This window comes from Clarias gariepinus, chromosome 21 (assembly GCF_024256425.1).
Source record: "Clarias gariepinus isolate MV-2021 ecotype Netherlands chromosome 21, CGAR_prim_01v2, whole genome shotgun sequence".
Taxonomy (NCBI): Eukaryota; Metazoa; Chordata; class Actinopteri; order Siluriformes; family Clariidae; genus Clarias; species Clarias gariepinus.
The window spans coordinates 6,632,036-6,776,214 of record NC_071120.1 but is presented as its reverse complement, the minus strand read 5'-3'; the positions used below and the strand labels follow the sequence as shown (position 1 = coordinate 6,776,214).

The 144,179-nt window shown below is 37.5% G+C and overlaps 2 protein-coding genes across 2 annotated transcripts; both read right to left on the bottom strand.

Annotated features, from left to right (window-relative positions):
• Positions 1–79,532: 79,532 nt before the first annotated feature.
• On the bottom strand, positions 79,533–86,228 carry LOC128509235 (H-2 class I histocompatibility antigen, K-D alpha chain-like). The gene is made up of 5 exons (XM_053480865.1): positions 85,990–86,228; positions 83,429–83,704; positions 82,473–82,709; positions 82,264–82,385; positions 79,533–80,224 (listed from the first exon to the last, which is right to left on the bottom strand). The coding sequence occupies exons 1-5, from the start codon at positions 86,099–86,101 to the stop codon at positions 80,111–80,113; spliced, it is 861 nt and encodes a 286-aa protein (XP_053336840.1). The 5' UTR covers positions 86,102–86,228; the 3' UTR covers positions 79,533–80,110.
• A 33,354-nt stretch (positions 86,229–119,582) lies between these two features.
• LOC128509759 (major histocompatibility complex class I-related gene protein-like) lies at positions 119,583–121,608 on the bottom strand. The gene is made up of 3 exons (XM_053481594.1): positions 121,434–121,608; positions 119,869–120,144; positions 119,583–119,656 (listed from the first exon to the last, which is right to left on the bottom strand). The coding sequence occupies exons 1-3, from the start codon at positions 121,606–121,608 to the stop codon at positions 119,583–119,585; spliced, it is 525 nt and encodes a 174-aa protein (XP_053337569.1).
• Positions 121,609–144,179: the final 22,571 nt, after the last annotated feature.

Here is a 144,179-nt window from a genome sequence, read left to right as displayed (position 1 = left end):
CGCTAGTTTAGCGGCTGCTGGTGTACGCTGTCCCTCAGGCCTGAGAACGTTGAAGCGGTAGTCCGGCTGTCCCTCAGGCCTGAGAACGTTGCAGCGGTAGTCCGGCGGTCCCTGGCCTCGGCGTCGTCGCGGAATCTCGGAAGCGGTGTCGAGGCCTAGCCGCGACGGGTAGCCCTGTCCCCGGCTAGGTTCACCTACCGAGCGCCACTGAGCTGCGGGCGGTCGCTCGGCTCTTTCGCCGTGATGTGCCGCCGATATGGGCTCAGCGTGCTCGACCTCGCGCAGCGCCTCCTTACGGTCACCCGCGCCGTCGCCTCGCCGCGAAACGTCGGAGAGCTGCTCGTTGCCTAGCTGCGAAACGTCGGAGAGCTGCTCGTTGCCTAGCCGCGGCGGGTAGCCCTGTCCCCGGCTAGGTTCACCTACCGAGCGCCACTGAGCTGCGGGCGGTCGCTCGGCTCTTTCGCCGCGATGTGCCGCCGATATGGGCTCAGCGCGCTCGGCCTCGCGCAGCGGCAGGTCGCTTTGCCGGCTAACGGCGCACGGAGCTGTATCTTGCTCCGGCGCTTGCGCAGCGCCAGCCTCCGCCCCGAGATCCAGCGCAGGGATTTTTTGCTTCCCGCTCCGCGTTGGTTGACGTGGTGTGCTCGCGCTAGCTCCGCCAGGAAAGCGCTTTTTCAGCGCGAGTAGTCGCTCCGCTACTCGGCGGCCCGCTTGGATTTTTAGAAGGTCCTCCTTTGTGCGCTCGAACCCGTTATTCTCCATCCCACTTCTGACACCACGCCACAATATATATATATATATATATATATATATATATATATATATATATATATATAGTTAAAAAATACACTGATATATTCAGTTGATAAGACAAACAGCTAAAATAATGTAATTTTGTATAATAAAATGATGTATGCATAAGTAAAACCACAGTAAATTACAAGTTAACTTTGTAGTGGACTATAAAAAAAACTGTATAAATGCAAAAAGCTAATAGTCACAAATGTACTATTATTTGCATTCGCTGAAAATCACAACAATCACTAAATGTAATATTCTACTGTTATTCACACCGTGTAAATTAAGCTGATCTAAAATAGCGCCATGTAACTAATCACTATTGCTCGTGAGGTGATTGCGCAATGTAATGCTCGCGAGTAGCGCGTGAACAGATCTAGCGTGACTGTCCTGAAGTTAGCAAACAGTTTAAACTAAAAGCACTTAAACTATACAACTTTTACACGATGAAGAGATACAGTTTTTACTGACCCTGCTGACGTTTCGCTATCCGTAACACCAACACGGTTTCTCTTTAAGTGTTAGTGCATGACATGCCGTGACAGCTCGGTCTTGCATAGCGTGCAGGTTACCGTCTTCTTAGAGGCGTTTAATGTAAATCACTCCCGGACCCTGGAGAACTCGGGGCGCGCGCTTTTTCCTGCCGGCGTTTCTGTAACCTCCATCGCGCGAGCGGCTGTGTGTATTTGTGCATCTTGGGGTCGCGCTTCTCAGTAACGTGCGCAGCCCAACTAATCGATAACGGCATTCGTTGACAACGAATTTCATTATCGATAATTATCGATTTTATCGATTAGTTGTTGCAACCCTAGTTCAAATTGAACAGAATGATAATATAATGGGGAAACAAACAACATACCACATGATAATGGATGACATAGTGAAAAAAACCTTTATGGCATATATATTGTAGCGTTTTTCTACCGAAAAGGATGTTGGAGAGACGAGTGAGCTTATTTGCTGCCCAATGCAATGGCTGGGAGTACTTTATTTCACTCACGCAGTCTAACAAACAGCATGAACAGCACATTCACACAGGAACCTACATCCAATTCAGCCTAAGCATGAACCGAAGCACATTCCACACGTCACACATACACACACACAAACAGGGCCGAAGCCACTAACCCAAACACCCTTTCCCAACACGGTGAACAGACCGACATCCCCACAAGGTATGCTGGTCGTCAGCTGCCGCGCCGCCCACGCCACAATATTATATACATATATTTAAATACCTTCAATTATTTACATTTCATAGACCTTAATGTTACAATAGAATTATCACGCTTCAGTTATTTTATATCATTACTGCCCACCACTTATTTCAACAGGTTATGCTGTAAATGGTGTATGGTTTTGTTTCAGGAGCTCCTCTTTAACTTTGAGCTTCTATAAAGGTCTCTGTAAAGCTGTGTGTTTGTTAATGAATTTCTCTGTCTCGTCCTCGTTTTAACTGTATAAACCAAATACTGCGTTTAAAATGTAAAATAGCAGATCTGTCACTGAGTATGGGATAAAAACTCGGGCTGCAGGCCAGGAAGTAAACACAGTAGCGAGCGTTAGCGTGTAGCGTACGCACAAACACGTTCACAGAGCAGGCAGTAAATCTTTGAACACACACTGATCCCGACGTTAGCGGTTTTGACTACCGTAATAAATGTACAGTTAAGATTTAACGTTAGCCAACTCACCTGAGGAAGTTCCACCTCCGAAACGCAGCAGGATTAAAAAATAAGTTAAAATGCGGTGTATCGTGCAGATCCTCATCTCTTTAACCGTAGTTTATACAAAGTTATATAAACCTCCCAGTTAATCAGGCTGCAGTTTACTGGAAGAAGCCGGAAATGAGAACCGCAAGGCGCTTCACTCTACCGGCCGGTGTGAGCGTGAGCGTGCGCACCTGCGCGAAGAGCCAGAAGAAGTTTCTGGAAGCGCAGCGCGGGGTCCGGCGTGCAGGTGCGCACGTGTGTGTGCGTGCGCGCGCACCACTTACAAAGAAGATGCTCGCGTTACGTCCGGGAGAAATTCATTTTAATTTATTGTGTTTAAGAACTTTTTTTATTATTATTATTTTAATATTATGAGATAAATCACATTCTAGGACTTTACACATTCTACGCTTAGTACGACTATATTTACGAAATCTGTTTATATGTTCTAAAACGCAGTTATACACGATGTACCAAAGTCTCCAAACAAACAGAGAAAATTATCACTTTTTGGCAAAATGTAAAATACGTGAAATCCATGCGGGTCTACAAAGAAAATTCAATCATATCGAGAATGCTGTGTAAATAAAAGTTACTTTGAGGTAAAGTTGAGTTAAATTTACCCATGCATGGAGACCTTAAATTGGGACACCCTGTATATGTCTGTTACATACTCTAATGACTGCCTCTAATAAATGTTTGTGCAGTGTATGGGGCAAGCATCTATATACCTCTGTATCATTACTTTATAGAGGGCACTATTTACTGATATTACGTACAATCTTAAACTTGTGCAATTCATGCCAGACACCTCAAAAATAGCCAGAGTTAATCAGTAATAAACAAGGCCAAGAAATGTTTCCTTAAACTAAAAACCCCAGCAACTAAAAATAGCTGTACTGTACTATGAGCCTAGAAAGGCATCACACAGGGGATTTTCAGTTAAGGGGGGCTTAGACCCCATAGATCTTTAACATATATTTGGCTTGTTCAGAATCAGTACTTAAATGAGTCTTCTTGATCACACACACTGTTTACTGTATAAACCTTTTTCTATGTACAGGTACAATCAGAAAAATGTAACCATAAAATGGCATAAAACCTTAAACTAACATTGATTAGGAATATAAACAACACACCTATCAGGCTGGACAAAGGAATAAACTGTGTGGGTGGCAATAATGTCAAACATTTATCTGTTAATTCCTTGACAATACTGCTGCTTTTTGTTGGAAACTGGCAAACATAAAAAAAAAAAATTGAAAAATAGTTTCTGATGCAATGACTTCAATCAATGTTGGGAACACCGTGTTAATGTGCCTGAGAGGCTGCGCTTTCAGAGAACTGAAATGTAGAACTGAACAAAGAACCGGAGATGGAAGGTTTTTCATGTCACATGGGAGAAGGTCTCTAAATGAGCAGCAGGTAAGAATGGAACATCTTGGAAAAAAACTTCCATCTACAGTTAAATATAAATATTAAAACTTCAATCATCATGCTATTTAGTTTAATTTAGTGTTTTAGCTACATAAATAAGACAGTAGGTTTTCTATTCAACCCCTTAAAATTTCATAGCTACTAGGGTATTTATTCAAATTCATTAATGTAGACAAACATTGTTTATGTAATTAAACAAAACATCTTTTAAATATCATCCTTTTTTTGTTTCTATTTATTTCAAAAAAGGAACTTTCTAAATCAAAGTGACAAAAACCCTACTCTAAGGCTAATAAATGATCTGGGACATTATTTAATACAATACAATATTTTTATTACAAAAAAACAGGATTTTTCTATCTCTGTAAATCACACTGCTATGCAGTTTAAACGAGTGCACTGAATGATGTCCATCACTATTTTTAAACATTTATGTGCCTAACTCTATGGTAGTTAATACCATATGCACTGTGCAGTGTTTTATATAGACAGTTAGATTTTCCAATTAAAAGAGCATGATTGTTTTATAAAGTAGACTATAGGTTTATAGAGGATGTATTAAGGGCTTCATTTTCACAAGAGGAAACAGCTGGTGTGATGAGGGTGAACACAGCAAAGATTTAACTGATTAATCTCTCATGACATTTTGTAAACTGTATTTATGAGAAAGGACTGCACTGATGCAGATATAACAATTTATCGAAAAAAACACACCTTGCCTTAACTCTCCCTCTGTGACGAATTGAAGACCTGAAAGACGTGGAGGAGCCGAAGTTTGCCGCCGCTTTCGTATGAAATTTAAATTGGGCGATCACCAATTTGTGTTTTTAGGGGGGCTGAGTACAAATGTTATGGGGGCTAAAGCCCCCCCCCTAAAAATGGCCTAGCAAAGCCCATGGCATCACAACAGAAGAATGCAATGTCCTCTGTGTTTACTTCAGGACAATCTGTATCTGTTAACACTACACTGTAAAAAAAAAAAACTGGCAGCTGGGGTTACCAGAACAATTCCGTAAAATATACAGCAAAAGAGTAATTGCTTTTACTGCATAACATGTACATTTTACAGCTTAAACCATCATATAACACACTAGACTTCTGTTATATTTATTTTATTACCTTTATTATATAAGCACAAAGGCTTCATCAAAAAATAAATAAATAAATAAATAATAATAATAAAAAATCTGCTCATTAACCATTTCCTCAACATCCAATGACAAATTAAACAAACTATAAAAGCAATATAGTTACTAAAGTTAATGCCAAATATGTAATAATAAAAAAAACCTCTAAGAACTCCAGCGTGGATGCGAGGGCTACTGGATAGTGGATATTGAAGACATAGAAGCTGCCAAACATCAGACACAGGGCCAGTATGAATGATGTGATACTGGGCTGTACAATCATTTGGTCCACACTCAGCATCCATCTCTTTGCCGAGAAGCACGATTGTCCTACAAAAACAAACACAATTAACAACAAAAAGGTGAGAGGACAATAGATGATGGTGTGTTTCTTAGACACAGTTTGGCATGTGTATGCCTGTGTGAGAGAGCACATGGTCAACTTACCACAGACAACAATGGTTGGCGTCAAGGGAACTTGGTCCATCTGCTCCTCCTCCGCCAGGCATGTGTCTTCCACGTATGTAAACATCACGTCTCGTCGAGGTAAGACAACAGGGGCAACACCATCTCAAACACATCGTCTGAGGCCCCAGTGTGCTCTCTCCTCATTAGCTGAATCTTTTTAAAAGCTTGGACTAGCCTCTTTGACTTGTTCACAGCAACTGTTTTCAAGTAATTTAAGAGTCGTTCCCCCTTTGGGTTTAAATTCCTAACAAATGTCTCTTTAAAACTAACTCCAGTGAGCTCTTTAAAGTGAACAGCCATTCCCATCTCATCAAACAAAAATGGCCAGTCTTCCAGTAAGTATTTGATTTCTTTCCTGTTGTTGACCTCTTTGCGTTGGGTGTAGAATATCGACCTGGTGAGCTGTTCAACCACATCCTGGTTTGGGGCATTTTGTTTAAACAGGCTTTTCAGTTTGTCTCGGCTCTGCTCTTGGCTCTCTGCAGTCTTCCCAAGGGGCATGAACTTCATTTCCCATTTGATGCAACCAAAGGCCTCCTAAATTGGAGCTCTCTTTTCAGCAGGCATTTCATCCGTGTCAGACTCTGCGTGCAGTTTTCTTTTTCTTGTTTTTGGTGTTGTGGAGCGTTTTGCATTTTCAATTCTATTTTGGAGCTGTTTTACGAGGGAATGGTACCCTGACCCAATTATGTCCCCTTCAATTACATCCTGCAGTGATTTGGGATATGTAGCCACAATTATTTTGGCCACAATAGTGGTGTGCCTTTTACTTATGTGTGATGACTTCTGCATCATTTCACGTACCACAATCCTCACCATCTACCTGCTCTTCTGTGGACTTGGACGCTTCCCTCTCTCTAAGGACTGGATCAATTCTTCTGGAAACTTCTTCCATGGAATGTCAAAAGTATCTGCCCAGTCAACATCTGGGCTGCGAGAGCCACTGGAAGAGGTTGATATTGGTGAGAGAGACCGAGTGGATGAAAAAGGTCTTGGTGAGACTGAGGGTAGAGATGAAGCACCTTCCTGGATGCTCGATGAACTGTTGCTATCCTGGGTAGTATCCTGGCCTTTAAAACACACAAATACACATACAGTACACATTTTAAATCAATCTTATTTCCTTTTATGGCTGACTGCATCATACTTACATTTTACCTTTCATGCAGCCACAGCAGGGTCTTAGCGCCGACAATAAATCTGCCTCTGTTATATACTGCAAGTCAGAGTATGTCTCTACCCCCTGTGCTAACAGTGTTTCCACTAACATGTCTTTTGCCACATCAGATAGGTCAGGCAGGACCTCACGGATGGAATCGCGTAGAAATGCCATTTCTGCATTATAGGGGAAACAAAACAACAACAACAACAAAAAAAACCCATACATTTAGCTCAGATTTCTAGCAAGCATATTAACTATGTACATGTTAACCTATAAACTATATGCATAAGTACCTGCCATTATGCCTGTAATAAGTCATGCCTTACTGGTTGATGCAGTGTGTCAGATAGCATGCTGTAGATAGACATTTTATCTACAGTACAGTGTGTGGAACTTCATTGTGACAATATACTGTGCTTTAATGGAATGACTCGGTGCCCATTGATGATGTATGACTCTAAGGGATAAAAATCTACCAAATTAGCGACGTTAAGACACAGCAACTGTGCAGTCAGTTTTGTTACAGAGTACATGTGATATTCATTGTGATACTCAGATGTGTGGATGTCCAACACAAAATAAACAGTTGCATTATGTTGGATTAAAATGACAACAAGCTCTCCAAACTCTATGGACTCATCATTTTTTGTAACAAGGAAATCTCCCTTCTTATATGATGTGCCCTTACACTGGATGTCTGTGGAGACATGTGTCATTTTCTGAAAAGCCAAAATTAGTAACAGCATGCCTAATTGCATCACTGTAAAGGCTGGGGACAAAAGTACGACTGTTTTTCACATGTAACAACTGAATGCATCCTAGTCCGGCCGATAGATAAAGTGAGACAGATGTTTTTCAAATGCCTTGCGCACCTTTTGACATAGACATGCTTGCTTTCAAACCGCATTGTCCATAGTCTCATAAGTGGGCCAAATTTTAGAATTAGTGCAGGATAATGCTGCAAGTAATGATGTTTTGGCTTTAGGTGATATTTAGGAAACATGCCCTTTCTTGAATCCAAATAGTCTTGGATTGTGATTTCAAGATAAGCTACCTGTGGCATGGAAATCTTCTGAGCACAAACCAAATCCACAACATATTTAAGCTGTAGCGTTAGCTGCCACACATCATCTGGATCTTGCACCTTATCACCAATCAGCACAGGCAACAACCTCAAAAAATTCCAATTTTGCACAGCCTGACCAGAGAGTTTGCATGCAACAGGGTTGACACTGCATGGCTTTGTGAGGGCATCAGATCCTTTATATTTGAATTGTTTGATTCGCCGATTCAAAATTGAGTATGTAAGCCATTTCTTTGTTTTTATGAAATACTTCAAGAAGAGTGCAACATCATAAGATACAATACCCTTAAATAAGTCATGGCCCAAGCAAGGTGGAGGACCCGGCTGACATACATGAAAGGATTCCAAGTTATTGAAAACAGAATTTACCTTAATTCCTTTGACGTCTCGGATGCCTTCAGCTTGTAGGGTTAGGGTTAGAGCTGCCTCGTAATTGTCTGCGTTGCGCTGTGGACCACAAACATGTGGGTCATCATGAAACTCACATCGTGTAATTTCACAATATCTGCAAAAGTACTGAGATTGACTGAAGTTTTCTGTAAACCCTCCAATACTGTGTGATCCCAATCACTGCAGAAATTCTGTTTATTTTTAGTTAAATAACTGCTCTTGGTAAGATGTTGGTGGGATGGTGAGCTGTTCCAGTTAAATGTATATAATGTGTGTGTGAATTTTGGAACAATGGAGACTCGAACACTGCTTTTGAATAAAGATATCTGTATAATTACTGATGTACCACTCAGCCCTTTTATCAAGCATCTTATTACAATGTTGTTTTGTTCAAACCACAGGTATAAGTTAAGATAACATAACTATTACTATATATAATTATATACTTATATATTTTTTGCCAAATAATGTAAATCTATGCAGTGGACCGACCTGTGACACGTGGCTTAGTCCGTTAGCTAACTTCAATTTAAAACATTAGCACTCTCGAAAACTACAGAAGCAGACCAAAGTTAAGTACTTATATATATATATATATATATTGTGGCGTGGGCGGGGCGGCGGCTGACGACCAGCATTGCCTTGCGGGGATGTCGGTGTGTTCACCATGATGGGGAAAGGTGTTTGGGTTAGTGACTTCGGCCCTGTTGTGTGTGTGTGTGTTGTGTGAAATTTGTTCCAGTTCAGGCTGATGCTGAATTGGATGCAGGCTCCTGAGTGAAGGTGCTGCTCATGCCATACCTGCTGTGTGCCTAATAAAGTACTCCCAGCCATTGCATTGGGCAGCAAATAAGCTCCCTCGTCTCTCCACCATCCTTTCCGGCGTAAAAATGCTACATTGGTGTCAGAAGTGGGATGGAGAATAACGGGTTCGACCTTCTGAAAATCCAAGCGGGCCGCCGAGTAGCGGAGCGACTACTCGCGCAGAAGAAGCGCTTTCCTGACGGAGCTAGCGCGAGCACACCACGTCAGCCAACGCGGAGCGGGAAGAAGATAATCCCGGCGCTGGATCTCGGGGCGAAGGCTGGCACTGCGCAAGAGCCGGAGCAAGATACAGCTCCGTGTGCCGTTAGCCGGCAAAGCGACCTGCCGCTGCGCAAGGCCGAGCGCGCTGAGCCCATATCGGCGGTACATCACGGCGGAAGAGCCGAGCGACCGCCCGCAGCTCAGTGGCGCTCGGTTCGTGAACCTAGCCGGGGACAGGGCTACCCGTCGTGGCTAGGCAACGAGCAGCGCTCCGACGTTTCGCGGCGAGGCCAAGGCACGGGACAGCGTACACCAGCAGCCGCTAAACTAGCGCCGGGAGGACGCTTGGGAAGCCGCGCTGGGCTTTACATTGACTGTGTGCTGGATGGCGTCTTACTGCGGGCGCTCGTGGACACCGGCTCCACTGTTTCGCTGCTGCGCTCTGGAGTACTGGGGCAAAGTAAGCGTGTCCGCCGACGGCCTGATTTTGCCTTCAGCATCTGCACTGTTGCTGGGGGCTGCGTCAAGGTACGGGCGTGTCGCACAGCGCGAGTCCAGGTGGGTGGCCGAACTTATTCACACGAGGTTTTAGTGGGGAATGTCGAGGAGGACTGCGTTTTGGGGTTGGACATTTTGGAGAGATGGGGTGCGGTGCTGAACTTGTCTGGCGGGACTCTGGGTGGTAACTTCGGGGTAGCCAGGTTGCTCGGACCCAAACCACAGCCGGACAGGTTAGCAGCACACACCCGGGGGGCGGAACTTCCGGTAGCAGGCCGAGCGGGAAACCCTCGGTGCTGCGAGCGAGTGGAGCGCCGTGACGACGCCGAACATTTTCCCCGTGCAGTCCTCCAGGCTCTCCAGCGGTGATCAGCCGTCCGAGCCAGCGTGCAGCCGAGTTACTGCGTCACCCGCAGTCGTTTCGCCGGTCTCACAGCTGCACTGTGAACCGCTCATCGCCAGGCAAAAGGGCCCCACCCAGTGCTCGCGGGCACCGCTGCAAGACTTTCGGGTGGGGGCACCTATGGAGCGAATGGGCGTGGACACTCACAGCCAGGGGCGAGATTTTGCTGCTGGCGAGCAGGTGTGGGTGTGTTCCTCCGGAAGGAGAAGGAGGGGGCTCTCGGCCGGGCGTGTGTCTCACTGGGTGGGCCCCTGTACGGTAATAGCTCGGCTCTCCGATGTCATCTACCGGGTGCGGTTGGCGGGGCGGGTACGAGTTTTGCTCCACCGGGACCGTCTTGCGCCTTACCAGCCGCACGCCGATGAAACATCGAACTCTGTGGAGGCCGGACCGCCTCACGACTACGTTCGCGTTCATCCCTCACCTGCCAAAGGACGCCGGCGTTCCCACCGCCAGCGCCGACCGCCTCCATGCCTCCAAAACAAAGTTCGTCATGGTGACCAGGGACGGTCACAGCTCGGGTGGGGGCAGTGTGGCGTGGGCCGGGCGGCAGCTGACGACCAGCATGCCTTGCGGGAATGTCGGTGTGTTCACCATGATGGGGAAAGGTGTTTGGGTTAGTGACTTCGGCCCTGTTGTGTGTGTTGAAGGGTGTGACGTGTGAAACGTGTTCCAGTTCAGGCTGACGCTGAATTGGATGTAGGCTCCTGAGTGAAGGTGCTGCTCATGCCATACCTGCTGTGTGTTAAATAAAGTACTCCCAGCCATTGCATTGGGCAGCAAATAAGCTCACTCGTCTCTCCACCATCCTTTCCGGCGTAAAAATGCTACAATATTATCACATATAAAAATATGTACTGGCGAAAAAAACTAATATCCAAGAAAAAATCTTACCTTTTTCTGGTGTTGATTTCCCTCTGTTAAAACGGATGGAACTGCAGGAGGTCACGCGCGCGAGCGAAGAGTCAATTAACTTTGCGCAGGTGTAGTTTGAATTGTCTTGCTCTTCTGTTTCATTAGCGGTGCATGACAGCTGGGGTCTCGCTACTGCCCCCTGCTGTACTGTATGAAATGTTGACTTAACATGAATGGTTTGTGATTAGACAACCTATTAGGAATTACAAATACCATTATTTTAAGTAAGTTTAGAGTTTAAAATTTTGTGTTTACTGTTCTTTAAAACACTACAATATAATATTTTATGATGACAACTAAGTTTACTTTTATAATTTGTACAGATTACAAAAAATTCAAGGCATAAATATGTTGAAACGCTTTTCTCCGGGACGTTTTTTAGAGAGCATTGACTAAAATCAACACAAGCAGGTTTAATTTTGAACAAAATAATAACATCATGTTTATCTCATGGGTTTTCACACAAAAATTTTTCAAAAACTCATTTTTGCATATGTAAAAACGTGAAATTCATGTCTTTTCTGTAAGGGATAATACAGTATATCGTAAATAAACCATATTTTCAAATGTTTTTACCTGTTAAATGTAATGTCTTAATCTGTAAAACTAATTACAGTTTTACACTGTAAATTTTATCGCATGTTTTGTGGAATACGGTTTTATTCTGTAGCATTTTTACGGTATTTTACCATTAAATTTACGGACATTTTTAGAGTGTAGCTGTATATTTTAGCTAATTTAATGTTTCACCATTAAAGTAACATGTCCTCATTTTTATTTATTTATTAATATTTATATATTTACACCTCATGATGTAAATATCAGTGAATAACAGCTAAAATTCTTATCTATCATCTCAGTCATGTTTTGATATCAAATGTGAATGTATTTAGTGTATAGCAAAAACAAACAAACAAACAAATTATCCTTGCTGTTCTAGTACTTTTGGAGGGGAATGCATGCAAGTAAAAAAAAAATTCAGACTGTGAATTTCTTCTTTGTGAGGTGAAAAACAGTAAGCAAACAACAATATTTCTATTTATACACTAGTAGATTAAACCATGGAAAGGTTTTAAAGGAGATGTAGTATAAAATCATGTTTCCTGCATCTATATTTATTGCATTTAGAATTATTGCAATGTATTATATCTATAGTTGTTATACATTCATTTTAGGATTAGGAATGAAATCTACAATGGAGATAACATTTCTGGTTTGTGATGAGATAAATAAAAATGGGCCAATAAGTTTGATCTTCCCTACAACAGTACAATCACATCACATGCTAAACCTAATATTTTTTGAGCTTGCTAAATTATCTTTGCAAATTTTACAATAATCTTTGCAATAATCTCCATGGAACAGTTGATTTCTGCTACCTATGCTCTGCAAAGCCTTCATAACGGCTCTAATCTGAGGTGCAGTTTGTTAATTGGAGATTTCTGAGGCTGGTAACTCTAAATGAACATCTCCTCTCCAGCAGAGATAAGTTTTGGTTTTGCTTTCCAGGGAAGATCTTCATGAGAGACAGTTTCAGAATGATGCTTGATGGGTTTTGCAAATGCACTTGACAGTACTGTTATTGCAAGGACTGTTTCAGAACAACTGACCTACATGTTTATAAATAACAACTGACTGTTGTTATTACTTAATTTTCTAATGCCATATGTTTTTTATTTTATAGTTATTAAATCAAATGGGATAAAAAAAAAAAGATATGCAGGTTAGGTTGATTTGTGCTCCCAAATTGCCCGCAGTGTGTGAATGAGTATGTGAGTGTGTGTGCCCTGTGATGGATTGGCAGCCAGGGTGTACCCTGCCTTGTGCCCTAAGCCACCTGGGATAGGCTCCAGGTCCCTGCGACCCTGAATACAGGATAAAGCGATATAGAAAATGAGTGAGTGAGTGAGTTTGTGGGGTTGAAAAATTATGAATATTGGATTTTTAACACTTAAAAATATTTTGAACAGCAATTTAGTAAGGTCAATATTTTTGCAAAATACTAAATTTTTTTGGCACTGCAATTTATTGTGGTTGTATATATTTTACATTTATTGTGGTTGTATATATTTTAAATTAAAATATAAGTCAATTGACTTTTATTTTAATTTAAAATATATACAACCACAATAAATTGCAGTGCCAATAAAAATTGAGTGTTTTAAATACTGTAAAGATTTTTTCAATTCAGATCAAATTGTGTAGCAAGTCACAATTGATGCAACATGCAGCAACATGCAGCAACATGGCGGGGTTGCCTAGCAACCACAGCTGTCCACTGCCTGCCTATAAATCTGCCTAGTCGTCTGCAGATTTGCCCTTCGCGTGGGTGGCCGTGTTACATTTGGTTTATCACACGTGTTCAATTTCTCTAGCTACACCCAGGCCTGATAACTGCCACATCTATTTGCAATTAAAATATCACTTAAATAGGACCTGCCTGAAAAAGTGAAGTAGACTAAAAGATCCTCAAAAGCTAGACATCATGCCAAGATCCAAAGAAATTCAAAAACAAATGAGAAAAAAATTATTGAGATTTATTAGTCTGGAAAACGTTATGAAGCCATTTCTTAAGATTTGGGACTGCAGTGAACCACAATCAGATCCATTATCTACAAATGGAAAAAACATGGAACAGTGGAGAACCTGTCGAGGAGGCCATCAGACAAAATTATGCCAAAAGCGCAGCGACAACTCAACCAAGAGGTCAAAAAAGACCTTACAACAACATCAAAAGAACTGCAGGCCTCACTTGCCTCAGTTAAGGTGAGTGTTCAGCACTCCACCATAAGAAAAGACTAGGCAAAAATGGTTTGCATGGCAGATTTCCAAGATGAAAACCACTGCTGAGCAAAACATACAGGGGCCAGGGGTAGCTCAGTGGTTAAGCCATTGGACTATGGTTCGGAAGATCCCAGGTTCAAACCCTGCAACCACCAAGTTGCCACCGTTAACCCTCAACTGCTCAGATGTGTAATGAAATAAAAATGTAAGTCGCTCTGGATAAGAGCATCTGTTAAATGTAAACATAAAGGCTCTTTTCAGTTTTGCCAGAAAACACCTTGATGATCCCCAAGACTTTCGGGAAAACATTCTATGGACTGGCGAGACAAAAGTTGACTTTTTTGGAAAGTGTGTCACATTATGTGTGGTGTGAAAGTAACACCACATTTCAGAAAAAGAACATTATACCAACAGTAAAATATGGTGGTGGCTATATTATGGTCTGGGGCTGCTTTGCTGCTTCAAGACCTGGAAGACATTTATGATAAATGGAATCATAAATTCTGCAGAAATATCCTGAAGGAAAATGTCCGGCCATTTGTTTGTGACCTCAAGCTAAAGCAAGCTTGGGTTCTGCAGCAGGACAATGATCCAAAGCACCCCAGAAAGTCCACTTCTGAATGGCTTGAAGATAAACAACGCATATCATATAAACACGCGTTGTCTTTAATTGATATTTAAATTGGATTGATGATCTAAAACAATAAAGTGTGACAAACATGCAAAAAAATAAGAAATTAGGAAGGGAAACAGGCAAAAAAAAAAGGCAAACACTTTTTCACACCATTGTATTAACTTACTTAGGAGTAAAACATATAAGCTTCTGTCATTCTGGAAGTTCCATCAGTCATATAGACTACAACACAGTAGTGATTAATTCTAAAAACAAATAATTTAAAATGTATATCCCTAGCGTGTGTGTACAGAGTACAGCCAATGTGTGTTAGTGCTGAAAGTTCTAAAATTACACCATTACTTTAGTTAGTCTCCAAAGCTTAAGACTTGTCTAACCTCTTGAACCTGCACATCCTGTGTCTCTTTCTGCCAAAAACATGAATCTTACGTTCTTAATCCACTCTGTACTCTTCATCTAGCAGACCAACAGCATTGTATCGACAGTGCATTTGTGCTCCAGAATGTGTGTTACATTATTATTATTATTATTATTATTATTATTATAAATAATAAAAGTAGCCAGTGCTAATGTGCATTACTGCCACCTACTGGGTTGTAGTGTTTAGTGGTGTTTGACTGCTAATGCCTGAATAGTGAAGATGCCTTCATTAGCATATCTGTAAAGAAATATGGTAATAGTAAAATAAATATATAGGTAAATAAATTAATTAAAGAATGAAGGCAAAAAGAAATTTTTATATATATATATATATATATATATATATATATATATATATATATATATATATATATATATATACACACAGTGAGGTCAATAAGTATTTGATCACCCTGTGATTTTGCCAGTTCTCTTACTTAGAAATCATGGAGGGGTCTAAACTTTTCAGCATAGGTGCATTTTTACAGTGAGATAAAAAAATCCGGAAATCATATTGTATGTTTTTTTTTTTTTAAATTTATTTGTGAATTACTGTGTCAAATAAGTATTTGATCACTTGAGTCAAAAAAATATATATATATTTGGTACAGAAGCCTTTGTTAACCATTACAGAGGTTAAACGGTTCCTGTAGTTCTTTACCAGGTTTGCACATACTGCAGGAGGGATCTTCTCTAGATCTGTCAGATTTCGGGGCTGTTGCTGAGCAACATAGAGTTTTAGCTTTCTTCAAAGATTTTCCGTTGGCTAGGCCACTCCACGGAGCCACTCCTTGGTTTTCCTAGCTGTGTGCTTTGGGTTATTGTCATGTTGCAAGACCCAGCCACAACCCTTCTTTAATGCTCTGACTGAGGGAAGGAGGTTTTTGCCCAATATGTCACAATACATGGCCCTGTTCATCCTCTCCCAGGATGCTTTCAGCTCCATGCTTCACTGTAGGTTTGGTATTATTGGAATGCTACTTATCACTCTTCTACCTCCAAACACGCCGAATGGAGTTAAGACCAAAAAGTTCTACTTTGGTCTCATCTGACCACAGGACTTTCTCCTATGACTTCTCTGGATCATCCAGATGGTCCCTGGCAAACTTCAGACTGGCCTGGACATGGGCTGCCTTAAGGAGGAGAACCTTCCATGCGATGCAAGATTTTAAAGAATGACGTCCTATTAAATTACTGATAGTAGCCTTGGAAACGATGGTCCCAGCTCTCTTCACGGCATTGACCAGCTCCTCCCATGTAGTTCTGGGCTGATTCTTCACCATCCTTAGCATCATTGATACCCGACAAGGAGAGATCTTCCGTGGGGCCCCAGTCCGAGGAACATTGACAGTCATCATTAGCCTCTAATCACCTCTAGCACATGTGTCTTAATGACAGCTAATGACCTCAAACAGGTCCTACTAATTAAGAATCATCAGCAGAGTGTAGCTGGACTATTTAAAAACAAAATAACAGGTCTTTGGGGGTCAGAAATCTGGCTGATAAGCAAGTGATCGAATACTTATTTGACACAGTAATTCACAAATAAATTGTTAAAAAAATCATACAGTGTGATTTCCGGATTTTTCTTTTTAGGTTCTGTCTCTCACTGTTGAAATGCACCTACAGTATGCTGAGAATTGTAGAGCCCTCCATGATTTCTAAATAAGAGAACTTGCAAAATCACAGGGTGATCAAATACTTATTGTATTCTATTGCAAACCTGGTAACCAACTACAAGAAATGGCTTACCTCTGTGCTTGCCAACAAGTACTAAGTCATGTTTGGCTTGGGGATCAAATACTTACGGAAATGCAAATCAATTTATAACCTTTGGATTTTGCTTTTTCTGGATTTTTTTTCATTCTGTTTCAATTACTTTAAAAATACACCTTTGAAAAAAAAAGTTAGACTCACAAGTGGGCAAATTTACAAAATCTGCAGGAAATCAAAGAATATTTTTTTCCACTGTATATTTATTCTTGCTGTGGTATTTTTTAAATTAGTTTGTTTCATATGTTGACCATAAAATGGCACTATGAGTCAAAACATGGGCCGGTAGAGCAAACTTATCTGCAGCAGTCCTTTGTGAGGGAGGGCATGTAAAATACCTGAACTGAGAGCACAGTATGCCAGAGCAACCAGAATCATTTCACATTCACATCCAGCCCAGCAGCATGCAAATGAAGATTCATTAAAGACTCATTGATTATTGTTTGTATACATATACATTTTTATTCCAAATTTGTATTCCATACAAATACAAGGAAACATACAGTACAAAGCTATCAAACTTAAAATTGGACACGTTCAAAGTAGTTACTAAAAATTGACAATACATATTATTGAAATGCTATTTTATAAATATATATATATATATATATATATATATATATATATATATACAGTGAAACCTCGGATTACGAGTAACGTGGTTTACGAGTGTTCCGGAAGACGAGCAAAGATTTTTTAATAAATTTTGACTTAAAAAACGAGCCTTGTCGTGGTTTACGAGCTCCGAGTATCATGTATAACGCATGCGCTTCTTGTTTTGACACCGAGCATCGCATCATCACAACTGAGCCAACGTTTTTTCTCTCTCTGGCGCTGCGGGTATTCATCTCCCCTGCTGGGACTTAGTGCTCGTCTCTTACTGGTATAATCAACATCTGTGCATGCGTGTACTGTTTACTATAACACTGTGACTTTGTGCGTGTGAAACATATTTTATTATGTGTTCGGAAGCGCGTGTGTACAGCGCGTGTACTGTTTCTTATAACACACGTGTTACGTGTGTTACGAAGCTTTAATAATTTAGACCAAAACAACAGTCTTTCCGTTAATGTGTGTGTGAGTGTGTTTAAACAAGAGAAGAAAGTTTTAATGTGTAAGATGAGGAAAGGGAGACAGGAGGGGCTGAAAGCAAGAGTCTCCACTTACTCTAGCCTCACACACACACACACACACACACACACACACGCTTATCTGCCGGGATTTAGTTTTTAACTTTTTTGAAAGGTAACATGCAGGTTAATTTGTTTTATTTTTACTTAATATTTTGTATTAATTATTTTTATGTATTTATTTTTTTGGGCTGTAAAACGAATAATTTAAGTTTCCATTATTTCTTATGGGAAAATTACATTTGGTTTACGAGTGTTTTGGAATACGAGCCCACTTCCGGAACGAATTATGCTTGTAATCTGAGGTTCCACTATATATATATGGGGGCCAGGAGTAGCTCAGTGGTTAAGGCATTGGACTACGGTTCGGAAGATCCCAGGTTCAAACCCCACAACCACCAAGTTGCCACTGTTGGGCCCTTGAGCAAGGCCCTTAACCCTCAAGTGCTCAGATGTGTAATGAGATAAAAATGTAAGTCGCTCTGGATAAGAGCGTCTGCCAAATGCCTAAATGTAAATGTAAATATATATATATATATATAAAGCCTGCATATGTCACCTGTTCCACGATTATTGGCACCCCTAACAATTCCAATAAAATAAATGTAGTTAGAGCATTTTTTATTTATTTACTGTAGTTTATGAAGTTGATCAGAGTATCTAGAAACTTTTGATTAATAATTCATGACTTCCTGTTTACCTATGGTATAAATATGGCATGACTCAGAGGCCTATTACTCTTATTCACTCTTCAACATGAGAAAGATAAGAGAACACCCCATTCGAGACAGATGTGTTGACCTTCATCAGTCAGACAATGACTACAAGAAAATAGCTTCAACCCAATTCAAAACATGCAAGGTGAGCTGAAGAGGAGATTGCATGAAAGAGGACCCAGGACTCTATTACTGGATGATCTAGAAAGATTGTGAAAAGAGCAATGGTCCACGATCCCTCTATCTGTTTTCTCCAATTTTGTGAAATATTATAGGAGGAGAGTAAGTGCTGTCTTGGAGTTGTACAAAGTATTAACATCACGGGTGCCAATAACTGTGGTTCTATATTGTTTAAACAAAAAAATATTTTATTAGAAACCTAAGAACACATCTAACCAGGGGTGCTAATGATGAGCAGGACTGTATGCATTTCATTTATATATTTATTTTAACAAAGCAGCTTATCCCAGTGATCACATCCCATCGAACAATTAGGCCTTGTTCACACGGGCGTTAAAATCGAGCGTTTTTTTTTTTCGTTCGTAGCGTCCGGTGAGCGCGGATCAAGCGCAGAGTGTTTTCTACACATAAGAGTCAATGAGAGTGTTCACACGGGCTTTGGTGACGTGCGTTTGTTTATACGGCATTAAAAAAACGTTGCATGCAGCTTTTTCTTGGCGTTCAAAACCCAACGAACGCAAGGAAACCGCTTCTAGTTTGCGCGTTCATTTTACGCTTTGGAGGACCGGATATATCCCATGATCCTAAATGCTATACATAGGGAAATGCGGAAAAGGGCAAAATAAAATAAAATAATAGTTAAAAAATTTACGCAGAAATTTTCGCATGTTTTTTAAACCACAAAAAAACCTTCCTTTAATCCGACGTTGTGCAGTCAGAGAGTGAACCCGGTAGCGGCGGGCTTTCATATCCAGATCCCGACACTGCCCCCACAGGTTAACACACAAACTACAGTTGGGGCTGCAGGCTGACGTTAGACAGAGACAAACGAACGCCGGTGTAGAAGTCAATTAAGCGCCACTAAAAAACGCAACGTAAACGTCTAGGACGTTCAGAGCACGTTCGTTTATCCAAAAACTTAACGCCCATGTAAACAAGGCCTTAAGGACCACTACACAGATGTGCACTAACAAATGAGATCTCTACAGCCAAATCTTACTGAAACAAGCTAGGTCTACCTCACACCCTAAAAAATGCTGGGTTAAAAACAACCCAATCTGGGTTGTTTTTAACCCAGCTGCTGGGTAAGTATTGGACTAACTACATGCTGGGTTAATTTAACCCAGCAAAATGGGTTATTTTTTTAACCCAGCAAAATGGGTTGAATATTCAACCCAAATGCTGGGTCATATTTAACTATAATGCTGGGTTAATTCTACCACATAAATTGGTCAAATGTTCTACCCAGATGTTGGTTCATTTTAACTGGAATGTTGGGTTAATTATACCACACAAATAGTTTATTATTATTTTCATGTTTTACAGTGAATCTGTAAAAAAAAACTACTTATGTCTATTAAACAGTTAAATTACTTTAATATACTCATTTATTACAAAAAAAAAACATACATATATGCAATAAACATCCTATTAAATGTTCATAAAAAACATTTATTTTTCAAAAGCACAAGAGCAGATAATCAACAGCGACATCATTACTATACTATTACTCACAAGGGCAGAATGGAGTAATAACACAAATAGGCTGAGGCTGCTTCTACAGAGCAGGATCTCTCTGTAACATTAGATATCTTTTCTGCAGAACAAAACTATCCAGCCCTGGTCCCATTTTAACATACAAAGACTGTCTATGACTTTTCAAGTAGGCCTCGCTATTTCATAGCAACATTACAAAAAGTCCTCTACAGGAGCACACTACTTTAAATAGTTAATGTCAAAAATATAAAATGCCTTGAAGCACACATCAACCGCCCCAAGTAGTGTGCATTGCTCCAGAGCCTGTCCCACCAGAATGACGAATGCCTGAGAGCAGCGCTGGTCATCATCTCCCAACGTCAGGATGTAGGGGTACGGCCTTGACCCTTCGGCCTGCTGGAGGTATTCCACCATGTCGGTGCCAACCTTAGAAAGAAATGAAAAAAAGTAAAAAAATTTGTTGAATAACAAAGATTAAACTGAATAAGACTATCAATTTAATGTGTAATAGGATTTATACTAAATAAAAAAATTACAAAGCTAGGGTATAGGTAACATATATATATTATTTTTTTTTAGTCAGACTAGTTAATCTTGTGGTCTGCATTGATTTTAAGGTAATTACCGAGGAGATGCATTGTCATAGCTGGGGTCCTACTGCCACATTACAATCACCCAAATATTAATGGATGGATGGGTGGGTCCATCTAGTAGTTATCTGTACAGCTGACTTAATTTAGTCACAAGCACCTTTGGTTAAAGAGGGCTACCTGGTTATCTTACATGCAGCAGTCATATTTGCATACTACTTGCCAAATCGTAAAGGTGTAAAATATTGTTATAACTCGGGAGAAACGCGGACGAATTTTGACCGTGGAGTAAATCAGTAGCTAGTAAAAAAACGGGAGGGTTAGCAGGTGTGTATATTTGTGAGAAGATCAGTGTTTTGTAACACCTCAGCATTTTATTGTCTCAAACAGTGAGATTAATAAAGTTCTAATGTTAATGTGGTTGCTAACGCTCGCAACCTAACTAAATGCCTGCGTCATGCTAATACTACAGTTACAGTTTCGTCACCCTGCAAACATTCTACAGAGAAAGCTAAAAAGCTCAGACATCTTATCCGTTTCCTTTATACACAGGTGGGGTTCTGTGACTAACTAGCAGCTATTGTCAGCTAAATTATCTTACCTCAGACCAGCCTGAAAGTTTAAGTGTAACATTAACACGGTAACAGTAATAAATCTTACATATAGTAATAATATTTTAGTCATATGTGACTTAGGTGAGTGAACATGTGTATTTGTATTTAACGTCATTTTCCCTTAAATGAACCGTCATCAGCGGTGTGGATGCTGAAGAGAGACACGAAGCTCTGACTGACAGCCGCTGAATCCACCGGTGACCTTTGGAGGAGGGGTCAATCAAACTTCAACCCAGCAGCTGGGTTACACAAAAACTACCCAACTCTCTGTAAATAACCCAGAAAAATGACCCAACAGAGGCAACCCAGCGTTTTTTAGTGTGCATGAACATTCTTTGGGTTGGTCTTGGCAAGGAGTCGCCACGGAACGTCCGATCTGCAAACAACTTCATTTGATGAGGACAAAATTGAGGACAAAACACTTCATTTTTTTTAACGAGACTTGGAATTGGCACTGCATGCAGTGGCTGGGTAGTGTGGGGTATGGCAAACCACCAACAGCAGGGATTAAACCCAGATCTTCAGACCACCAAATAAACAACATAGATTCTTAGCTGCCTAAGGCAAGGTCTACTCCCACAGGCAAGGTTTACCTCATAAACCAAACATGCACACTGCATGTCCAAATGAGGACCTAAGCCAACACATTTGGCTTTATAGAATTCACTCATATCCACGTGAAAAATTGGGGATCATCACACATGTACTGACAAATAGACTATGGCTACCCTTATTATTTTTATGTAAAAATAATAAAACTCATCTAATCATTGCAAGTCTCAATATTAGGCAAACACAATCTCAGATAAATAAAAACATCACTCTTTTCACCATGCCATTATTTATTTAACAAAAATGTAGCCAAAAGGAAAAAAAATAATGTAGGCAAAGTACCACATTTGCCTCTAGAATACTCTGGTATACAAATCAGTTCATCGTCGTCTTAATGACTGCAAGGTGCTCAAAATCCTGTACCTGCAAAACAAACCCAAATCCACACCGACAGTGCTTGACAGCTGGTATGAGGTGTTTCTGCTGAAATGGTTTTTGTTTTTTGCCAAAAATGGTGCTGGGCTTTAAGACCAAACAACTGCTGGTATGTCCACTTATAAACAATCTTTGCCTTTATTTTTGTTAACGAAATAATGGCACAGTGAAAGGTTATATTTTTTTGTTTGACTGCGGTTGTATTTGCCCAATACTGAGACCTGCTATGATCAGATAGTTTTTGTTATGTTTTTAAACAAAAAACATAGAATTAAGAGTTAGCACTAAAGAAACTTTTGAGTAGCTTTCACTGTATAGCTTACACTGTCCTGGTTCTACTGGCAGCAATATATGCTTATGCCATAACACTGCCTACATCATGTTTGACAGATGATATTGGATCATGAGCCATTCCTTTCTTTAACAAAAGTTAATGTTTGTTTTATTAGTCCAAAAAATCTGGCAAAGTTTTCAGCAAAGTCTAATCAGGCCTTTTTGTTCTTGAGCATTACCAGTGGTTGTAAAACATCTGTGTTTACTTCATAAAACTGTCTTTTGACTGTAGACTTTGGCATTGACATGACTACCTTTTTAAGAAATTGTAAGCCCTTTTTAAGCCCTGAGTTTTTGTGTTTTTTGTTAGGTTATACTACGTTTCCCTAAATGCACCTCGGTCAGGTGAAGGAAGCGCTCACCAGAATCGAGTTGGCTCATTAGTTCAGTTATAAATAGCTTGCCTAAGTTCTATGTTTTGTCTTGCATCTGTTCAGTTAATTTGTGGAAACAACAGATGCAAGACAAATTAAGCAATTTCCCTTGAATTTCAATTAAACTAATCTGCTGTAATGTTGGTTAGTTTTGAATCCTAGTTTCTTAGTTTGTGAGTTTTATTTTAAGTACAGTCTAGTTCAGCTCATAGTTTGGTTTGTTTGTATAGACTGCTGTTTTGTTCTCATGTTAAATATGCTTGTTTATGTTTTCTTTAATTCTAATTAAACACCTTTCAAGTCTCATTCAAGTTAAATGATCACCTCCTTTACTTACATAGACCCATCAGGTGGAGGATTTACTAAACATATATTAAATCCAAATGTAACACTCAGAACCACCTCCAGGCCTTTTAGCTCAATTAGTCAAGAAGTAACGATGGAACAGCCCACACCTGGCCATGCGACTGCGTGTCAGACATTTGTTCCATTATTTATGACCCCCCCCAAATGGTGGGAATGTAAATGGCTGTAATTCTTGACTTGTTAATGGCAGACATTTGTCAAAGTCTTGAGTTCACACACATTTTGAGTGTTTAATTTCAAATGTAATGTGGTGGTGGACAGAGGCTAAATGGTAAAAGAAGTTTGTGTTCCAAAATGTTTGGATATGACTTTATTTATTTAACTTTTGTCCCATTGTTTAGCCATTCTTTAACTGCTACGCATACTTAAATACATAAAAAAATATAATTTTACTTTTGCATGGTAATATACTGTTAATTCACACAGTATGTGTTAGTGATTAAACATCTGTGTGTTTCACCTTTAGTTTGATTAAAGCTCGGTTCCTTCTCTTGGAGCCAGTGCTGATCATTCCGCACACGTTCGTTCTCTCTCTTCCAATACTCTGGGTTATCAGCTTCGACATTCTTCATGCAGTGCATCAAGATCATCACAGTAATGTTTTCAAAGTACGCAATCTGCTTCCTATCCAGCAAAGCAACTGTAAAATGTTTTCCTGATGTGTTGGCATTGATGAGGTACCACAAAGAACGTGTGTCTGTAAAATATTAAATACAGTTTAAACTCTAACGCATGTAAGACATGTTTTCACTTAGACAGTATGGATTTCTGCTTCTGAAAAATATTAAGAATTCTGCTTATAAGAAACAAATTAATATAACGAAAAATATTTCCTACATGGTCAATGAAATCTATAACATTTTAGTGTTTCTCTTTGTACTTACATACTGTAGGTATAATTACTGTGTTTTGGTACCATAGGACCATAGGTAGGTACCATATATGTTTTTTTTTTTTTACATGTAGTGTTGGAGCCATTAATTGTAAAGTTACTTTGGCCACTGGGTGGCACTGTGACACTGTATAATGGGAGCACCGGTGTAAGAGCCAGGTGTGTGTGTGTTTGGTAATTGGGAAGCACACAGTTTTTGACCGCACAACAGAGTAACGTGTGGAGGCAACAAGTTTGTAATACTGTGTCATTGGATATGGATTGGAAACATTGATGAATATTTTAACAAGTGGACTTATGATGATTGTTAATGGAGCACCAATAAAGTAAGACATATTATTGCATCGACATCGTATTCATGGTCTCTGTTTGTACGCGTCCAAGAACTTCCTTTAATATTACCAACACAGCGGCTTATTGGAAAGCCGTTACACAAAGTCAAAAACTCTGCTTCACTGGAGAAAGGAAAACACTTGTGCGTCTTGTGGACGAAAACCACGTCGATGTTTGGTTACATGCTTTTGTTTCGGCACATGAGGACATCGTTTCTTCAAGACGCTTGTGGATTTATTTCTCGGATCCAGAACACCGGTATTTGGAGTCGTTTGGATTAAACTTTTCCTGGCTTGCTGTACTCTGTCGTTGGATCTACGCTGTGTTTCTCTGCAGGCCTAATCAACGGGAATATAGGTACGTTTTTACAATATTTACAATGGCCATATGAAATCACGTGTGCACACAAGGATTAAGCGTAAACCCAATGCATTGGTTGCAAAGATTGACTGACGTTGTTTTATGTATTAAGCTGTTTGTTCACAACTGTTTGCAAAATGGAAAATGAAGAGTGTATGAATTCTGAAGGGGTTACTGTGTCAAAACAAAGTTTGTCTAGTGTTGACAATGAATCTGAAAGAGAAAAAAGAGCAGTTAAATTAACAGCCAAAGCTCTGGTAGAAAAACTTGATACCTTGCAAAGGTCAAGAAAGGCAAAATTAAATAAGGCTCAGAAACTAATAGAGTCAATTAATAGGTTAATATATGATGATGGTAAAGAATACGAACCTGAGGTACGTTTAGCCTTTGAAGACTTTAAGAGGTTGTGTTCAGAAGCTAAAGACACTCATGAGTCACTGTTGGTTATTTTACCAGTTGAGGAGGTTGAAAAACATGAAATATGGTTTAAAGCAAAGATGATTCCAAACAATGAGTTCATTAAACGTGTAAATAAATGGTTATCAGACAAGCCAGAAAATCAGAAAGCCTCTGAAGCTGGCAATGCCGAGAGTGATGTAGGTCCTGGAGACAGCGTCTCAAATGTATCTCATCCTGCCTCCAAACATAGTAAACGCAGTTCACGCAGCAGCAGTAGTAGTATCTCGTCCATATCATCCGCATGTATTCAAGCAGAGGCAGAAAAGGCTGCTCTTATGGCACAGGCTGCTGCATTAAAGGCTAAACATGGAATTGAACTTCAGGAGGAGGAATTGAGACGGAAGAAGGAGCAGTTGGAATTGGATGCTCAAATAGCAGCTTCAACAGCAAAGATCACTGTGTTGCAAAGGTTTGAAAATCAAAGCAAATGTTCCCGCAATAGAAGTTCAAGATCAAAGAAGAGTGAAAAAAGTGTGGTCAATGAAATGGATGAACCTACTTCTGAGTCAAGATGTCTAAATCCACATGCAAGTGAATATGTGCCTGTGAATTCAGCTGGAGCAGCGGGTGTCTCCGTAACACATGATGTAACTCAGAATCAAAGGAATAAATGGAAGGATCAACAATTACCCCAATCATCTTATCAACCTAATCTCCATGGTTCTGTTCAAATGCAACATGATGCAAACTCGGAAATTCATCATCCAATACATGCTTTTCCACCTCAAGTTGATCCCCTTCTTGAAGTCTTAAAGAGGCAAGAGGAGTTAACAACTTATTTCATTCAACAGCAAGTAAATCCTCGTGTTTTACCAAAAAGAGAGATTCCAGTATTTGATGGTGACCCACTGCAATATATCCCATTCATCAAGGCGTTCGAACATGGCGTTGAACAGAAAACTACAAATAATAGGGATCACTTGTATTTCCTCGAGCAGTTTACAAAGGGTCAGCCTAAAGACCTTGTCCGCAGTTGCCAATACATGGCCCCAGATAGAGGCTATGCATTGGCCAAAAGTTTACTAAAGGAACATTTTGGTAATGAGTTTAAGGTATCTGCTGCCTATATGGAGAAAGCCTTGGGTTGGTCTACTTTAAAGGCTGAGGATGCGCATGGGTTACAGGCTTATGCTTTGTTTTTGCGTACATGTTGTAACACAATGGATGAATTCTCATATATGCAAGAGCTTAATATGCCTAGCAACATGAAAATGATTGTAATGAAACTACCATACAAGCTGAGAGAACAATGGCGAACTAGGGCTTGTGAGATCATGGAGGCTAATCATAGCAGGGCAAAATTCTCTGATGTTGTCGAGTTTATTGAAAAACAGGTTAAGATGACATCTGATCCTGTGTTTGGAGATATTCAAGATAAACATGGCACAGGTAAATCCAAAACTCAAACTCGTCAAACCTTCACAAGAAATAGTTTTGCCACTGACATTGCTGCTTCTGTTCCAGTTAAGAAGTCTGGCAATGCTTCATCACAGCAAAGATTTTGTCTTGTATCCAAGTCTAATGGAAACTGTTTGTTTTGTACTAATCAGCATCCGCTGGAAAGGTGTTTTGCGTTGAAGAAAAGAACTCAACAAGACAAGATTGACTTTCTGAAAGCTAAAGGAATTTGTTTTGGTTGTTTAAGGACTGGACATATGAGTAAGCAATGTCAGAATCGTCTGAATTGCGACATTTGTGGAGGAATACATCCCACAATCCTTCACATATATCACAAGGAGGTAACTGTAAAAGAGCCAGAGGAAAGGCGCAAGGTAGTGTCTGCTCAAACTTGTGGTCATACAGGGGCTGGTAATGAGAGGAGTTTGATGTCAATTATACCAGTTCAAATCAAAGCCATTAAAGGTAACAAGGTGATGCAGACCTATGCTTTCCTGGACCCGGGAAGTTCCGCAACGTTCTGTTCAGAACATTTGAGGAAAGAGCTTAAACTGAGTGGAAAAAAGGTCAACATTCTTCTTCGTACAATGAGTCAAGAAAAGTCTGTGTCCTGCAATGTTATTGACGGACTGGAAATCAGTGGTATAAACACCAACCAATTTTTTCCACTTCCTGCGGTCTACACACAGCAAAAGCTGCCTGTTGACTCGGAGAACATTATTACTCAAGAGGAGTTATCCAAGTGGTCATACTTGGAGAAGATAAAGATACCATACATTCAAGCAGGTGTAGATATACTGATTGGAACTAACGCATCTAATGTGATGGAACCCTACGAAATCATAAATAGTCGTGGTAATGGGCCTTTTGCCATTAAAACTCTTTTGGGATGGGTTGTCAATGGAACTGTGGTAGGAAACAGTGACCATAGTAATGAAAATGGTCATTCTGTTGCTGTTAATAGAATTTCTGTTGTTAAACTGAAAGAGCTGCTTCAAAATCAGTTTAATCATGATTTCAGTGAAAGGACTGCTGATGAGAAAGAAATGTCAAGGGAAGATCTTCGATTTATGAGCATAATGGATAGTACAGTAACACTCCAGGTTGGACATTACAGTCTAAAATTACCTTTCAAGAATGCCAATGTCATACTGCCTGACAACTTATGTGTTGCTAAGCAACGACTATATGGTTTAAAAAGGAAACTGGAAAGAAACCGAGAGTTTCATGAAAAATATACACACTTTCTTGCTGACGTTGTACACAAAGGTTATGCTGAGAAGGTACCAGATCATCAACTTTATCGTGCGGATGGCAAAGTTTGGTACATTCCTCACCACGGGGTGTTTCATCCCAGGAAGGGATCCTTAAGAGTTGTGTTCGACTGTGGAGCAACATATAAAGGAACATCACTTAACAGTCAGTTGTTGCAAGGTCCCAATCTTACTAATTCTTTAGTAGGTGTACTGTTGAAGTTCAGGCAAGAACCAGTAGCTTTCATGGCAGACATTGAAGCAATGTTCCACCAAGTTAAGGTGGCTGCAGAAGATGTAGACTTTCTTCGGTTCTTGTGGTGGCCGGGTGGAGTGTTGACTAAAGAGCCTATAACATTCAGGATGACAGTTCATCTCTTTGGAGCTGTGTCTTCCCCAAGCTGTGCATGCTATGCCTTGAGGCAAACAGCAAAAGATAACGAAGCTGACTTTCCATCAGAAGTGATTCACACAATCGATAATAACTTCTATGTGGATGATTGTTTGAGGAGCGTGTCCTCTGAGGAAGTGGCCATCTTTATGGTTAAACATCTTAGTACACTTTGTCAGAAAGGAGGCTTTCGCTTGACAAAGTGGATTAGTAATAGTCGTAAAGTGTTGCAGTCAGTCTCTGAAGAAAATCGAGCCAAGGATATACAGCAGCTGGATCTGGATCGAGACAAGTTGCCTGTTGAGAGAGCTTTAGGTCTTCAGTGGAGTGTGGAAGCTGATACATTTCAATTCAAGATTTCCTTGAAAAACCAACCTTGCACAAGGCGAGGCATTCTTTCAGTGGTAAGCTCTATCTATGATCCTTTGGGCTTTATTGCTCCACTTGTTCTTCCTGCCAAAGTACTTGTGCAGGAGTTGTGTAGACGGTCTTTGGGATGGGATGAGCCTGTTCCGTTGGTCCTCCGGGGGCAGTGGAGCCAGTGGATTTTCGAGTTGGATAAAATTGCAGAGTTCCAGGTGAACAGATGTTTTAAACCCATGGAGTTTGGACTGCCCATTCATGCTTGCCTACACCACTTTGCTGATGCCTGTGAAACTGGTTATGGCACAGTTTCGTACCTGAAGATGCTGAATAGCAGAAAACAGGTACATGTGGCTTTCTTACTGGGTAAGTCCAGAGTAACACCGTTGAAACCTGTGACCATACCTCGCTTAGAACTTACAGCGGCTGTCTTAGCTGTTAAGGTTGACATTATGTTGAAGAAGGAGTTGCAACTTTCATTGGAAGATTCTGTTTTTTGGACTGATAGCACGACTGTCCTTAATTACATTAAGAACGAGGACAAATGGTTTTATACATTCGTCGCTAATAGAGTTTCTTACATAAGAGACACAACACGGCCTCAACAGTGGAGATACGTACCCACTAAAGAAAATCCTGCAGATGATGCATCTCGTGGGCTAAAGGTGGAATATTTTCTTAGTAATAAGCGATGGATTGATGGTCCTAGTTTCCTCTGGAAGCCGAGTGACATACAATTCCCCGCCAATGATCTGACTTTGAATAACAATGACCCAGAAGTGAAAAGGGAAGTAAAGGTAAATGCTGTTATCTTGCAGAATGGACAGAATGCAACAAATCAACTTTTACATTACTTTTCCGAATGGAAACATCTAAAAGTTGCAGTTGCCTGGATTTTGAAGCTGCAGAAAGTTCTGCTGGAATTGAGTCGTAAACGGAAGGAGTTGTCTTTGGAGAAGATGGATAGTGTTGCTTTTAATGCAAAATTGGGAGAATTTAAAGACACTCTAGGCCGACAAGGTTTGACAGTGGAAGATCTGTATAAAGCAGAGATTAGCATCATACGTTTCTGCCAACAGGAACACTTCCAAGAGGAAATTGCTAAGCTTAAGGATGGAGGTAGTGATGTTAAGAGAAGCAGTTCTGTCTCTAATTTGTATCCTATGTGGCATGATGGACTGCTGTTGGTGGGAGGAAGACTTGGTAAGTCAGCTATGCCAAGTGAAAGAAAACATCCCATCTTGCTATCAAAGGAGCAACATGTGTCCCATCTCATACTTCGAGACATTCATGAACAGTTGGGTCACGGTGGCAGAAATCAGATGGTTTCCAAACTACGGTGCAAGTACTGGATAACAAATGCCAACTCTGTTGCAAGAAAGATCATCTCCAAATGCGTCATTTGTAGACGTCATAAAGGGAAGTTGGGCGAACAGAAGATGGCAGACCTTCCAGTAGAAAGGATTACCCCTGATCTACCACCTTTTACTAATGTAGGCGTGGATTTTTTTGGCCCCATTGAAGTTAAAAGAGGACGGAGTAAAGTGAAACGCTATGGAGTTATTTTTACTTGCATGGCAAGTAGAGCTGTTCACTTGGAAATGGCGCATTCCCTCGATACGGATTCATGTATCAATGCCTTGCGCAGGTTTGTCTGTCGTCGTGGACAGGTCTCTCACATGAGATCTGATAATGGGACAAACTTTATTGGCGCCGAGCGGGAGCTAAGAGAGGCATTAACAACATTAAATAATGAAAAGATTCAAAGGGCCTTACTGCAGAAGGGAGTAGATTGGAATTTTAATCCACCCTCAAGCTCTCACTATGGAGGAATATGGGAGCGTATAATTCGAATGGTGAGACAGATTCTTTGTATTGTTCTTCGACAACAAATATTGGATGACGAAGCTCTTCAAACTGTCTTGTGTGAAGCAGAAGCAATTTTTGAACGATCGACCTATCTCTAAACTATCCAATGATCCTAATGATTTGGAAGCTCTTACACCAAATCACCTTCTGCTTTTGAAAGGAAATCCTGCATTGCCGCCTGGTTTGTTTGAAAGGTCTGACTTGTATGCCAGAAGAAGATGGAGACAAGTGCAATATATTGCAAATCTTTTTTGGAAAAGATGGGTACGCGAATATCTACCCTTGTTACAAGAACGGCAAAAATGGAACAAACGACGTAGAAATCTTACCCCTGGAGATATTGTAATTATTGCCGATTCGACAGCACCACGTGGCTCATGGCTTCTTGGAAAGGTCGTGGAGACTTATACAGACAATAGAGGTTTAGTTCGTTCAGTAAAGGTTCAAACCAAATGTAACCTCTTGGTACGTCCAGTTAGTAAGCTTTGCCTCTTATTAGAAACAACAGACTAAATAGGACATACGATAGTCAAACATTTGTTTCTTTTATCTTTAATAAAAGTCATGAATTATTTACGGCTCCATTATATATGAATGTATAATTGTTATGTCATTATGCCATAGTCAATTAAGGGGCTGGTGTGTTGGAGCCATTAATTGTAAAGTTACTTTGGCCACTGGGTGGCACTGTGACACTGTATAATGGGAGCACCGGTGTAAGAGCCAGGTGTGTGTGTGTTTGGTAATTGGGAAGCACACAGTTTTTGACCGCACAACAGAGTAACGTGTGGAGGCAACAAGTTTGTAATACTGTGTCATTGGATATGGATTGGAAACATTGATGAATATTTTAACAAGTGGACTTATGATGATTGTTAATGGAGCACCAATAAAGTAAGACATATTATTGCATCGACATCGTATTCATGGTCTCTGTTTGTACGCGTCCAAGAACTTCCTTTAATATTACCAACACAGCGGCTTATTGGAAAGCCGTTACATGTAGTATTTAATGTTATTTTAGGATATTTGAATATATCATGGCCTCATAAAGTTAAAACTAACATGAACACTACAATACAAAGTGGTTTGTATTGATCACATCAGAGTGTATTTGGTGCTCAGTAAGAGTTAAGCATATGTTAACTGTATGTATTGTTCTGGTGGAAGGAATCGGTTTCGAGAAGAGAGAACATGGTTTTGAGTAAAGTTAATACTTATTCATACACAATATTTTGTTTACGGTTAGCAGGTCTATAATGAAATTTTATTAAATTAAAACAGTTAAACTTTCTAATTTGAGCAAATAAAGGCCTGGAGCATTGTACTGCTGAAACTACACAACACAAAATAAAATGAGGCAATTATTTATAATTTAATTTCACCCAAATGAGAACTCAGCCATTCCTCCAGGGGTGTTTCCATACCACCATCACCTCTGGCTTACTCATTACAGATTCATTCATAATGTTTATTATTAGAATTTGTAGATTTCTGTAAAGCTATTTTGTACCATTGACCATGGTTAAAAGCACTCTACAAACAGCATGTAAATAAACCATGAATGTGAAGCGGAACCTTCCTTTCTGTTAGATGGTACATGAATGGTACAGTAAAATATGATTCATTTTATTGCAAAACCATAAACCTTAATTAGGTAAAGATAAGGTTCATTGATTTACTTCTATTTTTAAAATGTTGGTAACTAACACATTGTGAGATAAACTCACCTGTTGAAGAACGAAGAGCAGAAAAGAGGCAGAAAAATAAAATCCTTAACAGCTCCATCGTCCACCAAATTTAAAATCAAACTAGACTAAACTGCTCTACAGCACTGATAGGAAGTGAGTGCCAAGCGAACTGAATGTATAGTCACTGTTTCCTGCTGTTTTTACTATTTAGCTTTTCAGGTTAAAACAGTGAAACCTGTACAGTTGGCAGCTGACTGATGTTCAGCAGTAAGTGTATGCAATGACTCACCCTTTTACTTTACTTACAAAGTCCACCCTTTTACTTTACTCTCACTAGGAGGTTTGGATCGAAGCTATAGGCTATCGACATTTTTTCCTGTCTTTCTCTCTCTTTCTCTTGTAGTTAAACCAGTTAGTTTTGCTTGACTCACAACTGACAAGGTAAAACCTTATGGCTGATGCTAGCCAAAACCAGGTCAAAATCAAAATGGCTGCCACATGCAGCGCTCCCACAAGACGCCTGGTGACCCAGAAGAGTGACTCATGATGCAAATATGACTTGTTTTTCCTGATGAATATTCATTCCCAGGCCAACTGTAAAGTCAAGGTGCTTTTTGCCTGAAGCAGTGCAGCTGGAGAAGAAAGCCACACAGAGAATGAAAAAACTGTGGCTGTTACTGGATGTATGCACTGAATAGCAGCCTCAGCATCTGTCCCATTAATTGTTATTTGGTGTTTGAGCCAATTTGTGTCAGCACAAGTCTGAGATGGTAAGAGACCTTGAAATAGAGAGAGTTTGTGCATATAAGCAGAGCTCAGCCAACAAAAGAGAGCAGAAGTTTGTGAGAGGCTAAAAGATAACAGTGTTGAGATGTTTGTATGCTTAAACTATTGTGAATACTAAGTGAATACTTTTGGCAATATAGTGTAGTTTGGATTGATGAGCCTTAAGTGGAGATGTTTGGCCATCATGCATGGGTTGGTAAAGGAAATCACAGCATATCACCACAAACATCTCACACCAGTAGTCAGGCACGGTGGTGCTTGATTAGATTGAGATCTGGGGACTCCAGATCAACAACCTTGAGCTCTTGAACTCTTTGCCTGCTAGACCACATTCACAAGAGGCTGTCATACACTTAGTGTTATGGTGCCTTTTTTATCGTTGCCAGCTTTGACCTTATTTTGGCAACTTGTGCTGCACTGGCTTCTGTGGAATCGGACTCGACAGGCTGGCCTTTGATCCCCACAGGCATAACTGAGCCTTGGTTGTCCATGATCCTTTCACCAGTTTACTGTAATATAATTGATAACCAATGTTCTTTACATTGTCTAGCTGATGTTGAGTATTGATTGTTCTTTTTCAATTAAAAATAAAATTAATAAAAATAATAAAATAAAATGCAACAGCCAACAGTGGTTAGCACTGTTGCCTTGCACCTCCAGGGTCCGGGTTAAATTCCTGGCCAGGCTCGATTTCTGTCTCTGTGTGCATGGAGTTTGCATGTTCTCCCCATGCTGGGTGGGTTTCTTTTTGGTACTCTGGTTTCCACCCACTGTCCAAAGATATGCAGGTTAGGCTAATTTGCATTCAAAAATTGCCCATAGTGTGTGAATGAGTGTGTGAGTATGTGTGTGTGCCCTGCAATGGATTGGCACCCTGTCCAGGATGTACCCTGCCTCGTGCCCTAAGCCTCCTGAGATAGGCTCCAGGTCCCCGCGACCCTAAATACAGGATAAAACCATATACTGTAGAAGATAAGTGAGTGAGTGATGAGTAAATAAAATAAAATTAGGATTAAAATTCTGCATTTTTTCAGATTCATCATACCTAATAGTTTAATTTACAAAAATTTTATACAAATTCATATTGTCACCTAAGTAAACACAAAACGCAACACTAGTTTTTGCCATCATCACAATTACTTAATTAACCAGTAAAGTAAATTAAATTAATGAAGTTAAACTTGACAGAGTCAGACTTATTTACTGTCAGTACTGTTCAATCTTAACATTCAAAAAGAGTGTTGTTGTTAATAATCTGAAGTAGACTAAATGCTCTTAAAAAAGCACAATATACTGTTATCGACAAGTATGTGACAACATGAATATGACATAAAATAATTTACAAAAATATGTAATTCTGAAAAAGGTGGCAAAGCCATTGTTAAGGCTCTGGAACTCTTTTATCTTTTATTTTTTATTACCAGATTTCTTTTACACACTAATAAAACGGAAATAAGTACAGTCACTTTTAAAATTAGATTTACCATTTACTGTATTAACATAAGGTTTTTCCTTATGTTAATACTGTAAATGGTAAATCTAATTTTAAAAGTGATTTAATGCCATTTAAACTTAGGCATCCCACATGTCTATGTTCTCTGAGCATTATATATTATAGTTCTCTATTAAAGACTACATCAGTACAGGGTGCTCAATTAAAATCTATTATTTTACAGATAGCAGAGCTGTAGTATGTCCATCTCCATGGCCCTTTTATCTACAGGGCCAGACTGCAGTGAGTGGCCCCCTCAGCTGAGATAATCAGCAGTTGTGCACACACTCAAAATGGCAAATTAGAGAAAAGTGAAATTTGCTGCTGACCCCAAACCACACAATTTACCTCCACTGTAGAGTGATACAGTATGCTACATTCCACCTTCAAAACTAATAGCATAGAACTTAATTCCAGAGGTTATCCAGTACTTAACTGTTCCAGCACATAAGAGCTAATCCCACTATACATGTTGCACATACTGCATGTTATATTTCATTACACTGTCTATTGTCTCATGTCTTACAGTATCTTGTCTGTAATTATTGCTACATGTTTTATGTGTGGTGTGGTCTGCATGTTCCTAGTGAGGCCAGTGTTTATGTAATCAATGATAAAACACCATAAAGTTTGAGTTACAACACAGATACAGCAAGGGGTTGTTTGGACGTTATTCATGGAGGGGGACCCCAAAAGACAAAGATAAAACCAAAGGAAAAGACAAGTTAACAGAAGAATCCTACAGTACATCTAAGAAAGCAGCACGCACTGCATAGGTGTGCTCTCAGCTGAAGAGAAAAGACAAAGGTGGCAATAAAGAAGAATATGAGATATATGAAAAGTAAAAAAACAACTAAATTAGTCAAAAGACCCTTATTAACAGTGCGAACATAAAGAAGGAAACAAAACCCATTAATAGGATAACCTAATCTCTAGGAGATGGGAGAAAGTTAATTTCAGTTTCTGAAGCTCCACCCTGTCTCAGGAAGCTTTGTGTTTTAGGTTTTTTGTTTTCAGTTTTATTTTAGTTCACTTTTAAGTCCCCAATTAATAAACCCACATTCTCTCCTAATTCCCGCACACAACTGGACCTTATTCTGCTTTCTGTTTTTTAACTGAGACTGCTGGTTTTTACTGTAGATCTCGGATCTTATGCCTAACGGACTTTCAGTACAGATACTGTATATTGATGAACTGTTGGTCTACATCTACAGTAATATACACTGTTTAATAAGCATAAAACAGAATTTTTTTTTTTACTTAAGATTATTGCTATGAAAGAGATTTAACACACTTTTTCAAAATATTCCTAAAAGAACCTACTCTTGCGATCTTGCTTCCACTAAATGTGAGACATGAACTTGAATAACTGTTTTCCTCCCAGACATTCTTCCTTTCCTTTCTTTCACACAGATAGCATACTCTACATATTACAACACACTTTCACATACAGTATACAATCAGAAAGTTGTCCCAATTGCTTGAGTAACACAGGTTAATTATTCTTTAACCTTTTGCTTGTCCTTTCATCCACTATTGCATTTCCCCTGACTGTCTGAGTAGTTGAAAGTCTAAGCAGGAAATTTAACTTGTACTGGTTGTTTGCTGCTGTCCTAACTCACCAGGGTTTGACCTAGGTGGAGTTTTTATGACTACTACAAAACACTTCTCTAAGCCACTCTGGACAAAGTAATCTAGTAAATGAAAATGCCCTTAACTTTTTTTTTTTTTTTTTTTTTTTTAGTTCCCTCTAACTCTTTGTTTTCCAAATCACTACACCTTTATAATGAAACAAAAGAAAACTCAGGTAATGACCATTCTGATGGCAGGTTTCTTGAGAAATTGCTGTATTTCAGGTATGAGAAGACTGTCCTGCATATTGACATTCACATGAATTTACAACTGATCAAATATAATGAGGCAACTTATTGTTCACAAGCCCAAAGAGGTGCATTTTATTATAATGCCTTGAGTGAGGTCTTTAATAATTTTGCAAGATCTTTAAATACGCAGTGAGATATAGAAATGATCCGATGTCTGGTCATATGAATTTCTGGAAATTGTTTCTCTCCCTCTCTCTGAGTGCATGCTGGGAGTGAGTGGGAGGAGCAAAATCTTAATCTGTAGTAAATTTGACCTAGTGAAACATGTGATGTGTTTCTGAAGATTCACATAACCTTTAAAATCGATGGGATTGACAATGTTATATATGTTTCCACTGAAACAATAAAATGTTTTGCCTGTGGAAAGACGGAGCACCTGGTGCGTTCTTGTTCATGTGAGACAGCGAGGGAGAACAAGGAAGATGGGGAAACAAACCGAGCAGGCCATGAAAAGAAGAAACTTCAACAAACAAGCAGTGAGAACAATACAACCGAGAAAGTCCCTGAGGACGCCAGCACACAATCCACTGAGAATGCCTCCAACACAGAGAGCGGTAGTCTTGTTAGACATTACACTCACTTTATTGAACTTGTTGTTTTGAAATGCTACCAGAGAAATTTCCTTACATTATATTTCAAAAACGATATAAGGAAGAGTGCTAAAAGATAAAGCACAAATCAAAAAGTGTACTTACTTTTGTCTTCATATGTGTAAATGCACCAATTTATAGAGGGACTGATTTTTTTAGACAAGCTGTGCAAAACATTAGATATCTGTAGTTCTGAAGATCTTTTATTTGTAGGTGGAGATTTTAACTGGACTGCTGCAAATAGTAAAGAACCTTATACAGTATGCTCCGCTAAAGACGACTCTTAGAAGTATTAGAAAAACATCAGCTGTTTGATACTTGGAGGTTTCTCTATAATTCAATTAAACAATAGCCTCATGTAAGTAATAAAACAATTTCTCTTGCACAGCCAGACAGGTTTTTTTTTTTTTTTTAAATCAACTGAGTATTATTAAGTGTTGTTACATTAACCCTGTTGGATTGACTGATCACATTTTGATTTTATGTAAAGCGAAATTCAACAATATTAACCCAAAGAGTGGATGCTGGATTTTTAATACAACATTATTAGATAATCAATCTTTTATCAACAATTTTACATTAATAAAAATTTTAATGTAGAGAAGTCAGATTTTGAATCACTGCACTAACTACAACCTACACTGTAGAGTTTTTTATTTTTTTTTTATTATTACAGACTTTCCTTACAGTTCATTACAGTTTTTTATCTTGGGGGGGGGGAAACAAAAGAAAAATGTCAATTGTTAAATAACATTGTGGGCCAAGAAAAATGGGCACAAAAGCAGGAGAAATAAAATTTAACAAAAAGGAAAATTTTGTAGTAGCAGTCACAATCGCATTAACAAAAACAAGTCTTTTAATCCATCTTTATTTCTTTAAGTTATAAGAAAGCAAAAAATCTAAAATCCTTTGAGAGAAATAGTGTACTGTATGTGTATGTTTAACAGTATGTTAAAGAGACATTAATATGAGCCAAAGAAAGATATAGTTTGAGCAAACAAATATCTCAATACTGTTCTTTATCTGTTCTCATTTGGCTGCTCACAAACGTCTGCTCTTTGTGCTGACTGAGCCCTGCTTGTACTCTTTCTTTCTCTCTCTCTCTCTCTCTCTCTCTCTCTCTCTCTCTCTCTCACACACACACACACACACACACACACACAGATTCTCTCAACACCTCTCCTAACACACACACACCCACACACACACACATACGCTCACACTCCCAGATACATGACGCAAAGAGAAGGATGATGTACCATTTAATGTTAGACAACAAACCAACACAACGGAAACAGGAAAGGCCTGATAAAAGAATGAAGGGAAAGAAAAGCATTCAATGAATTCAATGAAAGTTCATTGACATTTACAAGGTGTAAAACTTTAAGGAAAAAAAATCAGGTGAGGCTAACTAACTCAACCCACCTGTAATATCTGCAATATCGATCACATTCCAGAACCCCTCTCCCAGTCTGCATGTCGCCATCCCGATAACCTTTTCTGATCCGCAAACATAAAGAAGCATCTATAAAATGAAGCCGCTGGAAACGTAACCAGGCATGGGAAAGTAGGTTTGCTGTGCCTAGAGCCATGCTAAGACCAGGTGCCTCAAGGTAAACCCATTCTTCCTCACTTATAGCGACTGAAAGTTCCCTTTCCCAAGCAGATCTAGTATTCAAAACCACTTGTTTCTCAAATGTACCACTAAGTACCTTATATAACAAACTCACAGACTTCTTTCCGGGTATTTGAAAAATAAACTTTTCTGTAGGAGACACTCATTGTCTCTGGTCATGTAATCAGTTACAAATATACTGGGCCAAGATTGGAGTTGGACAAGGAGTTGGCTATGGATCCTCTATGTTTGATCTTTGGTCTAATGGATCAATCTTTGATTTTATCCAATGAAAAGAGACTTTACAATCTTCTTACGTTTGCAGCCAGGAAAAATATATTATTGAGATGGATAAGCGATGAGACTCCGACTATTTCGGGATGGCACAAGATTTTAATGGAACTAATCCCGCTGGAATATTTAACATGTTTAGTTAATGGCCGACCAGATCAGTTCTATAATGTTTGGAAGCCTTGTATTAGCAATTTAGAGACTGATTTGTCAACTATTATTTGGAAAGGTTTTCCTCCCCAAGTACCTCAAGTAAGTGCATAGGATTTTCAATTGGTATTGTGCCACCATTATGCTTTACCTATTTAATTTTTATTATTTTATTTTTTGTTTATCTATTCATTCTTTTTACTAATTTATGTATTCTGAATATCTTAAAAAATGGTTTACTTTTTTTGTGGCCTGTTAGGTGTATTTTTGTTTTGTGTTTTGTTAAAGTTGAAAAATGTTCAATAAAGATATTTAAAAAAAAAAAAAAAAAAAACTCCAACGAATAGGCCCCACGTGACAGCCACCGAAACATCAGGCTACGGTATGCACAACAGGGGGAACCACGTTGTTTCATAACTAAACCGTAAGATTAAACCCAAGACTCTGCTCTTGTGACTTTATCTGGTCTAGTTAACAGTACTAGAAGAATTTTCTTAACTTTCACCCTCCAAACTGTGTGTATGTGGGTGTGTGTGTGCATTCAAGTAACATAGTTTCATGTGTCATAGATTAATCCAATAAATTCTTGTTTGTTTATAAAGTACTGTTGTCTTAATCATGCATTTTAAAGTTTAAACATTTGCCTAGATCTTACATTACTTTGTTCGTAATTGATAAATACTTTGTATTATATTTGTTGGTCATGGGATAAACAGAATTGGTAAGATACACTCAATTGTACTATACTGTATGAAGGACAGATAGTATATATAGTGTATGCTATAAATTGTAAATCAGTTAATCAAAATTAATCCGAATTGTTTAAGATTTGATTCACCTCTGACCCAGAGCTAAAACACTACATATTAATGGTGGAGATTGCGACAGTCATTATTATGAAACCCTAAATCAGCAAAAAAAAAAAAAACAAGCAACGTGCACAGGAACAATGCCTCACCTACACAGACAGGGTTATACCTACCACACAAAGAAGCCTACCGTTATGTAAATTTCTTGGCATGAAAATGAGGGTGGAGAAAGATTGCAATCTTTGAAAGACTGCAGTCAGGTAGTAGAGTGAAAGAATGAAACGATATTAAGGACATTAAAGGGATATTAAGGACAGTCATGCAGTGAACCTCTTGAGGTCTGTTTTTACTTCTTTTTTTTTTTCAGTTTGTTAAGTTGACTTTAAAAGATTTAGAGTATCTTTAAGTGAACTGATTTGACATGCCATAAAGGTTAGATGTAGATAACCAAAGTTAATGTTATTGCCTTTGTTATCCATTTAACAGATCATTATTTGTAGGCTATCACAGATAATGATTGGTGTGTTTAAATACAGTATATGGGTTAGATTAAAAAAAATGCAATTCATAAAACAGGCTCTTGCTGTTATTTGTATTGAACAGTGAATTTGGCATCCAGCTGCTACAGATGCATAGGAGTAGAATTGAAAAATCTGTCTGGGGTTGTGAACATTAAATCAACCGCTCAATTCTGATCAGTTAAACAGTTGTAACTGTCAAAATGCAGGACACAATGCAGACATTTTTCAGGACACCCCCATGAAAAGTCTCTTCTTCTTCTTCTTCTTCTTCAGAATGGCTGTTACATGAGTTAGTTTTTCTGTCATCATAAGAGGCTAGTATTCAGGAAAGAATAACCAAATAAGGACCAAGAAAAATAAGTGGTACAGGTGAAGTGTTTTGTAATGTTCTCATGCGAATACAAACAATTCAGGAAATAAGAATCCAAACACGTTAAACCCAGACGGGTTTTTTGCATTTGTCAAGTTTTGTGTTTATTTATGCATGTGTATATACAGTTTATACAATAAGTTAATAATGTTTAATCAGAAAAGAGGGAAGTACTGAGAGGGAAAGTGCAAGTCTGAAACTGTAAGGAAAATGAGCGTTTTCACTACGGGACAGGGACTGTCAGTAGTTCCTGTTTAATAATATTTTATGACACTACTGTTCACACAACTCAAGTTCCAAGTGCAATATCTGATTATAATACACTTGTGCAATACTTCTTTTCATTTACACTACAGTTCTACTGCAATATGTAACTTAATTGTGTGCCATAGTTAATTCTATTCTATTTAACTTCATTTTTTGTTATTGTTCTTTAAATTTTTATTTCTTTAATTTTATTTTTTCCTGTCTAATAAATTTTTTCCTGATCTATTTTTCCTTTCTTCCCGGTAAATTAATCAGAGCAACTGTATAACCAAGACAAAAAAATTCCCTCTGGCATCAATAAAGTTCTTTAAATCTTGAATCTGAAGTCAGGTTTACTTCTTACATTTAGTGGAAGCTGCTCAGATAGCAATAAATCAGGTTTAATATCAGGTAAATCATTCATTAGCAGTAATAATCTGCATGAAACATTTCCTTAGTTGCTGTTCAAACAGTGTAAATAAATTGTATTGCCTGGTAAAAAGCTTCTGAAGATCTAATACTATGGTCCGCTATAAGCAGCATTCTCAGATGAAATAAACAAAGAACAGGATGGGGTCCAGTGCCATGCAGAAATTCTAACAACAATAAACTTGAACCCCTCAAACATTAGTCAAGAAATCAAACATTTTACAACTTCAAAACATCTGTGCAATCCCTTCTTACTTTGTGACTGATCATTGATGGCCATTTTGACAACATGGTGTGTTCATTTATTAAAATGAGTAGAAATACAGGGGGTATGATGTAACAGCTCAGAGTGCTTGGTTTGAATACAGAGGATTTTTTTTTGTTCCCTTCTCTTTCCAAAAAAATACCCACCATGCCAATGAGACCCCCATCCATGACTACATACTGTAATATGTTGTTTATAATCGTGACCAATGTACAATATACACTCATTTAAAAATAATTTGCATTCTGAAGTCTTTGCACTGATTTTTTGAGTGAAGTGATGAAGTGAATGAAGTGAATTGATTTTGCAACTAACAAACTGAACGGAGTTTGCAATGTCAAAAAAGATGTCAGTAGTTGCACTATTGTTGATGCTAACAAGTAACTGTCAGAAGAATGGCATATATTTTTCATGTTCAAAAATATTCTCTGCAGCAGTTTTGGTCTTGCTTTCCTGGGATGGTTCTAATGAGAGCACCATCATTGTTCTTGAACTTTTAGCAAAAGCACTTGACTGTTCTTGCAAAAACTGTTCCAGAACAGCATGTTTTCAGATACACCCACAAATGAAAACACACACAAATCAGCCACAACATTACAACGGCAAACATTTTGCATGGTATTGTATAGGTTCCCCTTGGGTGTTTCTGGCCACTTGGGGTATTACTCCGCAAAGCCTCTGGGGTGTCTGGGACCAGAATGTTGACAGTGTATCCTTTGAGTGCTGTGGGCTGAAGCCATAGATTAGACTGGTTTGTTCAGCAAATAGATGCTTGATTAGATTGGGGTCTGGAAAGTTCAGAGACCGTGTCGAGGGCCTGCTGGGCCCCGTGTAAAACAGGCTGTGGCACACTAGGTGCTCCGGTGCCTTTCTATTGTAGTCACATATTACTTTTTTGGGGTGATTTGGGCTGCACTGACTTTTCTGTGGGATCAGACTAGGCTGGCCTGAATAGCCCCACCTGCAGTAATACAAATACAGATATGTCCTTGAATTTGATTTTAAACACAGCCACACACACCTATCCTAATCAGACTACAGGGTTAGACAAAATAATGTAATTCAATCAAATTCAAAATTTTTATTTTATTTGTCACATACACAGTCATATACAGAACGGTATGCAGTAAAATGCCTAGACGACCGCCCATGACCTTAAAATAAAAGACTATTATTAGGAAATAAATATGAAAAAGAAAATAGAAGTAAATTTAACTAAGAAAGAATACAAACATTTGTATAATACAAAATATAAAATATATGAAAAATATAAGAAAAATAAGAAAAAGCTAGCTGTACAATATAGAAAATATAGAACTATGAAATTTTTGCATTGGAATAAGGTTGTATATAAATAGAAGTTGTATATAATAGAAATGCCCAGGGGGTGTGCAATATTGATATATACAGAAAAAGAATGAAATTTATACAGGAAAAGAAAAACTTGTATAAATATTTTAAGATGAAACTTATTACTACATATTACTACAGATGTCTCAATAAATCTAGTATTAAATTATTTATACAAGTTTTTTTTTAAGTGTTTTTCCTGAAGTGTACAGTACATACATTTTTTTGGCTAACCCTGAGTCACAAATACAACACAATAACCCCACCATAAGACAAAATGTTGCCAGGCTAAAAGTTTCTGTAATTTCACTAGATTTGAAGATTAGAAAGATTTTCTTTCTTACTTACTGTTACAGCTGCACAGTTATTATTGTAGAACTAAGTCTATAGGACTTATAGGAAATAGTGAGTATACATATATAATAGTGCAGGTAAAGGTGTTTTGCTTTATGCAAATATCTTACTTTAATTCACAAGTTTAATGGCTTTCATATAAACTTAAACCTAACAAGTATATGTAATATCACTTTCATAATAATAATAATAATAATATTTTAAATACAAATATTTTAAATGAAATAAATAATAACATTTGACTGTAATGTGACCTGATGGTCATACAGGCATTTACTCCTCTTGTTAAGCCGTTATGTGGTGCGGTATGGAGAGCCGCACCAGGAGATGTTTTAATGTTTGTAAAAGCCCTAATGCAAGGCTTCTGAGGGGGTGAATGAAACAGGAGTTTGGGAGAGTGCTTATGATAAGCATGAGGAAAACCTATTCCATTTTTATTCCATAAAAACCTTTTTCATTTTGAGATAGCGTGGGATTTTTAATTTAAAACTTAAGGGGAAATAAATAAAAAAAGCAACATAAACAGAGCTCCGCCAGCTACGTGAAAATGGATAGGGCTATGAAAAATTTAAATAAAACTGAAGATTCTCTCAGGGCCTATACCCTTACTAAGAATTTATAAGAGAGAGAGAGAGAGAATTTGTGAGAGTCTGTTCTGGCACACACCCAGGGAGACCAATGGGAATGGCAAAAGGGAGCGGGCTAACTGGAATACCCAGTGCCGCAACTAGAAAAAAAATTCCAGTGACTCCCGAATCAATAAGGCATCTGTTTGGGCTCTCCGGATCCAGGTCTTGAGTTTTGTGTCGAACCTGAGACCCCACCCCCGGGTGACAAGGCTCGTGAAGCCTATTTGTATAGGCTCTCCCATGTCTTCCAGCTCTTGGTCTAATTCAGGCTTAAAATCAGGGACTGGATGTTAAGCCTCAAGCTTTCTCTCCACGGGCAGAGGTGAGACTTTGTGCCTACAGCCGGGGAAGCAACTGGCTAAGCGTTTGGAGCAGCTTTTGTTGGGTGGAGGACATGTTCCCCTTCTGGAGCTGCCAGAATGTCCGGCCTGACGCTCATGAAGGCAGTTATCCACCTGGATGGCCAGCTTATAAAACTCCTCCAGATCCTGTGGAGGATCACAAATGGCTAGCTCATCCTTCAGATGCTCGGAGAGCCCTTGTGTGTACGCAGCCATAAGGACTGCGTCATTCCACCCTGAACTAGTGGTCCGGGTTTGACACTCGACTGTGTAGTCTGCTACATACACAAATTTTGTGTATAGTTCCAGTAATGAAAATATAACTATGCAGCTTAGCACATATTATAATAAACAGAATAAGTAACTCACCTCTCATATCTTCTGGTCCGAGTCATTTGTTCTTTTGAATCTTTTGCACTGTATAGAGTCTATGGGATTCATGTGACAAAAGAACAAACGACTAGGAGTAAAAAAATTGTTGAGAAGAATTCAACAGCTCAATTCTGTTTCCTGTGTACTGCATGGCATAGCGTCTATGCGAATCACGTGACAAAAGAACATACAACTCAGGGTAGAAGACTCATTATGGGGGAACCGTTCAATTTTGTTTCCTGTGTGTCGCACTGCATAGCGTCTATGGGAGTCACGTGACAAAAGAACGAACGATTCGAACTAAATACTGAAAGGTAAGTACTCATTTCTGTGTCCTGTACATAACCCACAGAGATTTTGCGATTTTACAGTAGAAAATTAACTAATCACTCTCCAAGACTACTTGTTCTTCTGAGTCACATTAAAGACTTGTTTAAAAAGAAAGAATTATTCATAAACGACCCATCACTAATTGTTTAAAACCCTTAAAACCCAAGCAGCACAGATAAGTGCTGGCAACTCAGCATAGGTAAAAGATGATTAAAAAAATATATAGGCCTATATATATACATGTATACAGTACAGTGTTATGTGCTTATACTGTATGGAAGCCTTGCTGGTGTGTGGTAATGGAGAGGTTTCAGAATTCAAACTATGTATTTGGGTTTTTCGGATATGTCAGGTAGAACAAAAGTTATCATTACTTTTATAAAATTTTACCTCAACCAGAATATCTGAATGGGTCGCAAAAATCTAGAACCCTTAAAATGAGAATATTATTATTTTTTGGTCATAGAAGCAACTGAAAACACATAATATTATATATATATATATATATATATATATATATATATATATATATATACTCGCATGCCACTCTTTGAATAAATCCATGGCGTGACACAGCGCTTTGCTTCAGGACTTCAGGCTAAATTCCCAACTTCACTATTATATTTCAGAGAAAGTCTGAGGACCATTAATGTTAACCATCGCCAGCCGGCCTGATCTCAGGGCCTACGTAGAGAGCCTTTGGAATGAGCGAGGAGCGATAACAGATTTAGGTGCACGCCAATCACAGGCGCACGCAGTGACAAATGTTTATAAAATGAAATAATTAAATTACTCAAAACATTATCGCTATATACTGTAAATATAAAGATACTTTCTTTATAGAAAGAGAGAGAGAGACTTCATAACAAAGCGTTTTTATTCTCAAATCTATTGATTTTTAAGAGGCCACAGCTTTGGGAAAGAAGATGTTTCTTCGCCTATATGTGGGAGATCTCACTGACCTGGAGCTTTTACCCGTGGGCAGCAGTTCAAACAGGGAGTGGCCAGAGTGTGTATGGTCTCACATAATGCAGCCTTCTTTAAATCATTTGCACTTTTCAAATAAGAATGAGAGTCTCATCCCCATACTGTGTGTGAAGTCTTCCGTTAATATCAATATGTCATCCCAAGTCTTGGTTTAAGCCAGTTTAACTGGGTCAGGTTTGACTGGGTTACTCCCAGTGATCTATAGCCTTTTCCATGTTCTTTAGCAAACATAAAAAACAAGCTTCAACTTCCCTTTTTAACAGCAATTGAGACTTGATGAGTGATTGCAGGTGGAGATTGTGCTAGTGGTTAACGTGTTCATGCATGTTCTAGCATGTGCTTTTAAAATACAATGTGAAAAATCCAACTAGATAATAGTTTAATGAATTAATTTTGTATTGTTGGCCCAACTTCTTATGGTGGTATTTATTGAGACAACAGGTAACATTGTGTTGAAAACTTTGTAGACACAGACTGAATAAACTAAAACAATAAATAAAATAATAATAATAATAATTACCTTTCCTGAGTTGCAATCATGTGATTTAAAAAAAAAAAACCCGCCCCTCCCCCCACCAGACTAACGCTAACAAACTGCACTTAAGATGGCTGTTAGCTGTAGTGTTGTTGTTGTATGGAGTATTGTTTGTGGGCTCAATTATTTATATTTCACAGAATTTACATTTCACAGAATATCTAGTACCTAAAAAAACAGAAATAACAACAAAAAAATAAATTTCTTGCGTTAGCGACTCTGAAGCCAAACTACCACAGACATTTTTATATTTTTATAACATTTCTGGGTTTCCTCGAAGTTTTGTTAGCTGAGTGTTCACACTGCTGTGTGTGCTAGGGTGGAGCAAGACGCTGTTGTTGAGAGAAAGTCAAGGGCAAAGTGAGGAAAAAGATAAATACTTTTGTTTATCTCCCTAACTCATGTACGGTAACATCAATTATATATATATATATATATATATATATATATATATATATATATATATATATATATATATATATAATTATTATTATAATATCCTGTAAAAGTAGGGAGTAGGGAGCACCCTGTGAAGTACACTTCAGAATGGAATGCAGCTTCAGTGTGTTTTCATGAGTCCAAGGATTCGGTGGATTCTGATACTGCAGCTGTTTCATTTTGTTTTTGTTACATGTTAGTGTGATGTAGATGTGTATTATGACAAACTGGGATAAAAAACAGCTCTGGCATTTGTGTATCCCATCCAACACAACATCACCAGAATTTTAATGCAATGCAGTGACTGTTTTATATGCATAAAAAATCAAGCTCAAATTCTTTTTTTTTTTTTTACTCCCAAACCAACTGTACCCAATTTTTAACCCATGAATTCTTTATTATTATTATTTTTTAATCAGATACTGTAACGATGCGGGTCGCGCGAGGGGCAGAGTCGCGCTTAAACTGTTCAGAACGAGCAGAGGCCATTTATACACGTGGTTGCCAAGCAACGCCGCCGTCAGGCAACCAGTTTGAACGAGCCGCACCTGGCAGCGTGTCTATATACAGTAAGGGTCCTGATACCTCCGCCCTGCGTGCGATCATTATGGAGCATCAGTGAAGGTATCAGGGCCAAGCAAGCAAGCAAAATAGATAGACAGACAGACAGACAGACATACAGCCAAAGGTAAAGCCTTTGGCGAGAAAGAGAGAGAGAGAGAGAGAGAGAGAGAGAGAGAAGGAAAGCGACACGCCCCAGTGCAGCGTCGTTATAGTGCACAAACTCTTCTAATTTTCTTTAGATTTAACATATTCATATTAGTCTACAGGCCAACTTTTGAGTGATTTACACTTTTTTACATTTTGTTTTTGTCCAAACTTTTTTTTTCTATGTGCATGTGTCATCAAAATAAACATTTACTAACTAAAAAAACTCAAAACACTATACGTGTTCTGGCTGATTCATTTAAACCGAGGGATTCAGCGAATCTATTACACTCGTAGTGCGGAATAAAACAGGCGGATCCTTGGCCTCAGTGTGTTCATGAGTTCAAGGAACCGGTGGATACTAGGGATTCTGTGAACGCCCTCTAGTGGAGGAACCATTGGAAAATGCAGTCAAAATCTTTACTGACTCAACTGAGTCAAAGGATTGATGAGACCCGAATCCGTTTAGTGTTTCAGAAGGAGTCAAATCCATTAATGGATTCGAGTTTCTCATCTCTACTCTTTAGTGCAAGTTAGCGTCGGTCCGAGGGACCAAGGGATGGGGGTTGTATAAAATCACGTGATTGCATCTCAGGGAATGTAAATTGCTGGCTCAACTTAAGTTTTTTTTTTTTAGTTTATTCAGTCTGTCTACAAAGCTTTCAAGAACACAATACTACCTGTTGTCTAAACAAATACCACTGTCAGGAGTTGGACCAACGAATCAATATTGATTCATTCAACATTTACAGTATCTAGTTGGATTTTTTTTACAGTGTAGTGGAGCTATACTGTATGTGCAGTTCCTTTAAAAATCTACAGTACCAGTCAAAAGTTTGGACACACCTTTTAATTCAATGTTTTTTGTTTAGAATAATCCTAGAACAATACTGGATATTTTAAAACTATGAAAACATACTGTATGGTATTATATAATTAAGTTAAATTGTTATTTATAGCCATTTAAGTCAGCCTTTATGGAATAGTTCTTGCACGATCTTGATTGTTTTAAGTGCATTTACAAAACCCATCAAGCACTATGATGAAACAATGATGAAGTCTATAATGAAGACCATCTCAGGAAAGCAAGACCAAAATTTAACTCTGCTACAGAGAAATTCATTTAGAGTTACCAGCCTCAAAAATGTGCCCTGTATGGGCCAGGGGTAGCTCAGTGGTTAAGGCATTGGACTACGGTTCGGAAGATCCCAGATTCAAACCGCACAACCACCAAGTTGCCACTGTTGGGCCCTTGAGCAAGGCCCTTAACCCTCAACTGCTCAGATGTGTAATGAGATAAAAACTGTGGTGAGTGTTAAATCAACATTAATCAGTACTTCAATATCTAAAACCTTTTGTCGATGTAAAGTTTATTGCTACTGACTTCTACACTGTTGTCCATCTTACAGCTCTTCAGTGCTGACTGGTGAAAATGTCTAAATAACATTAGAAGTTATAAGCTTCATGTCCTGTAACAGTTATAAGATGCATCTCCTGTATGCTAAAAGAGAAGCAAATACATAAACTCCACAGTTTTAAAATGAGAACTTTTACTATAAAGTATACACAACTTTATTGATAACATTAAAACAAAACGACAGATTCAAGGAGCACGCACCAAACAACCTGAATAACTGTTCTTCCAATGACCTCTAGTATATATATATATATATATATATATATATATATACTAGAGGTCATATATATATATATATATATATATATATATATATATATATATATATACTAGAGGTCATTGGAAGAACAGTATATATATATATATATATGTGCAAACAAACACATACTGGTGGTAAGGAGAGGTCATGTCACCCACTGACCTCAGATATTTGCTATTATGCAGTCTAGCATCCAGAGTTATAACCAGGAATCTTAGCTCCATCTCTGTTAGTAACGTTCATCTCATCACATCATGATATCACGCTGAGACAGCAAATACAGGTTTTCTCTGTTACAGATCTGCTCGACTTCAGCACTGCTGCAACTGTCACCGTCTTTCAGCTTTTTGCTCCATGTTCAAGCACTTAATGGAGAATCTTATTCTATAAAAATATACAACAATAGCAATTACAAAACCATTAAAACTAGATAATTCAGTATTTTGCAGTAAGTATTAGAGATTCACTCACAGGGCCTGACTGGAACAAGCCTGACGTCTGAAAAACAGATTATGGTCTGACAGTTATTAAAAATTTTATGTTCTGCAAATGACCTACTACTGTAAATATAAATTGAAAATTATGTTAGCTAAAAGCAAATCTGATCCATTACTAAACATTCAGTATAGGCTTATGCAATTCAACCTTCATATATTAAAACATATAAAATGTGCAATTTTAAGAAATCTTGGTAGAGAGCCCTTTCATTTCTTCGGCAGAACAACCTCACAACACCGTAGATTTAAAAAACTCACAAGACAGCTATGACACTACCGATAATTACTCCACCTGTGCAATTAGCACATACTATTTATTATCTGTTGCATTAATCAATCAATATACTCACTATATAGTGACCCCTGGAATTGTGAGTATAATGCGGTCTGCGAGTGTTCCGCAAGACAAGCATTTTTTTTTTTATAAATTTGACCTGAAAAACGAACAAGTCTTCGTTTACGAGAACCGAGTATCATGTATCACGCATGCGCTTCTTGTTTTGATGCAGTGTCATGTGATTACAGTTGAGCTAATAGTTTTTCTCTCATGTGCGCTGCAGAATTGTGGGTAATCGTCTCCCCTGGTGGGTCTTAGTGCGCGTCTCTCACTGGTATAATCAACATCTGTGCACGTGTGTACTATTTACTATAACACTGTGACCACGTGTGTGCATGTAAAGTCTCTTTTATTGTGTGTTTGTATGTGTGTGCGTGAAAGTCACAAGATGCGCACGTATTGAATATATATATATATATATAGCCTATATAAATATGAATATATATTGAATATGAATATTGGGGTGTTGGATTAAGAATAGTATAACAATAAAGTTAATTAAAAATATTAAAAATAATTAGTCTAATTGTGTGCATAGCTGGGAAAACATGAATATTGAGGTGTTGGATTAAGAATAATATGAAAATTATGTTAATTAAATTTTTTTTTTAAAATAATTATCTTATTGTGTGCATAGCTGGGGTAAATAGTGTAGGTCAGGACACTAAAATCTGTCCTTGCAAGCCTTGTCTTTAACACACTTTGTTATTCCCGACTCCATATCCACTGATTTTCTGACTTTGTGCTCAATAGAGAGAATAGCATGTGCAGTGACGTGCTGTGAGCTGAAGTTCCTAAACTTTTGAAAAGGGTTTTCTTTTAGAACAGAAGTTTGGTGAAAAAAAAATCAAAAAAATATTAAAAAAGAGAAAAGTATATTTAAGTAAATGCCAATGAAGACGGTGACAAATAAAGCCAATGTTAGATTCATAAACAAGATGCCAGGTAGTGCAGTGCAGCATCAGATAAATCTGAAGTTGGTTAAACCAAAAAAAAAAAAAAAGTCCATTGAATCAGTTGCAATACAGTGGCTGCAATAAATATCCTAAATACCAGGTTTGACAAACAAAAGAAGCATCTGGAAGACATTGGCCTCCAATGACGGAGAGCAGTACATTGATTGTCAGCTTAGTGAAAGCCATGAAATTTAATTATGAGGAATGTTCTAGAGGAGAAAGTGGCAGTCCTAATGAAAGAGGAGTTGAAATAATGGACGAAGGAGCAGAAAAGATACAGTAGAATATGGAACCTGGAAATAATGGGTCAAAAAAAGAAACAATAAATGAAGACAATACAAATGGAGTGATTTTGTCTACTCAACCAAGTAGCGTCACCGCTGGCACTGGGCTTAGAGGAGATTATGAACACTGTTCACAGATGGAGACTGACAAAGTTATGCTGATACAAACATGTAGGTGTTCACTTTTTATAGGAATTAGTTAGGGCTGATGAGGAGGTTAGAGAAGCTCTGAGGCCCCACATTAAGGAGGTAAAAACTGCATATTTCTATGATCCTTTTGGCTTCTTTAATGGACAAAAATCATATAGAAAGATGGTTTTGATGCGTTACAGGCTAGCAACTTATAAAAGTGAAGAGGTTATATAGGAGCATTTAAGCACTAGTTAAATGTTACTAGTGTCAAAGTTGTGTTTTTTCTTTTTTCTTGGATTAATTATTAAAGTTTTTTCACACAAGTGCACACAAGCACTCAACCCTTTTCTTTCCAACACTCGAGAGAAATAACGCTTTGGAAACGCTGCACTGCCAGACTACCCAAATATTACTATCCACCCAGTGGAGGGTTGCAGACACTAATTCACAAACTGGGCAATTTGCAAAATCCAATTAGTCTAATCTGAGTGTCTTTGGATTGTGGAGGGAAACCAGAATACCTGGAGGATGCAAGGCAACAGTGATAACCACTACGCCAACATGCTTTCCATGTTATTTTACATTTTTGCCAAAACATTAAGGCTTTAGTTTATTGTATACATCATTTGGTAAAACCAGTTGTCATAATCTGTCAAGCATTTTAGATTTTTTTTTCCTGCAGAGGCTGGGCGAGACATTCCCAAAGATTCTTTCACTGATGTGTCATGATGTGGTTGAGAATCTGTGGCCTGACAGACAGGAAAGTCAGGATATGTAGAAAGCCTGCACTGTTATTTCACATTAGTGTGTTGCAAGTACAAGGTGAGACAGAATAACAGGAATTTTTAAAAGGCATATTGGTAGCCCTTAGCAGGTGGTAGCACTGCGGGTTAGTGACATTTAGCAAGTTAACACTCTTAACACTCACCATTTAGCATGGTAAACACAAGTTTACCATTTTAGTAATCATGGATCAGTGAAACAGGCAATAAAATTTATTTCTTCTATCACTTCTAGTTTGATTGGATTGTAAAAAAGTTCCAGATTTTTTGTGTCACCCTGTACAATTCTGCTTTCCCATGTTTACATATGGTAAAAAAAAAATTCTTATCTTTTTTTTTTTATCACAATAGCAATGTCTGTCAAAATGCAGCTACAATATGTCACACTGCAGGAGTGAATCTGTAGTACAAGTCACCAAATTTTTTTCTGAAAGATGTCCATTAACTTTCTAATGTTTGGTTCCAAAATTTAATACAACTGGGAAAAGAAATCGTATCTGCTGCATTATACAACACAAACAAATATGATATTTTTTTTATATATTATGTAAAATTATTATTATTTTTAAAATTAGAATTAATTATATGGTTTCTTAGAGAGACAGCATGTGCTATTCAGACAGGGTTTCTGTACACACGTAGAGCACTACAATTTACACAAGTACACTGCTGATTGATTTATATGATGTACAAATTTACCAACAGAGCAAAAACAGAGCAGACCCTTCACTGCCTTTAAATATTTATTAACAATTATTTCATGTTCATCAGATCACAGTAAAATATAACAGTTACAGTACTGTAAAAAAGTGCCTTCTTATTATTAGAAAATACTTTATTAATAATATCCTGCAAAAGCTTGTCCAGTAAACTGGAACATCTGTCAAGTATTTGTCCTTCCATGCATAGATCAAAGAAATTTGAGTTCTGATGATTCCAAAACACTCGGTCCTCTCTGAATGGGAGGGACATATTCTCTCTACCCGTCAATCAAACTGGCACTAGTCAATCAGGCCTATTTGTTTACTAGTTTATGATCTGTGGAAGGTGATGCAGTCACAGCATTCTGTGTTAAAGTGCCCTTTGACATATAAATACAAAGACTTTGCACTCAACATAAAGTCATAATAAATACATAAAATGTTCTTGGATTATTTACAAGCCAGTAAACTACAATTCAAGTCAATGTTCTTTTCACATTTCAAATAGTCACAATAAAAACAGAATAAGTTACAAAAAACATTAAACACTTTGTATAAATTAAAAAAGTGCCATACACATGATACAAATACAAGACAAGAAGAATCAAGTCAGATGAATACATTCTAATCTCCATTTACTGCATCTGTAGTGTGTTTATTAGACTCACCCACACACACACACGCACGCACACGCACACACACACCATGGTGTCACTTTGTCACTGTAGACATTTACTGTTGCTCTGAATGATGTATTTTGCCCAATAAGAAAACACCAGATGTTTTTGGTGTCGAGTTTAATTCTCAGTACATCGGTCACACAGACATGGCAGTGTGTAAGTGTGTGTGTGTACCAGAGTTTTCTACTAGTTCTGAAGTAAAAAACTCTGCTTCTTTTAACTGCTGAAACAAAGTCTCTTGTTCTAGTCTCTTTAACCCTGTTGTGCCTCAGGCTGTTTTACACTATTTGTCCTGATCTGTTTTAATTCATATGAAACTGTTGCATGTTTTGTTCCTTAAGAGTTTTAAGGGTTAACAAATTCTATATGCATTTATGTTTGAATAAAATGTTTGAAGCTCATTCAACAATAACATGCTACACTTTCAGATGAATAAAAACAGTCTGCCAATCTGACACACTGTCTGCTTAGATTTGTGTATAACCAATTTGTTTGTATTAAATTAAAAACTATACTGCATGGTCTCATAAAATATTCTGTGTAATAAAAATAAAATAAAATAAAAAAACACGCTAAATTCCAATGCCAATTGATGATTTTGAAATAAACACATACGTGTTTAAAGGGTGTTCTCATGTAATTTTATCAATAATGTGCATGTAATAATAAACATTTCAAATGGCTTACAAATACAAACTAGTGCTAGTATTATAATCTATTCTATTATAATCTATTATAATCTATTCTAATAATTCTTGGGACAGGGGTAGCTCAGTGGTTAAGGCATTGGACTATGGTTCGGAAGATCCCAGGTTCAAACCCCACAACCACAAAGTTGCCACTGATGGGCCCTTGAGCAAGGCCCTTAACCCTCAACTGCTCAGATGTGTAATAAGATTTAAAAAAATGTAAGTCGCTCTGGATAAGAGCGTCTGCCAAATGCCTAAATGTAAATGTATTCTTCACACGTCAAAATCTGCTTTAAATGTGAAATCAAATTTTCCTTATTTTACTAGCCTTAGAGATGATAACAATACTTTTACCTGTGAAAAGCCTTCCTGCCTGAGGGAGACTCACCTAATTACCCAAAACACAGTTTACACACTGCCTCTGTTTGTACTCAATTTACTCACTCATCATCTATACTGCTTTATCCTGTACTCAGGGTTGCGGGGCGCTGAAGCCTATTCCAGGAGGCTTGGGGCATGAGGGCACATACACAGACTCATTTACACACTATGAGCAATTTGAGAACACCAATTAGCCTAAACTGCAGGTCTTTGGACTGTGGGAGGAAAGCGGAGTACCCGGAGGAAACCCACCAAGCACAGGCCTGCTGTCTTCTAAAACTAAGTGTAGGAAGCTTCTGAAAGAAATTTTATGTCCCACCTTGAGCTTGGAATATTTTCAGTCCTAAATTAACCTTAAGCCCAATTTCTGGGAGTGATTCTGAGATGCTTAGTTAATATAGGGCTAGACATTAACCCCATTGAGAATCTTTGGGATGTGCTAGAGAAGGTTTTAGCTAGCGGTCCGAGTCTTCCATCAGATTTTGGAGGGAAATTAATGTGACTCTGTTGTGACAATACATAAGTTTATCGAAATGATGCCATGGTGTAAGCAAAGCCATAGGTGATCCAACTAAATATTAAAGTGTGTGAAGTTCTTTTGCTCGGGCAGTGTATAATAATATATTCTATTTGATTAACAATTTAAGTTTTAATTCTTAATATGCACAAACAAATACTAGTAAATGCTAAAGCAGGTTGTAAACAGCAAAGTATGCCTGCTATGTAACATTTACTGATTATTTACTTTATAACTTATATTTCCTAATTTTACATTTACTCATTGGCTTATATTTCCTGATAAATATTTAATGTTATATTCAATATGGTGAAGATAAATACTTTTATAAAATACTTATATGAAAATTGTTGGAGTATACATTCGGATCACACTCTCTCTCTCTCTCTCTCTCTCTCTCTCTCTCACACACACACACACACACACTCACACACACACACACCACTGCTACTGTAAACATTAATGATGTTCAAGATGTAATGTAACTTTCACTACTGATGCAGTCAACAGATTTTTTTTTTTACATAATAATAAGGCACCTAAACTGTATGCTTTCAGATGAACACTGAAATAATACTAATTTAACAGTCATTAGCCGAATGATGTCTTACACGGGACATCTCTTACACGCTGTCTATCATTGGAGAAACTACAGTGGCTGTGAATAAAAATAAATAAATTAAATTAATAAATATTAGAAATTCTAAATATAAAGTAGCAAAAAAAGCATTAAAAGGGAGTAACACAGTATTTTACAGAGTATAAGAGGTTCACTTACAGCCATTCACAGCATCAGGTGTTCTATCTGAAAGACAGATTTTAAATGAGAGTTATTATAAATTAATCAAATCCATCATCACTAACCTTTCTACATAACAGTTCATACAGTTACACTATTAACTTATAATAATATAACGATTTAAATATACAAGTTTAAGGCACCTCTCATGGTTATGTCTTCGACATTTCTGTTGGCCCTCATGCTTAACGTTTTCTTATGAAAATAGTAGAAGATTCCAGCTCCAACAAGGACGAACAATATTGGCAATATAATGGCAACAATGGCAATGATTGCAACACAGGTGTTGTTACACTTGGATCCTCCACCGGATCCTCCACCAGATCCTCCACCAGATCCTCCACCTACACGTGTTAAAAGAGACTTTATTATCTGCTGTGGCAATGAATCATCTTTTACTTTGTAAATCTGAAAGCGTTTCTCTGATCTCTCAGGATTAGCCTTCTAGTAAGAAATAAAAACAAAATACTTTGTGGTACAAACAAGGGCTTCACCCAATGATTATTTTAATATTCGATTAATCTGCCGATTTTTTTCGATTAATCAATGACTAGGATTAAAAAAAAATAGAAAAGCATTCATTTCCAACCCTTTATTCAAAAGTCTTTAGAAAGTGCACAAACATTTTGCTCCTTAAGCTGTTATAATGATAATAAATAAAATAAAAATGGACTAACACAAAAAACATAGACATGTATGCTTTACATCTGCCAAATAGATACAGTGGAACCTTGGATTACGAGCATAATTAGTTCCGAAAGTGGCTCATATTCCCAAACACTCATAAACCAAAAAAAAAAATTTTAAAACACAATAATGAAATCACTTCTGTGAAGTAAAAATTAAACAAATTAACCTGCACTTAACGTTTGAAAAGAATCGTGACAGAGCAGTGTTTCTGTGTAGAGCAGAGAAAAAGAGTGTGTGTGTGAAGGTGAAAGTAGGAGGGGTCTGTGTGTGTGTGGCAAGGTGTCCAATGATGCGCGCGCACACACACACACATACACACACACACACACACACACACACACACAGCAACCAAAGAGCAGGCTAAGCCTTGAGCAGAGAGAGAACATCTCTAATGAGACTTGCTTTTGCTTGACACACGCGCTGTACACACACACATACAGACACAAAATAAAATATGTTTTTCACACACACACACACACACGTGGTCAAAGTGTCATAGTAAACAGTACACGTGTGCACGGATGTTGATTATACCAGTAAGAGACGAGCATTAAGACCCAGCAGGGGAGACATTTACCCGATTACGGATTTCTCTGTCCCCACCATGTATCTTTCCTCTCCCTCCGCTCGTTTTTTATTTTGCTTTTGCTACGCCCTGTCTATGAGATGCCAAACTCTGCTAGCATTAGTGTGCAAGGCCGAGTGTGTTCACTCCGCCCCGCGCTTAACTAAAGTTTTTTTTTTTTTTTATAAAAAAATGTCTCCTCATCGTGTGACACAACAAATTGACCAGGAAATTTGTTGCCAACTCTTTTAGTAATCAATTTTTATTAATTTAATCGAGTCATTGTTGCAGCCCAACACATTTTTTCTAAAATAAAATAAATTAAAATAAGAAAAATAAGAAAAGCTTGATGATGTGGATGATTTTTTTTATTTTAATTTTTTTATATATATTATGACCAGGAGCTGTAAATCTGATATGGGGTTTGAGGTATTGTTGCTGTTGTGTCAATATAATGTATTAATGATACAATGATGCAAGCCCTCCCAAAATGTATTAACATAAATATATTAATACAAATATTCATAAAAATATTTGCTCTGCTACGACAGTCAACAATGTGCCACTATCTAAATTAATCATTAGCAACTGTAATCATAATTATAACTAAAGAGAGAGAGCAGGAGGAGGGAGAGGGAGGGAGGGAGGGAGGGAGGGAAAGGGAGACTCGACTTTTAACATTCCTTTATTTTACAAAAAGAATTTTTTTTTTGAAAGGCAAAAATAGTTCATATATTATAAAAAAAGGCAAGAGGTTTAGTAAAAAATAAGAAGAATAAATAAATAAATAAACTATTAACATAGGGAAAAAAAGGGTGCCAAAACATTCTTTAAGCAAAAAGTGGAAAAAAAACAAACAAAAAAACTTAGCAATGGGACTCAAGGTAAGTTAATTTTACTAAGGTAAAATCTAAAGTAAAACAGATCAGTAAAAAATTTATGGTCTAAAAATGGTCGAGTATGTACAGTGCTGAGCTGGTGTATTAAAGCAATGTTTAAAAGGTACGGAAAGGTACAGGAAATACACATGGTATATAAAACCAGCACATAAAATACAGGGAAAAAACGAGATAAAATGGATTTCACACTTATTTTAAAAGTTGAAAGTTAAACCCCGCTGTCTATGGAGCATAAAACATCCCCTTGTGCCCATATCTGGTTAAACTCTGGTAGTCTGTGGGTCGTCTTCAGGAAGGCGAACTCAACTTTTAGTCTTGCGCTAACCAATGCTGTCAGCATTCTCTCAGCATCGTATCTGCTCCCACCCCCCCGGCATTTCATTTTTTTCTTGTGAGCCAGATTGAGAGTTTTGCCTGGTCTATAAGGTAGTTTAAAAGAGTGACAGATTTGTCTTTTGGCTTGTACTTTGGTCCGTTTATGTAAAGATTGTCATTCCATGTTACTCCTAACTCACTTGTCCAGTTTTTAAGCAGAGAGAACAGCGTTTCCAATCTTTTGCATTTTAAGAACAGGTGGTCTACTGTTTCCTCCCTCCCACAGAAGAGACACTCTATGCGCCTAATGGGGTCCATGTAAGGCTCTAAGGCTCACATGGACCTAGGCTTGTTAAGAAGGGAGTGCTAACATCACCTCGCCTCGCTGATTTTAATCCCGTTTTTGTACACAGGTCATCTGCAGTCTTCCATGCCATTTCCTTCCTCAGGTCCTTGATTTTGGTAAATTCCTGCTTTCTGGAAGCGGTGTTGAATGACAGTTGATGATAGTATCCTGGTGTTTATGAGCAGGTTGTGGAAAAGTGGCTCCTCATCTGTGCTGTGGAATGGTTGTGCATCAGCTCTGCTCGTCATTATCTTTGATGTCCACCTCCCACCAAGAAACCAAACTGCTAAAATCCCCATTTCTATCTTTCCATTCATTCCATAAAATTTTCATAAAAGATCTCATCTTGTAAAAGCTTTATGTTAAAACACCAATATGAGCTCTGCCTTTTTGTGTTTGGTATTTTTTATCTTTATGCTAATCAGATGGTGATCAGAAAAAACAGTGGGGAAAATGGCTGATTTGTGAAGATTGTTTCTGTGGGATTTGGTGATATAGAACCTGTTCAGTCTTGCTGCGGTGATCTTAGTATTATTAACCTTGACCCATATGTATTTTCTTGTATTTGGGTATTTTTCTCTCCACACATTAACATTGTCAGTCTCGTTGACTTGGTCACTATGTGTCTCCTGTAGGAAGACAACATTGATGTTCTTTTGTGTTATAAAATCTGCAACTACTCCTCTTTTTCTTCTATCTCTGCCACCATTCATATTTAAGGACCCTATTTTTAAATTATCCATTAGAAGAAGTAAAAAAAGAAAGAAAAGACAGATGCAAAGTGTATGACAAAGAACAGAAAGCACCAAGTGTGATATGTTCATTTTTGTTTTGCATGAGAACGCCGCCATTTCGCTATATGATCTTTTAAGCGCCATCTCTCTTTTTTTTGCTCAGTAGATCATAGCCTGTAGTGCACTGTAATTTTGCTACTGATGCTATACATTTTATAAACTAAATCTGTTAAATGGTCTTCAATGTTAACTGAGTATTCAAATTCAAATTCAAATATTATTTGTCACATACACAGTCATACACAGTATGATATGCAGTGAAATGCTTAGGCAACTGCTCGTGACCTAAAATAAAAGACTAAAAATAAATATGTGAATTAAAATATAGGGTAAATAGAACTAGAAAGAACAAAATAAAATATAAAAACTAAAGTAAAAAAAAATAAATAACTGTATGACAAAAATACACAATATAGAAAATATTTGAAGAATGTATGAAGAAATATAAAACAATAAGAGCAGCTGAACGGGTAGGTATATTTATGTAATTTTTGTGTGGAATGGTGTTAGAATAAATAGTGATGAAAGAATGGTAATGTAATGGTAATGTAATGTCCACTGTTTGTGCAATCCACATATTTAAAGTGTCTATTGCCGTGCAAAAAATGCTTAAAAAGTGATTTATTTAAAGTGACTTGTGACCACCAGGTGTAGTTGTGCAGTGGCCACATAACGAATGTCCAGAATGTCCAGTGTGTGTGTGTAAAAACCATATGTGTGTCAGTACTGTGTGGTGTCGTGATTGAGAGACCGTATCGCCTGTGGGAAGAAGCTCCTCCTCAGTCTCTCTGTGTTGGCCTTCAGGGAGCGGAATCGCTTTCCTGACCTCAACAGAGAGAACAGTCCATTGTTGGGGTGCCTGAGGTCCTTCACAATCTTCCTGGCCTTGGTCCAGAACCGCCTGCTGTAGATTGAGTGCAGGTCAGGGAGCTCGGTGCGGATGATGCGCTCAGCTGATCGCACCACCCTCTGTAGAGCTCGTCTGTCCTGCATGGTGCTGTTCCCGAACCAGGTTGAGATGTTTTTCCCGTCAGGATGCTCTATGGTGCAGGAGTAAAAGTTCCTGAGCACCTTGGAGGGCAGTCGGAAGTCTCTCAAGAGTCTGAGGTGGTAGAGACGCTGCCGGGCCTTTTTCACCACGGTGTTGATGTGACAGGACCATGACAGGTCCTGCGTGATGTGAACACCGAGGTATTTGAAGCTGTCCACTCTTTCCACTGGGCTCTCGTTGATGACAGGGGTCTGGTAGTTCCTCTCCTGCTTAGTGCTGAAGTCCACTATCAGCTCCTTTGTCTTACTGACGTTTGGAAGGAGGTTGTTCCTCTGGCACCAGCTCTCCAGATTCCTAATCTCCTTCAGGTAGGCCGTCTCGTTGTTATCAGAGATCAGGCCCACCACGACGGTGTCGTCAGCAAACTTAATGATGGTGGTGGAGCTGGTAGTGGCCACACAGTCATATGTTTACAAAGAGTACAGCAGGGGGCTCAGAACACACCCCTGGGGGGCTCCAGTGCTGAGAGTGATGGAGGCTGAGACATGTCCGCCCATCCTTACTGCCTGTGGTCTGTCAGTTAGGAAGTTGGAGATCCACTGACACATAGATGAGCTGAGTCCCAGGTGCTCCAGCTTGGTGGTGAGTGTGGAGGGAATTATGGTATTGAATGCAGAGCTGTAGTCAATGAAAAGCATTTTAACATAATTCCCCCCCAGAGTGTCCAGGTGAGTGAGTGATGTGTGGAGTAGATGAGAGATGGCATCGTCTGTGGAACGATTTGGACGGTATGCAAACTGTAGTGGGTCCAGTGTGTCGGGTAGTGAAGAAATGGTGAAGTCTCTGACCAGGCGTTCAAAGCATTTCATCACTACTGAGGTGAGGGCTACAGGGCGATAATCATTGAGGGAAGCAGGATGAGGTTTCTTTGGGACAGGAACAATGAGGGACTCTTTGAAGCATGTGGGGATCACCGACTGAGATAAAGAGAAGTTAAATATCTCAGTGAACACAGATGCTAGCTGGTCTGCGCAGGCTCTGAGGATACGGCCTGAGATGCCGTCTGGTCCTGCTGCTTTCCAGGTGTTCACTCTCTTGAAGGCTCTCCTCACGTCATGCTCGGTGATGATGAACGCGTTTCCGATGCTGGCAGTGTCTTCCTGTCTGCAGCCATTAGCGCCGCTGGCATTAGCACCGCTAGCCTCGAAGCGAGCATAGAAAGTGTTCAGCTTGTCTGCCAGAGTCGGGTCCGCGTACGTCATACCGGTTGTAGGTGCTTTATAATCCGTTATTGTCCTTAGTCCCTGCCACAGGCTCCTAGAGTCACTCTGTTGGAGTTGTGACTCTAGTTTCCTCCCGTAGCGCTGCTTCGCCTCTTTCACCGGCTTCCGGTCGCTGTATGACACCGCCTTGTACGGTTCCATGTCCCCCGACGCGAGTCCCGTGTTGTAGGCAGCGGTGCGAAATCTCAGAGCGTCGCGGATGGTTTTATCCACCCACGGCCTCTGGTTGGGAAACGTTCTAATAGTCTTTTTCTCCACGGTATCGTCCGCTAGTTTCCCAAAGAATCCCACAACCGCTTCCGTAAACACGCTGACATCATCATCGGAGCTGTTTCGGATCATGTCCCAGTCTGCGTCATCGAGTGCGTCCTGTAATGCGGCCACCGATTGGTCCGTCCAGCGCGCGACCTCCCTCTGAACCGGAACTTCCTGTTTCAGCCTTTGTTTGTATTTTGGCATGAGGAAGATGGCGGCGTGGTCGGATTTACCAAACGGAGGACGAGATTGTGCCTTGTAGCCGTCCTTGACCGTGGTGTAGCAATGGTCCAGTGTCCTTTCACCCCTGGTGGGGCAGGTGATGTGCTGATAAAAGTTCGGCACTGCGTGTTTGAGGTTGGCACTGTTAAAGTCCCCCGCCACAATAAGCGCAGCGTACCGGTGTTGTGATTGTTGTTGTGTGAGTGCCTCATGCAGCTCGCATAAGGCAGTGTCCGTGTCCGCTTGTGGTGGAATATAAACGGATGTGAACTCCCGAGGTAGATAAAAAGAACGACACATGATGGACAGTAGTTCCAGGTTTGGTGTGCAGGAGCGTGTGAGAGGAACAACGCTCGCGCTGTTGCACCAGCTGCTGTTCACCATTAAACACAGGCTGCCTCCCCTTGACTTCCCCGAGTCCCGTGTCCTGTCCATGCGGTGAACCGAGAAGAACTCGGCCGGCTGGATGGCGTGGCCCGGCACTGCTGGGTTCAGCCATGTCTCGGTGAAGCAGAGGAGATTGCAGTCCCGAATGTCTCTCTGGAACTTTATCCTGGCCCTGAGGTCATCAAGTTTGTTTTCCAGTGACTGGATGTTGGCGAGCAGGATGCTAGGCTGAGGTGTGCGGTGTGCACGGGCTCTCAGCCTGTTCCTGACGCCGGCTCGTTTTACTCGGGGCCGCCGCTTCACGTCCTTTGTTGTCCCTCAGGATCTCACTCGGCCAGCTCGGATCCGGGGTTAAAAAACTTTGAATTGTGAGTACATTGTATACCAATAGAAACAAGAGTGTCTCTATCATAACTAATGTACTCCATGGTGGTAATTTTGCCGATTTACAAACGCTGAAAACCAACTTAAAAAACAAAAACAAAGAAAAGGTGGTCGGAGCAGTCGTGACGGCAGCCGACCTCACCGGCGCCATCTTGAACTGAAATGAAGTATTCATTTATATCATCGAGTGTATAGAGCTGTTGATTTCCCCAAAACGTGACACACTAATATCTGATACTGTATATCAGAAAACCTACCCTCTTTAAAATCTTCATCCATTGAGTCTTCATCTTGCTCTATGAGTGATGTTGATTCTTCCACACTATCTGCCCCTGCCCCTTAACATATATATAACTGTGTTATAAAATCTATATAATATATATAATCTTAACATATATATATAAATGTGTTATTATATATATATATATATATATATATATATATATATATATATAAATTATGGCAAGCCGTTTAGGAAAATATTCATGAGAGAATCTAGAGAGAATGAAAACTCTATATTAAATGAAAAGTCTGAATATATTGACTGGATTCTGAATATATTGAATGAAAATGTGAATTTTTTGTACGGCCCAAAGTCCATGTCCTCCTCTTTTCCACGTCCAAGTACTTACACTAGTGTTGTATAAAGTGATGTTTGGTAGCAAGAGTGAAGACGGTTACACTCATTGATTCATATTTAAACCAAAAACAAAGGCAATCAAGCCGAAGCAGTTAAGAGTCCAGTTGATGTGCAAACAACAGAATTAGGCATAAGGCGATCTCGTAGCCAAGAACATTCACAGAGGGTAAAATTAATTAGAGCAAGCCACAAAGAAACTGACCGTAACAGCCTACTTTACGACAAAACTCTGGGCTTAAATACAACGCAAATTAACTGGGAAAACCAAACGCAGCTGTGACACATTAGGGAGGAAAAAGTAATAACAACCCGGGTTTAAACGTATTCAAATGTGAAAATCTCGAATGTGGAAATCTGATATTGAGTGAGGCTTACTTTGGGCCGTACACGCCTTCACTAATGTGTTGACCATCTCTTCATTTCTTAGAATCGTAGCAACCAAGTTTCTCGCAGACTCACTCATTCTTTCTAAAGATGGCACTGTGTTTCGATGACGTCATGTTTTATTCAATATATTCAGAATCCATTCAATATATATCGAGGTTCATTCAATATATTCAGAATCCATTCAATATATATAGAGTTTCATGCAATATATTCAGAATCTATTCAATATATTCAGACTTTTCATTCAATATATATAGAGTTTTTATTCAATTCTCTCATTAATATTTTTCTAAACGGCTTGCCATAATATACTGTATATGTTATGTTTGTGCTTTAGGAAAAAAAGCTTTAAAATATTTCAAAAGATTTGAGAGCTAATGAGCGTCCCAGCATGCACCAGAGAGAGAGAGGGAGGAGAGAGAGAGAGAGAGAGAGAGAGAGAGCAAGCATGAGGAAGTTTACAGAGCAGTGAGAGCAGGTGAGAAAAAAAGCAACTACTGATGGGCAGGACTGATTCATGTATTAGAACAGACTGTCAGACATTATTGTAAAATACTGTGTATGAGTGACGGGTGGGGGGAGATAAATGGTGTGTGTGTGTGTGTGTGTGTGTGTGTGTAAGTGTAATTATACACTTTACCTTTTTTGTTGCTAGAGGACACAGATTTGTTTAACATCTCAATGCATTCATGCCCCAGGTACTTCATCCAGAATTCAGCATGATGTCCTGTAGATTCCCACTCTTTTGTGAGGTTCACAGCTTGAAGTTTTTCTGCAGTCCAGGTTCCATTTTCCAGAGTGATGATCTCCTCTCTATTACAACTGTAACGATCGTATATTCTAGTGGTGCCATTATCATCAAGCTCACAGCCATACTGCCTTTTTACTGTATGATTTCCTGCGCGCACACACACACACACACACACACACACACACACACACACACACACATATAAGTTTTGTTTCCTTTTATGCTCACCATTTAAGCTCAACAATACACCTTCCTTAACCTTTAACAATGGGTAATGTGGCTCTCATCAGGTTAACTGCACAGAGCTTCTACATGAAGAACAGCTTTATGGTTCACACACACTTGCAAAGCAATAGCAGGTGCAGTAGAGATAAGAATCACCAGTCACCTCCTGACATGATATCATGATAACCTGCAATTCTGTAAGTATCACAATTTTATAAATAACCCGATTTAATATTACATTTCATCTGATTTTATTACAATTTAAACCTTCAAAAAGGTTTAATGATTAATTTAATGTAGTTTAATTGGAAAATAGTTTTCTTACTTAAAAAACAAACACAGCAGTTAAACAGTACTAAATAGCACGTACTGTATATCGGTCATCTGCCATAATTATGATTCTATACAATTTAGGCAATAATTCACCACACAGGATTAAAATGTTTAAATAGTTTAGAGGACGCCGCCGGTAGAACTATAAATAAATGATGTTTTGATTAGAGGTCTTTAACACACGTGATTTTTGATAATGTAACGGCATAAAAGTGCGTCCCTGTCGCGCCACTTAGAAACTTCAGAGCTCGGTACAGAATTGTTCATATCTCTGATCACTGGTCACGGCCAATTAAACTGAAAACCAGTTAGATCTGGTCACTGGCCGATCGACCAATTCACTTCCATAATAAATGTAAATATATATATTTTTAAAAATCGATTCTGGAGTCAGTTTGGCGATACGTGAATAACGACAATAAAGCACTGCGACTAAACACAATATGCTTTAGGTGTGGGACAGTCCGAAACCTTCTGCTCTGGGACAACAACAGGTACTCGTATCGGTACCCGGTATTGGAAAGCACCCCAATGAAAGCGCTTTTACTTCTTCCGACAAAGTGTTTCCAGTGCATCCCTAACTCCCATTAATTTTCAATTGTCATTGCTGAAGTAAACACTTCTCCTGCTATTCCATGTCTCTTACATTCTCTTATGGTCTCATTTTTATTTTGATGTGATTTTGATCATTGGAATTGTTGTTTTATGATGACTAGGGCTGAGTACTGGACTTCAGTACCTTTATGGCACCTACCAAATTGCTCAGATACCATCAATCATATCACTTGTCATCTAATAACACACTGATTACAGTGCTCAGGGACATGAGGGCCAAACATGGGCTCACGTGTGTTGTATATTAAAAGGCTTGACTATGGCGTGTGTCAAATTGTACACCATCAGAAGTGAGGCTCAGTGATGATTTTATCAGTGTGCTATATATATATATATATATATATATATATATATATATAAGGGACAACACAACAACATTAATCAAACACCTGAATGTGTAGGGAATAAATTTAAGAGCAAAAAGTTGCTCAGTGTTTGACTGCATGAACAACAAATAAACATCATCTCATCAATCAAGTTTGCATAACTTTATAAAGCTTGATTCAGAATCTTTCCCACTGGATTCCCCTCCTCCAAAATTAATAAAGCCAGCATTAAGACTGGAGTTTAGCAGTTAACTTGTACATAGTTATTTACTAAATTTTACAATAATATATGAGGTCTAGGTTTAAGTGTAGCTTTACTTTACAGCCAGAGAGAAATGTCAAATCAGATGCTGAACTTTAGACTATTCATTTAGAGTTACAGTAGCTACAGTAGCAGTAGTAGTAGACCCTAATCAATTCTAGCTTTTATACATTATATTAATATTTACAGACTGTTGTACCTGAACACGCTAAAACAGCACTATTCATTGCGTCTGAATAAAAATAATATCTAAATAATAAAAATTGTTTACTAAATAATGACATCAAATGTTTTTAAACAATAAATACTAGAAAGTGCAGTAAACTGAAATAAACTATCTAGTATAAAATCTCTGGCACAGTTTCTGCTGTTCTTTTAGGAAATGCCCTGCAAAAACATTTACATGAGCAGAATCAGACAGTTCTTCATGAAGCTCTGACTTTCACACTTAACTTTTTTTCATATTTTTTTCATAAATAATAATAATAAATAATGTACTAAAATGTATGGCATATTAAACATTGACAGACCTTTGTTTTACAGTACATGTCCAATTTCAGAAAGTTTGATGTGTGTGCTTGTGTACAAAGTGCTATACACATACAGTATGTGTGCATGTGTGTGTGTTTTACCTTTAGTGTCGATACAGCTCTTTATTATTTTATATACATTCTCTATAAGCCAGGCCATTTCATCCCCTACAGGCCGTGTCTTTCCAAAGCAGTAATCTGAATCGTTAGCCGAGATCTTCATGTGACACACCGCAACCTGCTTTCCGTGCAGCCGAACAACAGCAGTGACTTCTGGTGTGATGGCAGTGTATTCGTACTGCAGAGAGAGTGTGCCTGTAAAAGCTGAAGTTGAAGAGAGGGAGGGAGAGAGAGAGAGAGAGAAAGAGAAAGAGAGAGAGAGAGAGAGCGAGAGAATGAACCTGTGTTCACTTAGAAGCAAGTCTGATTTTCGTTTTTAATTTAATGCATTTGCAATCATCATAATTCAGAAATATCTCACAAGATGAAGTGCTGTTGTGCTGAATATCAGCACAGCTGTAAACACAAGGGTGCTGCCTGAGTCAAAGATATCAAACCATGCTGATAACCAGCACAACAGCACAGACTTTAGTTTGAGCAATTCTCTTCTATTGTTATTCTTCAAAAATACCCCCCCCCCCCACACACACACACACACACACAGTGACCATAAAGGCCTGACTCACGCAGTCTCCTCTGAGCAGTGGATATTAAAATATGTCTATCGCTTGATCTCAGAGAAGCATTTATGTGGGATCTAATCTGAGGTGTTGTGAATCAGTAGTTTCTGAGGCTGGTCATTCTAAGGCATGGTCATTAACACTTGATCTTCCTTTCCCGGCGAGCATTTGTATTCAGCCCCCCCTGAGTCAGTACAGTGGAACCTTTGATTACTAGCATAATTCGTTTCAGTTTCCCCACAACATGATGCTGCCACCACCATGCACACTGTTAGTTTTTCACCACATGGTGTTTGACATTTAGGCTAAAAAGTTATATTTTTTACCACTTTTCCATAAAGGCCAGACTTGTGGAGTGCACGACTAATAGTTGTCCTGTGGATGGATTCTCCCACCAACTTTGAAAAACATTTATCATTTTCCTTCTACTTTACAATTATGTGGCACTTTGTGTTCACATCAAATCCCAATAAAATACATTTTTGTTTATGTTTGTAATGTGACAAAATGTGGAAAAGGTTAATGGGTATAATATAATTTTGGCTTTGTAGATAAATGATTAAACAAACAAACAAACAAATAAATAAATAAATAAATAAATAAATAAATAAAGAGTAAAATGTCAAAGCCATTAGTTACAAAAGAAACAAAACGAAAGAAAAGATAATGGAATGTAGCTGTTAGATCTTTATAGTACAGTATGTAGTAAAACAGGCGAGTACAACACTTATACTAACTCACCGTCCTTTGTTACTGGTTTACATAATATTGGATGTAATTTAATTTAATTATTTCACATGTTAAAGGTTAAGACAAAACTTAAAGCTGTGCTATCAGGAAAATGTGCGATTATTTTACTACAGAATTTACTGTAACTACTGAGTAGTAAATAATATAACCACTAAAACAACTTTAGATATAATTTTATTTATAATTTATAATTTTATTTAAAATAATATATTAATGCTGTACACGACTTTTACAAATATATTACACGTACAGAAAATAGTACACGAAGGGGGTTTATGGTGACATTCCTAGTGGATCAGGGCGTAAAATCTAGTGTAGCGCTGTGCTAAAAAAAAAAAAAAATAGCGTTCATCCGCGCGCGCGCGCATATCGCTCTCTCTCTCTCTCTCTCTCTCCAGGAAAAATAGCGTTCCTTCGCGCGCGCGCTCGCTCGCTCTCTCACTCGCTCTCTCTCTCACTCTCTCCAGAATACCTTCACTTGCTGATTACTAAAAATATTTTCATCGCAACTGTTTGGATTCTAAAACGTATAAGTAATTTAAGCAATCCTTAAGCCGAAGATAACTAATAACGCCAGGAGGCGAGGACGTCCATCTCAACTACGTGACTTGCGGGGAACATCCAGCAAAAATCATCCTAGGTTTCCGCTTTTAGGAGTATAAGACAGCTTAAGCAGTTAAACTTACCCGCAGAGATTTGCGAACAGATAATAATAAAAATCATCAAGAAGAATTTGTGGTCCATTTCTAAAGTTTTGCAGATGTGAAGAAATCTCATCACAACTCAGCAATGAACACGACGCATGCAGGTGAAACGCTACATTACGTGACGTTACTGGCGGCTTTCGTCCAGGTTGCCAGGTGTACGATAAATATCGTCTCTGTACAATGTCATAATCTAACAGCGTAAATAAAACCTCTTAAAGGATGTTTCCTATTTGGAACCTCTATTTATTTGAAATATACTCTGTCATCACATGTCACAAAAAACTGACTCTGGAAAGTAAATGTGCGCGAGCTTGTGCTGCACAGTTAATCGATATAAAAGTTCGTTTGGATAGTACGATCAACGTACGATGATTCGCGCTGAAATACTATTATTCTGGGATATCTGTACGATTCTTTGTTTTGAATGTCTGGCAATAACCCTGATCAGAAAGGCGGGATCATAGGTGAGGGATGTCCAGCGGAAAGCCAAGTGACAGGTTCCCATGCGTGTATTATAAGCACCTTTCCAAACTCCTTTTTGACCCCCTCAGAAGCCCCGTGTTAGGAATAATCTCTAAGTAATTTACATATATTCTTTAAGCAATATGTTAATATTACACAGGCTATTACTGCATAATATTAATCGTTTTGGGACTGACAGCATCCATCTTGTAAATGAATCAAATCCCATTCATCACTAGTTATATACATTTCAGTAGCACATACTCTGTAATGTCTCAGTTTTTGTCTTAGTATATAATCAATATTTTATTTCAGTATTGTGAAATTTTCACAGAATCAGCAACAGGTATCAGGCGTGCTCTCATTACCAGGGTAACACAGGGAGAAAGTGTTTTTCAGTATTGGTGGTTTTGCAGGGTGTTCCAAGTAAGGAAAATTAGAACAATTGTCTTTAAACGGTTCAGTAGGTTACACAATCATGGGGAAGACTGTTGATTTGACAGTTGTCCAGAAGACAATCATTGACACCCTGCACATACATGGTAAAACACAAAAGGTAATTGTTAAAGAAGCTGTGGAGTTCTGTATGCAAGCACGTTAATGAAAAGTTGATTGGAAAGAAAAAATGTGCTATAAAAAGGTGCACAACACAAATGATAACTGTAGCCTTGAGAGGATTGTGAAATGAAGCAGGTTTAAGAGTTTTGGGGAGATACACAAGTAATGGTCTGCTGTGAGTCAGAAGCAGAAGCACAGACTGATCGCCTCCATGCCACGCCGTATTATTGCAGTAATTCATGCACGGAGAGCCCCAACCAAGTATGCTGTACATTTTCATACTTTTCAGTAGTCCAACATTTCTGTGTTAAAAATCTTTTTTTATTTATTTTTTTATTGGGCTTAAGTAATATGATAATTTTCTGAGATACAGATTTTTTGGTTTTCATTAGCTGTAAGCCATAATAATCAACATTAAAAGAAATAAACACATGAAATATATCAATCTGTGTAAAATAAATCTAAATAATATATGAGTTTCACTTTTTGAATACTGAAATAAATCAACTTTTTGATGATATTCTAGTTTATTGAGATTTACCTGCATATACAGTACATACTGTACAGTAGGACTAGGGAAAGCAAGGTGACAAAGTGGTTAGCATTGTGGCCTTGTAACATCAGAGTTAAGGGTGTGATTTCTGCCTTGGCGTCGGTGAGCTTGATCGGTTTTATCCATTTACTTTGGGTTCCTCCCACAGTTCAAAAACACGCAGAACGTAAATTTCCAGTACTGTTTGTGCCTTGTATTACCTCTCTCTTTTCTTTCTAAACTTTGTGCGCGTCTATCCATTTCTCGCACCCATAATGATCCCAATCAATCTGGATACAAAGCGGCACATTCCGCAGAGACTACCCTTCTGTTGGTCACTAAGAAGTTCCATGCTTCTAGATCAGCTAAACTGTCGTCTCTCCTCATCTTCCTGGACCTCTCAGCTGCATTGGACATGTTGAACCACAAGATTTTCTTTTTAATTTTTACAAGCCTTGGAATCTGTGGCATGGCATGGCAATGGTTTGCTTCCTACCTAGAAGATGAGTTAATGAGGCGACATGGAGGGGATCCACATCTGCCCCATGCAGAATTTCTACTCATGTGCCACAGGGCTCAGTACCCTGCTGTTCTCTTTCTACACTTGGTTTCTTGGTGACGTCATATCATTGCACGGCATTTTATACCATTGTTCAATCACCTACAACTTAACATACCTTTTCCTTTTTCCCCTCACATGTGCAATATCTGTATGTACAATTATGTTTAGTGTGCAATTAGAGAGTTACAGTGTTTTTCTTTTTTAGTAATTTATTACTTGTTATTTCAAGACTGGATTATTGCAACTCCCTCCTGGCAGGTCTACCTCTGTCCACCATTCATCCTCCGCAGCCGATCCATAATGCAGCTCGCACTTCTCGTTTTCAACCTTCCTAAGTTCTCTCACACCACCCCACTTCTCCCCTCCCTGCAATGGCTTTCTGTAGCTGCTTGCGTTAAATTCAAAGCCCTGATGCTTACCTACAAAGCTAAAAATGGCCAAGCACCCACTTACCTCTTAGGTCTAATCACACCACGTTCCCTCCGATACTCCAACACTGCTCTGCTAGTCCCACCATCTCACAGGGATTAAGGAAGACGTGCATCTATACTGTTTTCTGTTCTGGCACCTAGGTGAGGAAATTAACTTTCTTTAGAATGGCAATCGTTAAATAAGGACCTCAGACATATCTGTTTCTTCAATATTTAGATTAATCTCTCCCTGAATATTCCCCACCTCCTGCCCCAAAACAGTGTTTGACTGATGGAATATAGTTAGTAACTTAATAACCCAGTGTAAGGATCTATCCAATGATGGAAACTTTAAAGCACTTGTAATAAGTTCTGAATAAGAGCATCTGCCAAATGTCTAAATGTAATGTAAATGTGATGGAATGGCACCACCTCATGCCCTTGTATTTACATTCATAAAAGTGTCACTTGACTGTCAACTTTGAGAATGATATACCTATCTCTTTCATAGTGCTCTTGACTTAGCTTGATGTTGTGAAGAGTATTTCTTCACCAAGGAGAGAATTCTGTAATCATCCACTTCTGTGGTCTTCCAGGTCATTTTGTTTTACTGAGCTCACCAGTGCACTGAGTTAGAAGGTCCAAAATGTTTTATTCAGCCCCCTAAAGTTTCTTCTGTTTCTTTTACTTGCATCGACACATCTTTGGAATACTAATCGGGAACAGCTACCTAAAGCAAATTTAACATGTCAGTGGTAGCTCAGTGGGTTGAGGCTTTGGGTTGATCAGAAGTTCAGTGGTTTAAGAACTAGCTCACCAAGTTTCCACTGTTGGGCCCTTTTAGCTAAATGAGGATGTTTTTTTTTTTTTTTTTTTTTTTTTTTACATTAGAAGAACAATGCAGCACATCACATTTTGGACCAAAAGGACATCTAGTTCATGAGAAAAAAGCTATGTTAACCTAACCTCACCCCTTTTAAGGACATCTCTGAGTAGTTTGACAACATAAGTTTGCTTTTGAACATTATGCTATTCATTCATTAATTTCTAGATTCATTCATTCATTTTCTACACTACTTATCCTGCATTGAGTCATGGAAAGCCTGGGTCTTTGGGATGAAACCAGAGTACCTGAAGGAAACCCACCAAGCACTGGGAGAACATGCAAACACCACGCACACAGCGTTTTAAAACAAGCACTATTACAAAACATTGTGCATTGTTACAAAGCAGCTTTACATTAATTAAATTTCTGGGTATTAATCGAAATTGGTTATTCCAGGCCAGCAAGTGGCAATGAAAAACTAGACCATAAATAAATCCCCTCTATAATTGTGCACTTTGTTGAGGTTTCCAACTGTTGAGTGATGTAGACATGGGTATGAAATGTTTTTTTTTTTTTTTTTGCAACTGTAGTCTAAACTATTTAAGCAATTGCAGTCATTAACAATCATAGTGAATCTGCCTAAGTAACCAAGCAGATCCAAGAGAATTGTAAGTTGTCAAATACATTTAAGAATAAGTAGACCATATGGGCATGCTCAGAAGCAGTTATTAGTCTCAATGAGATGCAAACTCTAACCAGAAATGGGCACCATCAGACCACGTGGGAGGGCAATTAGATTTTTCATCCCTGAAAAACAGTTATTCAAGTTAAGCTCTTGTACATTTCTGGCCCATCTATAGTATGATAAATTCTTATTCTTATAATGTATACCTTTCAAGGTTTGTGCAATTCATTAAAGAACAGAAAGAAAAAAAAACAAGCCAACAAAAAAGAAAACCCTAACAGTTACAATAGGGCTTTTGCACCTTTGGTACTCCATAATAAGAAGAAGATGTGTTATTCCAAAATAAGAAGAGGTATAAGGAATAATAATAAAATTTCAAAGCATATTACTAATGCATATATTCTCCTTATTGCAATAATGCAGGCCATTTTTAATGTTTTTAAGAATCAAGTGGTAAAACAAATAACAACACATCTGAGAATGATAGCAAAGATATGAACTGCCAAAAAAAGCAGCCCACAAAAGTAAGGTCAAGCGCCATAATATGTTTAGGTTTAAACCTGTGATACATTACAAAAAGAAGATTTTCATGTACTGTATACTACAAGAAAAACAAAAATGTAACAAATCCAGATGTCAAATAAGAAGATATTTGACATCTGGATTTGAAGATATAATGATATCAGATACCATTATGGGCCTTTTTGTCCCTGTTTTTGTATTTCTTTTTACTTTTTTGTTCTCTATGATTTTTATATTTTACATTTTATATTGCACTTTAATGAGTAACATTGTCCCAACTGTCTTTACCTGCACCTTGTTATGTCAGAACAGTGTGTTTATTTATAGCATGTTTTATTGTTTGGTCTCATATCTGAGGTCTGACATCATCCTGTTGTTCTGGTTGTGTTAGCATTAGCATTAGCCATAGTTTTTATGCTGCATGAAAATGTGAATTTCATCTAAACTCCCAACCTGACACCAAGAGGATATCACAGGAAAATAAAGAGAGTAAAGGAGGGCCATTTTACCTATGCTAGGTACTTATTATGTATTATGTTTGTTTTAACAAAAGGGAGGTTTTGAAAGTATTTTTTTTTCACAATAATCTCATTAGATTGTAAGGTTAGTTCACTGACAAGATGACTAGAAGAACTTTGTAAATAACTGTTTTACATGCAATATTATTAGTGTTTCATTAAAAGAGCAATTTTATTTTTAAACCATTTACAAAAGTCTATTTCATTAAAAACAAGTGCAAAATAAACATTTTATGATTTCTAATTACTCTTAAGTATTATATTACACTGAATAACATACTGATAAAGTTTGGAGTAAAACAAAGAAGAAAAAAGAAAAGTTCCTATAGAACTTTTTCCTAACAGACCTATAGTTCCATCAATTGTCCTACCAGGGTTGTTAAAATGTGAATAAATACAACAACCACCATTGACTAACACAGTCCCTAATTGGATTACAGGATTCCTGATGAATGGATGGAAAGCCATCAATTCAAAAACAAAAAACTCCCTTTATATCTCTATATAATGCCCTACTACACTGATGAACTAAAACCCAGTGTTTTAATAGTGCTTAGATACCATCAAGTAGAACGTTTTCTCAGTTTGATGGAGGCATTATCAGTCTGCCTGCATCCCACTGATGTCACTCATTTGTATCTTGTATTCAAATAAAATATGTTAAAACATTTTCTGCAGTACAGAGAGGAAAAAAAATTACCTCTGGAAAATCTTTTTTGATTCAGTATGGTCAAGGTCAGGACACCAAGAAGAGTCACAATCATCACAACAGTTATTACATTCAACCAGAAGAACACAGCAGAAGAATCTGAACCTTGGAGACAATCATTATAATCATTAAATCTGCATTGCATTTAAATAAAAAAAAAAAAAATGTAAAGAAGACTTTTTAGACTAGAAAAGGAACCAACCAACCTGTTGCTTTGTCCTCCCAAAATGTTGTATTTACACCTGGTAAAATAAAAGATTGAAAGAACTTTATTAATCCCAGAGGGATTAAGAAATGCTTTAATAAAAACATAAATTTTACAGCCTCAGTTATCTTGATTTACATTCACGGAACCTATATTGACTTACCTCTATTAAATGTATCTTTCACTTGTAAAGAGGTCGAGGTGCTAAAGGTCATTTTGACCAGTATCATGGTGCCGCAGTAATAGAGTCCTGTATCAGAGACATTTACTGCAGTGAAGGTGAGAGACGTGTTCTTGCCATGAACAGACATCACTATTCTCTCACTCCTAACATGTAAGTAACATGTTTCTGCTGGAGCTGATGCTCTAAACTTTTTGCACTCAAAAAAAAAGTGGAACTGAATCAGTTGAGTGTTTAAACCAGGAGATGTAGCCTGTATCAGTCAGGTGATGTTCACACCAAATAGTGACTTTATCTCCGGGTTCTGCTTCCAACGTTAAAGAGCACAGAGTCTTTAAAAGCCAACCTGCAACACAAAAACAAACAAACAGACAAAAACACGCACACACACAGACACACAGACACACACAGACACACACACACACACACACACACACACATGACAGACATTCAAACATGAATTTCTTATTTTAAAATGGATCTGATTGTTTGTGTTGTGAAATTTAAAAAAACAAATATAATAAGAATTTCGTAAAGCACATTTATTAAATTATTACCTTTAAGATCACAAACACTTACCCAGGACACAGAGAAACACATGCAGAGTCTCAAACTGAGCCATTATGTATCAGCAGAGAGATAAAGAGGAAACAGTCTGTTGGGCAACTCGAGTGCAGGTTTGTCTCGTGGGTTGAGGGCGTGGTTATATAATCACCCTTTAGTGCTTTAAAAGAAAAGACCTACAGTAAACTAAAGTTGTCATATCTGACTTAATTAAAGATTCAATTAAGCATATTTCCATGGTTTGTCATGCTGTCAAAGTAATGTTTTACAGGGGAAAAAAGACTTGTTTGGTGTTTATTGCAGCGCCGTAAACTGACCCCAAGCATAATTGATTTCGGAAGACACCCCCCCCCCCCCATCTTCCTCCTCTCTTATTTGAGTTTCTCTCACACTGACACACACACACACACACACACACACACACACACTTGCATAGAAGGAAAATGGGGACGTATGAAATATTTACTACTTTTGGGGACACTGCTTGTGGGATGTTTAAAATTAGTTTGTTTCATACGACCGTAAAGTGGCACTATGAGTCAAAACATGGGTCGGTAGAGCAAACATATTTGCAGCAATCCTTAATGAGGGAGGGCATTTCAAATACCCAAATTGAGAGCCCGGTATGCCAAAAGCAACCAGAATCATTTTACATTCACATCCAGCCCAGCAGCATGCAAATGAAGATTCATTAAAGACTCATTGATTATTGTTTGTATACATATACATTTTTATTCCAAATTTGTATTTCATACAAATATAAGGAAACATACCATCAAACCACTACAAACAAATTGTAAACATTCAACGTAGTTACTGTACTGAAAATTGACTAAGAATTTATTGAAATGCTATTGCAATTTTAAATTGAGTTTTTTTTATAGAATTACTATGAATGCATATGTAGAGATCTGAACACAAACATTTTATTTTATGGACCAGACTTTCTTAATTTTTTATTCAGATTCCTACCGACCCATGTTTTGACTCCACTTTACGGTCAACGTATGAGACAAACTAATTTTAAACATACAGGAAGAATACATTTGGGGATTAGGTCATAATTTGAATATGGGACAATAAATCACAATTTTAGCTTTTGTTTTCACTCATATTCTATTCAATTCAAATGAGTTTTATTTATATACAGTCCTGCTGACCATTATTGGCACCCCTGGTTAAGATGTGTCCTTAGGCTTTTAAAAAATTTTTTATGGCAGAAGCATAATCTTACACTAAAAATTGTAGAGTAATCTAATGAACTTAATGAATAAAAAAAATACAAAAAATATCCATGACTGAAAAAATATAGTTTTTTATATGTATAAAATCACCTGTTTCACGATTGTTGCCACCTCCAACAATTCCAATAAAATAAATGTAGTTAGAGCACAGTTAGATTTTACGTTTACTGTACTGTAGTTTATTAAGTTGATCAGAGTATCTAGAAACTTTTGATTAATAATTTATGACATCCTGTTTCCCTGGTATAAATATGGCATGACTCAGAAGCCTATTTCTCTTATTCACTCTTCAACACGGGAAAGATAAGAAAACATCCTATTCAAGTAAGGCATATGTGTTGACCTTCATCAGTCAGGCAATGGCTACAAGAAAATAGCTTTGTGGCAACAAACACTGTATGGGCGTGACGTAGAACAAAAGATGAGAATGTGGAAAAGCACCTCATGCCCACAATAAAGTATGGTGGAGGATCTGTAATGCTGTGGGCCTGTTTCTCTTCCAAAGGCCCTGGGAACCTTGTAAGGGTGCATGGCATCATGAACTTTCTAAAATACTAGCACATTTTAAATCAAAACCTGATGGCCTCTGTCAGAAAGCTGAAGATCGTCATTGGGTCTTTCAGCAGGGTTAAGCTCATAAGATGTGGTGAAATGTACATAAAAATGGTTCAGCAGACACAAAATCAAGCTCCTCTCATTGCCATCCACAAGCCAATTGAAAACCCAATTGAAAAGCTGTGGGCTGAGCTGAAGAGGATATTGCACGAAAGAGGACCCAGCATTCTATGACTGGATGATCTAGAAATATTGTGCAAAGAGGAATGGTCCAAGATCTCTCTATCTGTATTTTCCAATTTTGTGAAATGTTATAGGAGGAGATTAAGTGCTGTCTTGGAGTTCTACAAAGTATTAACATCACGGGTGCCAATAACTGTGGTTCTATATTGTTTAAACAAAAAAATATTTTATTAGAAGCCTAAGAACACATCTTAACCAGGGGTGCTAATGATGAGCAGGACTGTATGTATTGCATTTATATATTTATTTTTACAAAGCAGCTTATCCCAGTGATCACCACTACACAGATGTGCACTAACAAATGGGATCTCTACAGCCAAATTTTACTGAAACATGCTACAGTAGGTCTACACGTTTTGGCCTGATTTGCTGTAGAAACCCTTTCTCTTGCAGCTCGAAATGGCTTTATGATTCCACAGTTTATTTAAATACTTAGGAAGTGCTATGCTGCTTCAGAGACTTCTCTTTAGTGAACCAGTAGACCTACAGCTAGCCATTTTTTTGGACAGCTTTTTTTCTCCTAAAGAATCAAATCCCTTTTTTAAAAACTGAATTTTGTATTTACTTGGGTTACATTTCTGTTTGATGATCGGAATCAACTCAAAATATCAAAAAAAATATATAAAAACCTTTTTTTTTTTTTTACAGCAATGTATTAAAAAAAAAATTTTTTTTCCTAATTCAGTTGTTTCCAATTCCTCCCCGTCACTGGGCAGCTCCCACATTAAGGCTACTACTACCACTTAGTCAGGATGGCTGAAGACTATGACGTGTTTCCTCCGAACCATGTGACGCCAGCCGACCGCATAATTTCGAACCACTCACTCGTTGGGTGTGGCTTAACACACTCGGAGGACAGTCCTATCCGCTCCTTCCGCTTGCGTGAGCTTACAGACGCCCCTGATTGGCTGTAGAGCCTTGATTAATGTGGGAGCACAAAGTACCTTTCATCCCTCCCCTCCGAGAGAGCTCGGCCAATCAGTTCTCTCTAGACCTCCGGCTGCAAGAGGTTACAGCATCACCCAGGAATCGAACTTACAATCTCCGGATGATAAGACGAGAACTTTATCACAAAAATAAAACTGCACTTAACCTGTTTCTGTGTAGAGCAGAGGGTGTGTGTGTGTGAAGGAGAGAGGCAGAGTGTGTGTGTGAGTGGGCACGATGTCTAATGACGCACACGCAGTAATTGCTATTACTTTGTCAAAATGGTGGTTAATGAGCTCCCAGTACTCGTATTTCATCACTTCCACATGCAACATACATGATATTCTTTCTCCTGTTTTTATTTTTTTATTATTATTATTTATAGGCCACTATACAGTATGATCCCCTCACATTCTTGTTCCATCAGCCCCCATGCAGGTCATAAAATGGTGCTTCCAGTAACATTATTATAATCCTACAGCTTTCTGACATACTCTGTTATAGATGGGAATTCTAGGCATGGCATAATTTTAAACGGAATAAAGATGTTTATTTAAAATACATGAATTGTCCAGGTAAAAAAAAAAAATTATGGCTCAGTGCAAACTGGAAATGAAGTCCAAACACAAAACAAAAAACCCATGGGGATTCTGAGCTGTTGGACGCTGTAGATCAGCTACGCAGGTCTAGGTGTGTTTCTGCAGCTCCTCAGCTGGGACATTCAGAATGCTTCTCTTCTGAAAACATCCATCCTGGTCATCTCTCTGAGCTCCACCATGTCCTCATGCACGTCCTCTCCGTGCCTATGCCAGGTGATACTCAGGTCACAAACACTCTAACACACAAACATGGCCGAAGCCATGATTATAACTTGATTATAGGCTACTTTTAATCAAATAAAAACTGTTAGGGAAACAGGAAAATTTAATAAATATATGTATATATGGTCTAACAAATAAATAAATAGTCATACAGATAATAAATCTTGTTTGTTTATAAACAATCTATATTCATATGTATAATCATACAGTATGTTGATAGGCTCTATTTTGTAAAACACATTCACTGCCACTGCCATAGACGTCCAAATGACGTCCCAAAAAAATTAACCAGATTAGGTCAAATGTTGAACGTCAAAATGCCGTCTAAGTTGGGTCATGGTTGGACGTCCAAATCAAAATGACGTCCAAAAAAAAAAAAGCCAGCACGATCCAAAATTAAAATGTCTTAAAAATAGGAATGCCATACAGCAGGCAAGTGAGTGTCAGCTTCAAACCAACTTTTTAAAATAGTCTTTTTCGCTGCAGTCAAAGCTGCCATTAATATTCTTTTTTGTTATTAAGCAAGAGTGATGTTAGAATCATCTACCAGCAATAGTAAACCTGGGCATAAAGGAACATTCACCTTAAAAAGTATGGAAAGAAAATTTACCACATGGTGCCAAAAACTCAGGATGAATATTGTTTTCGGTTTTGTTATTTTGTTTTCTGTGTTGTTATTGTTTTCAGTTTGGTTATTTTGTTTTTGCACTTCTCAGCCACAGTAGTCTTCTGGTATTGTCCAAATGCAAAGTTTATTGACAGATAAGACTTTAAAACAGTTTGTTCCATCTGTACCACTCTTCGTCACTGCTCCAAAGTTATTCTTTGTTGTTTATGAGGTAACTGAGTTAAGTATATAAGAGTTAGTGTAGGAAGAGTCATTGCTGGGCAATTTCTAAAGTCACATCTTTAAACTAGTTGTTTAAAAAAAAGTATTCTATGTTTGTGTATCCCATCTTATGAGTTATGATTGGTCACAAGACGTTGAAAACCTAGTGCATGAAGGGAGGTCATAAATACGTTTTTTAGCACAGTTTAGCAATATTTATTAATTATTAAATCTCAGTGTCAGTCTAAAACACATTTATGAATCATTTTAAGTTATTGTTAGATATGATTGCAAATAATAAAGACAATTTTGCTGTTACTGAGATTAAAAAAATCTATCTTTCCTACCCCTTTCAAAAACTCTTTAAAAACCCTATATAACATATGCACACCTTTTTCCATTCAACTGTCTCTAGTTATAATTTTTCCCATTATCAGACTTTAGCAATGTTGCTCATTTGATCTTATTTTTCTTCTTTAAGACCTGACATGTCTAGTGTTTAACAGCATTAGTGTTTCAGTGTGGTTACAGTATTGTATTATTACTAATATAGTTTTTATCAGAATGAGTGGGATTGTGGCTGTGTGTGTTTTAAAGACCACATGGAGGAAAACAGTTTCTGATAATTCTCAAGCCAGAAAATAATATATGAATTTATCAATAGTATATGTAACCAACATGAGCCAGAAAGCTGAAATTAATCATTTGCAAGGTTAACTCTCTCTCTGTCTCACTTTAGAAGCTTCATGTATTGTTTATGTTATAAAAGTTAAGTTACCTTGTTATATTTTTCTTTTCTTTGTTTTATGGTGCATTAGGTTCTCTATGCTGTATAGAGATCTTTTAGGAGGCTGTGATCAACACTAAAGAGATGGATTCAAATAAAGAATAAATTACTGGTTACTACTTTAGTTTGAGTGTCTGATTTGGGTCTGGTGACTTGGGTAAACCTGGGGTTTATTTTGTTCCCTACCAGAATGAATTGTAATGTCATCCTTCACACCATCATTAAACAATAACTGTGGCAATTTGCTTGAACAAATTCATCACAAATTTTACAGATTTCTTTGCATATTTTTTTGTAAATATTATGAAATGCTTGTTTTGCTTTAGGTCACTACTTTTTGGGTATATATATATTTCCTTTTACCAGCGACACACACACACCTGGCATGTAGTCAGTAAATACAGTACATACTGTACCTACAAACCTTCAATACTTACCAGATTATGGGGGAGATTCTTGCATACGTAGGCCACAATTCCAAGTCCAATGACTACAGCAACGATGATAGCAATCTGTTTTCCTTTTAATCCTCCACCTGGTTCTGCATCTGATTCTCCACCTGTTAAATCAGCACAAAATCTTAATTATCTGCTGCAGCGAAAAATCAGCTTTCACACTCTACTGTACATCTCCAGTTTATTAGGACCTTGTGGTACTTCTAACACTATCTTTTTCTCCAGGCTGCTGTGCTGAACCACACAGGTGTAGTTGTGTTTCCAGAGATCCCCAGTGGGGACTTTCAGAACGCTTCTTTTCTGGAAGTTTCCATCCTCACTGGGTAACGTCCTTCCAAGATCAACGTCCTCATGCACGTCCAGTCCATCCTTCTGCCAGGTGATCATCACTGCTTTGGGGAAGAAACCTGTAGCGTGACAAACCGCCTCTGCAAAAGACAAGTGTTTCTGTAACATTGGCAATTTGGGTCTAAATACAGAGACACACAAGAATATATAGAGCCATGAAAAAGGATTTGCCCCTTAAACAAACATTTGTTACACTAAGATCATTAAGCAAAATATAACACTTAAAAAGATAACCTGAGTAAATGGCAAATGGCAGTTTTTAAATGATTTTATTTATTAAGGGAAAAAAAGCTGTCCAAACTTTCCTGACCCTATATGAAAATGAAATTGCCCCTAAACCCAATAACTAGTTGTGCGCAACAACTGCAATAAAGTGTTTGAATCTGACAATGAATCTCTCACATCACTGTTGGCACTTCCACCAGACCTGCACAAGCACACCTTCACATACTTTCCTCCTTTTCGTTCTATCCTTTCTACCTAAACCCTTTCCGTCCGCCATTTTTTTATTACCTCACCTTGTGTTCATGTTTGTGGTCCCACCCATCAAACCCCTTACAAAGGCCAGAGAGGTTTGAACAGCTTTTTTTTAACTGCATTTTGTATTTACTCAGGTTATTTTTGTGTAATACTGGACTTTATTTGATGAATTTATGTGTGACAGATGTTTCATGGCACTGTAAATATTACTGTATTAGATTTATTATTTATTGTGCAAATGACATAAGTGTGTGCACGAGTGTGTTAATATTTACAGTAACAATGTGTCATGCAGTTACAGTAATCGATTACACTTTACCTGTCCTGTCCAGAGTGCCATTGCTGTCACACCCAAACTTCTTTAACTGATCAATACAGTCTTTCTCCAGGAAGTCCTTCCAGTGTTTAGCCATCTCTCCTTCAGTATCCCACTCCTTTATAAACATCTTGGCTTTATCATTAGCTGCAGTCCAGGTTTCAGTTGTCGGATTCAGACTGATGAAATCCTCTCCATCGTAATCATACTGATCATATCCTCTAGTGGTGCCGTTAGAATTAAGGTCACAGCCGTACATCCTCGTTAGTGTGGAAACTCCTGCAGTAACACACACACAGCTCTTTATTGAAATCTCCGGGCAAATAAAACCAGAGTAACCAACCATTTGAGACCAGGGTGGAAGGAAGACAAGAGAAAAGACATGGAAAAATCATTAAAAAAAAAAAAGATATGTGGAAAATTAATCACCACAAAAATGTATATTCCTTAAACCTTTATTATGGGTTTCTATAAATAACTGGACAATATTTCAGATGAATGACAGGATGTGTGACAGGATAACATCCAAAATGTTGATTCTGGGATATAGTTTAATATTCCATTATACTTTTCATTTTTCACTTTTTTTCACTTTTACCTGTTTCTTTGGATATATATTGTTGGGGTTTCTTTGTTTTGTTGATGGTTTTAATAAACTATTTTATCCAATTATCACAGATTAAGGATTTAATGGCTTTTGCCTCAGGCAAGGAAAATTAAACATATGACAATATTCAAAATCAAGTCTATTTTAGGAGGCAGAAATACAAGCATGTGCAAAAGTTAGTACCCCCTGTTAATTCTATGTGTTTGTATGTAAAAACAATTAAAATCATCTTATTATTGCTAGTTTCAGTACTAGGAAAGCACAATCTCAGATGAATAAAAACATTTTTTTTACCATGCCATTATTTATATTAAAATGTAGCCAAAACGAAAAAAAAAAAAATAATAGAGGCAATAGTAAGTACCACATTTGCCTCTAGAATACTCTAGGTATACAAATCAGTTCATAGTCGTCTTAATGACTGCAAGGTGCTCAAAATCCTGTACCTGCAAAACAAACCCAAATCCACACCCACAGTGCTTGACAGCTGGTATGAGGTGTTTCTGCTGAAATGATTTTTGTTTTTTGCCAAATATGGTGCTGGGCTTTAAAACCAAACAACTGCTGGTATATCCACTTATAAACAATCTTTGCCTTTATTTTTGTTAACGAAATAATGGCACAGTGAAAGGTTATATTTTTTTTGACTGAGGTTGTATTTGCCCAATACTGAGACCCGCTATGATCAGATAGTTTTTGTTATGTTTTTAAACAAAAAACATAGAATTAAGAGTGGGCACTATTTTTTTAATACATTCTGTACCAGTTACCGTTACAGATAAAATAACTGAAACTGTTACTGACATAAGTGTAACAGGTGATGCATGTGCTGGCAGTGAGGAAAAAAAGTGATTTAAAGCAACTGCTACAATGTTCTGCAATGAAAACACTAGATACAGTGGCATTATTAGCATTTCTGCTTAGATTTTCAAGTGTTTTACTGATAAGCTGCAGTACATACAGTACATATTATTTCTAAGCGTTTGTCTGTAAGACCTGCAATAAGGATACTCTTCGACTGCTTCAGTACAGCATTTGAGCTTCCTACTGAAGTAAAGTTAAACTGCAGTGTTCTTTTGTTACACACACACACACACACACACACACACACACACACACACACACACACACACACACACATAATAAATAATGGAACAAACTAGCCTGATTCCAAAAATAAAGATGGCCTTTAATACATAAAGTCTGAAAAAACGTCTGAAAAATTTTGAACATGACCGAGTTTCCTCCCTCAAGATGCTTTGCCAGGCCTCTACTGCAGCTTCCTTCAGCTGCTGCTTGTTTGTGGGTCTTTCTGCCTTCAGTATTGTCTTCAGTAAGTAAAACCATGCTCTGCTGGGATGAAATAAGGTGACTGCCATAGTTCACTAGAAACTCTTGGGTAGCTTTCACTGTATGTTTTTGGTCATTATCCATCTGCAATATGAAGTGCTATCCTATCACAGAAGAGAGTATAGAGTTCATCCTGCTACTAATATCAGCAGTCACTGTTGTAATGGCCACTCCCAATATTTTAATTTTCTCTCTGATAGGGTTATTTTGATATATTTTTTTCAGCCGAATGATCACTTCCTTTACTTACATAAACACATCAGGTGAAGGATTTACTAAACATATATTAAATCCAAATAAAACACTCCAGGCCTTTTAATGGTGTGTGTGTGTGCATGTGTTTTGTGCATGTGTAAATGTAAATGGCTGTAATTCCTGACTTAATAATGCCACAAATTTTTCAAAGTCTTGAGTTCACTCACATTTTGAGTGTTTCATTTCAAATTTAACCTGGTGGTGTACTGTATAGAGGCTAAATGGCAAAAGACGTTTGGGTTCCAAAATTTATGCTTAGCATATTTACAAAAGTAAAAGGATTTTATATGAATTTATGTTAATGTATTACACACAGGGTGTGTTAGTAATTAAATCTCTTAGTTTGTTTTACCTTTAGTTTGATTAAAGCTCTGCTCTTTCTCTTGGAGCCAGTGCTGATCATTCTGCACACGTTCTGTCTCTCTCCTCCAGTACTCTCGGTCATCAGCTTCGACATTCTTCATGCAGTCCAGCTTTAACAGTATCACAGTAATGTTGTTTCCAAAGTATGCAAACTGCTTTCTATCCAGCAGAGCAACAGTAAAATGTTTTCCTAGTGTGTTGGCAGTGATGAGGTACCGCAAAGAACATGTGTCTGTAAAATATTAAACAGTTTCATATAATGTAAAACCATAATAATATTACATAAATTCTTCAAAAATCACCAACATCTACAGTACTGACTAAGTGAATATGGTCACCCGACACACACACACACACAACTCTAACACATTCCCAGTAAAAAAAAAAAAAATACACTTTAGTGTATTACAAATATATTGAAATATGCAAACAAAAAGTTTCCCATCAGTTAAAATACAATAAGTATACTAACATCAAGTATACTAACATAATGCGTTTACCAAATTTTGGAATTAAACATTATATTGTATTATAGTACACTTCCCAAAAATATATTATAAGAAAATATACTTTGAGTGAAAGATTGGTCTAATTTTCAAAGCACACTTATTTATTTAAACTTTGTTTTTCAAATTTATTTTTGGCATATTTTTAAATAATATACCAAATAATCATTGTAGAAATGTACAGAAAGTATACATTAGAATTAAAATTTTGATATACGGTAGGCAAAGCATATTTTCAGTTAAAATTAAATGTACTTATTTATATGTATTTATGCTTATATTAAGTGCACTAATCTCTCGTGCATGCTCGCCTTCAGACTCGTTTTTGCACACTGAAACTCTCTCCCACGCGCTGAAAGTCAATTCTGCGTAGATCATTTGTGTTTGAACTCTGTCTCTTTTGTGTGCTCACTATCATAAAGCTACACTTGCATGAACTGCAGCAGCGTTAGAACTCTGCAACTATTCCAGCCAACCAGGGACTAGAATCAGCGCAACACCTGATCAGAAACTAAAGGCGGACAGATTCGGACTGTCTGTTCTTTGATTGGCTCCGCAGTTCTTCTGCTCCTAGTTTAAGTTCACGCCCGGAACCTGCATCGTATCGTTATCCGTAAGGTAAATTTTATGTTTTTTTGTTGTAATCAAGTACATACTTTAAACTATAGAATGTATTTTCTCATCTGTTATTGCTAAATCTTCTGTACTTTGCTTGCGGTATAATGTCCATAGCTCTCAGCCTGTTTTCAGTCTCTGTGTAACAGCTAGAATCAACACACCAGGTTTGATCTAATACTCACTCACTCATTGTCTATACCGCCTGATCCTGTATTCAGCATTAATAAGGGGCCTGGAGCCTATCCCAGGAGGCTTAGAGGAACAAGATAGGGTACACCCTGGACAGGGTGCCAATCCATCGCAGGGCACACACACACACACACACACACACACACACACACACACACACACACACACTATGGCCCATTTGGGAACGCCAGTTAGCCTAATCTGCATGTCTTTGGACTGTGGGAGGAAACCAGAGTACCCAGAGGAAACCCACCCACTGGAGAACATGCAAACTTTTATAATACTTATGCTTATACTTATAATACTTATAGGACTTATAATACTATATATATATATATATATATATATATATATATATATATATATATATATATATACTTAGTTTTTCTTCATACTTTCATTAATTGCAGTCAGGTATGTATGTTAGTACACACACAGCCATATACCTTAAGTGTACTAGATGTTAAAATCTTCACTTAGTGTCAAATACTAAAACAAGTAGTGCAAACCTGCTAAAATAACAAGAAAATTATTTTCTAAATTGTCAATTAAATCTATAACATTATAAAGTGTTTCTTGTTGTATTTACATAAGTACAGTAGAATTACTGTGTTTTGCTATATACTACATGCATAAAATAGGTACCATTTCTGTTATGTATACATGTAGTACTCTAAGTGTTATTTTAGGATATTTGAATAGGATAATTGAATTTGCATCATGGCCTCATAAAGTTAAAACCTACATGAACACTTAAGACAGTAGTGTTTTGTATGGATCACATCAGTGTTTATTTGGTGTTCAGTAAAAGATCATACGGTGGCCCACTTCAGGGCCACCGTAAGATCAGCATATGATAACTGTGTGTATTGTTCTGGTGGAAGGAATCAGTTTTGAGAAGAGAGAACATAGTTTTGAGTGAAGATACAGTTATACACTATATACTGTATGTGGTTAATAGGTATAAAGACATTTTAATTTTTCTAAATCTGAAAAAAAAAGTAATTTTTCTAATTTGAGCACACAAAGGCCTGGAGCATTGTATTGCCTAAGTGCCTAATTTCACTACACAGAACAAAGTAAAATGGGGCAATTATTTATAATCACTAATCTGATCTAATTTTACCCAAATAAAAGCTCAGGGATTCCGCCAGGGGTGTTACAACCACTATCACCTCTGGCTTACTCATTACAAATTCATTCATAATGTTTAATATTAGAATACATTATTATTAGATTTCTGTGAAGCTGTTTTATAACTGTGTCCGTGGTTAAGACACTACACAAATAACATGGAAATGAACCAGAAGCGGAACCTTCCTTTCAGTTAAACGGGACCTGAATGGTACAGCAAAAATATGATATATTTTATTACAAAATTATAAGCCTTAATTAGGTAAAGATGAAGTTCATTGATTTACTTCCATTTTTTTATGTTTTAACTAACACGTTGTGAGATGAAGTTAATTTGATAAACTCACCTGCTGAAGAACGAAGAGCAAAAAAGAGGCAGAAAAATAAAATCCTTCGAAGCTCCATCGTGCACCAAATTTATAATCAAACTAGACTAAACTGCTCTATAGCACTGATAGTAAGTGCGTGCCAAAACATATGCAAATCACAATGACTCTCGCAACCCTCCTTTACTTTACTCTCACTAGGAAGTTTGAATCGAAGGTGAAGCATCTAGGTTTTCCTCTCTTTTGAGACACACACCCACACACACCCATACACCAACCCATGCGCACACACAGGATCCAAAGAGGAGGGTCATATGGCATATTGTTAGACCACAGACATCTAACCAGCAAAACAAGAAAAAAAAGGACTTGGTAAAAGAAAAATATGTATTTAGGGAACACACAAGTTATTGTATTTTACAAGCTTTTACAGTCTTTTTTACAGGCTTGTTGTGACGGGTGCAAACCCAGACATAGTAAGAACAACAAAAAAATAATAATAAAATAAGTGAAGCTGAGATGTAACTGTATCTGTATGCTGTATCTCTGAGGAGCTGCACCATATACACTACTCTAAGTGGTGTGATTATCCCAAGGAAAACATCAATTCTTTTTATAGAGGAAAAGACACTGAAGATACTCTCCTGTTTAGATAATGACATGCTTATTTTCATGACACGCTTATTTGTAAATGTCCTGTTCACCATGTGTTGTACTTGTTGAATGTGGTCCATGACACACACACCAATAGGTAATGTAGTTAAACCAGTTAGTTTTGCTTGACTCACAACTCACAAGGTAAAACCTTATGGCTGGAGCTACCCAAAACCTGGTCAGAGCGGGATAGTTATGGGGGCATTCCCAGGTTATTTTCATGTCCAAAACCAAGGTTCAGGGCAGATCAGAAAACTCCATTTAAACATCTCACATGAAATGCATGCATGGCAGCTCCATTTTATAGTTGAGCTCAAAATCAAATGGCCGCCACAGGCAGCGCTCCCACAAGATGGCCGCTGACGCAGAAGAGTGACGCATGAAGCAACCGTGACTTGTTTTTTCCTAATAAAAATTAGTTTCCATCTAATTTGCCTGAAAATACTGCAGAGAAGAAAGCTACACAGAAAATAAGAAAAAAAATATGTTTTCCTTATGCAAAGCTGTGACTGGGAGCTTCTGAGAGAGTTTGTGCATACATACAAGCAGAGCTCAGCAAACAAAAGAGAGCAGAAGTTTGTGAGAGGCTAAAAGATGACAGTATTGAGATGTTTGTATGCTCAAACTAGATTTTTTTTTTTGCCCTCTGTTGATTCTGTTGATACAGTGTAAACACCACCCAGTGATAGTTTAACATTAAGAAAGGTGATCAAATAATATTTTGATCAATAAGAACATACTGTAGACACCTGCTTCCAGCTCTTCATTCTCCAAACATCCCAACAAGAGCCACAGTGTGTATATACAGTATTCTCTCTGATAGTCATTTTGGTGGCTGATTTAATCCTATCTGGCTAGTCAGCTGTTGCTCATTAGCCTGCTGATGTGACCAGACATGCCAATGTAAAAACTGGAGCAATATGTAGGTAAATAACATTAGTTTAGATAAATATTAGCTCATCAAGAAGTGTGACTACGTCTATAAAACAATTATACAAAGCAAGTACCTGTAAATCCATCTCCAAACAAATTAACATCATCTACTGATCCCGCACTGTGTTTTTACGTGGAGTTGCTGTCATTTCCAATTTGTTATTAGACCACTTACAGTTGGCTGAGGAATATTTAGTGGCATCCTATCACGGTACCACGCTGGAATTTGCTGGAGTTCCTGAGAGCGACACAATCTTTCACAAACGTTTGTAGAAGTGGCCTGCATGCCTAAGCACTTGATGTTATACACCTGTAACCATGGAAGAGATTGGAACACTTAAATTAAATGATTTGGATGGGTGAGTGAATACTTTTGACAATATAGTGTAGATTAATATGCCTTAAGTGAAGATGTTTGGCCATCATGCAAAGAGTGGTGAAGGAAACCACAGCGTTTCACCACAAACACCTCACACCAGTGGTCAGGCACGGTGGTGGGATTGCAAAGAGACAATTTACTTTATATCTGTAATTAGATGGCAGGTCAAAATGCCTGTTCAGTAACAAATAATCTCAATGTGTTTAGACTTTGATCTAGTCAGAGCCATACCTTATATAAAAAAAATATTAGTTACATACTAAAACATGTACATCTTGCTAATCATATACTCATACCCGAAAAAAAAATATATCATTGGGCATCCATCAAAGCTAAGTAGTATGTCTGGGTTACTCAGTTGTCGGTCCTAAGTCAGGGTCTGGCGCACAGGGTAATTTGTGCTGACTCTGGAGTGTAGGAAAGTCTCTTGATCACTGCTACATATAACCGAAAGAAAACCTGCCAAGAACGGGGGCAACATGCAAACTCCATCATACTACCCAAATGGGAACTCTAGGACTCGCCACGCTGATTACAGATCCATTCATAAGGTTTAATTGTAGTTGCAGAATTTGTAGATTAGACGGGTGTTAGGCTGTTTTGTAACGTTGTTACAAAACAGCTTAGTGGTTAAAAGCACCTTACAAATAACATGTAAATGAACAATAAATGCAAAGAAGAAACACCCGGTCTGTTAAATGGTACATGAACGGTATAGATAATCCATCACAAGGCATCATTGATTTACTTCCAGACATTGGTAACTAATACTGTTAGATTGAGTTAATTTGATTACGGTGGTAATAAACACAAAGGCCAAAAGGACAAAGAGCAGAACAGAGGCAGAGAAATAAAACACCTCCATTGTGTATAAAATAGACAAAAATTGTTCCTGAGTTAACACCAAGTAGACCAACTAACTTGTCCTGTACAGCACTGACCGTAAGCATTTAGTGTAAAGTCGGGTATTATTAGTCGGTGACACATAGGCAGCTAATCAGATGTTTATTGTGCAGAGGGATTGTCGGTGCCCAAGAAATTTGCATGGCAAAACATCTGATACTGCATGCTGTAAGAGTATAGGAGCAAATCTATTCTTTATCTCTCTCTCTCTCTCTCTCTCTCTTTGTAGTTCGACTGCTCCTCAACACACAGGAGACAAAGTGATGGGTCATGTACCATTTAATGTAAGACCACAGACATCCAGATAACAAAACAAGAAAAACATTAAATACTGTAGGAAAGTTCTGACAAAATAAGAGATGGACATTCATGGAAAACACAAGTTATTGTCTAAAATTTACACGCATGTTGCAACAGGTGCAAATCCAGCCATAGCAGAACAAAAGTATTTTATAGCAATGCCAAGTTTTACAGAACGTACAGTATGAGACACATTTAGCACCCTTACTGTAGTTCCTATGGTTCCAGATGATGCTGCATTATGATGATGCAATTATTCTACAGTATACAATTATTAGGCTAGATGTATTTCTATAAAAAAAAAAAAATATATATATATATATATATATATATATATATATATATAATATATATGGCAAGCCGTTTAGGAAAATATTCATGAGAGAATTGAATGAAAACTCTATATATATTGAATAAAAAATCTGAATATATTGAATAAAACTCGATATATATTGAATGGATTCTGAATATATTGAATGGATTCTGAATATATTGAATGAAACTCGATATATATTGAATGGATTCTGAATATATTGAATGGATTCTGAATATATTGAATGGATTCTGAATATATTAAATGAAACTCGATATATATTGAATGAAAGTCTGAATATATTGAATGAAACTCGATATATATTGAATGGATTCTGAATATATTGAATGAAACTCGATATATATTGAATGAAAGTCTGAATATATTGAATGAAACTCGATATATATTGAATGGATTCTGAATATATTGAATGAAACTCGATATATATTGAATGGATTTTGAATATATTGAATGAAACTCGATATATATTGAATGGATTCTGAATATATTGAATGGATTCTGAATATATTGAATGAAACTCGATATATATTGAATGAAAGTCTGAATATATTGAATGAAACTCGATATATATTGAATGGATTCTGAATATATTGAATGAAACTCGATATATATTGAATGGATTTTGAATATATTGAATGAAACTCGATATATATTGAATGGATTCTGAATATATTGAATGGATTCTGAATATATTAAATGAAACATGACGTCATCGAAACACAGCGTCATCTTTAGAAAGAATGAGCGAGTCCGCGAGAAACTTGGTTGCTGCGATTATGAGAAATGCAGAGATGGTCAACATGTTAATGAGTGCGTGTACGGCCCAAAGTCCATTTCCTTCTCCTTTCCCCGTCCGAGTACTTACACTAGTGTTGTATAAAGTGATGTTTGGTAGCGAGAGTAAAGACGGTTACACTCACTGATTCGTATTCAAGCCAAAAACAAAGGCAATCAAGCCGAAGCAGTTAAGAGTCCAGTTGATGTGCAAACAACAGAATTGGGCATAAGGCGAGTTCGTAGCCAAGAAAATTCACAGAGGGCGAAATTAATTAGAGCAAGCCACAAAGAAACTGACCGCAATAGCCCACTTCACGACGAAACGCTGGGCTTAAATACAACGCAAATTAACTGGGAAAACCAAAGCAGCTGTGACACATTAGGGAGGAAAAAGTAATAACACGTGGCGGGTTTAAACGCATTCGAATGTGGAAATGTGATATTGAGTGAGGCTTACGGCACCACTTTGGGCCGTACACCCACTCACTAACGTGTTGACCATCTCTTCATTTCTCAGAATCGCAGCAACCAAGTTTCTCGCGGACTCACTCATCCTTCCTAAAGATGGCGCTGTGTTTCGATGGCGTCATGTTTCATTCAATATATTCAGAATCCATTCAATATATATCGAGTTCCATTCAATATATTCAGAATCCATATAATATATATCGAGTTCCATTCAATATATTCAGAATCCATTCAATATATATCGAGTTTCATTCAATATATTCAGAATCCATTCAATATATATCGCGTTTCATTCAATATATTCAGAATCCATTCAATATATTCAGAATCCATTCAATATATATCGAGTTTCATTCAATATATTCAGAATCCATTCAATATATTCAGAATCCATTCAATATATTCAGACTTTTCAATCAATATATATGGAGTTTTCATTCAATTCTCTCATGAATATTTTCCTAAACGGCTTGCCATAAATATAATATTTAAATATATATATATATATATATATATATATATATATATATATATATAATATTTAAATATATATATATATATATATATATATATATATATATATATATATATATAATATATAAATATATATATATATATATATATATATATATATATATATATATAATATATAAATATATATATATATATATATATATATATATATATATAATATTTAAATATATATTATATAATAAATATATAAAATTTAAATATATATATATATTCGCCCTTGTGCTGCCTTAAACCTCAAGGCAATACTCCACAAGATTGCTGGATGTGTTGTAGTGTCTGGTACTGGGATGATAGCACTGGATGCTGTGCGTTGTAAAGTGGGGCCTCCATGAATTCCATGATGGCTTAATTAGATTGAGATCTGGGGATTTCAGATCAACAACCTTGAACTCTTGAACTCTTTGCCTGCTAGGCTACATTCACAAGAGGCTGTCATACACACAGTGTTATGGTGCCTTTCTATCGTTGCCAGCATTTACTTTATTTTGGCAAGTTGTGCTGCATTGGCTTCTGTGAGATTGGACTCGACAGGCTGGTCTTTGATCCCCACAGGCATAAGTGAGCCCTGGTTGTCCATGATCCTTTCACCAGTTTACTGTTATATACTGTAGTCGATAATCAATATTCTTTATTTTATTTGGCAGTGGTGTTAATGTTGTAGCTGATCAGTAGATTTAGTATCATTTTAGACTAGAATATAGGACTGCAGACCTCACCTTCTAGCATTCATAATTTAAATGTTTAAAAGGGATTGCCCAAAATATAATATCCATGGAGTTTAGGGGCAAAAACATTGTTAATAAAAAGGCACATACAGGTTCACCACATTTGCTAAATAATGACTTCATAATGTTCTGTGGACCGATGAGCCAATAGTGCAGCGCTTTGTTAGACTAATCCCATTCCAACCAGCATGAAGTTTCCTCGACATTCCATAAAAAAAAAAGTATCATGCTAACATGGAAACCTGGTGGTGTTAGTCTGATGGTTTGTTGCTGCTTTAAGCACTGAGTGACTTGCAATATTTAACAGAATTCTTTTTTTTCCACCAAAACATTCTAAAGGGACAATAAACATTTGATGCATTTACATGGACAATATTTCTTCAATGAGACTGAAATCTTATCGATGGGAGATTCCAACTGATCTATTGTGTGTTTACAAGCTCCAAGAACTTAATGTCACATCATCTAATGTTATCCCCACGTGGGTCAAATGTGCAGAAAGAGAATCATTTAAGAGAGAAAGTGTCAGATCAAATGTTTACACAGCTAATACTTCCCTGTTGAACAATAAACAAAGCTTTAACCACTCCTATCATTTTTTTTTATTCGTTCTGAATGGGCCGAATTGGGCCAGACTGGTGTCTACGTGATGCACTTTGATTTTTCTTTTGACTATTATTCTGACTTTTAATGAAATATTAGATTCGAAGTAAACACACCTAGTGAGTGAGATTAAGCACAACTGGGTTATGTAGCAGGACAGTTATTTGAATCAAAAGATCAAAAAGTCCAGTTTAAAATGTCTCACAAAAAGGTTACTGCTTTAGGAGTGTTCTAGCAAAGGCATAAAACCCCATTGACTTAAAATGTTTAGGTCATCTTTGAAGGATGAATCTTGCCTGGTGCTGTACTAAAACCATGCCACACATATGTCTCGTCGAATCAGCTGTGATGACATTCTTACCCCTGATTGGACGAGACATATGCCACTCAAAATTAGCAGTTAAAAAGTCATACCACTAATTGGACGAGACATCTGCAACTCAAGATTAACGGTAGGAATTTAATTTGCAAACCACACATAGGCATGTTTATTCTTACCGCTGATTGAACGAGACAGCTGTCACTCAAGATATCCAGTAAGTACTGCAGTCTCACGGACATTTAGAAGTATTTTTAAATACTGACATTCATGTAAGGATTTATTTCAGTATTGTAGGATTGAACAGGGCGGTGTGTGAATGAGTATGTGAGTGTATGTATGTGTGTGTGCCCTGCGATGGATTGGCACCCTGTCCAGGGTGTACCCCGCCTCGTGCCCTAAGCCTCCTGGGATAGGCTTCAGGTCCCCGAATACAGGGTAAAGCGGTATAGAAGATGAGTGAGTGAGAGTGAGGATTGTACAGCACTTTGATCAACTAAAAAGTGTTAAATGTGCTTTTAAAAATATATTTTTTTTACTTCACTTGACAGTACGTATTGTATGTTTTGAGTGACAGATGTCTCTCCCAATCATATAACGATAAGAATTTCATTTGCAAACTATACCTACCTTTTCTGGTTTAACTTAATTGTCGTAACTGAATTCTTTTCTCATTTCGTATTTTGTTTCTGGTTATGTTGTGTTATCTGATTTGTTATTTTGTTTTTGAATTTATTTTGTTTTGCATTCCTTGTTCACTGTAAAGGTACCATCTGTAAAGTCTCTTCACCTTGTACTATATTGAAAACACCACATTAATCGATCAGTTACCATGTGGATTTAATTGTGAGTATATGGACTCATTTCTGATGTGTGCATCATACTGTACTTCAAAAACTTGGGAAAGTTGACTTTACCAATGTGGAACATCACTGTTTCTGTTAATAACACTTTTTAAGTATTTGGACACTAATGCCACAAGTTGTTGGAGTTTAGATAGCTTGACTTTTTTCCTATTCTTCCCTTTTGCTGGTCTCCAGCTGCACAATTTTGTGGGGTCTTTGTTGCCATATTTTGCATTTTATAATGTTCATAATGCACTACACATTCTCACTTGGAGCTCTCTGTGTTTAGCAGACATGCATGTGAAATCCGAGCAGAAAGAGCTTTGGCATTATTCTGCTTGAAAATCCAGGGATGTCTCTGTAAAAGGTGGTGTTTGGGTGCATTACACCTCATGCCCTCAAAGACATACAACACCTCAATGTACTGCCAATGATAACATCTTGGATGGTCCTTTCCAACTTTAATCCAGACACCACGGCTCTTGTTTCCAAAAACTATTTTAAACTAAAATTGACTCTTCAAACTATAAAAAAAAAAAAAGCCCTACAGAAGCTATAATGTGTAGGACACTGCCATCTTGTGGACGGAATTTTTTTTACACACTAATGAAACAGTCCATGTTACATCCAGATTGTGGAATTTTAATATTGACAAATTTTATATATGCTAGTAAAATGCTGTAAATTAATATAAAATAGATGAATTAAATAGAGATGTTATTTTATATGATGTATAAATAAGTAAAGTCACTTTTAAATTAAGTTTTACCATTTACTGTATTAACATAAGGAAAAATTATTTAATGCCATTTAAACTTAGGCACCCACATGTCTGTGTCTGACCATTAAATATTATAGTCCTTTATTAAATATTACAGCAGCACAGAAAGCTTGATTAAATTCACACAATTTTACAGATAGCAGAGCTGTAGTATGTCCATATCCTTGGCCATTTTATGTACAGTACAGGGCCAGACTGCAGTGAGTGGCCCCCTCAGCTGAGATGATCGTCAGTGTCAGATGATCAAAATGGCAAATTAGAGAAAAGTGAAATTTGCTTCTGACCCCAAAACACACAATTTACCCCCACTGTAGAGTGATACAGTATGCTACATTCCACCTTCAGAACTAACAACATAGAACTTAATTCCAGAGGTTATCCAGTACGTAACTGTTCCAGCACATAACAACTAATCCCACTATACATGCTGCACATATTGCATGTTATATTTCTTTACACTGTCTATTGTCTCATGTCTTATCCACTAAATAATTGTGGTACCATTACCTTGTCTGTAATTATTGCTATGTGTGGTGTGGTCTGGCTGTGTTCCTAGTGAGGCCAGTCTTTATGTAATCAATGATAAAACACCATAACAAGTTTGAGCTACAGGACAATCACAGCAAGGGGTTGCTTGGACCTTGTGTATGGAGGGGGACCCCAAAAGACAAAGACAAAGCCAAAGGAAAAGACAAGTCAACAGAAGAATCCTACAGTACATCTACTGAGAAAAAAGAGAAAAGAGAAAAGACATTAAAAAAAGAATATGAAATAAGTGAAAAGCAAATCCACGACTTAATGAGTCAAAGGACTCGTATTAAAGGTGAGAACATGATGAAAGAAACAAAAATAACCTAATCTCTAGGAGACTTTAGAAAGTTTATTTCAGTTGCCGAAGCTCCACCCTGTCTCAGGAAGCTTTGTGTTTTAGGTTTTGTGTTTTCAGTTTTATTTTAGTTCCCTTTAAGTTCCCAATTAATAAACCTGCATTCTCTCCTAGTTCCCGCACACAACTGGACCTCATTTCTGCTCTCTGGTTTCTAAATGAGACTTATGTCTAATGTACAGGTGACCTTCAGTATTCAAACATATTGATGAACTGTTGGTCTACAACTAAGTTACACTGTTTAACAAGCAGGAAACTGATATTTTTTACTAAAGGTTTAACACATATTTCCAAAATATTTCCAAAATCTAAAATCTAAAGAGCTTCCACTAAATGTGAGACATGAACTTGAATAATACTGTTTTCCTCTCAGACATTCTTCCTTTCCTTTCAGAAAGTTGTCCAACTTGTTTAAGTAACACAGGTTAATTATTCGTTACCTTTTTGCTTGTCCTTTCATCCACTATTACATGAAGATCCACTGTTGCATCATCCCGCAGACAGTTGGTGGATTGCATTTCCCCTGACTGTCTGAGTAGCTGAAAGTCTAAGCAGGAAATTTGACTTGTACTGGTTGTTTTCTGCTGTGCCCATCTGTGTTTGAGCTTGGTGGAGTTTTTATTGCTTGACTTGTTTGAACTTGCATTAGAACATGCTTCTACTATACACTTCTCTAAGCCACTCTGCACAAAGTCATCTGATAAATGCGAATGCTCTTAACTGGTACTTCTTGTTTTTCTTGTTCCCTCTTTCTCTTTGTTTTTCTGACCAGTACACTGTACACAAAAATAAACTCAGGTAACGACCATTCTGAAGAAGAAAGGGAGTTTTCTAGAAATTGCTGTATTGCAGGTATGAGAAGACTATCCTGCATTTTGACATTCACATGAATTTAACTGATCAGATATACTGTAATGGGGCAACTTATTTATTAAGCCCAAAGGGGTGCATTTTATCATTAAGCCTTTATGTCACACCACTTTGTTTCATTAATTAATTACTGATTTTTATTGTATTTTCAGGAATGTAGAAACATTTTTCATTTAGGAAAAATTCTTCTACTCCTACAGCAGTGCCTAGGATTTTTGCACAGTAATATATTATTAGTGATAATAATTATGTAATATGGCTAACAAAAAAAAATCATTCATTTTATGTTCTTTACTTTCGAAATCAATTCATATTCTAAATCTAGGATTAGAATAATGTGCAGCACAAGTCTGGAGTGATGGGGCAAAAGAATGTCTTAGCGGTGTCTAGGATGATCAGTGTGGTGATCAGTTAGGCTCTTCCTAAGCACTGTAGAAAAGGTGACAGAGCCACTGGTAAACGGCAGAGACGTTGCGGGAACTCACTACGGTGTATTTCCGCTTTCAACACCATCTAAATCCACCATCTAATTAGAGTTGACATACAAGTGAGAGAACTCTCTTAACATAGAATAAAGAAGAAATCTCAATCAGCAGTAAATCTGACCTGGTGAAACATGTGATGTCATTCAGAAGATTCACATATATAATTTTAAACAACAACATGGAACTGCAGTGCACCCTAACCTTTAAAATCGACATACAGTTAAACCTTGGATTGCGTTCTGGAAGTTTACATGTACGGTATATTAAAACACTCATATATCAAAGTGAATTTCCCTCATAAGAAATAATTAAAACTCAGACGATTCATTCCACAACCCCCCAAAAAATTGTCGTCTTGCGGGATGCTTGCAAACCGTATTACAGGCAATCTGAGGTTCCACTGTACTTGGCTATGTTTTCTATGAGACTATGTTTCGACTCAAACAATAAAACGTTTTTGATCACAAGGGACAGGACAGCTGGATGGATAGACAGGACATCTGGTATGAGCTTGTCCATATTAGACAGCAAGGAAGAACAAGGAAAACGGTGGAATAACGAGAGAAAGCGAAGAAAAGGAGAAAACTCACAAAACACAACTAAGAGAATCACTGGGGAGCTCAGCACACCATCGCCGAGAATGTCTCTATTCTCAAAAAAAAAAAAAAGAAAAAAAGAGAGCTGTACTTTTTACAATGTTAAAACAAAAAAAAATGTATTTTGTATTATTTATTATTCTTTTTACAAGAAGCAATGACAACAGAAATGTGACAGATGGGGGATGAGTGGAGTTGGACACCTGTTTTTAGTCACCGCACCCCCTATTCTTATAAAAGTTTTACTCCAGTATTCAATAATGTAGAAGAAATGAGAAAAGGCAAATTGCTAAAAGTTAAAGCACAATTGGAAAAGTAAACTTTTGTCATCATATGTGTATATGAGCTAATTTTATATGTAAAGAGGCTGACTTATTTTTACACAAGCTGTGCAAAACATAAGACATGTATACACTATATTCTCTCTGAAAATTGAAACATTTTATCCAATGCCATCAATATTCACTAGAGAGCTGCCCAATTTATATATATATATATATATATATATATATATATATATATATATATATATATATATATATATATATAAAAAAACATTACTCTTCTGAGTATAAAAAAGAGAATTTCTCGGAGAATCTGCTTAAAACTTCTTAGGATGCTGAGACTGATGGGCCAATAACCTTAGAAGAACTCCACAAGCCCACTGAGACCCATGTCATTGCTTTGGGGTGACATCAAATTATCAAAGTACTTGTGGCAAGGCTAATAAATGTATTGTACTGATAATATTGTATTGTATGTAATAATGTACTGATTAAACATCCCGCGGCCCAGAATACAGGATAAAGCAGTATAGAAGATGAGAGTGTACTCACTCACTCACATATATTGTACCTGGAAGATCTATATTGGATAATATCTCCCTAGTCTGAAATATTTTTGGAAATTGCAAGATCGTTTGGATTGAATATAGGTCTGATTTTCCTAGACCAAGAAAAAGCATTTGATCAGGCACAACACAAATATTTTATGGAAAACTCTTGACGCATTTGGTTTTAATCCTGATTTTATTAATAAAAAAAAAGTTTTATATAATGAGGTTGCAAGTGTGCTGAAAGTTAACGGTGGCTTGAGTACTCCTTTCAAAATACACAAAGGAGTCATACAAGGATGTCAAAGGATATCACCACCTACAAACTGATATTAGTTGAATCATGAACCCTGAAAGGAAAGAAGGTTCTTCGTCTATAAGCTTATGCCGATGACATAATTTTAATGTTAAATGAACAAAAGCAACATAGATGCAACAATCAAGGTGCTAAAAGATTTTTACAAAAATCACAAAACACAAGAAGTGGTTTATATCTACCTAAAGAAGCTTAGTGCACTTACAAAGCAGAATTGCCACCTTTCACTTACATTTTTAAAGAAAATTCCTGTTTTAGTTGTAATGCAGCAATCAGTGCAATTTAAAAGACTCTTAAAAATCTAAAAATGGACAAAACTCTTTTCCTAATGGACCCAAAGAAACTGAACCTTTTAAAGCAGCCAGTTTCTCCCACAAACTTTTTAAAACACAGTTAATTTTTTAACTCCAAACACAATGTCGGTGTGCTTCTAAAAGAACCCTTAATCCATGAAAAGTGCCTTGACATTGCAAACATCTCTCTCTCTCTCTCTCTGGTGATCTGATTCATTCTGAAATTACTACCCTAGGTCAATTACTGTAGTAGATCAAACTGGTGCAAAAAATTTCTTCATGGAAAAGTTGACACATCTTAGCACTCTGTCCTCAAATTATTTGAGGAAAACAGCCACAATGGAGATCACTGTACAAGCCACCATTAGCAAAAACATCTGTAGACTGACAGTGAAGAATTTTACATACTGTAGCGGTCAATGCTTTACCTTAACATAAATCAAGAATGTCCTTTTTCTACGCTGAAAGAAACCATCTTTAATACTTTTGTAAAGTGCTCCAGACAACCACATTTTACTCTTTTAGAAGTCATTTTTATTGACTTCACTAAGTTTTTTTATTTAATTTCAGTCTTTTATCTTGGGGGTAAAATATACTTAGAAAAAAGTCAGCTGCTAAACTACATTGTGGGCCAAGCAGAAATGGGTGTATACCTCAGCAGGAGAAACAAAATTGAACAAAAAGGGAATTATTGTAGCAGTCAGAATCGGGACAAAATCAAATGTTTTAAATAATTCCTTTTTTAGGAATGCTTAAACTATTTATTCATTCTTTTTTATTATTTCTTGGTTTTATTTGTTTTTGTTTTTTGTTTGTTTGGCTTCTTTGTTTATTGTAAAAAGTGTTTAAAATGAATCCTAAATAACTATAAATAATTATTTCTCGATCGACCCCACCCGATACACACATTTACAGACACAAGATGCAAACAGGTGGGTTTCATGGCAAATGCAATGACAGACATCTAGACAACAGAAACAAAAGTAAAAGGGAAAAACCTCAAAAAGAAGAGAAAGGTGTTCGGATAAGTACAATTTGGAAAACTTGTGTTTTCCCAGAATGCCTGTATCTTCTGTTCTCTTCTTTTACATTTCTTCTCATTTTTAAATGTCCTGTTTACCATGTGTACTTATTGAATGTGCTGCATGACACTCTCTCTTTCTCTCTCTCTCTCTCTCTCTCTCTCTGTTTGACAACTTAAAGACAAGAACACAATAAACTGCATAATGAGCCACGGTTGGAACACATTTTACGTTTTTATGTTCTTACTTTAAAACATGACCTTATCTTTGTTGGGACAGATGACTTTAACACACACACACACACACACACACACACACACACACACACACACACACACACACACAAAATAACATGATTTATGCGCACACGTGTCACAGTGTTATAGTAAACAGTATATGTGTGCACGTATATTGACTATACGAGTAAAGCATGTGCACTGAGACCCAGAATGCGAGACAATTACGCTGTATTGTTCCAGAGGCCACTATTATCAGCAGCCTAGGGAATGGTTCCTGAGCATGATGCGATTGTGTTCTGTGTGGGACTTTGGCCTCAATTATTTGTTGGTACGTGTATTGGATGTATTTTAATTTAATAAAAATGTTCATACGTCAAAAACTGTATGTATGTCTTTAAAAAAAAAAGTTTTTCTTAACAGAGTTGCTAATAAAGAGCATATTAAAGGCAAGTCTCTATCTCACACACATTCTCTCGACACCTCATCTAACATACACACACACACACACACACATACACACACACACACACACACACACACACACACACACACACACACACACACACACTTTTAGATAGGGACTTATCCCATCTCTGTGTTAGCGGATCTCCAATTTCCTGACTGGCAGACCACAGGCATTAAGGGTGTGCGGACATGTATCAGCCTCACTCACTCTCTGCACTGGAGCTCCCCAGGGTTGTGTTTTAAGCCCCCTGCTGTACCAAGGTCAGGAAGATCGTGAAGGACCTCTCTCTCTCTGTTGCGGTCAGGAAAGCTATTCCACTTCCTGAAGACCAACACAGAGAGACTGAGGAGGAGCTTCTTCCTGCAGGCGATGCGGTCTCTCAATCAGACCACCACACAGGACTAATCCTTTTTGCACATTCACATTTATGGACATTTGTCTTTTTGTACTCATTCTGGACATTCATAGACATTTATGGACACTGCACACCTGAACATTTACATATTTCTGTTTCATTTCTTTGATCAGTTGCACACTAATTTTTTTTATATATTTTTATATTTGGAGAGAAATTATCCCTCCTCCATACAGCATTTGTACAGCTAGATTTTCTTATTTTTCCTAGTTCAATTATAATTTTTTTTTTTATTTTTCTATCGTATTTCTTTTATTCATATTTATTTCTTATTATAAGCTTTAATTCTCTTTTTAAGGTCACTGGCAGTCGTATAAGCATTTCACTACATTTCGTACTGTGTATGACTGTGTATGTGACAAATAAAATTTGAATTTGGAATTTGGTCTTTTCATACATTGTATATTTTGTCTTCTATAAATATATTATTCTCATCTTAGCTAAGTTTATTTTCTATTTTATTTCTTTTTATTTATATTTGTATCCTATTAATAATCTTTTGTTTTTAAGGTCACGGGTGGTCCCTGAAACATTTCACTGCATATTGTACTGTATATGTGACAAATAAAATTTAAATTAGATTTGATAGATGATGCAAAAAGAAGAGTCATTTACCAATTAACGTCAGACCAGACATCGAGACAACAAAACAAGGGAAACAAGGGAAGCCTGATAAAGGAATCAAAGAAGAGAAATGCATTCAAGGAAAACACATGTAAAGGTGTAAAAGCTACAGATACCAAACAGAGGAAAAGGTGAGTCACTATCTGCCTGCGAGTGGTGTGTGTATGTGTGTGTGTGTGTGTGTGTGTGTGTGTGTGTGTGAGAGAGAGAGAGAGAGAGAGAGAGAGAGAGAGAGAAAGATAGTAACAAGAAAAGGGAAAGAAAAACAGAAAGTGATTTCTTCTGTATGTTAGTAATAATTAGGCTAACTCTGAATATACTTTGTTAGTCATTGAATCACCCACCCACAACCCGTAATATTTGGTGAGTGTGTTTGCGGGTTTCGCGGCTCAACCTGTGAATGGCTAGCACTTTATTTTTTTTTTTATAATGCTGAGGGAGTTGAATATACAGTCACTGCTCGCTGCTGTTTTTATCACTCAGTGTTTAGTGTAAAAGCTGGGTAGCGGTAGATGGTGATACCACAGGCAGTGGCACAGGCAGCTGACCAGATGTTTATTGAGCAGAGGGATAGTCTATGCCAAGTACCCAAGAAATTTGCTTGAAAACACCTGATACTGTTGTGCTAACGCTGTAATGCTGAAATTTACAGTTAAAAACGCAGTCACAGCAGGACCAAATAAATGAAAAAGAAGTGCAGATGTAATAATAAATAAATAAATAAATAAATATTATTATTATTATAATTCATTCAAGACATTATGATGAAATGGTTACTCAGTACTTGAGTAGTCTTTTGGATGACTACTTTTTACTTCTATTGGAGTAATATTATTTGGAAGTACAGCTTCTCACTTCTGACTGGGTGTCACTGTGGCCTACATGGCCGAGAGTTTGATTTACACCTCTGTTTTGTGTGTGTGGAGTTTGCATGTTGCTCTGCATGCCGGTGACTTGGTTTCCTCCTACAGTTAAACCCTGGAGCTGCGAGGTCACAGTGATAACCACTACATCACCATGCTAGCTGGAGGTTTTCCTTTAATGAGCAGATACTGCCCTAGTCTCAATCTGAGTAATTTAACAGTATCTCTTTGACTTCCTGGATTATTAACAACTCATTTTGTAGTGTTTGTAGTGTCTTCCTCTTCCCTCCTTCTCTTATTGATCTTGCTATTCCCTTTCAATGTCTTCTCAGATTTTTTTTCTTTATATTCTATTTTCCCAATGGAAATAGTAACATCTATCTTTACTTTGCTTATTGCTAACTTTATTATAATGTTTGCCGTTTCATTTCCCTCTGTTCCAGTATGTCCAGTTACCCAGCAGAACTTTACTTCTAAGTCTAACCGGAACAGACAAAGACTCAAAATCATTTTTCAAAATTCTACAATGCCATATATATTATACAGTATTGGGGAAATTAAGTGTTTGTAAAATCTTTTAAATTTTTCCTTTTATTGTGAATTTGAGAGACAACTCTGTGTGTCTACAGCTATCATGTGATTATTTTTAAAATAAAGTTACATTTTTACATGAACTTTAATAAACTTTTATTAATGTAATGTTCTCTTACTCTCTCAGGCAGAAGATCCCTCACACGCTGCTTATCACTGGAGAAACTTCAGCAGCTGTGAATAAAAAACATTAGCAATTTTATGACAAAAAGTAGAAAAAAAAACTATACAATATATTAGTCAATTCAGTTCATTCAGATAAAGGTCTATTGAACTTCTAAAGTCTGACTTTTACTTACCAGAGTTCTCCTTCAGCAGAAGATGTCGATTATGACATTAGTGATAAGGATTGGGAATAAACAGCTGTGTGTGTTCATATGCTGTTGTCATGGGTGCACCCGGGGACTTTTGATGTTTAGGACTTTTGTGTGTGTTTGAGGACTCTTATGTCTGTGATTGTTTCTTTTCTCACTTCCTGTTTTGTGTTCTGGTCACTTAGGAGGTATTTCAGTCAGCGGTGACACTTTCAGTTTCAAAAGAGGTGATAATTAATTATGAATCACCATGGCAACTGGTCAAACCGACCCATACTGCTCCATACTGCTCCTGATGTTGTAATCTGTCAGTAACCTGTAATCTCTAATCTCCAGTGGCTGGCCTTTTGTTTTGACTGAGCTCTGTTCTGGTCTACTAGAGTCACGTCCCCAGAAACCAGGGTTATGCTGTTTGTTCGGGGTATGCAATATTGTGCCCAAATCATACCCTGTTCCATGCCATGTTATGCTTAAACCAATGCCATATTCTTTGGACATTTTTGATGGACAATTTGCCTTTTAATATGAAGAAAGTAAATAGCCCAGATCTAACCCATTTAAATGAGGTTTATTTTTTTGAGTTAAGCTTCCTAACGTTTATGGTTTTAATGATTGCTAATGCACTTTTTTCCAATGTAAAGCTCTTTAAATGTCTTTTAATCCTTTTATATTATAAAAATTAATAATAGTAAAGACATTGCGTCTGTGAGTTTACTTCGTGTGATAAATGTAAATTCAGTTTTGTTCAGTAGCACTAAATCCAGTTTTAGAGAAAACACACAGGATTTCTTAACAGCAAAGAAGTGTGTGTGTGTGTGTGTGGGGGGGGGGGGGGGGGGGGTGGCGCGCGTGTGTGTAAAGCAGCATGAATAGGCATAAAGTAAACAGTAGGGGGCAGATAGAGTACCTGCATGTCATGCGCGTCTTCAGACTTCAGAAAAACACATCGTGTGTGAGAAGTGTTAGTCAGGTCCGATGATTGTGGTGCTGGTTCATATCTGCTGTATGCAGTGGGGGGTGGGATATGTGTAAAACATCAATAATATTAAAATTAAACACAATTCATCTATTCACCTAACTTATAACAGATATTGATATTCACTTAATAAGTGTACAGTACACAGCTAAAGTATGACACGAGGGTCTCTGAGCTGTAATGCAAGAAACATCCCATGATGCGCACTGGCAAAGATTTTAATTCTATTTGTTTTAATTCTATTTTTATATAGTTTTAATAATGGTCATTGTCACAAAGCAATTGAAAACAGAAAAACAGAAGAGCCTGGTGGTTGTGGGTTGAGTGCTGTAGCACCGTCTGTCTGATATCAGTTTGCATAGCAGTCTGTGTGCTGCATGATTGAAATCTGTGGTGATTTTGTGGGGCTTCCTCAGACATCACGTATCGACGATATCCTGTAAGGATGGGAGGTTGTTAACAGCAATGAGTCCAAACCAGACAGATGTGCACCCAGTCATATTGCTCTCTATGGTGCATCTGTAGGGGTTGGTCAGGACTTCAGAGAGGAGATCAGATTTCCTGAGTCTCCACATAAAGTAGGATCACTGATCAACTGATTTCACCACTGTGGGCAGGTCTTCTGGAACTTGATAATCCTGGATCTATCCACAGATGTCCTCAGGTGTATAAGGTGACAAATACACCGTCCATCTGCAGCCTCCTGTAGTCCACAATCTTAGTCTTGGTGTGTGTGAGACAGAGCTTACTGTTGTTGCACCACTCTGACCTCATCTCTGTAGGCCATCTCATCTTTACCCATGCTAAGGCACAGGATGATGGAGTCATCAAAAAACTGGTGTGAAAGCACATGTGGTGATCTCACATGCATTCACACCAATTTGCTGGGCAGTTTGCTGGTGTGAAGACTCCCTCCCAGACTCCCTCCCGGTGCCCCAAACAACCACCACCCCAGCCACCAAAAAAACATGACAAAATTTCTCATTTTGTACACACCAAACGTTTTATTGTAAGATGTCGTTCCATAACAGACCAATTTTTGCAAATAATAAATACATAAACTACTCATAACTTAAATAAATATACTCTGTACAAACAAATATTATAAAACAAATATTTTAAATTATTTAGAATAATATACAAATAAAATATAGAATAAATAGAGAATAAATCACACAAAAGAAAATGAAATTATTTATTTCACTGCAGAACAGAAAACACAAACTGAAACAAAAATCTGACATTTCTGGCCTTTCTACATGCAAAGTCATCAATAATAGCATCATATGAGATATTCTTTCCTATTGAATGATTAGTGCTTATGACAGCAAGACCAGTAACCCGTTCTTGAGACATGGTTGACCTATTGACATGATCTCGCGACCCCCCACTATCAAAAACAAGCAATAAACATAACAAGCTTTTCACAGTATTTTGACTACATTTACTATACATCAAAATCATTTTGGCTTACCTTTCAATGGGAAGGGTGTACTTGTTTTTGGAAGCACAAAAGCTTCATTCCTGGCCTGATGGTGGATACAGCTACCCGCAGATCATCTTCGACATCAAGACGTGATTGGTATTTATTTTTATATACAGAATGTAACAGCGGAAAAAGACTGCTCACACAAATATGTAGGTCCAAATTGCTGCACGGGACAACTCTGTGTATTCGTCTGCTACCGCAATCCAAAATTTTTAATAAACAAAGGATGTTTCGTCTCCAAATGCCTTTGCATTTTGCCGGGCTTTATACTTTTATGAGCAAGCACTTCTGAACAGATTACACATTGAGGGAAATCTATGTTGTCGACAGTAGAGCAATTGAATCCATACTTTATGAATTCTTCCTGATATTTTCGACGTTTCCTACTTTGGTCTGACGGGGTCTTGCTCTTATGCTTGGTCGATGTACATGGTTCCGATGACTCGGGCAAACTGTCCACAATTTCCTCAACATTTTTAGATTTGCGAATAACAAATTTATCCATCTCGGCAGTTGCGGTTTTCACATGCAGTTGTGCGCTAGTGGCGTCATATCTTTAAGTGGCAAATATTTTTTTAAACACTCAATTTAAACACTCACACTCAATCAGTAATATCTTTACAAACCAGAAAATATTTATTTATAGCATTTACTTGTAATACTAAAAAGTGTGTATTATAATCACAAAAAAAGACATATTTTTTAATCCCTCTTGCGACCCCTTGAAATTATTCCGCGGCCACTCTGTCCCCCTCGGACCCCCAGTTTGAGAACCACTATCTTAAACCACAAGCCTAAGCACTAACACACAGAAACTGTCCATTTTTAGCGTTTAACTGTCTTCCAACCACAGATCTCACACTTGATATATTTGCACACGTGGCTCTGCATCTGAACTGTGGAACCTGACGCTCATCTGTGGTTCATCTGCTTCTGACTACTGCCTTCTGTCATACACTATTTTTTCACTATTTAATGTCCAAAAAAAGCTTGATTAATCATTTTCCCGGTTATTCTATTGATATGAAGTCTGAATGCTGATCGCTGTTCAACATTTCTAGAGTAGTTCATACTACTAATAATCATATACACAGATACAAACTAGGAGAAATAAAGGTGAATTTAGAACACACATCACATTCTCCAGATCAGGCAGTTTAATAAATAAATAAATGAATCAGTTGTTCATTCATCTCGAGTAAAGACTTTATCCTGGATCAAACCCCAGACAGCAACACTTCCTGCTCGACCATCACGCTCTCTCTCAGCATTTAACCAATGAAACAAATTACTATTATTATATATACAACTAGAGTTATAACTTTATTATAGAATACTTCACACATACTGTAGTGTATGTAATATATAAAATCATATTAAAAATACACTAGTGTAATTATTTAAAACGCACTAAAACTTTATAATGTATTAAAACTTAATTCTACATCTGTTACTTATACATTAGTGTGTGTTTAATAAACTCAGCAGTGTAAAAACTTGACGAACCTTTTACGATATGTAAATGTCTATGTGCGTGTGTGTGTGTGTGTGTGTGTGTGTGTGTGTGCGCGTGTGTGTGTGTGTGTGTGTGTGTGTGTGTGTGTGTGTGTGTGCTTGTGTGTGTCATTACTGCAGCTTTTGCATCAAAATGTAAAGCTGATATACAGGAGAATCTCATTGCAGTCTCAGAGAAACTCTAGAGCTCCTCCCCCACAAGTTTTAAACTACCATAAGCTTCATAAATGGCCACACCCCCTACACACAGACATAAACCAGCATTAGACTCACCTAACAGATGCCTCTTTGTCTCTCGTCCGATACACAAGGGTTCAGTTCAACATTCTGCCTCCGCTGTACCTCTGTGTCATGGGTAAGTCTTAAAGATCTTAAAGAATAAATAAAACAATACTGATCACACAGCAACTCATCCATATAGGCATGTAGACCTGGTCAAGAAGATCTGCTGAAGTTCTAACAAGCATCAGAATGGAAAAGAAAAGTGATTTCAGAACATGACATGGTTGTTGGGTGATTTGCATCATGGATGTGCAGCTGACAAATCTGCAGCAACTGTGATGGTATCATGTACTGTATGGATCAACAACTCATAGGAATGTTTCCAGCAACTTGTTGAATCTGTCATAAAGAATTAAGGCAATTCTGAAGACGAGAAGAGCCCAACCCAGTACTAGCAAGGTGTACCTAATGAATTGGCCAGTGTGTGTGTATTACAAACTACCAGTTAAAAGTTTGGACACACCTTCTAATTCCATAGTCGTTCCTGATATTTCTTTCTCTCTACAATGTAAATACACAATTATCTCCTTTGAACAGTTGATATTGAGATGTATCTACTACTTACACTCTGTAAATCCTTCATAACGGCTCTAATCTGAAGTGCAGTTTGTTAATTGGTGATTTCTGAGGCTGGTGACTAAATGAACGTCTCCTCTGCAGCAGAGGCAAGTTTTGGTCTTGCTTTCCTGGGAAGGTCTTCATGAGAGACAGTTTCCTTATGGAGCTTGATGGGTTTTGCCAATGCAGTCGACCATACAGTTACAGTTTTTTCTGATTGCTTAAGCACATTTTTTGTAACTATTGGCTATTTTTGCAAAACTCTACACACAAATAAGAAAACCTTTCACCCAATTATCAAAACATTTTAGTTCTCTTGCAAAAGAGTATACATCTTGTTTAACTCTACAAACCTTTGTAAAAATGGTATTTTTGTACCAAACAGTTAACACTAACCATCATATTTATAAGCACACAAAGTGCCAACTACACACTGATGGTATAAATAAAAAACACATCTGGCTTTTGCTTTCTCTGTGCACAAGGTAGGTGAATTTGAAGTAATACTTTTGACATAATTTTGTCATACAAACACACAAGGATTCAAATTTTACTTACTGTAAGTATGAATGTTTATTCATACATATCAAAACGAAGCACAAAAAAACATACAATTTCACTGAAAGAGAGAGAGAGAAAAAATATCAATCATGTCGTCTTTCTGGGTCCGGCCACAGAATTTCATCGACATCACAAGCAATGTCTTCTTGTCCAAGGCACCGTGGAAAATATCTTCTTGAGTGCCGTATCCAGGCCTGACATGATGCCTGGTCAATATCCTCACATGCCTCTTCCATTGCCTGTAAAAGAGCCATGCGCTGATGGGGATGACGGTCATAGACCTTCCAGCGCCAGGCAGAGAAGAATTCTTCGATTGGATTCAGGAATGGAGAATATGGGGGGAGGTTTAGTACAGTAAAGAGTTGGTGATCTGTGAACCAGTTGCGGACCAAAGCAGCCCTATGGAAGCTAACATTGTCCCATATGATAACATATCTCATCTGCTCTGCTCTCTGAACATTAGTGAGTGTATGATATAGGGTATCCAGGAATGTAATAATGTGTGCAGTGTTATATGGGCCCAGGATTGCATGATGGTGCACAACACCATTTTGACTCATAGCTGCACACATAGTTATATTACCACCACGCTGTCCTGGCACAATTATTATAGCACGTTGTCCAATAAGGTTCCTGCCACGTCTCCTTGTTTTAGTTAGGTTAAAACCTGCCTCATCTACATAAATCAGTTCATGACCCATGGCATCTGCCTCTAGCTCCATCACTCTCTGGAAAAGACAAAACAAATGCAGCACAGCAGGTTCATACACAGCACTACAGGATGGACTTCCACATTCAGTACCAATGATATTATAGCTTACCTGAACATATTCATATCGCAGTTGTTTTATGCGCTCACTGTTTCTTTCAAAAGGGACTCTGTAAATTTGTTTCATTCTTATTCTATTTCGTGCCAGTACACGAGATAATGCAGAGATGCTCACGTTGTTTATGTTTTGGAATGTGATGGTATCCTCTATTATGCGCTGCTGTATTTCTCGCAGCCTAATGGAATTATTGGCCAACACCATATTGACTATATGAGTCTCTTGTTCTTCAGTGAACATTCTTTGTCTGCCCCCAGATGCTGGATTTCTAGCAACTCTGTAAAGTAACAAATTCAGTTTTTACATGTCAAGTACTGTATTGTTTTTCATTAGGGTATGGTGCTACTAGAAAACTTACTGTAGTATGAAGTAACTGTACTAACCGATTCTCATTTCGAAATGTCCTTATGATACTTGCTACAGTGTAGCGGCTGAGGTTAGGCTGAACCCGTTGGCCAGCTTCCCTTAGGGTCATTCCATGGTTGATTACATGGTCTACTATTGTTGCTCTGATGTCATCAGGAATTCTGATTCTTCTTATCCTTCCTCCTTCCTCTTCACCTCCTTGTCCTCTTCCTCTAAATTCACCTCCTAGTCTTTGTCCTCCTCCTCTTCCACCTGCTCCTTCACGTCCTCGTCCTCTTCCTCTTCCTCGCCCTCCTCTAATTCTCACTCTTCTCAGTCTGCCCTCCATTGTTCTCCACATTGAAAGCTTACCTGTGGCTTATTTATAGTGCTCAAGCTGATTGCAAAGTGAACTAATTATATAAAACTGTTTTCACATGTGCAGTGTGGTCAAACAGTTACACAAAAAGTGTAAAAAATGTCCATAAATGTGTATAGTTTTACTAGGAGTGTTCTGATAATTTGGAAATTGTGTGTAAAGTACTGAGTTGTGTTTACAGTTCTGCAAAAGGAGTGCTGTGGATTAGATTGTATTTATACATTTGCAAATTGTGTGTTATAAAAGTGCAAACTGTGTGCAAAGCAGTGTTTGTGCTTTTAATTTTGCAAACTCAGTGAATAGTTTTTCTACAACTATTAATAATTTTAGAAATTGTGCTACAGGAATCATTATTACTGTTTAAGCAATCAGAAAAAACTGTAATGCAGTTATAATGATTAAAATGTTTTCTTTAATGTTCCTCTCCAAGGTTCAGACTCTCCTGCTGTGTTCTTCTTGCTGACTGTGGTGTTCGGTGCAATGACTGCGATTCTACTCAGTGTTTTGTTGTTCAACATATTGAAGCACAGAAAAACTCAAACAGGTCAATTATTACTCTTATAATAATATTAATAATAATAATAATGATAATAATAACAATAATAATATAGTTGCAATCAACGATGAGCAGGGCCAAGCACCTATGGCATCACCCCTGGGCACAACACACAATCTATGTGCCTTTTGAGCACGCTAAGACCTGGACGCTAATGTCACAGAATATGTCATAAGTTTAAGGGATCGTCACAGCTGGACGCGTCTTTCCTGAATGCATTTGCCAGCTGTGTGTGCAACATACAACCTGTGTGTCTTTTGACCATGCCAAGTGTTCTCAAAAGCCACGGTTGCTGATGTCTCTCAATGTGGGCCGGGTTGGGTGGTGATGGTAATGGCGCAGGTGCTTGGGCCGGTCATTGTTTGTGTAGGATGTGTAGTGTGTGTAGTGTCTTGGATGTATAGTGTGTGTACGATGTGTAGTGTGTGTAGGATTCGTAGATTATGTCTCTGTGTGTGTGTGTGTGTGTGTGTGTGTGTGTATGTGTGTGTGTATGTGTGTGTGTACTGTGTATGATGTGTTGTGTGTGTGTTCGTAGGATAAGTAGTGTGTGTGTAGAATATGTGTGTGTGTGTGTGTGTGTGTGTGTGTGTGTGGGTGTGTGTACGATGTGTCTGTGTAAAGGGTGTGTGTACGATGTGTCTGTGTACAGTGTGTGTATTTAATAGTGGTGATGTTGTAAATGTGTGTTTTGCAAATGACCCAAGATATCTAACCTCCTTAAATTGAGCCCATGATAAGTACAGTGAAAATTGTTCAACTTAAAAACAATTGTGTGTGAAAATTGTGTATAGTATGTGTGTTCAATACGTATGTGGTAGTATGTGTGTGTAGTGTGTGTGTGTGTGTAGTGTATGTGTAGTTTATGTGTGTAATGCATGTTTGTGTGTCACATGTATGTGTGTATTGTATTTGTGTATAGTGTATGTGTGTGTAGTCTATGTATGTGTACTGTATGTGTAGGATGTGTGTTTAGTGTATGTGGTGTAGGTGTGTGTGTAGTATGCGTGTGTGTATGTGTGTGTAGTGTACAGTATGTGTGTGTGTAGTCTATGTGTGTGTAGTGCATACTGTATGTGTAGTACTGTATGTGTGTGTGTTTGTGTGTGTGGTAAGGATGTGTGTAGCATGTGTGTGTAGTGTATGTGTGTGTTGTGTGTGTATTTAATAGTGCTGATGTCATAAATGTGCACTTTGAAAATGACCCAAAATATTTGATCTCTAGTTGAGTTGAGCCCATGTCATGCACACTGAACATTGTCCAGATCAATGAGATCTAGAAGTGTACTGAGTGTGACATGGATACATGCAAATGTGTATGAGCAATGCAGCGAAATCTCCTATGAAGGCCCTGAGCCACGCTTAGACTCGCAGGCGTCCTAATAGCAGCAGATTCCACTCGCGTGAGTCTTTGAGCATTGTAAGAACCAAAAAATAGATGGCCCGAATGTTTAAAAAAAAAAAAAACAGTAAAATATATACTGTAGTTGCAAGCTATGTTGAGCGGGCCCAAGTGTCCTGTGGAACGCTGGTGTGTGTGTGTGTGTGTGTATATGTGTGAGAGTGAGAGATATGAGTGTGAACATTTGTGATGAAAGTGTGAATGTGTGATGTATGACTGTATTTACGCATGTGTCAGTGTTAAAATTTGTGATGTGTATGTTGTGGTATATTAGTGTGTTTTGTGTGTGTGAGTGTGTGTGTGCAAAAGAAAATAAATCTTAGGGAAAAAAGAGGGTCCTATGCACCCTATAGTGCTTGGGCCCTAAAAAGAAAGGAAAAAAAAAATCTTAGACCAAGAGGACCCTCGCACATTTATGACATCAGCACTATTAAAACAACATTATCAGAGCGATGGCAATGATGTCATAGTGATGTCATCATTGTGATGATGTCAGTGCTTGGGCCCTATAAAATTATAATAATCTTTGCTTTGTGTTAAATTAGGTGTTACAGAGGAAAGTAATGAAGTAAATGTAAGTGAAGTTTAAACACACACACACACACACACACACACACACACACACGCACATCTATGCTAACAAAAATCAATACATTTCTTACGTCTCTGTAACAAACTTTACTTTTAGTTTTGGACAAACAATATAAAATAGTGCTTATATTTTCTAAGCAGCTCTTTGAATGTCTCAGCTGTAATATAGCTATACATGATCCAATTGGTTCCCTTTATTCCCATTATTTCTGTTTTAATCAGATGCTTTAAATAAAGCCAAAGATCTTAAAGGTCTCGTCATAAAAAGTTCAAAACACTTTATTTTCTGTTCTTCAGTCAGTTCAAGTAGTTTTTAAATGTCATTTAACCCACATTCACTCACATCTTTTTCAAATAAATATTTCAAATATTCACAATTTTTCGTAAAAAAAAAAAAAAGGTAGTTAAACCTGATAATTTTTGGTGTGGTTCAGATCTGTGCAAAAACAGCAAACTGATTTACCCTGTTTTAAGTGTCATAAGAAGGCATAAGCACAAATTTATATTATTTTTTAAAGGAATTAAATATCTAACAGTTAAGCATGCAACTGAAAACTATTAAGCAAAATTGCACATCAAAATTTTTAAAAATCAAATCAGTTTATGTTTGTTTTTATGAAAATATTTTCACACTTTCATACTGTATTAAAAAGAATTTAAAATCAATTACACTTATTTAGGTGTAAAAAGCAGTGGTTCCTATTAATAATTTTACCAACATAATATTATGTATAAATAGTTAATATAAAAGTAATGCAAGTGTTAAATACATGCACAATAAAGCACATGTGCTAACGTCAAAGGAAAAGAATCCTGCCGCTTCTCAGAGAACAAGAGTCTTCCACCATTAGTGCTTTATGATTTTTATTAAACCTGACTCGAGCACATAAGAACATCTTAGGAACAAATGCTACTGTATATTTGGTTTATTTGATTTATTATTTATTCATATTAAATTGTGTCTGTATCTTCTTTGTTCCTGCAGGATAATTCGATTCTTCAGTCCTCTAGCAAGAAAAACAAGAGACCTGATGAAAAAGTGGACACACACGTTGTGTTTTCTCCTGTCGGGTCGCAGTAATGTGTGAACATCAGGTCTTATATTATTTACTGTCTTCCTAATGCGAAACATATTTTTGAAGATGTGTGTTTTTAGGAATCATAGCGTTTATGACATCACTGTTGTAGAATAATGCTGGGTTTTACAGTATGTAAAGAATATAATTTGAGAAATCATTGTAAGACAATATCATCCTAACTTTCTCATTGATCTCTGATGCTAGTTGCCAGAAGATGTGTAGCAAACCTTATGCTATGAAAAAGACATTTCAACTTGTTTGGCCTTCTACATATTTTTATTATCTGGTTTTTATTTGAGTCAAAACAGAGAAGGGGTTTGTTTCTGGACATTGTAAGGAAAATATTATATAATATTATATAATACATAAAAATATAAAGCATCCTCCATAATGCTTGCCACTCCTGGTTAAGATGTGTCCAAAAGACGTGTAATGAATTCATTTTGTATTGCTGATGCATAATCTCACACTAAAAATTGTAGAAAAATCTATCCTTCAACTAAAGTCAAATTTAAAAAATACAACAAAAGAAATAAATAAAATCACCTGTTTTACTTTTCACCGCTAATAATTCCAATAAAATAAATGTACTTGAAACATATTTGTAATTTTTACTGTAGTCTTTAAAGTTGATCAGAGTATCTAAAAATTTAAATTAATACCTCTTGTTTCCCTGTGGTATAAATATGAAGTGACACATAGGCCTATTTCTCTTATCCATTGTTCAACATGGGAAAGACAAGAGAACACCCCATTTAAGTAAGGCAGATGTGAAAATAGCCACTTTCCTAAACACACCCTTATCTACAGTCAGAGGAATCATTAAGAAGTTTAAAACAACTGAAACAGGGACAAACAAGGCTGGACGAGGACCCAGGTTTATCTCGCTACCATGCACAGTGAGGAGGATGTTAAGAGGAGGAAAAAAATATCTCCAAAGCTCACTGTTAGAGAACTGCATCAAAGAGAGGCATCTTGGGGTCACAAAGTCTGCATAACAACCATCAGACGCTATCTACAAGAAAAAAGCCTTCTCTCACCTACAGTACAATAACAAACATAAATCTCTTTACAGGGACTTCAATTTGGACCGTGTGCTGTGGTGAGACTGAGATAGAGCATTTTGGCAACCAAGACTGCCAAATGCCCAGGAGGATCTGTGATGCTGTGTTTCTCTTCCAAACACCATGGGAACCTTGTTAGGGTGCATTGCATCATAAACCATTTTAATTAAAAAATCAGGACATTTTAAATAAAAACCTGATGGCCTCTGTCAGAAAGCTGAAGATTGGTCATCATTGGGTCAACATGATTATGACCCAAAACATGTGGCGAAATCTACACAAAAATAGTTCAGCAGACACAAAATCAAGCTCCTCTCATGGCCATCTCAGTCCCCAGACCTCAACCCAATTGAAAAACCAGTGGGGTGTGCTGAAGAGGAGAGTGCGTAAGACAAGACCCAGGACTCTGGTTGACATGAAAAGAGGAATGGTCTGACATTATTGGTATTCTCTACGATTTTGTGAAATGTTATAGGAAGAGATTAAATGCAGTCATGTTTGGCGAAAGGGGGTTTCAGGTAAAAAAAAATAAATAAATCTTCATGTTGAATGTTTTTCACTAAATAATTTTACTTTATTGTTTAATTATTCTATATTATTTAAATAAGAAATAACTTTATTAGAACCCTAAGAACTAAGCACTGTAAATGTATTATAAAATCGTCTCATCAGTTCACAAAATATTTGCCCAAAGGTCTGGGGGTAATTGATATGATTTTTGACAAATTTGAGACGAGGCTTTGTGTTCTTTTTGTTCAGCAGTGGCTTTTGCTTTGGAACTTTCCCATGGATGCTGATGCTCCCCACAGTTTGAAATCATCGTTTAAAAATTTTACTTTTTAAAGGGTATATTTGTTTACTATTAAATGTGTGTATTCCTTAGGTCAGTTGGGAACTGTGGCAAGTGTTAGTTTATTGTTTTACTTAAGCCAAGTCATACACAGCCGGTGTCATTTCTGTACATCATTAGAAAAATGTACTATAAATTATAAGCATAACATCTGGTATCACATTTAAACTCATAATCTAGTAAATATCAAATAATAAAATAAAAATCTTACCTGTTCATCCTAGACCAGATGTGCATATCACATAGGATATTATGTATATACACCCTGATTAAAATGTACACATCATCCAGAAGTGACATTTTCTCTCTTTGTCATTTCTATGTGAACTTCATATCACCCGGAACAGTGATTCATGTCTGTGTGTGGAACCCACTTGTCTATCAGTCATACACATTAAGTAAAGAAATGCCTCATTTCAGGCTCCTTCCTTTTGCCCAAAAGCTCAACTCATACTGTATCTGCTGAGATCTGTGTGAATTCAAGAGAAGCCACGATGGAGGAATAATTGATAATTGATACTGAGATAAACAAGGAGTGTGCACATATTAAACCTCATGACAGATGGGCTGCCTATACTAACTTACTAATCCAAAGTTCAGATACACACAGACTGCAATTCAGATAGCAGGACACAGTTAACATGAGTCAAGACGTGAAAACGTTTTTAAGCTCACCTCTAGTGAATAAATCTTAGTGCAACATGTAACAACAATTATTAGTGCGGTTTGTGTACCACACTGTTTATGTTCCTGGTGCTTCAGTGTAACACTTACCCTGAATGCTGCTTCCTGTAATAATGGACAGGACAGTACATGTCATGATCAGATTATAGTCAGAATAATCAAAATTGTAAGTTGTACCAAGTGCTTCACTGCTTGGTTTAGAAGGTCTTAAAGGTCCCCATGATCATCAGACATCCGGTGTTTCTCCCTCTTTCTGTAATTCGGGTTATCAGCGTCAATCTTCTTTATCCATCCAGGTCACCAACTGTGTAACTGATTTTTGTTGTGATGTCAGTGATGTACTGTAGTGTATGGGTGCCTATAAAAGAGCATTATACAGCATTTAGTTTATGTTTTTACAATAAAGAATTGTGGGATCAAAAGGATGGGATCATGATCAGATTATAGTCAGAAACAGCCTTATACACAAATACAACAGAATAAACACTTCTGTTCGCATATATATGCTAAAAACATACATTTTTACATATCTATTATGCATACAAAATATTTATAAAATATCACACTTACCTTTTCTCTCCTCAGTATTTGTCCTGTATTGCACGTATTGCATTAATGTCTCGATACAGTTATTGTTGAGGTAGTTCTTCCAGTGTTTAGCCTGATGTTCTTTAGGATCCCACTCCGTGATAAAGTTCTCAGCTCTAGCATTTGCTGCAGTCCAGGTTCCAGTTGTCAGATCCAGGCTGAAAAAATCGTCCCCATCAAAAAGGTACTGAATGGATCCTCTACGAGAGCCGTCACCATCAAGCTCACATCTGTACCTCTTCTGCAGAATATGTTTTCCTGCACACACAAAATTATTGCAGATTTCTTCCACCTGAATTGATGTTTTCAGCTGATATGTTTGCAAACTGCAAAATAAAATAATAAAATTTAAATCCGTTCAATTATGTGATTCTTGTGTTTGCTGGTTTATGTATCACCACTAACTTAACACAGTAAGGTTGCACCGTTCGATTAATCAATGACAGGATTGGCTGGTCTTCAGCTTAATCAGACATGATTTATCAAATTCGGACATAACTGATTCTGTGCCGAGTGCATAAGCATCTGAGTGTGCAAAATTATAAAAAATCGCAGGTTAAAAGCATCTGAATTTTTTTTTCCTCCAAACTCTGTGAGCGAATTTATCTCAGCCACTCATTACACACACTAGTCTCCTGACATTATGAGAATTAAACCAAAACATGCGTATTAGAAGCCGTGTATGCCCAACATTTGCTCAAGAAAATGTCACATTTGGCGCTCTACACTGTTCCCACATTGGGCTCTCATCTGGTAGGAGTTGATTATTTGCTAAGTTTATTTAGAAATAACAGTTATGGTGCCAGATACAGCGCACTCCACAATTCTTAGGCTTCTAATAAATTAATTTTATTATTTAAACTATATAGAACCACAGTGCAAAAAAAAGAGAAAAATCCAAGCTTTAATATGTACAATTTTTCAGGAAAAAAAAATCTCACATAAAGTAATATATTTTTATTTTACATGGCATGTGTGCCACAATTATTGGCACCCCTGATGTTAATACTTCATACGACCCCTAGACCACTTAATCTCCTTTCACGTTCCGTTAAATCATAGTGTAATGCTTTTTTCCCCAGCATCGTCATAAAGAACGAGCTACATTTAATTATTCATATTCAGTTGTAAAGCTGTTGAATAAAGCTAAAGTAGGGTGCGTGCCATGACAAAGTAGTCCGCCTCCGGCAGCATAACAAGATGAACTACCAAGTGGAATGATTTTTATTCACTTTCCCACAAGTTACAACATATATTGAAAGTTTGTCCCTGTTCATGTCTATGCACCCTTGGGCACATCTGATCATGTTGGCTGATATTGCTTGCAGCTCTTCAACGGTTATGCAGCTGATAGCGTGATGTTTTCCATGAGTTCATTCAGGGTATGTGGATTGTTGGCGCACACTTTCTCCTTTAGCATTCCTCAGCGCCTGTGTTTTGCCTTATTATAAGAATGACATGGGGTAGGCTGTTATGATCATCCTAATTTTATTTAAGAAATGAAAACATTTTAACAAATTACATTTTTACATCCATATAGCACCCACCCCCGTTGCGCTGTACCACCACAGGGAAAACCTTCTGAAGATTATCAATATATTTATTGCATGCAATTTTGGTCAAGCGATCTCTCTGGAAGGTTACAATGGCCTGAAGAAGCTCATATTTGTTCAGTGGTTTAGCCTCATGTCTGACAAACTCCTTCAGCACGAGCCAAACCATCTCTATAGGGTTGAGGTCAGGAGCCCTGCATGTAAGGTATACAAGTTAGAGGAAATTGTCATGTGAACATTTCATAAAGAAGTAAATCTAAAATAACAGAACACAGGGCGTAGGAAACATACTCGGCTGGAGTTTTCACCCAGATGATCCCCGCCTCAGCAATACACTGTCATTCAGTCATATTAATCAACTATTTAGCTACTGTATCTCGTCAAGTAAAATGTGCTGTACATTAGATTAAACTAAGCACATCAATGCAAATCGCTCCAAAGCCACAGTCGTTTCGTCAGCAAAGATTACATTGTCTCCTTGACAGCCATCCACTGCTGCGCTTGGCTAAGACGCTGGGCTTTGTTGGTGGACCGAATCAAAGGTTCTATGCTAAACAAACAAACAAACTCAAACAAATAAATGTATAGATAAATGTGTCAAATCTAAAATATAATGTATAGTCGCTAAAATTATTATGGATGCTTACCGGGTTTGCCATAAGTCCATCCAAGTATCTTTATTGATCTTCTACTGGTGCAAATTGATAATTTCAATCGCAGTCGGATCTGAAGCTCGCTTCGAATCTGTTTAGCAGACCGTTCATCATCCTCGTGCAGCATTTCGTTAATGCACTGAAGTACAGCACTATACAAATAAAAATTTTATTCAATGTCAGATTAATGTAAAATTTTTTATTTTATACGAAACAAATACTAACATAACCTACCTGGTAACTTTCAATGGAGTTGGTGTTTTAATTGCAGAAGTCAGGTGACAAGAACCCATTCCACTTGTGGAATGCCCTAATAAATAGTATACAAACATCTTAATAAAAGGTTTAAATTTGAGCAGTTTAGTTTTTTGGTTTAAGTTTGGTTCACAATGTGTTATTTTTGTAAGTATGTAAATGACTGCGATGTCAAAAAGCCGGCGTGATTATTTGAACTTGAATATAAAAAACAGACAGGATCCACAGTTCATTTCAATGAACTTGTTTGTGGTGGAGAGCGTCACAAAAAGAGCAAAAGATTATCATACAGACTACTACCCGTCCACAGGTTTTACTCTCTTCACTTACAGGAGCTGAGTGCCTGAGACGGGGAGAAGTCCTGGTGGCGGTCTCCTTTTCACGTGTGTGTGTGTGTGTGTGTGTGTGCGCATCTGAGTGTCTCTACACAGGTGTAAGGAATAGTGAGGTGCTGTGGAGGCCTAGTTGTGCCCTTTCACGCCTCAGCTGTTGTACTTTGAGTCTCTTTTTTTTTTTTGGATATCTCAGTCATTTTTGTATGACGTTTATGATGTGCTTGCATGTTATACTGTATGTTACAGCGAAATTGCTCTTTTTTTATGTCTTGTAATAAAATTTTATTAGTTTTTATATCTGTGTCTCCTGCCGCCTCACTGAGAACAAACCTGTGCTGTTTCCAAAAACAAATATTCTCTAAATATTCCCTGGTGAAATTCCAGGGTGGCGTAATCGTTAGGTACAGTAGTACTTCTTTAAACCCTTGGTGTCCCGCCACATTCTGAATGTCGCAGATAATTCTGTTTTACAAAAAAAAAAAAAACAGTAGCATTAGAGAAAACACACTAAACTAAACTTAACAGCCTATAAGAAATATGTTTGTGTCTGTGTGTGTGTGTGTGTGTCTGTGTGTGTGTGTGTGTGTGTGTGTGTGTGTGTACAAAGCTACATAAATAGGTATAAACCAAACAGTAGGAGCCTGTATGATTCTGTGTCTTCAGACTTCAAAAAAAGAGCAGTGTGTGAGAACTTTGTTAGTTAGGTTTATTAGTTGTTGTCAGGGGTATCTCAGTGGTTAATCATTGGACTACGGTTTAGAAGATCCCAGGTTCAAATCCCACGACCACTAAGCTGTCTCTGTTGGGCCCTTGAGCAAGACCATCATCTGCTCAGATGTATAATGAGATAAAAATTCTCATTATATACTCAGGAAAAAAAGAAACGTCCCCTTTTCAGGACTGTGTATTTCAACAATAATGTTGTAAAAATCCAAATAACTTTACAGATCTTCATTGTAAAGGGTTTAAACAATGTTTCCATGCATGTTCAATTAACCATAATCAATTAATTAACATGCACCTGTGGAATGGTTGTTAAGACCTTAACAGCTTACAGAAAGTAGGCATTTAAGGTCACAGTTCTAAAAACGCAGGACACTAAAGAGACTTGTCTATCGACTGTGAAAAACACCCAAAGAAAGATGCCCAGGGTCCCTGCTCATCTGCGTGAACGTGCATTAGGCATGCTGCAGGGAGGCATGGGGACTGCTGATGTGGCTACAGTGGTACAGGATGGCCACAACTGCCCGAGTCACACCAGGAACACACAATCCCTCCATCAGTGCTCAGACTGTCCGCAATAGGCAGTCCATGAGGAGGAGATGCACTGCAGTACTTCAAGCAGCTGGTGGCCACACCAGATACTGACTGGTACTTTTGATTTTGAGCCTCCCTTCATTCAGGGACACATTGTGAAACATTTTTAGTTTATGTCTTATGGTGTTGACTCTTTTAGTGTTCATACAAATATTTACACATTAAGTTTACTGAAAGTAAAAACAGTTGAAAGTCAGAGGACGTTTCTTTTTTTGCTGAGTATATAAATTCTCAGTAAGTCGCCCTGGATGTTGCCGTCTGGTAATGTGGTGCTGGTTTGGATCTGCTGTATAAGTGAGAAACACATCAATAATTTTTTTAATGAAACACATTTTCAATCCATTCATTTACTTAAAATGTGTACCAGATGTTGATATTCACTCAATAAGTGTACACAGCTAAAAATGGCAATATTGCAATCCATGCAATGCTATGTGTAAAAAAAAGTGTATAACAGACTGGTCTCAGAGCTGTAATGCAAAAAACATCTCATGATGGATAGGGGCAAAGAGTTCAATTCCATTAAATTGAATTTCATTTTATTTTTATGTAGCCTTATATATATATGGATGCATGACTTCTGGATAAAAATTCTACATTTATGAATGTACTCCTGTAAAGTGGTGGCAGGAAAAAAAACTCTCTGAGGAAGAAACCTGGAGAGGAAGCAGACTCAAAGTGAACTAGTCATCATCTCAGTGATACCAGCTAGTGTGATTTTAAATAATGTCCTTTAACTGCGTGCTGTGAAAGTAAAAAAAAAAAGAAATTATAATTAATAACTGTATTAATTAGGAAAGTCATTATAATTTTAGTATAAAGTCCATTTTGTTGAAGTTGTCAGTTGTTCACTGATGGAGACTTTGATGGACAAATGTTTGTGGTAATTGCAAAACCCTAGTCTTAAAATCAACCAAACAATCAGAATAGTAAGAGCCTGGTGGTTGTGGGTTGAGTGCTGTAGCACCGTCTGTCTGATATCAGTTTGCATAGCAGTCTGTGTGCTACATGATTGAAATCTGTGGTGATCATACTGTATGATACTTTCTTAGTCATCATGTATGAAAAATATTCTGTAAGGCTGGGAATTTCTTGCCAGGAATGAGTCCAAACCAGACAGATGTGCACCCAGTCATATTGCTCTCTATGGTGCACCTGTAGGAGTTGGTCAGGACTTCAGAAAAGAGACCAAATTTTCTGAGCCGCCAAGTAGAATCACTGATCAACAGATTTCACCACTGTCTTAGTGTGTAAGGACAAGGTCAGTTCATCTGATAACACTCTAACCTCATCTCTGTAGCTTGTCACACCTTTGCCCATGCTGAGGCACAGGACAATGGTGTCATTAGCAAACATTATAATTATAACAGAACTCTGCTTTTTTTATATGACATCAGACCTGATGTGAAACCAAACTCGCTGGTATGAAAGCACATGTGGTGGCAATGTGCCACTAGTTAGACAGCACAAATAACAGAGTGAGAGGTGGACAGCAAGATAGGGAGAGAAAAAAGTCAGAATGTATTACAGTAACATTGATTATTACCTGATGAAAAAATGATGACCAGATATACACCAATCCAATGACCAGATATACACCAATATCTGTTCTCTCCAAGGGGTAGAGCGATATCTCTGTTGGTGGATTAATCTGTGGCAGAGATGATTTCAGTTAGAAGAACCTGATGAAAAAGGAAACAATCTTAGAAAAGATTTAGAAGCATAAACAAAGAGAATCTCAGGTCAGGTTGATGTGGAAAACTTCTTTTAGTCAAATTGCAAGCAACACACATCCTGTTAAAAGAGATACTACTCATCAACTGTATAAATAAATACATACAAAAGGGATGTTTCCAAATGGCAGGGACGGGAAATATGTCGAGATCTCAGGTATATGGTAAATGCAGGCGGATACAGTGCGGTCCATGATGAAACACTACTTCAAGGTACATACAACCTCAGACTGGGGTGAAGGTTAACCTTTTAGTATGACACTGATCTGAAACATACAGAGCTAAAAAAAATAAATAAAGTTGGAGTGAGAGAGGGAGCTAACACTTCCCTGCCTGATCAAAAGCTACAAAAGCTTTAAGTGCATATTTTTATGATTTTTATGATTTTATGATTTTTATGGATGAATTATTATGATTCTACAAATTACTGGATCAAAGGTCTGAAATAATTACTGAATTAAACTTGTATGAAGAGATTTTTGTTTTGGAATTATAATAAATTTGCAAAAAAAAAAAAAAAGAGAATCCTAAAACTTTTTTTTTCCATTTAAGCACAAAAAGAAAATAGTTTTTTTTCTTAAGGAATTTCAACATTTTTTGTACGATCTCATGCGAAGCCATCTCTAAACCACAAGTCTTTGTCCACAAATACACACACACATATGTGCATGCACGCGTAGCAACTGTTGATTTTTATAGTTTGACTATTTTTATACGCACAGATCTCACACTTGATATGTTTGCACACATGGCTCTGCATTTAAACTGTGAAAACTGACACTCACCTGTGGTTCATCTGCTTCTGACCACTGCCTTCTCTATTGTTTATCTCTATTTAATGTGCAAGGAAAGAATCTTGATATATCCTGTTCCTACTGTAGGTATTCTGTTAAAATTACGTGTGAATGGTGATTGTAGTAATGTAAACATTTTTAGAGCAGTTCACATAATTAATAATCATATACACAGATACAAAAATATATCACATATTAATCATATTGTTAAAATGGGTTAATTAGTTACATTTGTTTGATTGAGCAGGTCAATGTAAGACATTGTAATAAACACTAAGTAAAACTCTTTTCCCCTGTAACACATTAGAGTGAGAGCAGAGCACTGCAGACTGAAGGAAATAATCTAAATAAAAATCAAAAATGAAAAAGCTGTGTTGGTTACTGGATAAATAAACCAATCATTCGTTCATCTTGAGTAAAGACTTTATCCTGGATCAAACCCCAGGCAACAACACTTCCTGCTCTATCTTAATGCTCTCTCTGAGCATCTAACCATTAAAAATAATTACTATTACTACACATCAGAAGTACCACTTCCGACATGGTGTATATGCAAAATATTAAATGATATTAAAATAAACTAGTGTACTTTCTTAAAACACTAAAACTTTATAATATATTTGCAGTAAACTCTACATCTCTTCATTAACATTAGTGTGAGTAGTACAGTACTAAACTTGATTGACCTGCTGTGACGGGTGTGAGAGATAGAGATTATCCAGGCTTTTGTGTCTACAGAAAAATTTAAACTGAGAAATATAAATCTCATCATATCTGTTTTGGTTAAAACAGTAGAACTGCATAGATGTTCACACCCTCTTACATCCAGAAACAGACCACCATTAGTTTCACCCATCAGGTCATTTCCTCTTTGTCTCTCATCCGATACACAATGGTTCAGTTTAAAGCTCTGCCAGTGTTTCTCTGTGTCATGGGGGGTAAGTCACAATGATCTTTATAATTTTCATAAATTCTTGTTGAAATCACTGTAATAAAAAAAAAAAAATCAAACCTTTTTGCTTTTAATTTCAGAAAATTAAGAATAAAACACAAACAATCTAATTTTTTATAAATAATGTGTGTGTGTGTGTGTGTGTGTGTGTGTGTGTGTGTGTGTGTGTGTGTGTGTGTGTGTGTGTGTTGCAGGTTTGCTTTCAGGGACTATGTGCTCTTTAACTTTGGAGGCAGAAGCTGGGGATAAAGTCACTATTTGGTGTGAATTTAACCCGAATGTTGCAAATTACATCTTCTGGGTTAAACACACGAGTGATTCAGTTCCACTGCGTCTTGCCTGTAAAAAGTTTTTTGAAATGTCTCCGGCAAAAAACTGTCACTTCTTCACTGAAAGTGAGAGGATAATGATGTCTGTTTATGCCAAGAACACGTCTCTCACCATCACTGCAGTAAATGTCTCTGATACAGGACTCTATTACTGCAGCTACAATGATAGAATGGTCTTTAATAATCCGACCTCTTTACATGTGAATGGTAAAATTATGCAAAGTAAGTAACTTAACATTAATGTTGATTGGGAAAAATGTTGTTATAAAATTAACTTTTTTTTTTTTTTTTTTTTAGGCAAAAATATTGACATTTCTGAGGTTAAAGCAACAGGTACATCGTTTTTGTCTATTCAAATACTTCTGTACATGTTCAAATTACAATGCAGGTTTAATGATCTAAATGTTTTTTTTTTTATGTTTGTACTCCACATTTAGACTCTTCTGCTGTGTTGTCCTTGCTGAGTGTGGGCTTTAGTGCATTCACTGTGATTCTTCTCAGTGTCCTGATCTTAATACTGAAGCAAAGAAAAAAATCACAAAGGTTAAATATAGTACATTAGGGGATGAACTGAGTGTTTTTGTATTTGTCTTAGCATTGCTCAGTATAACCTTGGGGTGAATCTGATGGAAAGTCCACTTCTAGGAAGATTGGAAACTGTCTTGAATGTTTTCCACTTGTGAATAATCTCTCTCAAATTTCAATGGTTTCAAATGGTTTGAAAAGGGTTTTATAACCCTTTCCAGAGTGATGTACAGCAACAGTTGTTTTTCTAATACCATTGTTTATGTCTTTCCTCTGTTGTTAACACACACCTGTTTCTGGTCTGGAGCTTTCAGGTGTGTTAACACACCAGAACAGAAACTAACATAGCTTTTGCTTTTATAGAAGTCTGCACACCTTACCCTCTTAAATCTTGTGAAGCAGTATGGAGGTACTTACTATAGCCTGCATGTATTTATAATTGTATTTTTGTTTTTATCTTCATTGTGGTTAAATAAATAATGCCATGGTGAAAAAAAAACTCTCCGCCTCGGGTCTGTGTGCATGGACTTGCCCCGTGGGTTTCCTCCAGCTTCCTCCCACAGTCCAAAGAGATGCAGATTAGGATAATTTGCATTCCAATTAACTACAGTAGTTGAGAATGAGCATAGAGGTGTACCTAACCTCATGCCCAAAGTCTTCTGGGCCTTCTGCTACACTGTATATAGAATAAAGCAGTATAGGACATGAATAAGTGAGTGAGTGGGTTATTGTTCATCTGAGGTTGTACTTATGTATTTATTTAATTAATATTGTATTTTTAAACAAAGAAACATAGAATTAAAATAGGAGGCATTAAATCACACATAAGGGTAATAAAATATAAAGGCACATGTTTTTTTTATGTTACAATTCCTGCATAATGGTATACATTATATTTAATTGATTTGAATAGATAGTTTGGTAAAACTTTTTTGATTTTGAAGTAATTGGTAGCTTCTGTGAAATAAATACGTTACTGATTGTCTCCTTGTTTTACTTGATCGTTATATGGAAATTACCCACCAAAATCTCTTGTTGGGTTGTGTGAGAGGTTAATAACTATAAGCTTTGACATATGTGCTTAAAAACTATCATCCTCTTGATGCCTAAAAAGATGTATGGGGTAAATACTGGTCACAAACAGTTTATAAGTTATGCACATGAATGCCATGACAATACAGGAATTTTAATTATTTCTTTAAACTGGTCTGTTTCTGGACAGAATAATTGTACAACATACATCCTTAATAGAAGTAAACTCCAATTATTTGGAGCACAAGTTTTAATTTGTTTCGGGTTTCCTGAAGTCAGCACGTTTTACTTTAAGCAGACACTTTAACAGAGTCATCCCCGTTGGCTGCTGTGTAGGACAACTTTCAGAGACTCTCACTCAACCACACACATGATCACAATGTTATAGTAAACAGTAGACAAGCAAACCGATGTTGACTATACGAGACCAAGCATGGGAGCCGATTGCCCACAATCCTGCAGCACGAGAGCGAGTAGAACCATTGGATCATGTGACACTCGGCATCAAAACAAAAAGCGCATGCATGCCACATGATACTCGATGATACTTGGTACTCAAACACAGCACGCTCATTTGTTGTGGCAAAATTTATTTTAAATGTTTGCTCGTCTTGTGCAACAAACCAGGTTACTCGCAATCTGAGGTTCCACTGTACAATTTAACTCATTCCTCTCTGTTGTGGTACCAGTATTGGCCTGGGGGAAATTAAGACCACATTCAAATAAAGAAATACAAAATTTAATTAAAAAAATTAAAACACAAAGTAAGCACAAAATGCAAAAATAATCTTTGGCATTCAGGCAACCATCCAGCCATAATACTAAAAACAAAAGAATAACATTAGTAAAGTGTGTTAAATACGCATGACTATATGATCAAGGAATAATAATACCACTATCTCCTGAACTATGCATCATATACTCCATTAGCATTTGACATGTGGCTGCACTTAAGCAACCCTGAATCAATCTTCTCGTGCTGTACAAACGGTAAGTCCACTATGGCATTAAGTCTGCTGTGACTTCTATTCATAAACTTGCCACAAAAACCAAAAAGAAAGGAAGTAGAAAAAAAAATCCCATCACTTCCTTTTATAATGAGGGGGACTAATGAGGTTTTATAATTCCCCAAAGCGCATCTCATTACAATCTAATGCTAAGACTAATGGGATTTTTAGGTCCCAAAACAAATCCCATTACAATAAGAGTGCATGAAGTAGTTCCCTATGGCAGGCATATTCACAAATATAATGGTGATAATAACTTGTCACTGTCTGACCTCTCTAAGATTAGACAGGATTTCGGATTTAATCAGTGCTTTTACTTTGGCATCAGGCATCAGGCACCAGCCTATAGGAGTAATACTCACGTGCTTCTCACAGTGTGTGGTGCGCCCCACTAGTGGGGAATACAGACATGACAGGTGGGGCGCAATGAACGGGAGGGAATTAGTGGAAAATAATAGGAAAGTACCTATTATAATTCATGCTTTTCTTTATTGACAATAAAGATCGGACACTCGAAACTAAATAATCACACGCAAAGAAATCGATCATTAATACAAGTAAATTAAAATAACATCAGAGAAAAAGTGGAATCATAGTGCAACAATAACGGTTTAACGTCGGCATGAAACATTCAGTATTATATATGTAATTTCATTTATTCCAATGTGTATGCTGATATTGTTGTTAAAAATTTATGTTTTATCAGGCAGTACTAGTCTGGTATTTCTAGTTTCCAGTGTATTTTTGATCCTTCAGGCGCTGAACAGAAGGGAAGATCAATATCGTTCTATGCTTTTTGTTGGTGTGCGTCATTTTGCGATGATCCCTAAATTATTCGTTGTGCCGTAGAGAATAATGGTGTTTATGCTTTTAAACATGTATAATTTAAGGCGGCTGTAGCTTAAAGACAATGTAGAGAGGAAATATATGTGGGTTATTTAGCTATTGAATTCGGAGATGCGAATATGCGAATATCAAACTAACTTTACCACCATCACGAACCGGGTCAGTAGAGTACTGTATGTAGTGGGCATGATAACGTCAATATATATATTTGTTACATGGACCACAAAAAAGCAGGTGATTCAGCACCATCAGCTTAATCAACCAAAAAGCCAGCCGAACGGAAAATATGATGAAGCTTATGTTGCGCTTGGATTCATGGTGGGGATGGTGGGGGCAGAGGAGAGAGCCGTGTGTGTTTTGTGTCTTAAACCGCTGGCAGCAGACAGCATGAGACCCAACAAAGTAGGAAGATACTTAGAGACAACACACCCCAGTCACGTTAATAAGCCACTCGACTTCTTTAAAAGAAAGCTATAGATAAGTGACAAACTAAGTCTGTTATAACAATTACACGTGTATTTTATCTGTTTTGATCTTGATGTTATTTGATCTTATTGGTTTAGAAATTGATATTTCAATAAATAGTAAACTTGGCCGATTTCGTTATCGTTTTGTTGACAAGTGGGGCTTGAAAATTCGCCCACCTGCTTAAGTGGGGAATGACAGAAAATGTTTGAGAACCACTGGCTTAGTACAATCAGTGTCTCAAAGTCTTTAAGCACTTCTTCTATGTCCATTAAAAGAGAAAAGAAAAAAAAAACAATGACAATAGGTAGGTATGTAGGGAGCTCCAACTTTGAGTGAGTGTATGAACTTACACACCCCGACAAAAGTCTTGTCTCCTATCCAAGTTGTAGGAACAACAAGTATAACTTGACTTCTAGTTGATCATTTGGAATCAAAAGTGGCCCATATAAAAGGCAAATGCATCTAGATTGTGCTTATTTTACCAAAATAAAATCTTTTCATGCTCTAAATTTTTTATTATTTAATTAGGACAGAAAGGTCAGACTTTGCTTAGACAAAAGTTTTGCCACATCCTTAAAGGATGCAACCAATCACATATTAGAGCGTCACCTGTGACAAACTGAACAATGTGGAACACCAAACTCCGCTTGAGAACATGCGGAATAAACTTTTGATTAAAGGTGACTGTTGTGTCCCTTCTTAAATAAAGAGCAAGGCATTGGCTAAAACAGCTGCCCCAATATCTACATGTGTAGGTACGTCAACTACTAAGCCCTCTGTAATTTCATTTACACCTCCTGCCAGAGCAGCATCATCACCACTGGAGTCCCAGACACGAGCAGCGAGATACAAAGTTTGTAACGCAATACAGCCACAGAAAAAAGGTGACTGTAATATTGGCTTATCTGTATTTATTATTATTTGTTCTGGGATCACTATTTTTAATTTCAGCTGATGCTAACTGTTACAAGTAAATGGTGGACAATTTGCATAGGATAAAATGTCAACATTGATCACGTTTAAACTTAAAATTAACAATAGACAGTAAACTGTAATATTAACATTGTGTAATACTGTCACAGATCAGATGCTTGGGCAGGAAAGGATACCAATATCCTGTCTAAAGTGGGACCATATAAACTATATTAGTGGGACATGTATAATAGGTCCTTGGTGTAACGACGCAGGTCTCACGAGGGGCAGAACCATGTGAAAATGCTTTGAACTGTTCAGAGAGGGCAGATCAAAGGCTGCTACGCAGAGTTCTGGACAGACAAAGGCGCGGCCATTTATAGCCACGCGGTTGCCAGGCAACGCCGCAACCAGCGTGAATGCACCTCACCTGGCGGCGTGTTTATTTAAGGCTCCTGATACCTCGGCACTTGGTGTGATCATTTAGGTAGCGCCGGTAAGATACCAGGGCCAAAGACAAAGAAGGAAAAAGACAAGGTCTTCCCGTGCCTGTCATAAGCACTGTCACCACCTCCTAATTCGTTCACCCCCTCTAAAGCCTTGCATTAGGGCTTCTATAATATTATAACATCTTGTGGTGTAGATCTCCATACCGCACCACATAACACTTGGGTGGAACTGGAGAGTGAGATATTATTGAAATAAGTTTCAGTTCTCTGTAATTTGTGACTTGTTAGGAACAATTGTGTTTATCAAAGACATTCAAGATTCCAAATGCTGCCCAGCAATGCCATGTGTCGACCCATTTTAAATATTGCACCCATTGGACCAAATGTATCTTTTGCTTAGAAGAATAAGTAATCCTTTCATTTTTATTTACAGGTTATCAATACATATCTGACAGTACTTGTGCGGGAGCACAATAAAAAAAAAACAATGCAGTGCAGCATTGATCAACTTCTTTGCCATGACGGTAATATGGGATCGCTAATTATCCATAATCAGGGTACTAAATGTGACATAATTGAAAGCATACTATGTTTTAATGAGGGCAAAACTAATTATTTTTATTCATTTATCTTTTTGAGATGGACCCAATGTCATATGATGGTGTTGTGGGGATTATCAATCAAAGCAATCACTGGATTCCGAGATGTGAGAATGTCATCTGTGAATTAAACTTTATCATTTAAAAATGCATCAGAGTGGGTTAAACAAAATATTCTCTGTAGATTCTAATTACTAGATAAATGCATTGATATTTAATGTTTTGTAAAAGTTCAATTTATATTTATACAGAGCTAAATCATGCCCGTAAGGACACATACACTGATAATTTGAAAATATGCATTTGTAGATATCTCATATACAGTATGTGGTAGTGAGTATTTTAATACAACAAAACCTCTGATAGTCTCCACAGTGAATAAATGTGTTTGGTAATTCATTCTATATTTCTAAGAAAGACACTGCATCTTTTACTTTTTCCAACAGGGTATTCACAACATAACACCAGTCGAGGTCGACATGATCAACACAGATGCCCTGAATCTTCACAGACCCGTGGACATATGTTAAAGCGTAGGTGCTTTATTTTAGATCTACTGTACAACTACAGAATTCTTTTTTTCTTTTTTGCCCTGTAACAGGGCAAGACAAACAAAGTCTTGTCAAGTACAGAAAAAATATTAGAAGAACTCCATGTTGCCCTAAAATAGCAGCTCCAGCATCAATACGTGAAGTATATGTTCTGCTTTTGAATGTCTAGGTGACCCTTTTAAAACATTGTTGTAGTTATCAATAGGTTACATTGTTATTGACATTTTATTGGTGCTGCAAGGTGCAATTTGGGTCATGAATCCATCGTCAGTGTAAGTAGTACATGAGAACTTTAAGCTTTCAGATGATCATTCCCCTTGTTATTGTAGAGGAAGCACTAAACACATGGCAGTACAAACGGGACGACACCTGGTGGTCATATTTCTATTTTTTTTAATGTAGTTTTCGGGTTTAACCGCCACAAATCCAATAAGCACAAATGTTAATATTTACTTTAGAATTCACCTCATGAAAATAATCTAAGTCCTAGAATAAGGTCTAATTGTTGCAGGGTTTAATGCTGCAAGTGTAGGAACAATTTTGAAGCCTTTTAGATATTTTAAGATATGAAACAGCAAAATGTATATAAAGTTTGTTTTGTTGTATTTCCTACACAGGTGATAACAGGCTTCATGACCATGATGATCAGTATCAAGATGGTAATCCATACCCTAGGTTAACCAGACACACTATGAGACGTACTGTATGTGCTTCTGATGCTAACATTTTTTTTCCCTAATGACTACATATCCTAAACATATACTGCCACAGTATTACACTGTGAAGTGTTCCTCCTCTTCAGAGGAGATTTTAACAGTAGCCTTATTACTTCACAATTTAAAAAGATTTAGACCTGGTGTAGACCTGATTGTTTTCCAGCTATTACTGACCTTGCAGCTTCTGATTGACGGAACACACCTGATCAATTATTAATCAGCAGTAAGCAAGCAGGGCCGTGGCACTCGACGACCAGGGTGGGATACCTTGGATTTAGTTATTGTTAACAATAATATGGCTACAATACTTGTCTAGGGTGTATTGGACCCTAAGAAGTCTAAATGTTTGTTACATCCACAAAGTAGTTCAAAAAATACAACGTGCTCCAGCCATTAATGTGTTTCTGTGTAGGGAAACATTAATAACAGCATGTCCTAATGTTGTCTTGCTTCTTAACAGCTGCATCCCGGAGAGAGCACAGAAGTGAGGGTACGTATCTATGTTTATGGTCTGTTCCAGCCATGAGCTTGTCCTATCAAAATTTGGTTTTACAATTTTTACATTTTGTAATAGGTGGCACCAGACCTGCAAGAAGCACTTACCCCATGTCAACTGCAAGTAATATATAATATAATATAATATAATATAATATAATATAATATAATATAATATAATATAATATAATATAATATAATATAATATAATATAATATAATATAATGTGGTGTGTTTAAAAGCCTAGCCAGTAAAATAAAATACATAATAAAGCTAAGTCAGTATTCATTCACAGTTTGCTGTCAATGTTTGTTAGAACTACAAGTATTTGTTGCTAACGAAGTATCGAATGACAATAATGATTCCAGTGTTTTTGCTGGCTGTCGATTCAGTCTTACACTTGAGTTTTCATGACCTTATTCTCCCTGTTAATCAGCAGGCAAACAAGACTGCGGAATAGTTTATAATTAAAATGCCAAGCCTAATGTCCCGCATAAACTCAAAGTGTCACATTCAGTAATTTAACTAGTAACGTGTAGAGGTTTCTGAACATATTAATGTACTTATTTTTCTTTTAGGATTCCGAAGGAAGGTGTTTGCAATGTTGTTTGACTTAAAAGAGAAACTTCAGCGAGTAGCTGCCATTGTGGCAATACTGGCAATACTACATCATCCATAAAGAGACTGGATTCGGAGAGTGACCTGAAATCCTCTATCAAATATGAGGGGAAGTCGATCTGCTAAAGTTTAAATGTAACAAAAAGAATGGGCCCTTTTAAAAATATGATATTACAGATTGTGGTGTCACATTTACAGTAGGTTAAGAAGGTGAAGTAATCCTGAGTAATTTTCTTCACAGAATCATGTCGAATGCCTTAATGGCAAAATTCAATATGACGGGTGGCCAACTGCAAAATAAGCCATTTAGAGCTACAACCGTATTTAATATAATTCAATGTAATTTTGGCCATATGACGTGTAATTTATTTATTTTTTTTCATTGGTACCTTTTATCTATTTAAGGAATATTGTCTAAAAGACCACAGAAATGTCCTGTTCACTTTCACACAGTTACAAACCTAGTTATGGAACTTTCTCCACCACAGTGGTTTTGAAGGGGACGGGGACATGCTGTTTTTTCATTCACCTACAGTAGCACACATTTAATGCAGAACATCTTTTATTAACCAAAAAAATATTTAGTAGTAAAATGTAATATAATGCATATTGATTACTTTTTTTTAATGCTTCGTTAATGAAACTGATAAAATGTTGTTCCAAGATGTATTTATAGTTGTAGGATCATAAAGACATTTGTAAATTACCTACAATTTTGCCTTTTTTTTTCTTTTTTTTTAATATTCACTTTTATCATATGCAGTGAAAAGATGGAGCCCAAATGCTACAGACTCCGAGATTGAGGTAGCAATGGTGGAACATCTAAAACATGCTCCGGGAAGAGCTGGGGGTGGCGGATATAGAAAATGAGCCATTAACAGCTGACAGAAATAATTTGTGTTCTTGTTCAAAACTGTTACTCTGTTACTGTTGTACTAAATATTTAGCCTTTGTTTAAAATGTTATATAATTTTATATTTGTGTGTGTGTGTGTGTGTGTGTGTGTGTGTGTGTAATGCACACAAATATTTAAATATATTATATACATTTATATATATATATATATATATATATATATACTCAGCAAAAAAAGAAACGTCCTCTGACTTTTAACTGTTTTTACTTTCAGTAAACTTAATGTGTAAATATTTGTATGAACACTAAAAGAGTCAACACCATAAGACATAAACTAAAAATGTTTTACAATGTGTCCCTGAATGAAGGGAGGCTCAAAATCAATAGTACCAGTCAGTATCTGTTGTGGCCACCAGCTGCTTGAAGTACTGCAGTGCATCTCCTCCTCATGGACTGCCTATTGCGGACAGTCTGAGCACTGATGGAGGGATTGTGTGTTCCTGGTGTGACTCGGGCAGTTGTTGTGGCCAATAAATATTTGTGTGTATGTATATATATATATATATATATATATATATATATATACATACACACAAATATTTATTACATATAAATATTTGCATATTTATGTGTGTGTGTGTATATATATATATATATATATATATATATAGAGAGAGAGAGATATGTCTGCTACTTATACTCTAAAGACTTCATAACGCCTCTAATCTGAGGTGCTGTTAATTGCTCATTTTTCAGGCTGATAACTCTAAATAAACTTCTCGTCTGTGGCAGAGGTAGGTTTTGGTCTCGCCCATCTGGGATGGCCTTCATGAGAGCCAGTTTCATTATGGTGCTTGACGGATTTTGCAAATGCACTTGAAAATACTGTTCTTGCAAGAACTATTACAGAAAGGCTGACCTCTGTGTCTTAAAATAACAACTAACTCTTGTTTTTGTTGTTGTTAAGTAATTACCCAATTCCATATGTGTTATTTTATAGTTTTAAAATCCCCGGTATTGTTGTAGAATGTAGAAAATAAATCACTAAACAAAAACAAAGGAATTTGCAAGTGACCCCAAACTTTTGAACAGTAGTGTGTGTGTGTATATATATATATATATATATATATATATATATATATTTCTTATTTGTTTAATACAAAATGTTTTGTAATGTAAACGTCAATTAAACGTTTAATAGACGTTAAGGTCCATTTTTGAACCATTTATATTCTGATGTGCATGTCACAATAGGGACTTTTATATGCAGGCTTATAAGTACACTGACATTACGCATCAACGCATCTTAAAAACATACAGACGACAACATAAAAGACATCCGTTCAACTTTCATTAATGGAACTATTTTGCACCCATGACGGGACGTGTTAGGGACATCATTGCAACGGTCATCAAACCTCCAAATGGTTGCTGGGAAACTTTACCATATGTTACAAAGGCATGATAATCAAAACATACCGTGTACCTTCCAATCAGGATTCAGAAGACATTAAGAGATATTTTAAACAACACTTTTCTTCATCTTGAACTCTCAACACACTTGCAACCTCATGTCTTTTCTGTGTACAGACAGCTAATAAAAAACACATGACTGGTCAGTGGAGCACTACTCGTTTTCTCCTGTAGGTGGCACAATTTCCACATTATTATATAAATCAAATGAACGATTCCAAATACAAAGTTAAATATTACACACCATTTATAACAAACAAACAAAAAGTATTTCAAAATGTGCCCAAAATTATTCAGGAAAAAAAAACTCTTTATCTGTGACAGCTACAGGAGGAAATCCGTGAAAGTGTAGCGTTTTAGAGCCGATGCTTCGTAGCGACCGAGAAGAGCCGAATCCCTTCAGGGAGAGCCGAATCCTCAGCCAGACAGGCAGGGGCGGGACTTCATTTTGATGGTCACAGCATGCGGCCAATCACTTGTGAGGACAAACTAGGGTCATTCCATTATGTTAAAGAAGAGTATAGTGGTCAGTAGTGGATTTAAGGGTTTGATTAAAATATTAAATAATACTAACAGTATATTTAGAAGAAAAAAAAACATAAAAATAAGCGTTTTGTGAAAACAAACATTTTGCGAATACGAAATTTCTTATTACCACAAACCACTGAGAAGTGCTAAATTAGGCTAAAGTAGAAGTCTCCGAGTGAACCCGAATGAAGAGGCATTAGCGAGCTCTAACAGCAATCCGGGAGAGCCGAGCAAAAAGAGCCGAATCTCTGAAAAGAGCCGATTCTTTGAAAAAGAGCCGGACCTCCCATCACTAAATTCTACAGACTGAGATCTGTGTGTTGCAATCTTAGGCTATTAGTTTATTTTCTCTTATTATTTAATTACTTATTATTTTTATTAATTCTGTTTGGCTGAAGTCTGTACTGGACGATGGAGGAGCACAGCGCTGTAATAAAAGTTCTGCTTTTTATCACGTTTTCTGTTCATCTGTCATCAGGAGGTGAGTTCAGAAACTTCGGCATGTAAATGTTTGTCCGGTAGGACACCGCGGTGAAGTTGGTTTGACGTTGGACGTTGGATATTCGAGCTCCGGCATCCAGATTTCCAAATTGTGGCGGAGATTCGCTAACAGAGGCCGGCCAAAGCAGCTCGCCTACTGCGCTCGTTAGGGACCGTCTGCAAATTACTGTCCGACTGAAATACGGATATTATTAATATTATACGCATATTTAAAATAAATAAATGATCTATTGCCTCAAAATCCATTCTAAAATGTGTGTCCACTTGTTCTGGAGAGGGCACAACCTTTTTTTGGCAATATTATGACTTTTCATTTTTTATTAATAATTAGTATTTAATAATTCTGCATTTTACTTCAATACCTTCCAGGTCATGTGACCTATTGACTCAAAATCTATTCTAAAAGGTGTGTCTACTTGTCCTACAGAGGGCACAAACTTTTTTGTCAATATTATCACTTTAAATTTTTATTAATAATTAATATTTAATAATTATGCATTTTACTTCAATATCTTCCAGGTCATGTGACCTATTGACTCAAAATCTATTCTAAAAGGTGTGTCTACTTGTCCCACAGAGGGCACAAACTTTTTTGTCAATATTATCACTTTTCATATTGAGTAATAATTAATATTTAATAATTATGCATTTTACTTCAATATCTTCCAAGTCATGTGACCTATTAACTCAAAATCCATTCTAAAATGTGTGTCCACCTGTCCTGCAGAGGGCACATCCTTTTTTTGTCAATATTATAACTTTAAATTTTTATTAATAATTATTATTTAATAATTATGCATTTTACTTCAATACCTTCCAGGTCATGTGACCTATTGACTCAAAATCTATTCTAAAAGATGTGACTACTTGTCCTACAGAGGGCACAAACTTTTTTTGTCAATATTATCACTTTTCATATTGAGTAATAATTAATATTTAATAATTCTGCATTTTCCTTCAATATCTTCCAAGTCATGTGACCTATTAACTCAAAATCCATTCTAAAATGTGTGTCCACCTGTCCTGCAGAGGGCACAACCTTTTTTCTGTCAATATTATCACTTTGCACATTTATTAATAATTAATATTTAATAATTATGCATTTTACTTCAATACCTTCCAGGTCATGTGACCTATTGACTCAAAATTTATTCCAAAATGTGTGTCCACCTGTCCTGCAAAGGGCACATCCTTTTTTTGTTAATATTATCACTTTAAATTTTTATTAATAATTAATATTCAATAATTCTGCATTTTTCTTCAATACCTTCCAGGTCTTTTTTCAGTAGCAGTAGCAGTGATTAACCTTTTCATAGTGATGTGCCCACTCTTTAGGCTATAGCAAATGACATGTAGTCAAGCAGTACTTGCACAACTTCTTCAGTAGCAACCAGGGCTGGTTCATCTGTACGGTATAATGGAACTTGCAGGCATACAAAACTGAAGTACTGATCAGATGGTCGGTAGATCAAGCCACACCTCCACCAAGTTGCCATTGTTGAGCCCTTGAGCTAGGCCCTTAACCCTATCTGCTCCAGGGGTGCCATATCATAGCTGACCCTGCTCTCTGGTATGTGAAGAATTTTTTTTTGTGCGCAGTAATGTACAGTATGTGACAAATAAAGGCTTAACTTAAGTTAGGGTGTCTCAATGTGATACCCATGTACAGATTATTAGGGCCCAAGCACTATGACATCAGCCCTATTACAGTACATTACAGTGTGTAAAGGGCCATCTTGTTCTTCTAAAGATTGTTATTAGGAACCAAGCATATGAATATCAGCCCTACAGTTTGTCGTCTTAGTGTGTGAAGGGCCCCTTTTTTTCTTATAAGAATTTTTTTTATTAGGGCCCAAGCACTATATGTCGTCTGTATGTCGTCATAGTGTGTGAAGGAGCCTTATGTTCTTCTGTTGTCGTTGTTGGTCTCTTGGCTGCTCCCGGCAAGAGGTCGCCACAGCCGAATACCCTGTCCGCACTACAACTTGGCACAGGTTTTACTAGGATTATTATTTTTTAAGAGTCTGAGCACTATGATATCAGCCCTATTACATCATAGTGTATGAAGTTGTTTTTCTAAGGATTTTTTCCAGCCTCCAGGTCTTTTTGCTTTTCTAGCACGCCCTGAAAGTCATTAGTAACAGGTTAGAAACTGCTGCCATTAGGATGCAACTCCCAGGGCCCTTACACAAGATTTTGCTGCATAGCTTATGCACACTTGCATGTATACATGGAAAACCCCAAAACTTGATTCCAAAAATGTTGCAACACTGTACAAACTATGAATAAAAACAGAATGTAATGAAGTGGAAGTTTTAAATTTAAATATTTATTCCATAATAAAATATAGATAACATTTCAAATGTTGAAAGTGAGACATTTTTAAATGTCATGCCAAATATTGGCTCATTTTGGATTTTATGAGAGCTACATATTCCAAAAGTTGTGACAGGTAGCAATAAGATGCCGGAAAAGTAAAATGTACATATAAGAATCAGCTGGAGGACCAATGTGCAACTTATTAGGTCAATTGGAAACATGATTGGGTATAAAAAGAACCTCTTAGAGTGGCCGTGTCTCTCAGAAGACAAGATGGGGTCGCTCAATGCTGCAGCGACTTTCTGTGTGACATTATATTGAGTGACATCACATTGAGTGACATTATTGTGTGATGCTTTTCTTCAGCATCCAGAGCTTTTTGAAGGTCTTGAAATAAAATTTCCCCCATTCTAAAATCATGTCATTATGTTATTGGTATGTCTCCTTTAAATGCATGTGTCCACTGTGTCCAATGTATTTCTGCGCAAGATGATTGGACCTGCTCATTATTGCTTGCAACTGTATTTCAACCTTAGTTATTAATAAATATAAGTATAAGTGACTTAGTGCAACCGGGGGGGGGGGGGGGGTGCAATCCAGTGTCTTCTTGTGCCAGTCCCAAGTCTGGAATGTAGAGGGTGGTAAACTTTGCAAAGAGGATGGAAATGGCAGTAGTAAATACCGGAAAATAGGGTGACATACAGTATAAGAGTGGAGGCAGAAGCACTCAGGTAGACTACATCTTGTGTCGACGTTGTAATCTGAAAGAGATCAGTGACTGCAAAGTGTTGGTAGGGGAGAGTGTAGTCAGACAACACAGAATGGTGGTGTGTAAAATAACCCTGGTGGTGAGGAAGGTGAAGAGGACAAAGGCAGAGCAGAGGACAAAGTGGTGGAAGCTGAGAAAGGAAGAATGTTGTGTAGTCTTCAGGGAGGAGTTGAGACAGGCTATGGGTGGTCAGGAGGTGCTTTTAGTTGACTGGACAACTACAGCCAATATTAGGGAGACAGGTAGGAGGGTACTTGGTGTATCATCAAGTAAGGGAAAAGTGGACAAGGAGACTTGGTGGTGAAATGAGGAAGTCCAGGAGTGTATACAGGGAAAGAGGCTAGCTAAGAAAAAGTGGGACACTGAGAGGACTGAAGAGAGTAGACAGGAGTACAGAGAGATGCAGCGTTAGGTGAAGGTAGAGGTGGCAAAGGCCAAACAAAGAGCATATGAGGAATTGTATGCTAGGCTGGACAGTAAGGAGGGAGAGGTGAATCGGTACAGGTTGGCAAGGCAGAGAGATAGAGATGGAAAGGATGTGCAGCAGGTTAGAGTGATTAAAGATAAAGATGGAAATGTACTGACAGATGCCAGGAGGGTGATGGGAAGATGGAAGGATTACTTTGAGGAGTTGAGGAATGAGGAAAACGAAAGAGAACAAAGAGTAGAAGAGGTGACTGTTGTGGAACAGGAAGTAGCAAATATTAGTAAAAGTGAGGTAAGAAGGGCATTGAAGAGGATGAAGAGTGGAAAGGCTGTTTGTCCAGATGACATACCTGTGGAGGTATGGAAGTGCTTAGGAGAGGTGGCAGTAGAGTTTCTGACAAGTTTGTTTAACAAGATCTTGGAGAGTGAGAGGATTTCAGAGGAATGGAGAAGAAGTGTATTGGTGCTGATTTTTAAGAACAAGGGAGATGTGCAAAGCTGTGGCAATTATAGAGGTATAAAGCTAATGAGCCAGACAATAAAGCTGTGGGAAAGAGTAGTGGAAGCTAGGTTAAGGGCAGAGGTGAGCATTTGTGAGCAGCAATATGGCTTTTTGCCTAGAAAGAGTACATCAGATGCAGTATTTGCTTTGAGGATGCTGGTGGAGAAGTACAGAGAAGGTAATGAAGAGTTGCATTGTGTCTTTGTAGATTTACAGAAAGCGTACGACAGGGTGCCGAGAGAGGAGCTGTGGTGTTGTATGAGGAAGTCTGGAGTGGCAGAGAAGTATGAGCAAGACGGAATACATGTGTGTGAATGAGAGGAACCCAAGAGGAACGGTGAGGCTACAGGGAGCAGAGCTGAAGATGTTGAGGTTCTCTTTGGGAGTGACAAGGATGGATAGGATCAAGAATGAGTTCATCAGAGGGACAACCCACGTTAGATGTTTTGGAGATGAAGTCAGAGAGAGCAGATGGTGGTTTGGACATGTTCAGAGGAGAGATTGTGAATATATCGGTAGAAGGATGCTGAGGTTGGACCTGCCAGGCAGGAGGTCTAGAGAAAGATTTACAAATGCAGTTAGAGAGGACATGAAGTTAGTTGGTGTAAGAGAAGAGGATGCAGAGGATAGGGTTAGATGGAGGCAGATGATTCGCTGTGGCGACCCCTGAAAGGGAACAGCCGAAAGACAAAGAAGAAGTATAAGTGACTTAAATGTACAGTGGTGTGAAAAACTATTTGCCCCCTTCCTGATTTCTTAGTCTTTTGCATGTTTGTCACAC

Coding starts and splice junctions, on each gene's coding strand:
- LOC128509235 (XM_053480865.1), bottom strand. CDS start 86,101: ATGAAGAATGTCGAAGCTGATGACCGAGAGTACTGGAGGAGAGAGACA. Junction 83,705..85,989: donor GAGCTTTAATCAAACTAAAG/GTAAAACAAACT, acceptor GTGTTACTGCAG/GAGTTTCCACACTAACGAGG. Junction 82,710..83,428: donor TGGCACTCTGGACAGGACAG/GTAAAGTGTAAT, acceptor TGTCTTTTGCAG/AGGCGGTTTGTCACGCTACA.
- LOC128509759 (XM_053481594.1), bottom strand. CDS start 121,608: ATGGTTTGGCTCGTGCTGAAGGAGTTTGTCAGACATGAGGCTAAACCA. Junction 120,145..121,433: donor GGTGGTACAGCGCAACGGGG/GTGGGTGCTATA, acceptor TTGTGTGTGCAG/GAAAACATATTCTGCAGAAG. Junction 119,657..119,868: donor AAATACTGAGGAGAGAAAAG/GTAAGTGTGATA, acceptor GCTCTTTTATAG/GCACCCATACACTACAGTAC.